At 44.7% G+C, this 112,307-nt stretch overlaps 3 protein-coding genes across 12 annotated transcripts; 2 read left to right on the top strand and 1 right to left on the bottom strand.

Moving 5' to 3' along the window:
* The first annotated feature begins 2,628 nt into the window (after positions 1 to 2,628).
* LOC118097416 (UDP-glucuronosyltransferase 1-6-like) lies at positions 2,629 to 7,807 on the top strand. Its single transcript, XM_035140264.2, has 2 exons — positions 2,629 to 3,873; positions 7,673 to 7,807. The coding sequence occupies exons 1-2, from the start codon at positions 2,878 to 2,880 to the stop codon at positions 7,688 to 7,690; spliced, it is 1,014 nt and encodes a 337-aa protein (XP_034996155.1). The 5' UTR covers positions 2,629 to 2,877; the 3' UTR covers positions 7,691 to 7,807.
* LOC118097390 (UDP-glucuronosyltransferase 1-6-like) lies at positions 7,208 to 43,017 on the top strand. Of its 7 annotated transcripts, none has more exons than XM_035140252.2 (6): positions 23,536 to 25,333; positions 29,020 to 29,727; positions 31,084 to 31,215; positions 33,153 to 33,240; positions 34,818 to 35,037; positions 36,562 to 43,017. In XM_035140252.2, exons 1-6 carry the CDS (start codon positions 25,169 to 25,171, stop codon positions 36,857 to 36,859), a joined length of 1,611 nt encoding a protein of 536 aa, XP_034996143.2. In that variant the 5' UTR covers positions 23,536 to 25,168; the 3' UTR covers positions 36,860 to 43,017. The 7 variants fall into 7 exon arrangements, with proteins under 7 accessions (XP_034996122.2, XP_034996095.2, XP_034996104.2 ...); XM_035140241.2 differs by having other exon boundaries at positions 23,537 to 25,913; positions 29,600 to 29,727; positions 36,562 to 43,016; XM_035140231.2 differs by lacking the exons at positions 23,536 to 25,333; positions 29,020 to 29,727 and adding an exon at positions 7,208 to 8,205 and having other exon boundaries at positions 36,562 to 43,016.
* Positions 43,018 to 54,807: 11,790 nt separating this feature from the next.
* On the bottom strand, positions 54,808 to 100,473 carry SH3BP4 (SH3 domain binding protein 4). Of its 4 annotated transcripts, XM_035140173.2 has the most exons (6): positions 100,277 to 100,473; positions 89,983 to 90,044; positions 73,919 to 74,185; positions 65,172 to 67,525; positions 60,029 to 60,217; positions 54,808 to 58,612 (listed from the first exon to the last, which is right to left on the bottom strand). In XM_035140173.2, the coding sequence occupies exons 3-6, from the start codon at positions 74,034 to 74,036 to the stop codon at positions 58,388 to 58,390; spliced, it is 2,886 nt and encodes a 961-aa protein (XP_034996064.1). In that variant the 5' UTR covers positions 74,037 to 74,185; positions 89,983 to 90,044; positions 100,277 to 100,473; the 3' UTR covers positions 54,808 to 58,387. The 4 variants fall into 4 exon arrangements, with proteins under 4 accessions (XP_034996064.1, XP_034996047.1, XP_060138596.1 ...); XM_035140156.2 differs by lacking the exon at positions 89,983 to 90,044; XM_060282613.1 differs by lacking the exon at positions 100,277 to 100,473 and having other exon boundaries at positions 89,983 to 100,269.
* Between the last annotated feature and the right edge of the window lie 11,834 nt (positions 100,474 to 112,307).

The raw sequence follows: 112,307 nt of genomic DNA, 5'->3' as shown, positions 1-112,307 counted from the left end.
GAGAAATCCGCTTCTGGCAAACCAGAGCAGCACATGGAAACGCCGTTTACCTTCCCGCTGTAGCGGTTCCTATTTATCTACTTGCATTTTGACGTGCTTTCGAACTGCTAGGTTGGCAGGAGCTGGGACCAAGCAACGGGAGCTCACCCCGTCACAGGGATTCGAACCGCCGACCTTCTGATCAGCAAGCCCCAGGCTCAGTGGTTTAACCACAGCGCCACCTGGGTCCCATCGTATTGTTATACACAACCAAATTTCCAAGCGACGCAAGATTCTAGGTGTTCCAGGCATGCTTACCCAGAGTCCAGGTTTCTTTGGGGGGAATGAAATAGCAGAAAATGTGTTGTCTTCATGATACATGGTTTATTTACACACACATGCAACCTGAGCCTACGATGGAGAGTTCACAGCATGAAAACTCCAAGAGGATCTTGATTCTCCTATAGCTGCAGCCCTGGGTTCAAACAGAAATCAAACATGCTCCAAAAACATGGCTCTGACCCTCTCTCCAGCTTGTGGCATTTTTACCCTAGGTCACACACTCTGCTAACTCCAATCCTAAACTCATTTCTGCTTCAAACTCTGTTCTTTGTTTTTTGAACTAACTCTGAATTAGTTCCTATTTGTCATCTGGCCCAGAGTCCCTTCTTTTTGTGTTTTCTAAGGGCTCCTCACCTTCTATCTAATGCAGCGTTTCTCAACCGCTGTTCCGTGGCACACTAGTGTGCCGCGAGACGCTGGCTGGTGTGCCGCGACGTGCGGCGACGAGAAGGGCGTTTTGCATTGTCACGTGCCTGGCGGCCGCCAATAGACGTCACTAACCCGCCAGAAAGCAATATTTCTCCTCCTCTTTCCCAAAGCTCAGTGCAAACGAACCTGGCGGCCGCCAATACACAGCACTGACCCGCCGGAAAGCAATATTTGGCAAGTGTTTCTTACAGTCATAATTATAATATAGGGTGGCACAGAGTTAATTTTTTTAACTTTTTTAATGGTGGTGTGCCTCGTGATTTTTTTCACGGAACAAGTGTGCCGTGGCCCAAAAAAGGTTGAGATCTAATGGCCCATCACCTCAGGAGATTTTCTGCACATGGGAAGCTGGTTTAGGCTGTCTTTGAACACTGCTAGATCCAGTATCTAGCAGCCAGTTTTTAACACTCCAAGCATTGATTGGAGCCTAGAACCCACAAACTCATAACATTATAGAAAGAGTTTGGACTAAGAAGCAGTATTTAAAATCAGGGTGGATTTGATTTAAATCACGATTTAAATCACTAGTCAATAAGGCTTGATTTAAATCATAGTTTTCTACATAAATACTAATTCTTGCTGGTATAACTTTAATATGCAAGTAGATGAAGATTTTTAGAATAACAACTTTTCATATTAGTTTTTTATCCCCAGTTTAATAGGTTAATCATTCAGTAGCTTTCCCTATCTGTTACAAAAAACTATTTTTACTGTAGAAGTGGCCCCCATGATTCTGAGAAACCCCATACAGTGGTACCTCTGGTTAAGAACTTAATTCGTTCTGGAGGTCCGTTCTTAACCTGAAACTGTTCTTAACCTGAAGCACCACTTTAGCTAATGGGGGCCTCCCACTGCCGCCGCACGATTTCTGTTCTCATCCTGAAGCAAAGTTCTTAAACCAAGGTACTATTTCTGGGTTTGCGGAGTCTGTAACCTGAAGCGTCTGTAACCCAAGGTACCACTGTATTGTGAGAAACAGTTTGTCATGTACACAAATTGCAGCTACAGGGTGTTGTTCCCTCCCCATGGCCATGGACAGTTGCTAGAAGACTATTCTCTTTGTACTAACCAGTGATGGCAAAGCTCATTTTATCTTATCTGTGGAATGTTGCTTAGAAGAACCAAGAAAGTCTGTTCAGAACAATAGTGAAGGCCATGAAATAATAGTGAAGGCCATGAAAGAATGATTGCGCTTACGTGAGAAAAGGGGAGTAAAGGTAAAGGGCCCCCTGACCATCAGGTCCAGTCGTGTCTGACTCTGGGGTTGCGGCGCTCATCTCGCTCTATAGGCCGAGGGAGCCGGCGTTTGTCCGCAGACAGCTTCTGGGTCATGTGGCCAGCATGACAAAGCTGCTTCTGGCGAATCAGAGCAGCGCATGGAAACACCGTTTACCTTCCCGCCAGAGTGGTCCCTATTTATCTACTTGCACTTTGATGTGCTTTTGAACTGCTAGGTGGGCAGGAGCTGGGACCAAGCAATGGGAGCTCACCCCATTGCAGGGATTCGAACCGCCGACCTTCTGATCAGCAAGCCCTAGACTCTGTGGTTTAACCCACAGCGCCACCTGGGTCCCTCCGAGAAAAGGGGAAGTTAACCTTAAAAGGACTGAGGAAGGATGTGGTTTAACAATTAGCTAATTCCTGTCGCAATAAATGAATATCATAGCTGCCAAGTTTTCCCTTTTCTCACGAGGAAGCCTATTCAGCATAAGGGAATTTCCCTTAAAAAAAGGGATAACTTGGCAGCTATGATGAAGATGTGTATGTCAGCCAGAAATAAAGTATATAAGCCTCTGGGCAACCATGGCAAGGCACTCAGCTTTTGGAAGTGCAGTACAGTATCCTCTGAGACGCTACTTGCTGTCAGCAAACAATGAATTTCCTTTCCTTTTCTCTATTGCTGTGTTTTTGAAATTTTCATTCAGTCTGCAGAGTCTTGCTACATTACTACTTTGCACTTCAGATTAGCCTATTACTTCCTTTCCTGCTCCTTCCTAGTTAGGGCTTTTGTTAGTTCATAAATGAGCTGTAGCATTGCACCATTGCTTATGGTGCTTCTTTTTCAGGGCAAACATGAGAGCTTTCATGGCCATGAACTTTCAGCAGATCATGTTGGACTAATGATTAATGCAGACTGGTAGAATATCTGGCTTACAGACTAAAGCAAGACTAGTTTTTTATTCCTGCGCTAAACAAGAACAAAATACAGAAATACACAAGCGTTTCCTCTTATTGACAAGACTTTTTCTGGATGAAGAGATGGCTTCTCTTTTTCATCGGCCTATCCACTTGACTGCATGGCTTCTGGTTTTTATTGCGATCGTTAACTTAACTGAAACTGAGAAGCTGCTAGTGATACCTCAAGATGGAAGCCACTGGCTCAGCATGAATGCTGTTGTAAAGAAGCTCAGTGAAAAGGGTCATGAGATAACAGTGGTGGCACCAGAAATTAATTTGCTCTTAAAAGAATCGAAGCATTATAAACAGAAAACATACGCAGTGCCATACAAAAAGGCAGATCTTGATGCTGGATTTCGAAAGTTTGCTTCCAACCTTTTCCATAAGGTTTCTTTTCCTTACACAATTCTTCAAGAATATCAGAACAACATGTATATAATAAATATGTTTTTCTACAACTGTGACAGCCTTCTGAGGAACAGAGAACTCATCAAGTACCTGGAAGAGACTCAGTTTGATGCACTTTTCACAGATCCAGCTTTGCCATGTGGAGTCATCCTCGCTGAACATCTTTCCATTCCTTCCGTGTACTTCTTTCGTGGATTCCCATGCAGTTTAGAGCATGCAATTTGTAAATCTCCAAACCCTACTTCTTATATCCCAAGATGCTATACCAGGTACACAGACCAAATGACTTTCACTCAACGTGTGATTAATCTGTTTGTCAATTCTGTAGAAACATCACTTTTTAAAACTCTGTATAATAAGTATGAAGATATTGCTTCAGAATTTCTACAAAGAGATGTTCACTTGCCAACACTTTACAGAAATGGCTCTGTCTGGCTTTTACGATATGACTTTGTATTTGAGTATCCCAGACCTGTGATGCCAAATATGGTCTTCATTGGAGGAATTAACTGTGAAGAAGGCAAAATCCTGCCACAGGTACGTCCATTATTCACAAATTCTTTAAGGATAAAAATTGCATTTAAGTGAGAAGTGCTTATGCATGTAATAGTACACGTAAAGGATATGAATAATAAATTGCACATTATGAACGTCAATCATGAGGGTTAAATTTGTGTTGTTTCCATAATGAATGTAACATCATCCAAATAACATTGCAAATGAAATCAAAGAGTTTAGAATACACCAAGTGATAGACTTTAAGACATGGCTCCAAAACTAATGTTGCAGTCTTATGCACACCTACTCAAGAGCAAGTTACATTTAATTCAATGAAACTTACTTCCAGGTAAACACACATAGGATGCTAGGGGTATATTATAAAAGAATGTTCTGATTACACTTTGTGAACTAGTTAAAAGTCTGGTTTATAGTTGCATGGGTGATTGGCTGCATAGAAACCATATCAGAGCTTCTGCATAATTGCTGGGAGAGGTCAGTGGGACTTACTTCTGCATAGACATATTTTCCTGTTGGAGTATGTTTTGTAGGATGTGTTGCAGCCGGTTGGACCTGAGCATGTGGACCTGAACATATGAGTAGATTCAGCCCTGGGTCTGGATACTCAGGTTTCTGTGGTGGCCAGAAATGCATTTCCACAGTTAAATTTTGTGCACAATCTGCGCCCATTCCTGTAGTCTGATCTGGCCACAATGACACATCTTAGTTACACCCTGTTTAGATTCCTGTGGGGTTGCCTTTGAAATGTAGCCAGAAACTTCAACTGGCCCTAGGAGGTGCAGACAAACTGTTGATGGGCTGCTAATAAGGAGCATGTGACTCCCTTGTTACAGCAGCTCCACTGGCTACTAGTCTGTTTCTGGCAATGGTGAACATCTGGAATTCCTAATAAATTGCAAGTCTAATGTCCATTAGATACCTTTACAGGATTCCCATGAAGAAGATACAAATTATACTGACATACAAATTCCATTGCACACACATATTTTAAAGGGCCAATTTCCTTTGTTACGGACAGAGGATCTAATACTTCTTGATCTATCCACATTGCAGTTACCTCTGGCTCCCTTTCTTCAATTACATAGTGATCAAATATAAATATCTTAATTAAATTAGGGTTTTTTAGGTGGAGCACGCCAATTCTGATCTCTTGCGATAAGCATGGTAATGCTAAAAGTATACCTATAACAGTGCCATAGCTATGGGGGGCAGCAGGGCTAGACAGGTATTTTGCCCCAGGTGAAGCCTCCAGAGGGGCACTCTTGAGGCTCCCAGCCTGTGTATGTGTGCACAAATGCTTGGGTGGGTGGGTGCAAACTGGTCTTAGGCCCCAGGGGAAATACAGCCTATCTAAACAGCAGAGAAATTCTGAACTAATAAACATGAGAGAGATAAATAAATATGATTGACTTTAAAATGCTAAAATGATTCCAGTTGTATGCCCTGTATTCCTTTGTGGTAAAGGTAAAGGTAAAGGGACCCCCGACCATTTGGTCCAGTCGTGACCGACTCTGGGGTTGCGCGCTCATCTTGCTTTACTGGCTGAGGGAGCCGGTGTATAGCTTCCAGGTCATGTGGCCAGCATGACAAAGCCACTTCTGGCGAACCAGAGCAGCACACGGAAACGCCGTTTACCTTCCCGCTGTAGCGGTTCCTATTTATCTACTTGCATTTTGATGTGCTTTCGAACTGCTAGGTTGGCAGGAGCTGGGACCAAGCAACGGGAGCTCACCCCGTCACGGGGATTCAAACCGCTGACCTTCTGATCATCAAGCCCTAGACTCTGTGGTTTAACCCACAGCGCCACCTGGGTCCCCTGTGGTACTTATTTATACCTTATACTTATACCTTTGTGGTACTTATTCCTTTGATAAGGTATACGGTAGGTTGGATTCCTACTGTAGGTCAGGTGTTCAGCAGTTGGACTTGATGATTCAGTGGGCTTCCTTCTCATTCTACATGGATTTCTGATTCTATCTAGGCTGGAGTTGTGGATACAAAAAAGAAAACCACATACTTCAGCATTTTTAACTGAAGAAGACAACCTCTATTTCACATTCAGGTTAAAAACCAATGTATTCCACAGCCTGACATCAAAAGATTACTGTTGCATTTGTAAATGCTGTGAACCGCCCTGATTGAGAACAGTATTCAAATTTAATAAATTTAAAAATAATAGAGGATTGTTGGTATTTTACTACCAACGGATGAAATATATCGTAAGCCAGTTTTGATGAGTTTATAAATAAATTAGGAGTTTATTATTCAGTTTGACCCTGATTGATTCAGCACTTCTGAAATAGCCCAATAGCACTTCTGAAATAGCCCAATTTGACCTGGCCCAATTCATAAGCTCCGTCGTTCAGCTTGGGTCAGATTCTGATTCTTGATTTGGGAAAACTGAAGAATCATACTTCCCTCTTTACTATGGACTTCTTCTTTTTAAAGGCTATGACTTTTTCAGAATTAAATGAAATTAAGATTGGGGGAAAACAAGAAACTGTTTTGAATGGCCAATTCCTCTGACAGCTGCTCCTTTGCAAAGGCTCCAAGGTCTTGATGGCAAATTCTCATCCTCACTTTTCTCCTACCCCCGCCACCCCTGCCCAGTACAGTGAAATGTACAGCCTTAAGGTTAAATATCTGACACTTAGTATTCCATAATGATTTTTGTGCAAAGCAGCCATAGTAATGCAGCTACTTGGAGTTAAAACATGGCCATACTAACATGTCATTTCCCCAGTCAAAATTACCCACAACTTGCTTTTCTCTCCTTGGAGAAAAAAGAGAGCTCCTGCTTGATGGGTAGAAAGAGCAGCTTTCTGCTCCAGATTTAAAGCTTCCAAGTGCATAATGGAACTAAGTAAAGATGGTTTAGGGAAGAAGTCGGGGAGATAAATGTAATGGAACAGCTACCAGGAAGTGACTTAGCAGAAACAAACCAGGGATAGAGAGAGTTGGGGAGTTGAAAGCAAGTTTGTTTGAATAAAGTTGGTTCATATTACTCCTGTTTGATTATTCATGTAACTGACATCACGTGGCATACTGCTTGGTAAACAACCAAACATCACTTGGTAAACAAAGCAAAGCAAAAAAGCTGGTGCAATTATACATGTGAGTAGTGCTGCCTGCAGTTTGACCCTCAAGGATTGATTTGGAACAGCAAGCAGATCACACCACAAACATGTGAAGAAGTGCATGCTTTGTTAAGGAGGTCACTTCCAGACAAGAAGCCAGCTATGTCTGGCACATTATTTTAGCACATTTGGGCACCTATGTCTGAAGAAGATTTTGTGTGAGCTACAAAATCAGGCCAAATTTTTAACTGAACCAGTGCAAGTATTTCACCAGTGTAATTAATCAGCAACCTTGTGCTTTAAACCAATCATTAACAATATGGGCAGGTAACCCAAGGTTAACAGCATGCTGCTCAGGATTTAAAAGGTAGCATTACATGGCTACGTAACAAACAGATATAGGCTGTCATTGAAGATGGATTCTGCCTTGCCTCGCTTTCATGGCAGTGCTCTCTGTTTTGTCTTTGTTCTCATCTGCTTTGGAGAGGCAAAGAGGCTGCTAGTGATACCTCAGGATGGAAGCCACTGGCTCAGCATGCGTGCTGTAGTGGAGAAGCTCAGTGAAAGAGGGCATGAGATTGTTGTGGTGGCTCCAGAAGTTAATTTGCTCATGAAAGAATCAAAGTATTACACTAGGAAAACATTTGCTGTGCCGTATACACCAGATGATCTTTCCCAGCGTTTCCGTTCGTTTGGCAACCAACCCTTTGATGAAGTCTCTCTTCCTGCCATGATTTTAGGAGCATATAGGAGCTTAATGGATCTCGTTGAGATGTTTTTCATTAATTGCAAAAGCCTTCTGAGGAACAGAGAAGTCATGAAGTACCTGGAAAAGACTCCGTTTGATGCACTTTTCACAGATCCAGCTTTGCCATGTGGAGTCATCCTCGCTGAACATCTCTCCATCCCTTCTGTGTACTTCTTTCGTGGATTCCCATGCGGTTTAGAGAATGCTATCAGCAAATGTCCAGACCCAGTTTCCTATGTCCCAAGATGCTATAGCAGCCACACTGACCACATGACATTTACCCAGCGAGTGTTGAACCAGCTCATTAGCTTCTTGGAGACACCACTCTTTAAGAGACTGTACACTCCTTACCAAGAGCTTGCTTCAGAACTCCTTCAGAGAGATGTTCACTTGCCAACACTTTACAGAAATGGCTCTGTCTGGCTTTTACGATATGACTTTGTATTTGAGTATCCCAGACCTGTGATGCCAAATATGGTCTTCATTGGAGGAATTAACTGTGAAGAAGGCAAAATCCTGCCACAGGTAGGTGCTATGTATCAATGGTTTTGAGCTTAGATCTGTGTTGCTACCATGCTCTTTGCTACGAACACAGCCACACTTGAATGAATTATCATAGTGAGATGTTGATTTCTGTACTCCTGTTTGAAAACAAGGTCTGTAGGGGTATGGGATGGGACATTTGTGGCTGTAGCTCAGCAGTTGTGGAGATATACCTTTGCTTAAAGAAAACTGCCTGGTCCTGTGATTATTTGATCTGGGAAACATGGCTGTATTGACTTGCTACAGCAGGGGTTTGACAAAATTGCATTTCTTGTGCTTGTTGACATTGAGGGATAGTGTATAAACTATATCTATGGTTTTCTATTTCATTTGTGACTTTTAACTGTTATTATATTTTAATGTCACAAGTTAGTCGCAATCTCTTTAATAGGCCCATGCAAGCTACACTGTTATTCAGGAGGGATGGTTAAGGGTGGGGGTGGGGAATGAAAAAGATGTTATTTGAGTATGATAGAAACCAACACCACCACAGAGAACTGGATCATATTAAAAAGAGCAGTGTAGTAGAAGCTAGGGAGAAGGAGGAGAGAGAAATAGAAGAAATGGGTATGTGTGCAGTTGTATCCCTGGCCTTCTTTATAAACTATATGAGAAACATGTCAAAGTGGAGGGGGAACCAGAATGCCTGGGTAAATCTAAAAAGGAAGGCATTCACTGAGTACAATGTTTTACTGGGCAAGGATCACACGATGAGCAGCTACAGGGATGGGTGCTCAAACCAAGGAGACTCATCAGCCTGCCTGGGCTTATGCTGCTAACTGCTCCCCTAAAAGTACACTGGTTTCAGAAGTCTAAGCTCAGTTATAGTCTTAGAAAGAAAAAACAAATGAACTAAATGCATTTGCAAGTATCAAGGTGTAGAAAAGGAAAGGATTAATGAGATGTCCTTGACAACAGGGAATGTTTGACTCTAGATGGGTGCGTACATTTCAAGCAACCCCAGCCCCCACCCCCCAAAAAATGAACCTGGAAACTGTGATTGATTAAGTGTGCTGGGAACTGTAGCTCTGTGATAAACAAACTACAGTTCCCAGGATTCTTTGTGAGGGGAGCTTTAATTGTGTTTGCAGCCTTATTGGGAGTTCACAGAGGTTTCAGTAGCCAACTGATAAGTGATACAGTGTGGTTTTGATTGAAGCAGGTAACACCTGACTTTAGCTCTTCCAAGTTCAGCTGTCAAGTCAGCAGAAAGTCTGGGGCACTCTCCTTTGCATTTCAGTAGGGGGTGTTGACTGGAACTGAGAAGTGCATCCTGTCCTAACTTGTTAGCTATTGCCGGGGATCATTTCCAGATAAAACAGAGAATTGTGAACCAAGGGGATAGTGTAAGAAGGAACAGAAAATGGGGGCATATTTTTATTTTGGACTTTGGCAGCCTAACTGCAGGCCTGCAGCCCCCACTATAGGTCAGGCAATCATGTTACATCACTTAGGAGTCAGATGGACTCTTAACTATCTAAAGCAAAGCTTTCCATACTTTTTATGGTGGTGACACACTTTTTAGACATGCATTATTTTGCAACACAGTAATTCAGTTTTACTAACAAACCAGAGGTTAAAGTAACCCCTTTCCAGCCCTGGGGGGAGTGCAGGGAGCATTTGTCCAACTTCCGGTTGGCTGACCTACACACTGCAGCTGACACACTAACGTGTTGCAATACATGATTTGGAAAGCTCTGGTCTAAAGAGTTGTGGTAAAGGTAAAGGTAAAGGGACCCCTGACCATTAGGTCCAGCCGCAAATGATAAACCTATTTATCTACTTGCACTTTGACATGCTTTCGAACTGCTAGGTTGGCAGGAGCAGGGACCGAGCAACGGGAGCTCACCCCGTCGTGGGGATTCGAACCACCGACCTTCTGATCGGCAAGCCCTAGGCTCTGTGGTTTAACTCACAGCGCCACCTGCGTGCCATAAGTTGTGAGCTTACTATACAGGAAAATCAAATGGGGCTATATCCCTTAGCTTATGCTGTGTATACTTAGAGCCCACAAGGTGGGAGAACATGTTTTTTTGAGGGTCATTGAAGGAGCAGTGAAATAGGCAAGTTTGCTGATGATACAAAATCTTCAGTGTGATGAAAACAAAAAGAGATTGCATTCAACGTAAGCAAGTGTAAAGTGAAGTACAAAAGCCAAAGAAGTGTGGATGGGGCATTTTCTCCTAGTCTACTAGCCATGTCTTCTGCAGCTGGGGAGAAAAGCATTAACTTTCTCCCCATTTGTTGCCATCTCCCCCTAACTGCACCCCACATGGCAATTAGTCTCAGTACATGGGAACTTTCCCCAAATTGCTGTTCCAGGATGAGGCACAGGATTATGAAACAGTGGCAGCTACCTCGAAAATCACAGCAGTCCTGCAGAACATTAGACTAATAGGGAAATGTGACCTTTTTAAAAGACTAACTGCAGGGGGAGAAAGGAAAATAAAGGAGAAATAAACCAAGAATAAGTGAGGTGGAAGGGAGTTTTAAATTGCTGTGATTTTGGAAGGTGTAATGGAGGGAGGATGCTGATGGACAAAAGTTTTCTGAATGTAGTATGTATGTGTGGATAAATGTGTTAATTGGAACTTATTTTGGTTTTGGCCTTGCCCCACTGGCATAAGGCAGTTGCCTGTGAAAGGATTGTGACCTGTAACTTAAAAAAATGTTCTCAGTCCATACCCTAGAACTGGCAGCAGAGTCTGGCTACAGATCTTGGCAGTGGTTTTGTAAATATATATTGCTTCCCATTGTTCAATTCTTATGGAGGCATATTTGTGTGGTATCCTCTTTTTGTTAAAGTGGAGCTTTTGCTTGGGAGAAGTCTCCACTTCAGTGTCAGGGGTTTCTGTGGAACAAAGGATGGTCTTAGCCATTCTCATCCTCCCTCAGAATCTATACATGTATTTACAATATACCCCATATTTATGTTAACATTGTCAAGGCTCGAAGTTACAATATTGGCTGTTTGCGTATGCAATTACATGCACATTTCTATTTGCTGTTTGTAGAATAAGCTTGGTTTCAGATCCTCTTGTCTCATTGGGAGGGGTGGAGAGGAAAAATCTCATCAGGTGAGAACATCACTCTCACTGTTTGAGAATCTGAACACTTCCTGTGTCCTGGAGACTCCAGTACAGGAGGAGCCTCTTTGCCAGCCAGCACCTTTCAAACTCCAGCAGACAACTTTGCCATCCTTGGATTCCAGTCTGGAAGCCCCAGCAGAACAGTGGTCTTCTCAGCATCATCACTCAGCTGCTCCTGAAGTAAGTTAGAGCCAGGGCTGGCCCAAGAATGGCGCCCCCCCCCATCCACCAGAGAAGAAAGGGTGAGTGAAGATCAAGAACAGAGGGGTAATAAAGATCTACGTAGGGAACAAGGAGGAAGTGCATCAAGAGAGGGGTGGGGGGAATCAAATCAACCTTACCCAATGGTTGAAGTGGGAATCAAATGCTATTTTGTGTTGGGGGGGGGGCTGTTCTGCATCACATTGGGTGGATGCAGAACCCAGGAGACCCCAGAAGGCAGCCCTCACCATTTTCTTGCTAGGGGTGGGAGACAAGCAATGTCTCCTTTTTACAGAGAGACCTCTGTAGAGGTGGCCTGGGGGGTGGGCTGCCAAGGAGGCGGCAGATCTGCCTCCAAGTAGCAGCCAGCAAAACTTTGCTTTCTCAGCCTGAGAATCGCATGGAGCTATCCATGGTGCTATGTTGTCTTTGCTGGTCTGTGACTGAAATCAAATTTTATACTGATGCTATGTTTTAATTGAATTTTGCCTTATCTGACCTCTGTGTTGCCTGGCTTCGATTCATCAGAACCTGAATTATTACCTGCTTTCCTTACTTGCACACAAACTCACACCTAACATATCTCCGACGTTTGTGTTAGAGCTCCATTTGGCTAAGATAAATGGGTTCTTTAAAAAAGTTCCTTCAAACAAAAGATGTTTATTTGGCTATACGCCCATCATGAAACACAACACAACAAAATAAATCAAATAAAACAGCGGACTCGTACAAGCCACAAATAATATAACACAATTCACAGCTCACAAGGACAAATATTAACAATTCAAAAAGAAAAGTTTAAGATTATGATTAAAAATTTAGGCACTACACTAAAATCAATATCTGATGTCATTATAGAAAATTCTTATAACTATAAATAATCAGTAAACATTCCATTCCGTCTCTTGTACGAGAGGATGGCTGTTAGGAATTTAGCAACCTGTAGAGTAATATAAGGATCCACATCTTGAAGAACCCAGGCAAGCTGTAGGTCAACTGGTTTGTCAGCCATAGGCTGGATTATGGAATTTAGTATACTAGCACGAGCCGAACTGTACATAAGGCAGATAAACATAACATGATGTAGAGATTCAGATGTTTTAATTTCACAAGCACACATTGAAGAGACTTGGCCCTTAGTAAATCTATGTCTCAGCACGTTTGTTGGAAAAACATTGAACCTAGCTTTAATGAAGGCATATCGGTGAGACGCGGCCGTAAGCGATGTTAAATAGGACGGAGCACGGTAAATAGGGGTTATGCCGAAATTTAGCGGCGAACAGACTCCACCAGCAGCTAAGAAATTTTGGTATAGCTCTGCATCATCCAGCCTTTGATTTATACACCTTTTTGCCGCATTTAGATCCAGTTTGAGCAATTCAGTGGGCGAGATCTCATAGGACAGCAATTTGGCATGGATTTTTCCTGACCACAAATTTGTGAAGTCATCCCGCCACATGCATTGAATGAGATAGTGGTTCGGGAGTTTATGCCATAGGGATATCCAATAAATCAAAACTCGCCTCCCAAAAACTAACTCCACTGAGGGGATCTTCATTTCTAAGCGAATAACCACATTACTTACGCATGTTGGTAATTTTAGAAGTCGGCGTAAGAATTGGCTTTGAAGCGACTCTAAAGGTAAGAGATTTGCAAAGGCCGCCCATAAAGGTGCAGCATAGGCCATTGTGGCCATCACTTTGATGCTATACACTTTCAAGGCTGCAGGGATGAATAAGGCCCCCTCAGAATAGAAAAAACTGAGGAGGGAGTGCGATAGGGCTTTTGTCTTGTTTTGAAGGTATTCAACTTGCGCTTTCCACCCTAAATTATATTGAGTTCAACATTCCCTTCCTCAGGGTGAAAGCAGGAGCTCCCACATCCCTGGTGTCATGCCAACAGCTGGCTAGAAAAGCAAGAGTGGGGAGTGATAGGAGCAAATGGGAAGAAGAGATATGTAGCTCAGCATGGCTCATGATAAGGCTGGCAATGGTACTGTCACTGTCATAACTGCATCCCAAACATGCTCCCCTGGCACCACACAATTAAAAGAAATGTATCAGACTTTGTGAGGAGTAGGAAGAGAGGAAGTTGCAGTATGAAGACTCAGCCCTTTGGGGAATTATTGGTAAATCTGAGGCTATTGGTGATAAAATCTCACATCATCACTGCTCAGATAATGATGAGTCAGCTCAGAAGCTGAAAGACTCCTGCAGAGCACATAGAAAGGAGTGTTATATTAGGTGGTGATGAAATTGTGTAAGAAGTTTACTTAATATGAACATTTAAATTAAATAATGTGTCACACAAATACAATCCTATAGAGCAATGATGTTTTCAGTTGAAGAATAAATATGATTCATTATGTAGGAGCAAGAAATATCAAGTCCACACTGATAAATTCCTAGCAGGGTTGGGGAAATTGGAGAAATATCTTGCTTTCACTGGCCTGAACCTTCTCAGGATTGACACTGTGGGCCAAATCATATGACACCAGGGGCAAGGTGCTTTGAAGTCCTGAAGTTGAGATTTCGAAACACCTTGCAAGTAGCTGGTTAAACAAGTACCCCACCCTTCATTTTAGCATGGGTTTCAGTGCAACCCCTTCCTGAATCTCTCAGATGCCCTTCCATCCATCAGATGCCATCGTCATAAATGACAATACTTGCCCATCAGCTGACATCTTTTATGACAATGGCATCTGATGGCTGGAAGGATGGGATTAAATAATGCATTGACTATGTGCCGCCTGTTCCTTAGCTGAGCAGGCTCTAACCACCACTCATTTGCTCAGTTCTTTTATTATAATTACAATGGAAAGTTTTTATTGTTTTCAGACAAACATCAAACATAACAACTGCAAAAGTATTCTCTTGTAACAATGCAAGCTAGAACAAAAAAAATGAAGGAGGGCTAAATATTTTGTATAATTCCAGTACAGTAGTACTTTTTATGTGCTTTAGCTCCTCCCAAAGTAAATGTTTAACTAGAAGCCTTGGCTTTTAGTTAAATGTTTACTTCAAGAGAGCATGCAAAGCCAGACTTTGCACTCCAGTATATAAGGGGCTGGCTTGGAGCATACAGCTGATACTTTCAGAGAGAGCGAGAGAGAAGCAAGCAGAGAGACCAAAAAAAAAATGGCTCCTACGGCCTCCTCCCAGGCACATGTTTCCACCCTCATGCTGCTTCTATATTCTTTGGCTTTTGTTTCTGGTGGGAAACTCCTGGTGGTGCCCATGGATGGAAGCCACTGGCTCAGCATGCAATCCATCCTGACCCAACTCAAGGAGAATGGGCATGAGATAGTCGTTGTTGCACCTGAAGTCAATATCCACATAAAAGCGTCAGATGATGTTTATACTTTGAAACGTTTTCCAGTGCCCTTCACCCAAGAAGAAATGGAGAACTCTATTAAAGAATTTGGAAATGACAATTTTCAGGAGCTTCCTTTTTTGGTCAGGTTTTTTAGAGCAATTGAGAGAATGAAACAGACAAATGCTATGTTCTTAGCCTCTTGCACACATTTACTATACAACCAAGAACTGATGAGGTATATCAAGGAGAACAAATTTGATGCTCTCTTTACAGATCCTATGATGCCTTGTGGCCAGATAGTTGCTGACTACTTTAGCATCCCTTCCGTCTTTTTCTTACGAGGAATACCATGTGGTTTTGACTTCGAAGCTACGCAGTGTCCTAGGCCTCCTTCTTATGTCCCAAGAGGTATGACAGGAAACACAGATCATATGACGTTTGCCCAGCGTGTGAAAAATCTGCTGTTCCACCTGGCAGAATACTTCCTCTGCAGTTTTGTCTACTCTCCTTATGCAAGTCTTGCTTCAGAGTTTCTGCAGAGAGATCTGAGTCTCACAGAACTTCTAAGTCATGGATCCATTTGGCTGATGAGAATGGACTTTGCGGCTGAATATCCAAGGCCACTAATGCCAAATATGATTGTAATTGGAGGGGTAAACTGTGCTTGGAAGAAGCCGTTATCTCAGGTTGGTAATGCTGCTGCTGCTGCTTATTATGATGATTATTTTATTTTTGTTGTTGTTAAAGTTATTATGACAGGATTCTGAAATGCATGCGTGAATAAGATTTCCCCTGGTGCCTAAATGAGAACAATGGCACCAAGGCAGCGCTTCTTGATGAGGCCCACAGCAAGACCCCTTTCCCCATCCATGCCTGCAGCATGTGCTGGTGTTGTGTCTAGTTTCTGGGCAGCCACAGCCGAGTCAGAATAGCTCATCCACCCAGGTTTCAGGAACACGAGCAATATCGGCATTCTCATTCTCAATCAAGTCATGAATGGCTCAAAAATTATGTTTCAATTTTCTCCATGAGCCAGATTGCAACAATGATTATCACGAACGATCTCAAGCAACTTTGGCCAAGGAATTTTGTGAAATGGCATACCGGTAATTCAATTGATGCCGAGCTGAAGTCTTGGAAACACCTAAGGCTTTGTTAGCTGGACTGGACTGCAGCAATTAAGACCTCTGTTTTACCAAGATTCCCATTTTTGTTTCGAACCCTTCCTGTAACTATTCCCTCAAATATCTTTGTTAAATGGCAACTGCTGCTTAATGGATTCATCACTTAGGGAAAGTGTGGTCATGTGACCAATAAAACCCTATGTAGACCTTGGATGAGGGAAGGACTGAGAATGCCTGATCTGAAGTACTATCATGAGGCTTTTCATCAAAAGCAGCTAATTAAAATAGTCAAGGAGACCCAATGAATTAATTTCCTCTAGTCCTTCAATAAGTGCGCTGCTGTTTCTTAGTATATCTAGACCTATATTGAGGGATTTATCTCATCTTTTTTTGAAGAGAGCATTGATAATGTGGAGGAAGTATAGAGGTTCTCTGGTCCAGGGCACCTCTCTCCTCTTTCCATATTGGGTTCATCCAGCCTTCAGACAGGAAGAGGTATGAGCAATTCCTTGTGGAAAGATATACAGTCTATATAGACTGTATGACATCTAGCATGCACTCAGCACGTGTCTGAAGCTGAGTATGCATGACATTAGTCAAAATCCATCCTTATTCAGTGGCTTCTTGGGAAATATTCCTGTGGAAGACCTGGTTAAAAGGAGGTGCATGTCGTTTCATGCTCTGCAAGCACAGGTGATCGATTCAGTAAACAGGAGCTCGGAAAGGGGAAAATTAATCTGGTAATGGGCATCCAGTGATTACATTCCCTTTCTGATCAAATGTGTACATGGGCTCAGGTTAATGTAATGTGCTCTGTGGGAAGCTACCCTTGAGGGTGGTTTGAAAATTAGCGCTGCAGTATGTGAAGGCCATGGTGCTGATGTTGGGCACTTGGCCGCACTCAAAAGCTGTGGGGCTCCCAACCTGCAACGCATGTCACTAAAACGAAAGCATTAAAAAAATAATAATCTTACAGCATTGTATTATATTGTCCAGTAGCACCTTAGAGACCAACTACGTTTGTTCTTGGTATAAGCTTTCATGTGCATGCAACTTCTATTATATTGTATTTGTTTCTCCCAAAACAAAACAAAACCCAAGCAAGCCAGATAGGAAAGCTTAAACTCTTGATTCTGTAAGGAAGCAATTTGAGGGGGGGATGGGTCCTCTCTCCCTGTTTGTTTGTTTGTTTGTTTGTTTGTTTTTATTAAAGAAAGCAGAAACAGAAAAAGAAGCATGTGCTCCACTGAGCCTAAACTAGCTAAAAAAGAAGATGAAATAAATACCAAAGTGAGCCAATAGATAATGGGCAAAACAGTAGCTTGCAACTTTTGCATTTTTTTAAAAAAAAATAACACAAAGGACTTGTGCAAAAACAGTCTTGTAGAAGACCTCTGTGTTAAAAACATTCTTTAAGGGTTGTTCATATATATTGCAGTTACACTCCCCAGAGATCTTTTGGGCATGCCTTCAGTGAGCATCAGTCAGTGTCAACAGGCAAATTAGAATCATTTGAGTTGCTGGCAACAGAATGGCTAGATTGTATTTAGGGGAGCAGCACACAGAAGTAAGGTGTGTGGTGATAAAAGCCATCCGCCTAGACATCACCACATACATGACAAAAAAATTAGAAGCGAGAGATTTAATAAACTTGAAAGAAAAAAAGAACAAAATATTCATCTTGCTGGAACGTAGTAACCTTTAACATCTTCAACAAGTAGTTATGAACTTTTATGACCTCCGCTTGTTACAAAATCAAACTGTTTACTTGTGATGAATCATCTTCTATAACTGTAGTAACGTAAGATTTTGTTAATGTAAATAACTCAACTGGAATTCTTCTGATTAGATATAAAGACTTTATGTCCTGGTGGCTATAGGTTCAGCAGAGGCAACATGTTAAACATTTACGTTATGAGTTCAGGGCTCCTTGATTCCATGATAGGAGGGATGAATTCAATGTCTCAACCAGCTGCTGCTGGCCTTGCCTTTTTGTTCTGTTTGTGGCATTGTGCTGGAAATGGGAAGCTGTTGGTGATGCCACTGGATGGAAGTCACTGGCCAAATAAGCAAGTGGTGGTAGAGGAGCTTGAGCAAAAAGAACATTTGTGGTTGTGGTTGTAATGCTAGAAAGCACTTTGGTCATGCAGAAAGATATATTCTGAGCATTTTACTGTAAGAACATTCTGGGACATGCTTACATGGAAGTAAGTGTAACTTATACTTGCACCCAGGAGCAGCTGGATGAATTTTACTGTGCAATAGGTGAGAATGTTTTAAATAATTCTCACTTCTGGAGAAGGTTGTTCAAGAATATAAAAATGTATTTCAGAATATTTCCATGTTTGCTTCTACTTGTATGACAGAGAGCTAGCAGATCAATTTTGATGCCATATCTTAAGATGCTATGCTCCTTGTGCTGAATATCTTTCCTTGATCATAGTCTACTTCTTGCATAGACTTCCATATGGTTTGAATTTTGAAGCAGCCCAGAATCCAAGCCCCCTACCTTATATCTCAAGAGCATATACAACTTATTCAGATCATATGACATTTTCTGAGCATGCGGCAAACATTTTAATGACGGTGTTAAATTCTTTATTTTGCACTTCCGGAAGTCTGTTCATAAACTGAAGCGTTCATAAACTGAAGCGAACTTTCCCATTGAAAATAATGGAAAGTGGATTAATCCATTCCAGATGGGTCCGCGGAGTACTCAACCTGAAGCGTACTTAACCTGAAGCGAACTTTCCCATTGAAAGTAATGGAAAGTGGATCAATCCGTTCCAGACGGGTCCGCGGAGTACTCAACCTGAAGCGTACTTAACCCGAAGCATGGGTGTAATTGGTTCCGGAAGTCTGTTCATAAACTGAAGTGTTCATAAACTGAAGCGAACTTTCCCATTGAAAGTAATGGAAAGTGAATTAATCCGTTCCAGATGGGTCCGTGTCGTTCGTAAACCGAAAATTCGTAAACCGAGGTGTTCATAAACCGAGGTTCCACTGTATCCAAGGTTTGGAACACTTTCTCATGAAATTACTATATATTTGCAATTTTACAGGACCTCCGTCACCTGCATTATGCTATGATTTGTGCCTTGATTAGTGTTATTAAGGAGGTAGCAACTCTCCTCAATATGTTGGGATCCTTGACAAACTGATTTGCTTTTGTTTCTACTCCACTGATGCTAAACACGTTTATCTGGAGCTCAGCACTAAAGGATAGTGAGTGATACCCAATGCTGAAGCTTCACCGGTGCAATGGACTTTGTGCAGGCAGTGGATCTCTATCCTTTCCTATTCCCTTCCTGCCCACCCCACCCCCAAAATTCCCCTCAAAATCAACTCCAGGTGGTTGGAAGTCCCTCCGTAGCATATTTTGGAGATGGATGTGGGAAGCAGAGGAAACAGAAGTCCCATTGCACTCATTGCACGAAGCAAACAGAGGGAGAATTGAATAGAGGGTACATCTCAATATATATTAAAAATAAAAATATTAAAATGAATGTCTGTTACCATATGCTACACTGGCTTGCTGCCATTTGACTAAGAAAATGGTTTCTTTAAGTAACAAGAGAGGATGGTGCAGCAATTGGCATCAGCTACTCCTATCTGTTGCTGCATCTGCAATCTGCCTCGCTCTGGGTGGTGACGGGGGCAGGCTGTATAATACCTTGAATTTCTCTATGAGGAAACTCACAATAATGAATATAAGTCACACTGCTACCTGTAATGCTTGAGATCAGAAATAAGATATTCCAGCTCCACTTGTCCCCTCTTTTACATTGAAATATGCACAAGAGATGATGTTTTCTTTAATATTGTTAACGGCCACCCCAATCCCTGCTGAGCCGTGCACAGGATCCCAGGGGTCTTGGCCCTAAATGAGGGTCTGTGCTCCTTTGGGGAATTGAAGAGGCACTGCAGGCTACCGTAGCTTTAAGAAATATGGTCTATTTACACCTACAGTCTGCCTGGAGGGAGTCCAGATCTTACAGTATGGTCGTGTCAAGAGAGGCTTGTTCCCCACAGCAGTGCAGCCCTGGAGTCCAAGGACTCTCTCCCAGCCTCCCTTCAGCCAGCCTGCCCAAATGGTTCTGTCCTTTGTTCTCAGCTATCCCAAGCCTTGTGCCAAAGGCCCCAAACTCTTCTGTGACATCACATCCAGCATAGGCACCAACTTCTAGGGGCCAAGACAGTTTTGGCTCCCTGAATATATATATAGAGGGGGCAGCCCCCCTCAATATTCAGATGATGTTGCACATGGGACATCAGCACATTGCCCCCCATCCTCTGCAGAGGCTGTCTCCTTTGACCTCCAGTTACCCTGGCAGCCTTCCAACCCCCCCTCCCCATATCTGTTCACACCTCAGGCAGGGAGAAGGAATCTTGCCTTGTCAATGCCCCTGTGTTGTTTCTTAATGGCCCTACATTGCCAGGTTATTTTGCATAGGCTAGCCCAGGAATACTTCTGCAGCTTGTATTTTCCCTTCATATCCCAAATAATCAGAATTCTACCATTTATTAATTTCTCGGGTTTAGGAAGGTCCCCTTTCTAGCACCAATAAAAGTGATGTTCCATAGGAAGCTCACAAAAAAAGAGCACAGTATATGACATTATGGTAACTATACTGCCTGACCTCCACGAGCTACAGGATAAAACTAGAAACTTATGCTGAATCATCTGCACGCAAATATTGCTACTGAAGGGATTTGTTTCGTTAATGTACAACATGAACTGATTTGGCCCTATTCTTATCTATTTGGTAAGTTTGAACGTACAAACTTTAGCCCCGATCATAAGGTCAGTGGAGGACATTTATTAAACATTTACAGTACCTGATGCTTGGAATCAGTGATGCTGTGCGCTACATCTCAGGAACATTTGCTTTTGTGCATTAGGTATACAGTATATAACAAAGTCATGGCTTCTTGTTACCATGACAGGAACGATGAATTCAAGATCTCAACGAGCCACTGGCCTTGCCTTTTTGTTCTGTGTTGCTTGTTCTAGTTAACATTTTAAAATCCGAGGGTTCAAGAGGCACACCACATAATTGTGCTAAATCACCTTCTACAACTCTTGCGGCTGAAGAGTTTTCTTTTTTGTTGTTAATGTACGACATGAACTTGGTTGGCCCTGTTCTTATCCATTCAATATTATTTCATACACAGCCTTTGCTCCTGATAAAAGTGGAGTCAGTGGAGGGCACACATTAAACATTTACTTGATGCTTAGTATGAGTGATTACACCAATGTTATATTTGCAACATCTGCTTTCATATATTAGGCACAAAGAGTGTAAGGAAGTCAGGACTCCTTGATACCACGATGGCAGGGCTGAATTCAACGTCTCAGCTGGTTGCTGGACTTGCCTTTTGGTTCTCTTTGTGGCATTGTGCCAAAAGTGGGAAACTGTTGGTAATGCCACAAGATGGAAGTCACTGGCTGAGCATGCAAGTGGTAGTTGAGACGCTTGCGCAAAAAGGTCACGAGGTTGTGGTTGTGATGCCAGAAAACACTTTGGTCATGCGAACGTCTTCTGAGCATTTTACTATAAGAACGCATTCCGTGCCTTACACCCAGGAGCAGTTGGATGAATTTTACAGGGCAATAGGTGAGAATATTTTTAATAATCCTCACCTCCTGGAGAAGGTTGTTCAAATCTATAGAAATGTATCTGATAGTGTTTCCATGTTTGTTTCTGCTTGTCGGCATCTTTTATACGACAGAGAACTCATCCAATTCCTCCAGCAGAGCAACTTTGATGCTGTGTTTTCAGATCCTGTGCTGCCTTGCGCTCCAATCCTTGCTGAATATCTTTCCTTGCCTACAGTCTACTTCTTGCGTGGACTTCCATGTCATTTGGACTTCCAAGCTGCTCAGTGTCCAAGCCCCGTTTCTTACATCCCAGAGGGTTTTACAACTTACTCAGATCATATGACATTTACTGAGCGTGTGAAGAATGTTTTAATGACTCGTTTCAATTCTTTAGTTTGCTACTTACTTTATGGAAAATATGAACAGCTTGCTACTGAGTTTCTGCAGAGGAAGATTACAGCCTTGGAACTTTATAGTAAAACTTCCCTTTGGTTGCTGAGGTATGACTTTGCATTTGATTACCCAAGACCTGTGATGCCCAACATGGTCTTTATTGGAGGGATCAATTGTGCCCAGAAGAAGCCATTATCCAAGGTTTGTAACACTTTATCATGACCTTTGTAGTTATTTTATTAGTGTTACGCTCTCCGTCTTTCTGTATATCAATAATAATTTATTGTAGCTCAGTGGTAGAGCACCTGCTTTCCATGCAGAAGATTCCAGGTTCATTCCCCTGGGGCAGCTCCAGGTAGGGCAGGTAAAGACCCCTTTCTGAAGCCCAGGAGAGCAACTGCCAGTCCATGCAGAATATACTGGGCTACATTAGTCTGACTCAGTATAGGGAGATTCCTACGCAGTGCTGGGCGGGTCGCACAGAGGGTGAAGATCACCCTCTGTGCACTCTATTCTTCACCTCCAAGCAAGCACTTGTGGGACACGTAGAGGGGTGCATGATGTGACATCGCATGACACTGGGCCCCCTCAATGTGGAAGGCAAGGTGGCACTCCTGAAGCTAAGGAGTAGGAGCTGTAGGCAGTGGCAGAGCTTCATACTCCGGCACCGGGGGCGGAGAGGAGGCAGGGGCGGGGCTGGCACACGTTCTGGGGTGGGCAGGGGGGCAGCCACCATGGCGCCCTCGGGATAGCGCCACCCGGGGCAGAGTGCCCCCATCGCCCCTCCCTTCCTACACTCCTGCCTCTAGGATGTTGGCTGGGTGGAGGAGGACGAACACAAAAGGGAAATGTTGCAGGAAACCCACAGAATTGGGCAGGAGCCTCAGGAAGACGTGTTAAAGATTTATTTGAACTCATCAACCAAATATTTTGCTTCAGGACAATTGCTTATAGGTGGATATTTTTGATGGGGAGGAGGATTGCTTCCTTCTCACATAGCTATTCACAAACTTGAACTACTGGCCTGAATGCAGAGGGGACTGGTTTAAATCAAAGCAATTTTTAAAAAAATCACAGGAGAGGACCAGCTTAAACAATTACATCAAATTGACAATCTGAAAATCCAACTTTTTTAAACAAACATGCCTACTAAACTGGTTGCTATAACTTTTGAAATCAGTGATATTGTAGTTACCTGGTTCAGAATGCGGATTTGCTTAGTTTGAAAAGCTGAAATGTGTTTATGAATCAAATACTGCAGTCTCTCTCTCTCTCTCTCTCTCTCTCTCTCTCTCTCTCTCTCTCTCTCTGTGTGTGTGTGTGTGTGTGTGTGTGTGTGTGTGTGTGTGTGTGTGTGTGTTGTGTGTGTGAAAGAAGTGCCCTCCCATCAGTGGAAGTGCTGCTGCTCACCGGAATGGAGATCGAACAGAGAGAGGCAGTAGCAAAGTCACAGAGCCCTTGATTTGTGGTGGCTGCAAAGGGGGGTAGGGGGTGGGGACAGATGACTAAACTGGGGGGGGGCAGATAAGTACTAGCTCAAGCCAATTGATGATGGGCAAAATAGAGGCTTGTGGGGTGTTTTTCTTTTCTTTTTGCAGAGACATGGTATATATTTCTAAACAGAATTAACACTGGCTTCCTGTGCCAGAGCAGGCCTGCACAAGACCTCCGTGCTATTGTTGTTGTTGTTGTTGTTGTTGTTGTTGTTGTTGTTATATATTGTTACAGTAGTTATGGACTTCAGATGTGTTTTTGTTGTGCCTTTAGTGTGCAGCAGCATTTTGGTCAATGAGAACAAAATGGCTAGTTTGTATTTAGCTGAGCAGCATATACAGGTAAGGGGTATGAAAATAAAAGCCCCTCCTACCCAGAGGGGTACATGACAAACTACCTTCCCCCAAAAAAGAAAGTGCACCAAAGACTCAACTATACAGCTGCAAATAAAATGTTTTAAGTGTGTTTTAAGTGCAATATACAATGTGACCACCGAGAACTCCCAGAAGGGCAAGCTGGATTTCGAAGGAGCAGAGGAACCAGGGACCAAATTGCAAACATGTGCTGGATTATGAAGAAAGCTAGAGAGTTCCGGAATAACATCTACTTCTGCTTCATTGACTACGCAAAAGCATTTGACTGTGTAGACCACAGCAAACTATGGCAAGTTCTTAAAGAAATGGGAGTGCCTGATCACCAATGACAAACCTAGACAGCATCTTTAAAAGCAGAGACATCACCTTGCCAACAAAGGTCTGTATAGTTAAAGCTATGGTTTTCCCAGTAGTGATGTATGGAAGTGAGAGCTGGACCATAAAGAAGGCCAATCGCTGAAGAATTGCTGCCTTTTAATTATGGTGCTGGAGGGGACACTTAAGAGTCTCATGGACTGCACAAAGATCAAACCTCTCCATTCTGAAGGAAATCAGCCCTGAGTGCTCACTGGAAGGACAGATCGTGAAGCTGAGGCTCTAATACTTTGGCGACCTCATGAGAAGAGAAGACTCCCTGAAAAAAGACCCTGATGTTGGGAAAGATTGAGGGCACTAGGAGAAGGGGACGACAGAGGACAAGATGGTTGGACAGTGTTCTCGAAGCTACGAACATGAGTCTGACCAAACTGCGGGAGGCAGTGCAAGACAGGAGTGCCTGGCGTGCTCTGGTCCATGGGGTCACGAAGAGTCGGACACAACTAAACGACTAAACAACAACAACAACATACAATGTGACACTAGATGGCAATAGTGAGCCTTATGGAAAATTCAATGTATTTTAAAACAATGCTTTTAAAAAAAGCATTTTCAGAACAGTTTTTATATGTGTGTAGATTCCACCAAAGAAGCTTCCCTATCAGCAGTGACTACAGTTTTCTACTGGGCCATTTTTCCTCCTGGATTATCCATGGATTGGGAAAATCTGGAATAATGTGTAGGAATTTGGGGCTGCCATTTTGTTGAGGTTGATGTATACACATTAAAAACCTTGCTCACATAACTAAGAACAAATTCACAGGAAATCGACAATTGGAGAAAGCCTTTATTTGTCTGGACATTTTCCAACTATTGATCAGCCCTTGGTCCTGATAAAAGTGGAGTCAGTGGAGGGCACACATTAAACATTTACTTGATGCTTAGTATGAGTGATTCCACCAATGTTATATTTGCAACATCTGCTTTCATATATTAGGCACAAAGAGTGTAAGGAAGTCAGGACTCCTTGATACCACGATGGCAGGGCTGAATTCAAGGTCTCAACTGGCTGCTGGACTTGCCTTTTGGTTCTGTTTCTGGCATTGTGCCGAAAGTGGGAAGCTGTTGGTGTTGCCTCAAGATGGAAGTCACTGGCTGAGCATGCAAATGGCAGTAGAGAAGCTTGTGCAAAAGGGTCACGAGGTTGTGGTTGTGATGCCAGAAAACACTTTGGTCATGCAAACGTCTTCTGAGCATTTTACTGTAAGAACACATTCCGTGCCTTACACCCAGGAGAAGTTGAAGGAACTTCAGAGTTTGATGACTGAGCATGCTCTTAAGAATCTGAATTTCCTAGAGAACATAGTACAGTTGTATATAAATGTATCTCAAGTTACTACCATGTTTGTTTCTGCTTGTTGGCATCTTTTATACGACAGAGAACTCATCCAATTCCTCCAGCAGAGCAACTTTGATGCTGTGTTTTCAGATCCTGTGCTGCCTTGCGCTCCAATCCTTGCTGAATATCTTTCCTTGCCTACAGTCTACTTCTTGCGTGGACTTCCATGTCATTTGGACTTCCAAGCTGCTCAGTGTCCAAGCCCCGTTTCTTACTTCCCAGAGGATTTTACAACTTACTCAGATCATATGACATTTACTGAGCGTGTGAAGAATGTTTTAATGTCGATGTTAGTTTCTTTATATTGTTACTCATTTTATGGAAAATATGAACACCTGGCAACTGAATTTCTGCAAAGGAAAATTACACTCTTAGAACTTTTTGGTAAGGCATCCATTTGGCTAATTAGACGAGACTTTGCAGTTGATTACCCCAGACCGGTGATGCCCAACATAGTCTTCATTGGAGGGATTAACTGTGCCCAGAAGAAGCCGTTATACAAGGTTTGCAATTCTTTATGGTGAAATTGTTGTTTATTTGCTGCCTTTCGGGACCTTCTGGCACTTGCCTTATCCTTCATGAATGATATTTCCTATTCTGCATCTCTTTATGTGTCAGTACATAGATATCCTAGTTGCTCCATTGATGGAACAAAGCCTTTATTTTTTTCATTACCACCAACTCTTTAGTGCAAATGAAGTGGTAGATTACAGCAATAATAATTTTAGAGAAGAGCTAAGGCACTTTCCGGTTTGTTCATGCACCAAAAACTCTGTTGTTCCAATTAATTATTCAGAACTGAAAAGCCTGTTATCTTACTGCATTCTTGAGTGTCCATGTTGCTTCAGTGATGGGGACTGTGCGTGAAAGGCCCAAGGAAGAAACTGGTTAGGCTGGTACTCTTTCAGCTGAGTTCTACTCCCTAACCACCACAGATTGAGCCTGAAACATGTTCCCCATCAGGTTTATGTTCTGCCCCTGAGCTTTGGTACTGTCCTTTGCTGTGCTGATCACCTACCTAACTACTGAAAATGCCATTCAGCAAACTGAGGGTTCGTGAAAAAAACAGAAAGTGAGTTTGGATAGGAGAAACAGTCCCCCACGTAGCTAGGAGTTTTGAGCTGTTGCTTAGATGCAAGGGTAGAAGCAGAAATGCTAGCCTAGCATTGCTTACGGTGATGCAGGTAATTCCTTCCTTCCTTCCTTCCTTCCTTCCTTCCTTCCTTCCTTCCTTCCTTCCTTCCTTCCTTCCTTCCTTCCTTCCTTCCTTCCTTCCTTCCTTTCTTTCTGAGAGTAATAACCCCTGTGTAAATTGTGGGCTTACTGTATACAACAGAACAGATAGTGAAGAAGGTAATCCAATCCGCAAGAGGAGAAACATATGTATGGTATCTTTGCTAATCTACCTTCAAGAACCGTAGTCGTCATTATTTGAAACCCAAGAATTGTTTAGGTGAGCAGCAAAATGTAGGGGATGCGGTGATAAAGGAAACCACCCATGTGACACACACACACACACACACACACACACACACACACCAAGCGCTGTAAGGAGCTTCCACACCATCAGCAACTGTGGTTTTGTACTTGGTCATTTTTACTTATCCAATTATTTAGGAAATGGGAAATCTAGATTAAATGGAAATTGGGGGGATGGTGCGGGCTTTTGCTCAGAATGTTGTCAAATGGAGATTGAGGGGGGGGAACCTCTACTAAAACACAAGACTTACAGAAAATTGATGGTAAACTCCTGTGTGGAACAGTCCTTTGAGTATTTCCCAAGTTTTGATCACTGGATTGTACTGCTTATTCCTACTATATATATTTTTAGTTTTGAGTATTTGATTTAAAGAAAATATAATAATTTTATTTGCTGGCTAAAGGGTTTTGAGGGTTTATTTTATTTTGTTTTGTTTATTCAATGTGTATAACACCCTTCATCTGAAGACTTCATGGGGGTTCACAGCATAAAAATACTGCACAGAATAATACCACAAAGTACATAACAAAACAAGAACAAAACCCAAACAAACCAATAACCCTGCTTCCACAAACACATTTAAAAGGACGCATACTGTTACCATAATCAACCAAAGTCCTTGTTGATAAAGAATGTTTTTGCCTGGTGCCTAAAAATGTATAATGAAGGCACCAGATGAACCTCCTTGGGGAGAACATTCCACAAACAGGGAACCACTACAGAAAAGGCCCGTTCTCATGTTGCCACCCTCCAGATCTCTCATGGAGAAGGCACATGAGGAAGGCACATGAATTGCATGATCTGGGTTGGTTCATATTGAGATAAGCAGTCCTTGAGGTACTGTGATCCTGAGCCGTTTAAAACATCAACTCAGTTGAAATTGCTCTTATAATTTGATATATGGGCTATTTGTCCTAACAAGAGGTTCAGCAGAGGCAACACATTAAACAGTTACTTGATGCTTAGAATCTGTGATCCAGTGGGCTGCACCAGTGTTTTATTCTGCAACATCTGCTTTCATACATTAGGCACACAAAGCGTAGAGCGAGTTCAGGGCTCCATGATTCCTTGATAGGAAGGAGGAATTCAATGTCTCAGCCAGCTGCTGCTAGCCTTGCCTTTTTTTCTGTTTGTGGCATTGTGCTGGAAGTGGGAAGCTGTTGGTGATGCCACAGGATGGAAGTCACTTGCTGAGTACAGAAGTGGTAGTAGAGACACTTATGCAAGCAGGCAGCCTGCTGACTCCTTATCACCCAATCAAGGCTGGTTTGCAAAACCGACCTTTGACCAAGATTTAAACATTCCACACTGCCTTAATAAATGTGCCACAGAAAATAAATATTTGCAGAAGAAGATACAGTGGAACCTCGGTTTATGAATTTTCGGTTTATGAACGGATTAATTCACTTTCCATTACTTTCAATGGGAAAGTTTGCTTCGGTTTATGAACGCTTCAGTTTATGAACAGACTTCCGGAGCCAATTACACCCATGCTTCAGGTTAAGTACGCTTCAGGTTGAGTACTCCGCAGACCTGTCTGGAACGGATTAATCTACTTTCCATTACTTTCAATGGGAAAGTTCGCTTCAGTTTATGAACGCTTCAGTTTAAGTACTCCGCGGACCGTTTGGAACAGATTAATCCACTTTCCATTACTTTCAATGGGAAAGTTCGCTTCAGTTTATGAATGCTTCAGTTTATGAACAGACTTCCGGAACCAATTGTGTTCATAAACCGAGGTACCACTGTAGGGCTAAAGGCTCACAAGAGGCTTAGTTTCCTGTGCTGTTCGCAATGGTTTTTTTACATTCATTTCATTTTGGGTTAGAATTACGCCACAATGCAACCAGCCAGAAGATTTCTATGCGTCAAGGCATTTGTCAGCTACCTGCATGTGTTTTGCTTACTTTCTTTTTCTGGAGCCTTACGGGTGGAGGAAAGGTCTTGGTAATACCCAATGATGGCAGTGCCTGGCTCAGTATCCATCCAGTTATGGAACACCTTCAGCAGAGAGGACACCAAGTAGTTGTCGTTGCTCCTGAGACGAACTTATGGATAAAGTCATCTGTACATTATACAATGAAAACATTTGCTGTGCCCTACTCAAAGGAATACTTGAAAGCAGAATTCCAAAAGCTTGGTCACAAGATTTTTGCACGCCAGCCTTTCCTGGAAAGAATGACTGGGACATTTTCAAGAATAAGAAATATTACAATGCTTCTATATAATAATTGCAAGCAGCTTTTAAACAACAAAGAGCTGATTTCTTACCTTAAAGAAACCAAATTCAACATTGTATTTATGGATCCAGTGTTTCCATGTGGGCAGATCTTGGCTGAGTATTTATCCCTTCCTTCTATTTACTACTTGCGGGGAATTCCATGCGGTTTAGACTTTGTGGCAACACAGTGTCCAAACCCACATTCTTTTGTCCCAAAAATTTTCTCAGGCAATACAGATCACATGAACTTTAACCAGAGAGTGAAGAATTTTTTAATCAGCTCACTGGAATCCGTGATATGCTATTTTCTTTATTCACCCTATAGAACACTGAACAAGGAATTCCTGCACCAAGATATGTCAGTAACAGACCTTTATAGTCATGCATCAATTTGGCTTCTGCGCTATGACTTTGTTTTTGAATATCCCAGGCCTATCATGCCCAACATGGTCTTCATTGGGGGTATAAACTGTGCAAAGGAAAATCCACTGACTCAGGTTGGAGTCCACCTCTCCACTCCCCCTTACCAAGACTGTTCAAAACTTCACTTTAAAAATGGAGCATGAGAAAGGGATTAGGATTGAGATATTTCACAGTAGATGTACCCATCTCCCTTTTGACATAATATCAGAATGTCTGTGGCCATACTACCTTGAACATGCCCGATCTTGTCTGGTCACGGAAGCTAAGCAGGGTCAGGCCTGGTTAGTACTTGGAAGGGAGACTTAATATTGGAATCAAGAGGCACAATGCAATTACCAAGCAGCAAATTTAAAATAATATGCACAGAGGCCCTGGGCTTATAAATCCTAATGCCTAATACCTTAGCTGAGCTTAGAGAACAGCCTTATTATATCATATTTATGTCCGCCTGCTAACTTGCATTGCTGATGTGGGAAACTTTATTGTGTATGATTATTATTATTTATTATTTTTATTGGTTGCTGTACTTACCTGCATTTGTGTTTTTTTGTTGTAAACCTGCTCTGTGATTACTTCTGGGATGAAGAGCAATTTGAAATATCCTAAATGAATGAACACATATGATATGCTGTTACAGTGGTGCCTCGCAAGACAAATTTAATTCGTTCTGCGAGTCAATTCGTTTTGCGAAAAATTCATCTTGCGAATCGCGGTTTCCCATAGAAATGCATTGGATTATTATTTTTTGCCCATAGGAACGCATTAATTAAATTTCAATGCATTCCTATGGGAAACCGCGATGTGCAAGATGAATTTTTCGCAAAACGAATTCGTCTTGCGAGTCACCATCAGATCGCAAGACGCATTCGTCTTGCGAGAAATTCATCTTGCAGGGCATTCGTCTTGCGAGGTACCACTGCATAGATTCCTGAAATTCAATATCCTGACCAATGTCTAAGACTGAATGGGAGGGCAGGTAGACTATTAGGCTGGTCTAGGACAATTCTTCTCAGGGGCAAAAGAAAAATGTAAGCCAGGGCAGGGGAGAGAGGAGGAGGAGGAGGAGGAGGAGGAGGAGGAGGAGGAGGGGGAGGAGGAGGAGGAGGAGAGGCTGCCACTATTACAGCAGTGGCAAAACAACAACAGCAAAAGTAAGTGGAGGGGAGAGGAAGGGTCCCTGCTGGGGAGGGGCAGAGGAGAGAAGGGGGCAGCAGCAGGACCTACACGGAAGGGTTTGTCCTGGACCCGACACTGCCCCCCCCCCCGACAGATCTGGTCCTAGAAATGGTCTAATGTTTTTAAACACACACACTCTTACCTACCCAGCAAAGGTTACTTTTTCTTTTAGCTTTTTGGGAGGGATGAAAATATTCCCACATGACACAGAATTCTCACCAAAAGTTTGTTTGTTTGTTTGTTTGTTTTCCTAGGAATTTGAAGCCATGGTAAACAGTTCTGGCGAACATGGCATTGTGGTGTTTTCCTTGGGTTCAATGGTTTCTGAAATTCCAATGAAAAAAGCTATGGAAATAGCTGAAGCGTTTGGAACAATACCTCAGACGGTAAGAAGGAAAAATGGTAACCTCTATTCACGTAGGATGTTAAATATTTTGGTCCATTATGCATGTGTTGCTGTCTGCTTTAAAAGCAGCTCCGAAGCTAAAGTTGACACACAACCCTTTGCCTCAGTCCAACAAGCAATCTTGCAGCTTGACACAGTATGAACTGGGAAGCTGTTCACATACAGCTCTTTAGAGATATTGCCATGGTACTTTAGATGCCAGCTGCTGACTCAGTCCCTGCTCAAAAGCTACAGAAAGCACAGCTACAGCTGATCTTGCTGCAATAAGACAACAGGGGAACAATCTGTGAATCTGACAGTTGTCACGTTTGGCTGCATTCCAGATAAAGCTGCCAGAGCTGAGCCCTCGGCGGGTTCCCCTAATTGTACAGCAACCGCAAGTGGAACAATGCAGAAAACCCTGCTGATCTTCATAACCAACATTCTGCAACTAAATTTCAGGTCATATGGACTAGGTCTTGGTTCTTTAAGTTGGGGAGGGTGGGCTAAAAGATTATCTGAAATCCAGAGGCTAGAGACATCTGTTGGAAAAAGTTTTAGTGATGATAGCTTGTAGTATAACCATGTTAGTTAATCAATTACCAGTCCAGAAACTGGTGGAATTTGACCACCTCTGCAATTTTTTTTGCTACCATAACATGAGACTTCTTCCCTCATTACTCTGAGAATACTTCTCATTGACTGCTGAGGAGTCAATAATAAATTGATTTCCCAGGCTTGCATCATCCTTCTTCAAAGTAAGAAAGAGCTGCTTCAGCGGCATCCATCATGTTGCCCTATGTCAGACTTCCTAAACCTGGTGGCTTCCAGATGCATTTGACTACAGCTCCCATCTGCCCCAGCCAGTGTGGCCAATGGTCAGGACAGATAGGAGCTGTGGTTCAGAACATCTGGAGGGCATCACGGTGGTGTGGAAGAAACAAGCAGGGGCAAAAGGCTTGTTCGTATCTCAGCCTGTGAAGCTGAGATATGATCATCCAAACACAGTCACTGGGTGTTAAGGAGGCATGAATTCTCCATCAGTAAATTGGGAATAGTACTGCTCTAAGGATAGGTGATATATGTTTCAGATAAAGAATAGGACTAACCTTTTTTTAAAAAAGTATTAATTTTAGTCCATTCTTTTAGAAATACTTATTGTTATTTATTTAATTGAAATCATATTATTCAATAACATGTTTAAAAAAGAAATAAATAGGACATAATACAATTGCATAAAAATAAAAATTAAACACACACAAAAGGATACAAATATGCACTCATAACCCCTAGGAAAAATAATAACAGCTGATATTTCATTCTTCAGTTAAACTTAAAGGTAAAGGGGCCCCTGACCATCAGGTCCAGTCGTGTCCGACTCTGGGGTTGCGGCTCTCATCTCGCTCTATAGGCTGAGGGAGCGGGCGTTTGTCCACAGACAGCTTCCGGGTCATGTGGCCAGCATGACAAAGCTGCTTCTGGCGAACCAGAGCAGCACACAGAAACGCCGTTTACCTTCCCGCCGGAGCGGTCCCTATTTATCTACTTGCACTTTGATGTGCTTTCGAACTGCTAGGTGGGCAGGAGCTGGGACCGAGCAACGGGAGCTCACCCCATTACAGGGATTCTTACCACCGACCTTCTGATCAGCAAGCCCTAGACTCTGTGGTTTATCCCACAGCGCCACCTGGGTCCCTTCAGTTAAACTTATGTATGGGTAAAAACTAGAAATGTACTTCCATTCTTTTATATACAGGCAGTACCTTATTTATGTTAACCAATATCCCACCTTTCCAACTAACGGGGCTCTTTGAAGAGGCATTGCACCCTACGTAAGAGATAGGAGAGAATGCTTGTTCAAGTGCAATTTGAAGTTTTTGTAAGTGTTTGAAGTGAAAATATCTATTTCCTAATCTATGTATTTCCTTCCTCATGAAGGTACTATGGAGATATACAGGAGAAACACCCCCAAATCTTGCAAAGAACACAAAGCTTGTGAAGTGGCTACCACAAAATGATCTGCTTGGTATGTCTGGGACAGGAATTACATTGTTGTCTATAACCAGCACTTAATGCTGCTTCTATGCCATTAGCTGCATCTTAGCAATACCATGAGAGAGTGGATCTAAATACTGTTTAGCAAAGTGTAAAGTGATGTGATGTTGGATGGACATGCTCCCACATTGCTCTTGGTCATGTACACTCATAGCAAAGCCCTGTAGCTGTAAAAGCTGGGCTAGGAAAAGAAAACCCTGCCTGGAGCATTATGCTCATAGTGTGCATAAAAAACTAAGGAAATGGATGAAAGGACTGTGGGCACAGATGCCAAAATGTGAGCCGTGAAATAGGGGTGAGGGGGAAATTTGATTCAGTTCGCATTGAAAGGCAAGCTTACTTCATTCGCACTATCCAAAACCATCTGTGAACTAAATCACAGCCGTCCTTCAAAATTCACACTGCTCCGAATTCTGCAATGCAAGCAATGTACAAAAATTTATATACTATGGTGAGGAATGCATTAAAATGCTCAAAGTAGTAAAAATAACCTACAAGAATCCATTATATTAGGAGAAATTCACACTAAAACGTTGGCGAGTTTTCATGATGAATAATAATAATAATAATAATAATAATAATAATAATAATAATAATCGCAAACTGGCATAGAAATATGGAGAACTGAACATAAGACTGGTAAGATGAGAAACTTGGAGAATCCAAAATTGACTGATTTGCTCATCCTTACCCATAACTACTTGGAGTGAAAACTGCATTCAGTTCTATCGAAAACAATGACTGACCAAAGTACCATTGGCATTAATGGACTTTAGCACCAAACTAGACATGATACTGGAGGCAGCTGATATCCTGCTTTCTACAGGTGCACCTGAGAACTCTCTTGCATGCTTGATCCCAAGAAGACGGGGCTCCCTGCCCATCACTTGATGTTCAGTTCTGCGTCTCTGCTTGTCCCACATCTGACATTACATGTGGTGTCAAGTATGGGGCAGGTGGGTGTGGTTTGAAGAAAACAGCCTCACAGGCCAAATCTGGTGGGTCAAATCTGACTCTCAGGCCAGAGGGTCTCCACCCTTTATATTGAATTGAGGGATCAGGGGTGGAGAACCCAAGCCTCTTTATCTGGCTTTCAGGACTCAACACAGGCCATGCCCCCTAGGCCACATCCTTCACTGGCCCTACTCTGCTCCCTACCTGGCTGAACTGTGTCCTTGAACTGTGATAGCACCTCTTCCTTGCCTGGATGGAGAGTGGCAGGACCCACCACTGGTCTGGAGTCCCAGAAGGCTGTCCATGAAGGAATGTGATCCTTTGGCTGACAAAGGGCCCCCACCCCTGGTCTAGATGGCCTAGAAGGGGGCCACTTCTCTCCTCCCACAGTTCTGTGCTATCCTTCTGAAAGGCATTTTGCTAGACTGTACGTAGCAGTCCAAGGAGATCAGCTTAATCATAAAGCTTTTTAATTTGAACATCAATTGGCTGCTTCCATAAAAATGCAATTTTAAAACTAGGCCTAGATACGTTGTAGTTAGCAGAATAAACAACCTGTTGGTATTTCTCCACCCCCTGCTCTTTCCTCAACAGCTCATCCAAAAGCCAGAGCCTTTATCACTCATGCTGGCTCCCATGGGGTCTATGAGGGGATCTGCAATGCAGTACCAATGGTGTTGATGCCACTTTTTGGAGATCAAATGGACAATGCAAAGCGGATGGAATCTCGAGGAGCAGGAGTGACTCTGAATGTAGTTGAAATGACTTCCAAGGATTTATCTGAGGCACTGAAGGCTGTTATTTATGATAAAAAGTGAGTAATGAGGAGTACAAAACTCATTTTAGGGTTGGCCCAAAGTACATTTAAAATCAGAATATGCAAGGAAATATACCATGGAAATTTTCTTTCTTCTTTTCTTCAGTGCATTGTTGTCTTTCTCACTGGCAGTTATTGGTTATTCAGAGGAAATAAAATAAGGCCTGGTGACCAGGAGTGTTCTGCACCGGGCGTGGGGGAGGGTTGCAGGGTGCCATGGGGGTCTGTAGGGTGGCTGCTGGGGGGTGGACCTCCTGGTGGGATGGGAGCTTGAGGACGGCACAGAGGTTGCTTGGTGATTCGGGCACTGCAAGGGGGTGGAGCCACTGCTCGTCACTGAAATCAGGGGGGGTTGTACACTGCTGCTGGTGACAGGTAAAGAAGAAAGTCTCTTCTAAACAACTCTTCTGTTTGTACTGCTTTGATTCTTTACCTGGACTCTGGGGTCCTCTACACTAGTGGTTTTAAATATGTCTTCTGTTAGACCATGGCATTCTCAGAAGCTAATCAGAGTATTATCTATGAAAAGTTAAGTAATGGCAACGTTCCATAAACGATAGCTTTCCCTACAATGAGCAGCTGCAAGAGAGTTTGGAGTATCTTCTAATGTGTGCTGCTAGCTCCCCCAAGGGGACAATAAGTAGGGGCGGGGGGAAGGGCCAAGAAGCCGCGCCAGTGCTCCAGGTGAGCCAAGTGCCCTGGAGTATTCTCCAAAATCCTCCAAATGCGCAGGAGTTTCCAGGAAGGCATTGTGCAGGGGTTCCTTCACAGACAGGTTGATCTGGAAAGCATTCCGTAAGCATCACAAACCACTGTCCTGCACAATATTCCATCTCTGCTCCTTGGCAATGCTGTATCTGCCACAGCTAGCCAGCAAATCTGCCGGTTGTTGATTCATACAACCCTGTGCTGATTGATACAATCCTATTTCCAGTAGGGGGGTTTACACAGTCACTGTGGGGCAACTGAAGGGAATGGAAAAGGACGCCCTTGCAGGAACTGTCAGGAAGCAGCAGTGAAGGCAGGGGGCGTCTCCCTCCACATTGGGAAGTGGCACTGTTCTTGACTACCTGCCAGCTCCTGCTTACCTCAGCAGGCCACATTCTGTCAGCGGGTGTGTTTAAGAGATACGGACTGAGATCATCCCTCCTCCAACTGCCACCTGCTGGTGGTCACCAGTATCATCATTGCCCCACAGAAGTTCCTGGACACTGCATCATTCTCCATTTTTATCTCCAAGGACCTGCGATTAGCAGCAGCTGTCACGTAGGAGACACGTAGGAACAGGGGGGTGGGTTTGCATCCCATGTCCCCAGTCTCTCAGCATGTCCAGCCTCTATGCAGTGGAGGTCTCAGCTGCCCAGGGGATCCACATTTGTAATGGGAAAATAACCTCAGTAATATAAACTAGAGAATGGCATCAACTCCACTTGGATTTCAAATGCTTTGGAAATCTGCTTCTATGTTGTGTGTTTTATTTCCCTGTAATATTTATTTCCTAAAGAGGTTCTTTTCTTTTAGGTATAAAGAGAACATCCAGCGTCTCTCAGCTCTCCACCTGGACAGGCCCATTGAACCTCTTGATCTTGCGGTGCATTGGGTGGAGTTTGTGATGAAGCACAAGGGGGCTCCCCACTTGAGGCCAGCAGCACATGACCTCAACTGGATCCAGTATCACTCTATTGACGTCATGGCCTTCCTCCTGGCTGTTGTACTCCTTGCCCTATTTATCTCACTGAAGTGCTGCCTGTTTTGCTGCAGAAAGTGTTTTTGTAAAAGTGGAAGGATGAGCAAGAAAAGCAAATCAAAATCACATTGAAATGGGGTGGGGCATGTAAGATGAAGAGGAAGAGAAGAAATTGGGTCCTGCTCTTGATGTCCTCCAGAGGTTTTGGTCTACAACTCCTATCAGACCTACCGTAGCTAGCATGGTCAGAGATGACAAGAGCTGTGGTACAAAATATCTGGAGGGCACTATGTTGTCTACCGCTGTTGTAAAGCATCCTTCCTCAATCTCAGTTCCAATTTGCAGGCGCTCTTAAAAACACATACATGATGATTTGCAAGGTCACTTCCATGCCTATATATGCATTCAAACTATTTTAGTCAATGAACAAGCAATTTGATAGCCAAGGGACCTGTGAACTTCCGTACAGATCCCACAGTTCTGTAGTCAATTGATCTGTTGGGGAATCAATTGTTTGCATAACTTATCTTGAACTGATGGGTCGGGACCCACAAATGGGGTCAGTGGTGCCACCAGTGTTTTGGAGGGAGGGTTGTTTTAACAGGAAGAGAGAGATGGGAAACACAATGAAAATGTTCAGATAGCAGAGGAAGATAGCTGGGCTACCTTTAACAATTGAGTAAGAGAGCGGGTTCTGGCAAGTGGAGCTCATTGCACAGGGTTGATAAAAGCTGCTCATGAGAATGCCGCCTTCCATAGGAACCCCCTGCCCCCTCCTTTCCATCTAGTCATCCTGGAAAGAGAAGAACAAAGTATGGCCTTATAATGCCAACTACTGGTAGCTGTACCCTGCCATGCGTTGCTGTGGCTCATCCCTATTACTGCCCCCACCCTGTCCCAACCCATGACCTATCCCGCCCCCTCCTCCCCCACCCCCCACCCAGGCCTCCTCTCGGCCTAGTCTGTAAAGCCAAGGCGAGGTGTTTTGGAGAGGGAAGCTTTTCTAGGTGCATTACCAGTGTAGCCACCACTAGAGGGCGCTGTTTTGCAACCTGCTTCTTTTCCCAGCATGCCCGGCAGGGTCTGCTGCCTGAGTTTTGAGGTCCACAAAACGGGGTTTTACCTTGCACTGGTGTGACATATGTCTACGCAAACGGTATATGGTTTCTCGCATATTCGCATGTGACGTTGTGTCCAAATTTGAACGCAATCGGTCAAGTGGTTTTGGTGAAAGCTGGAGACACACCCACGTGCCCTTTTTACATTTACAGTATATATATAGATAGCTATAAGGAGGAGGAGGAGGACAGGATGGGCATATGCAATAAAATTTAAAATTTAAAGTGGAGCCTGCTTTGCTGGTGGACCTGAAAAGGTTGGCTATTAATGGTATCCATGAGCCATTCCCATGATAGTTGAGTGGGTTACTGGTGTCTAAAGTCACTTTCAAAACCTAAATGCCTTCACAGATGACCCTCTCCCTTTGAAATGGCAGCACAGCTGTGTTTGTTGGCTACAAGTGTTAATTAGAACATTAGAACAAACTCCTGTTTCCCCTCCGACTTCAGAAATGTTGTTGTGACAGCATCTCCTGTAATATTAAGAAGACAGTGAACATCCTTGTGAGCACCTTACTAATGCTGCTGGTTTGGTTGTCTATAAGGGGCCCTTTTCAGAAACATCCTGTACATAGAAACATAAGGCCAGTGGTCCATTTAACCAAGCATCCTGTTTTCATGGTAGTCACTTTGGATACCCGTGGGAAACAGGCAAGCCAGGACCCAAGCACAAGAGCCCTCTCCCCTCCTGTGGGTTTCAGCATCTGGTATTCAGAATTAAGACAGCTTCCACCTGTGGAGACGGAGCATGGCCATTATGGCTAGTAGCCATTGGGAGTCTCCTCCTCCTCCATGAACATGTTTGATCCTCTTCCAGGTTGGTGGCCATCACTGCCTCTTGGGGGAGGGAATTCCATAGTTTAACTATGACCTGTGTGAATAAGTACTTTATTCTGAATCCTCCAATATTTGGCTTCGTTAGGTGTCCATTATGTCTAGTCTTATGAGACAGAGACAGAGAGATATTCAGAAACATGGAACAATAATTTTGTGAGATTTTTGCATTGCAGGAGGTTAGATTACACTTGGGGTCCCTTCCAACTCTAAGAGTCTATGATGTTTAGTTGGAATCTCCTTTATTGTGTCCTGAAGCCATTGGTTTGAGTCCTACCCTCTGGATCAGGAGAAAACAAGCTTGCTCCATCTTCCATGTGACAGCTCTTGATATTTGAAGATGGCTTTCATATCTCCTCTCAGTCTCCTCTTTACTAAGCCGAACATACCCAGCGCCTTCAACCGTTCCTCATAAGGCTTGGTTTCCATACCCTTGATCATCTTGGTTGCCCTCCTCTGCACATGTTCCAGCTTGTCAATACCCTCCTTAAATTGTGGCACAGGTGTGATCTGACCAGGGCAGAATAGAGTGGTACTCTTACTTCCCTTGATCAGTCTCCTAACTGTATTTAACATACCTTTAAAGTAAGAGTTTCTCCCCCATTTGGAATCACTGTGCCCTGCTAATTAATTAAACTCTGCTGATCTCTGTGACTGCTGTTCTGCAAATAAATCTCAAATAATATTGTGTAGTTCTTCTTTTTCGATGGGCCAGTGCAGCGCTTAAATAGTGGTCCATCTGACTCTTTGATTGGCATGCCCTCAGCCCAATTGCACCCTGTCAGATGGACCACCCAATAGGGTGTTGTGGCTACTCCAATTGAGCGAGATGAGCGCCGCAACCCCAGAGTTGGTCATGACTGGACCTAATGGTCAGGGATCCCTTTACCTTTACCTTTAATTGGTCATCCTAGAAGTATATCTATCTAGAAGTATATCTCGGAGTATAAGAAGAATGAATGGCACCAGTCACACCACTAATTTCTTCTTACCTGAAACAGATACTGCCTCACTTTGCCAGGCCTTTTGTTTGGTTTTGGTTTTTTGCAGAGAACATTCCAGTTTCCTTAAAGCAAATACTGTAGTTGTCACTTGATTTCTTTTCCCTCTCATCCCTGCCAGACTCTCTGGTCAACATTTTGTTTCCTGGCAACAGCTGTAAAGGTACATTATTGGCCGAGGGAGCCGGCGTACAGCTTCCGAGTCATGTGGCCAGCATGACTAAGCCCTAGGCTCTGTGGTTTAACCCACAGCGCCACCCGCGTCCCATGGTAACAGCTGAGACACAGATAAACATCTGACACAATGCTGGCATTGCAGCAGCAGCAGCTTCTAGTTCCAAGGCAACAGAAGTCCCTGATATCCGGTCTTGAGAAGAATATGAAGGAGAAAGAAGATAAATATTCCTGTCTTCCCACCCGCAGATTTCATCCAAAAGTGATATATTAGCAACCTTCAACTCCGATGCGATTCATAGATCTTATCTGCTTGATTTGAAGTATTTGTCAGGAAGGTCTCTGCAACCTAGCAATGAATTTGCAAATGTTATACTCAACTGAAAATTAAAAAAAAATGTGAGTGGGAAAGATACATTTGCTCCAAACATTCCTTACAACTGTATTCAGCCAATTTCATAGATGCACATTATATGAATTGGAGGGGGGCGAGTAAAGATAATTGGTCCTAATAAATCAATCTTGGCATTTCATTTGAAGTCTTTCCCTAAGAATTTATAACCTGCATTTTTCACACCCGCCCTCTGTCTCACTGACATCTGTCTTGTGCAGTGCTGGTTTGCGAGTCAGCAGAGGTATTTAAATATCACTTTTCTCTTTTTCTAGGTCACAGTGTGCTTTCTTAGATCTAAACCAGACCTGCCACAGATGTCAGTCGGCTTCTGCATAGTAGCTTTTATCTTTGTGAAGGCAAGAGGCTCTCTGGTTCTCATGTGCTGGTCAGGGCCTGTGGACTTTGTCAAAATATTGATATGCTACATCTTTTCCTAGAACACAGCACTGGTGAAGGAAGGAAGGGGTAGAAAACTGGTTCAGAGCAAGTTGGAAATAGTTATAAGTTTTGGATTTGGGAATTGGCAAAACAACCTTGGGCACCTCTGGAGATATTTTGTACTTAGATCAAAGCATATGCTATGTACACCTCTTGACTTCCATCCAGTTCCAGCATTCCTCAGGAGATAGGAACATTTCTGGCATTCTTTTGAAACCGGCAACGAGTATGCCATTCTTCATGTCCCCTTAGCAGAATTTACTCTTTATGTAGATAGAAAATAGAGTGTTGCACATAGCCTTAAACTCTCGTAAAGATATAAAATTTGGCTGTTTTTCTGTGTGCACAAAGTAGCACCTTTCTACACGTTGGTCTCACCAGGGCTGGCCCACCCATGAGGCAGACTGAAGCACCCTCCTGGAGTGGCAGAATCCCACGGTCACCCTGCCTGGCTTGGCCACCCCTGAGCTGCATGGTGGTTTCTGCCAAGATCTTGTGAGCTCCGTGGAATCTACTGCAGTGGTGCAACCACAATAAGCAATGTTTGGGCAGGTGTGTGTGTGTGTGTGTGCCTGTGATGGCGAACCAGAATGGGCCACCCTGGGTATCATGATGGTGAAAACCTTAGATACATTTTATCTGTGTTGGAACCATACATCCTTGATTCTTCCTTTATCCATTTTTTATTAATACTCCTGAAGGCTGACATTCGGTCCCCAAACTTACCTGACCAGATTTGGCAGTGGAACATGAGAGGAAATAGTAAACTCAGGACATCTCCTTCTCCATGGCGTAATCAGGGTGTACTCTTGGAGAAACACCTAGGATTGGGATGACTTGCCTTGATCCAGACCACCCAACCTCCCCAAACAACAGCAACAACTACTTGTTTATATGCTGCCCATTTCACTGGGCTATCCCAGCCACAAAAAAATAATCTAGCCTCCCTGCAAACAAATCAGGATGGATGCTCAATAAACAGGTTGTCTGGAAATGCCCTAGGTTGAGAGTGGTTGGGATAATCAATAATGCCAACGTTCTCCAGATTCCCACCATATTTTATGCTTACAGGTCTGAAATGCAACACAGAGAGCCCCAACCTTCTTAAGGGAGATGTTTGAATTGAGGAGCAGAAGGCTACAAGAGGGGCTCTTCCAATGGTCTCCTTCTGTGTCTACCTGCAAACCCAATTTTCTCTATTCTATCACATGCTAGAATAACCTCAGCAGGGTGAGAATGATGTGTGTTGGCATATCTCTGCCTCCATTGGGAGGCCCATAGTCACTATTCCTGGACCCAGCAGGCAGCAGGGAGGGCCAGCAGAACTGAGCTGGCTGAGTGGGAACTTCAGGAGCTGCCAGGTAGGATGTCACTGAGGAGGCTTTCACTATCTGAACGCGCAGACTGGGGGCTCTTGGTGATACCAAATCAGCTCCGTTGCTCTGTTGTAGTTGACCTTCCACACATTTTATATTCTGTCCACACTGGTGACTGTGGCATATCACTCTTGCTGAGTTGGCAGGAAATACCCAATTATGAACATGCCAATTTAAAAATCCATTTTAGATCAATTTTTTAAAGCTCAATAATTTACCGTATTTTTCGCACCTGACCAAAATACGCACCTAATTTTTTAGAGAAGGAAAGGGGGAAAGCCCTGGGTTTTTTTGGGATCAGCTCAAAGTTGTACAGCTTCTTTTGCAAATGGGGAAAGCCCCATTTATTGAGCATCAGCTCACAGTTGTGCAGTTTTTTTGCAAAGGGGGAAAGTTCCATTTTTGAGGATCAGCTCAAAGTTGTTGAGCTTGCCTTGCAAAGGGAAAAAAATCCTGTTTTTATGGGGTTCAACTCACAGTTCTGCAGGTTCTTTAGGAAAGGAAAGGGAGCAATTTCTAGTTTTCAGACAGATAATCTAATCAGCCAGTCACATGTCAGCTGGGGAAACACAACAATGGAGGCCTGGGCAAGGGGGCGGGCCGGGAAGGGAGCTAGGGTCTCTTATCTCCCTCCCTGAACTCTTGCAATCAGCTGCTGAGTGGGTTCCTTTAAACACCCTCCTTCCCTCTTGTTATCCTTTAGCTCTTTCTAAAAAAAACAAAATAAGCACATCAGCTTTTCACCCCTGGGCAATTCGGCTCCAGGGACCACACATTCAGCCTTGCACTGAAACCCCTTTTGAATTGCAGAAATACACACACTTTTGTGCAAATTAAAGACTGATTAAAAAACCATGCTGCTAAAATGGCACCAAAAAAATGTAATAGTGTATGTGTGCAAAAATAAATACATAGCCACAGGTAAATTAGTTTATCATGTAGATAAAGGTAAAGGGACCCCTGACCATTAGATCCAGTCGTGACCAACTCTGGGGTTGCGGCGCTCATCTTGCATTGTTGGCTGAGGGAGCCAGCGTACAGCTTCCAGGTCATGTGGCCAGCATGACCAAGCCGCTTCTGGTGAACCAGAGCAGTGCACGGAAACGCCGTTTACCTTCCCGCCAGAGTGGTCCCTTTTTATCTGTTTGCACTTTGACGTGCTTTTGAACTGTTAGGTCGGCAGGAGCTGGGACCGAGCAATGGGAGCTCACCCCGTTGCGGGGATTTGAACCGCCAACCTTCTGATCGGCAAGCCCTAGGCTCAGTGGTTTAACCCACAGCGCCACCCGTGTCCCTCTCATGTAGATAGCACCCTGTAAAAATAATAATGAAGAAAGTGTTGGTAATTCAGAATAAACAGCAGGTTTGTGGAAGGATTCTGCATGCTGAGATGTTTCAGATTATTTTGCTACCCTTCCTAGAATCTCTTGCTTATCTTCTACCAACCCCCTCAGTGGCAGAGGAAGACACCCCCCTCCACCTGCGATAAGATTACAAAGCAGGGAGAGAATTTTGCTCAGAAAAACTGCCCCCTTGACCTGCTTTTTTAGCACTCAAGTCTCCCCACCCATCACTAAAGATGAGAGGGGTTAGGGAATTTTTCTCAGCCCTAGCCAGAGAGGTCAAGGTTTGAAACTTGAACCTTTTGCACGTAAAGCAGATGTGCCACCACAGTGACAGAACCTTCCCATAAGCCCCCTCTATAGTGAAGTGGGTCTTCCAGGACACCAGAGTGCAGATTTGCATGGGCTGCTCAGGGCAGGAAGAAAATGCCAATGGACGGAGGGCCTCATTTGCAGCAGGGAGGTGGTCTTTTGTTGCCTTCTAGTTTAATGGCTCTGGAATTGAAGTGGGTGGCTGTGAAATAGGGTCCTGCAAATGCCAAATTATCCTTCATGAAGGGTGGGGAAAAGAGGGCAGGGTAGTAATGCAAACGAGCTGGGATGGACTAGACTAGACCAAGCCTGTGGCCTGCATGGTGGTTTCCCTCTCACATTTCCCTCAGTTCCACAGGAGGATATGCCAGAGACTGAGCATCCACTGGTTAGCCCTGAGGTTCTGTTGCCTAGCAACCTTCTGTGGTTCATTTATTTTGCCCAGAGACTCAGCTGGTATGCAGGGACGGTCAGGACAAAATTACAGGAAATGCATAATTAACTATCAGCAAAGAGATACTGAATATGGGGTACAATTCCTAGGCCAATTAAATGCTCAAGACTGGAAGATTATGAAGCTGCTCTCTGCCGTTGCTCGAGCAAACCTGCTTGTCTAGCCACTTATCCCTGGTTATAGCAGCTACCCTTGAGGCGGTTCTTTGGCACAGCCCAGCGATCGCCACCATGGAGCAATTGGGGAGGGAAAGAGAGCTGCTCCTCAGCTCCCCCATCCCTGCTTAGAAGGGATCCCCCTCTACCCTCCGCTGTCCCAGAGGGGTGACAAAAGAAGGTGGGAGCAGACTAGTTTCCCACAAAGGAACGAGAAGAATGACACCTCATATCTCAGGTTCTAGAAATGCTAAAAATACTCCTAAAAATAATTAAAATGAAATCTGGGGATCAGGGGATTATGGTTTCTCCACAGGGATTGGGCAACTGCTCTGCCCCACTCCACAGCTGCCCATGGCTCCTGCTCTAGACTACTGTACTCTGCTGGTTCCTGGTTCCTGATTATTTTCAAGAGTTAACATGGCAAAAAACAGTCAGTTGTTCCGTATCCAGTTCTAACTGTAGCTTCTTGTCCCACATAGAGATTTCTCAGGAGACAGATGAGGTGATCAGGCACTCCCATTTCTTTAAGAACTTGCCATAGTTTGCTGTGGTCGACACAGTCAAAGGCTTTTGCATAGTCAATGAAGCAGAAGTAGACGTTTTTCTGGAACTCTCTAGCTTTCTCCATAATCCAGCGCATGTTTGCAATTTGGTCTCTGGTTCCTCTGCCCCTTCAAAATCCAGCTTGCACTTCCAGGAGTTCTCGGTCCACTTAAGCCTGCCTTGTAGAATTTTAAGCATAACGTTTCTAGCATGTGAAATGAGTGCAATTGTGCGGTAGTTGGAGCATTCTTTGGCACTGCCCTTCTTTGGGATTGGGATGCAGACTGATTTTCTCCAATCCTCTGGCCACTGCTGAGTTTTCCAAACTTGCTGGCATATTGAGTGTAGCACCTTAAAAGCATCATCTTTTAAAAATTTTAATAGTTCAGCTGGAACACCATCACTTCCACTGGCCTTGTTATTAGCAGTGCTTTCTAAGGCCCATTTGACTTCACTCTCCAGGATGTCTGGCTCAAGGTCAGCAACCACACTACCTGGGGTGTACGAGACCTCCATATTTTTCTGGTATAATTCCTCTGTGTATTCTTGCCACCTCTTCTTGATGTCTTCTGCTTCTGTTAGGTCCTTTCCACTTTTGTCCTTTATTATGGCAATCTTTGTATGAAATGTTCCTTTCATATCTTCAATTTTCTTGAACAGATCTCTAGTTTTTCCCATTCTGTTGTTTTCATCTATTTATTTGCATTGCTCATTTAAGAAGGCCCTCTTGTCTCTCCTTGCAATTTTTTGAAAATCTGCATTCAATTTCCTGTATCTTTCACTATCTCCCTCACATTTTGATTGCCTTCTCTCCTCCGCTATTTGTAAGGCCTCATTGGACAGCCACTTTGCTTTCTTGCATTTCCTTTTCAGTGGGATGGTTTTCGTTGCTGCCTCCTGTATAATGTTACGAGCCTCCATCCACAGTTCTTCAGGCACTCTGTCCACCAAATCTAAATCCTTAAACCTGTTCCTCATTTCCACTGTGTATTCATAAGGGATTTGATTTAGACTGTGTCTTACTGGCCCAGTGGTTTTTCCTACTTTCTTCAGTTTAAGTTGGAATTTTGCTATAAGAAGCTGATGATCTGAGCCACAGTCAGCTCCAAGTCTTGTTTTTGCTGACTGTATAGAGCTTCTCCAACTTTGGGTGCAGAGAATATAATCAATCTGATTTTGATGCTGCCCATCTGGTGATGTCCATGTGTAGAGTCGTCTCTTGTGTTGTTGGAAAAGAGTGTTTGTGATGACCAGTTCTCTTGACAGACTAGCTCTCTTGACAGAACTCTACGAGCCTTTGCCCTGCTTCGTTTTGAACTCCAAGGCCAAACTTGCCAGTTGTTCCTTTTATCTCTTGATTCCCTACTTTAGCATTCCAATCCCCTATAATGAGAAGAACCAGGGCCAGCTCTACGGCCAGGCTGGGTGGCGCAGGGCGCCACGGCGCTGACCCGCCGGGGGCGCCACGCAGCCGCGCCTGTCAGCCCGCTGGCCATTCCGCTGTGCAGCAAGCCCGCCCGCCTGTCGCATCACGGCGCCAGGGCGCCAAAGGTGCTTAAGATGGCCCTGAGAAGAACATCCTTCTTTGGTGTCATTTCTAGAAGGTGTTGTAAGTCTTCATATAATTGGTCAATTTCAGTTTCTTCAGCACTGGTAGTTGGTGCATAAACTTGGATTACTGTGATGTTAAAAGGTCTGCCTTGGATTCGTTTCAAGATCATTCTGTCATTTTTGTGATTGCATCCCAGTACAGCTTTTGCCACTCTTTTGTTGACTATGAGGGCCACTCCATTTCTTTTATAGGATTCTTGCCCACAGTAGTACCGTGTTTCCCCGAAAATAAGACACAGTCTTATATTTATTTTTCCTCAAAAAAAAAAAAAAAAAACCACCACGATGTCTTATTTTCAGGGCATGTATTATTTTTAAAAAAATTATGGTTTTTATTACCTTACAGCCTCCTCGGCCAGGCCAGGCTGCTGGCTTGGGGCACTGCTGGGTGCTGCAGTAGCAGCTGGTTCCGGATGCCGAGGCGGCAGGCCTCCTCGGCCAGGCCAGGTGGAGGTGAAGCCGCTGGCTCGGGTGCTCTGCCCGCACTGCTGGGCGCTCTGAGCGCTCGGTGCTGCAGGGCACTCCGAGAACTTAGCGCTGCTGGGTGCTCTGTCTTATTTTTGGGGTATGTTTTATGCAGTATTCCGCAAATGCTTTAAAATCCTGCCATGGCTTATTTTATGACTACGTCTTAAAATACGGGAAACATGGTAGATATGACCGTCATCCGAACTGAATTCGCCCATTCCCATCCATTTTAGTTCACTGATGCCCAGGATGTCAGTATTTATTCTTGCCATCTCATTTTTGACCACATCCAGCTTACCTCCATTCATGGTTCTTACATTCCAGGTTCCTATGCAATATTTTTCTTTACAGCATCGGACTTTCCTTTCGCTTCCAGGCATATCCGCAACTGAGCGACCTTTCGGCTTTGGCCCAGCCGCTTCATCAGCTCTGAATCTACTTGTACTTGTCCTCCGCTCTTCCTCAGTAGCATGTTGGACGCCTTCCGACCTGAGGGGCTCATCTTCCAGCGTCATAACTTTTATATGCCTGTTGTCTTTGTCCATGGAGTTTTCTTGGCAGGGATACTGGAGTGGCTTGCCAGTTCCTTCTCCAGGTGGATCACGTTTAGTCAAAACTCTCCACTATGACCTGTCCATCTTGGGTGGCCCTGCATGGCATAGCTCATAGCTTCTCTGAGTTATTCAAGCCCCTTTGCCAGGACAAGGCAGTGATCTATGAAGGAGACAAAGGGAGTATTTGCCTGAAATCACCTCACTGGGTAGAGAAATAAATTTTGCTATCCCAGATGAAAGTCTTCAGATTCTAACCACCTGCACACCATATTGGTTCTCATAAGCTCCATGATCTTATCAAGAAAGCAAGAAACACAGATGAAACTGCAGACAGAAGGTAGAGAGGAATCATTAAGCCTGTTTCCATACCTTCCAAATCCTTCTCAAACCCCTTATCAGGCTTTTAAGCAACCTTGATAAGGTCCTGACATCTGGTATGCAAAAAGAATTTGCCTTTAATTTCCTTTCTTGACTTTATCTGGCCTTAGAAATCCAGGTCAAATGCTTCCTTTGTGAAAACATCCAAAGTTAATTTGCTCCGTCAGCACCTATAACATCCAATGGATTTTAAAAGATTGTTCCTAATATTCCAATTCTAGCATCGATTGATTCCTGTGAATCATGGAAATGCATTGCAAGAGTTCTGAAGCAGGAATTGGTCCCAAAATGCCCCCAAAGAAGGCCTTTTGGATTGTGACAATAAAGTAAATAATTGAGTGCAGCACAATCAGAATCCGTTACAGTATATGAATTCAGCCCACAAGTGGACTGAACCTCTTGAATGTAATTCACTGTAATTCAATTGAGTCTTTGTTTAATGAAAGCAACCTTAAGGTTCATTAGAGATTGTCCTGGGAGGTGAAATGTTCCCTTACTGGCTTTTCTATATTGTCATTTCTAATATCAGACTGGTAAATCCAATGCCCTTTTAAAATGTGTTGGGGGGTGTTATTGAGTTGTTTTTGTTCTGATTGTGTATTTTGTGTTTTTATGTTGTGATTTTATCCTGTGAGCTGCCTTGAGACCTGCACTATACAAAATTAATTAATATGGGTGATTTCAGCATGCTATGGGATGGAAGTGAAAGTGTGAATCTGCATGCTGAGCTCAATACTCATTATCTGCTTTTCTGGTGGGGGAAGAAACATTTAATGAGATGCAAGTTTTTTTCAGTAAAAAAGGTAATTAGAAGTATTACAGTACAAGAACACTTTATTTTCAAAATACAGGAGGAAAGTGAGGATATATATACTTCCAAGGTGAACTTAACTGCAGCATTTTCCATTCAGTCATTGCTCTGAATATACAATAAAATTAAACAGCTTTAAATGGTCCTTGAAGTTTAGCTGAAATACGTATGATGATTCATTGTAAAGAGTAGCATTTTTAAAGACCATAGAAGGTACACGGTATTCCAGCAAAGGGCAAAACATAATAATCAGCCAGGCATGAAAGTGCAGAGAAAAGGTTTACAGTCCCATTGGCTACACAGTGAAAGCACATTAAAACTCAAGAGCATAAAAAATCATGTTTTTCGGTTTCTCATGCTCATTTGATTCCTCTTTGTTAACAAAATCCATGAATATAGAAACTTTTATTCCATCATCCCTTTCAGTTTCTAGGTGTTTTCTTCCAGTGTGTACATGCATAACTATTTTCATCTCCATGCTCCATCCTTCCAGTACATTTGCAACCCTACTTGTAGACAGCAGGGGCAAGTGGAATGCTCCGTTATATGCAAACTCACCCTCTCTTAAGTCCTTTGGCATGTCAGATTAAAATGTGGGTGCTCCCGTGGAACACCGCATGATTTCATGCCTAGGACAAACATCCAGCCCTCATCAAACCAAGGAATACTCTTGCATGCTCATTTCATTTGTGCTACAACTACCAGTACTGCCTGGACTTAAAAGCAAATAAGGAGTCGGTTATTTTGGTGAAAGGAAATGTGATGAACCTATGATTTGCAATCAGCAGGGCCAGGCCCTCAGAGCTGCAGTAAAGAAAGGAGCATTGCGGGAAGGCTGAAAACAGAGCTGTGAAGTTTTACCCGTTTTAGTTAGAAGGTGACAGCAGCACAACAGTAGCCGCATTTCTGTTCCTCCCCATCCAGAGTGAGGGCAGGAACTGGCTACCCTTGCCCCTTCAGGGGGTATTGCCATGTCAAGTCAGATTGGGTACTTGTCACTGTGACACAATCACATTCCCAACTCCTCCCCGTCCTGCTGCCCCCAGAAAGCAGCAGCTCAAGTCCATGTGGAGCAAGAGGAAAAAATGGCACTGAAGTCCCTGCCCAGAGGAGCAGTGGACAACAGGCGGTCGGATTTTTAAAGGGACCCTTTGAGGGAGTGGCTTCTGAAAGAGCACTTCAAGACTGCTCTTTGCATCAGAAAGTGTCCAAGGAAAAAGAAGCTAAATTTCTGTATGCCATGAAGTTTTTAAAGCCATAGTGACTATACCAGCAAAAAAGGGGCAGGCTAATAATATCATAAAAGCCCCAAGAGCAAATCTTTAGAGCAATATGGATAATGTGGCTTAATTATGATTTGTGGTTTATGTCCAACATATCCAATTGTTAGTTTTAATTGTGGATTAAAGGATTGCAATGCAATACAATGCATTGCAAAAGAAGCTTATGGATTTCTTGGGAAAAGACTTTATACCAGCGGAACTTATAACATCCAACCAGCTCTGGTGGGCTCCGCTTTTGGCGGCCCTTTTCACAGTGGTAAACAGCTCAGGCAAAGTACCACAAAGCTGGAAGCATGCTATAGTCGTCCCAATATTCAAGAAAGGTGACCCTAAAGAACCCTCAAATTACAGGCCAATTAGCCTGCTATCAGTAATTGGGAAGTTGTATGCCTGCTTCCTAAGTAATAAACTGACAACTTTTCTTAATGAATATAACATCCTATCTGAAGCCCAGGCAGCCTATCGAGAGAATCACTCAACCACAGACCACTGCCTAATGCTGTCTTTCCTAGCCGAAAAATATACCAGGCCGCTTCAGGGCAAGCTCTTTGTGGCATTTATGGATCTGAAGTCAGCATTCGATTCTGTCCCCAGATCCCATTTGTGGACCAAGTTAGATCAGATAATACAGGACAAGCGTCTCCTCTTTCTTATAAAAGCCCTATATAACGGAACCAAACTGCAGGTCCGATGCGGTCAGCAGGGACAGCTATCAAATAATATCGAAATGAGTAGGGGGGTTCGACAGGGTTGTGTCCTGGCCCCAACATTGTTTTGCTTATTCCTAAATGATCTAGAAGAGTGCCTAATGGACGCAGATGGTCACCTTCCCAAAATAGGTATGAGAAAGACCCCCTTGCTGCTTTATGCTGATGACGCGGCCATAATTTCACACACCAGACCGGGTTTGAAACACCTGTTGATGAAATTCTCTGATTATTGTCTTGGAAATGGCTTAACAATAAATTATGAAAAATCAAAAATCCTAGTATTTGAAAGAAGCTTTTCCCGGTTAAACTGGTCGCTGGATGGCCATGAACTTGAACAGATTAAACATTTCAGCTATTTGGGACTAACATTCCACCATACAAGATCATGGAAGTACCACTGGCAAACCTCCCTTCAAAAGGCAGAGATTACAAAACTAGCCATACTTCGATTCTTCCATACAAAGGGCGGCAAGTATGTACCAGCAGCTCTAAAAGTATTCAATGCAAAAACTGTCCCCCAAATCCTGTACGCAGCAAACGTCTGGCAGAATGGGGACCTGCCTAAGCTAGATGGCTTCCAAGCACAATTTATTCGATCCTTGCTTCAGGTGTCCAATTGTGTTCGAAATTCCATACTCCTGCTAGAAACGGGTGAATGCCCAATTTCAACAAAGGCATGGTGGGCTGCACTAAAACATTGGCTCAAGATTGCAGTATTTGAACTTGGGGAGGGACTGTATAAATACCTGAACAATGAGGAATACATCAGCCAATGGCAGAAAACCATGGCGAGAAAAGCCACTGCTTTAGGTCTGTCACCCACCCAACTCTATTGCCTGGGATATGAAGGTGCCCTAAAGACCTTAAAGCAAAGACTTTGGGATAATTCACACAGTGATCTACGACATCAATCACTTGCGATCTGCAGTCCATTGGCAATAGGAGTACAATATGGGCATGTCTTTAAGCCAGCAGCCTATATTCAAAACTTGACAGTGCCAAACTACCGAAGGCTGTTCACAAAAGCAAGACTGAATGTTTTCCCCTCTGCAGTGCTGGAGGGCAGGATGAGAGGAGTACCCTACCAGGAAAGACTGTGCTCGTGCACCCATGATGTAGATTCTATAAAACACATTGTGCTGCACTGTGGGAAGTTTGAGCAAGCTAGGGCTGAAGTGATTTCACCCCTGCTAGCCTTGCTCCCAGGAAAATCAGAGGATTTCTATATCAGGTTCCTATTGGAAGACCGGTCAAATGCCAGAACACTAGCAGTGGCAAAGTTTTTATCGGTGGTCACAAGAACTAATGTTTCCTATTCCGAATTTGAGTAAGATGTCTGAGTGGTTTGAGGGCGGGGTGTCCCAGCTGTGTATCGCTTGGTAACGAATTGATGGGTCTATGGACCGTAATAAAGATTGTTGTTGTTGTTGCTTATGGATTCTTGTTGTAATCCAGGATTCAGTTCCTAACCCTAATTAATCATTTTTCATAAGTAAGCTATCCGCATACAGAAAATAAGCCACAAAACCCTGACAGCTTTCATACACATCTCCAGTACGTACACTAAGAAACAGCTCAGAATACAAAGGTCTACACGTGTGATAATGTGGACTGGATATCACCATAATTATCTTCAAGATTTCTTGGGAACTAAAATATGGTGTGTGTGGTACCCAGAGTTGGGACGCAGGTGGCGCTGTGGGTTAAACCACAGTTCCTAGGGCTTGCTGATCAGAAGGTCAGTGGTTCGAATCCCTGCGATGGGGTGAGCTCCCGTTGCTCGGTCCCAGCTCCTGCCAACCTAGCAGTTTGAAAGGTACCGCTACAGCAGGAAGGTAAACGGCATTTCTGTGCACTGCTCTGGTTCGCCAGAAGCGGCTTTGTCATGCTGGCCACATGACCTGGAAGCTGTACACCGGCTCCCTCGGCCAGTATTGTGAGATCAGCACCGCAACCCCAGAGTCGGTCACAACTTGACTTAATGGTCAGGGGTCCCTTTACCCAATGTAGCACCCTTCATCGCAAGGATTTTCACTTGCACAACAGGACTTTCCTCCCTCTCATCCCACTGTTTCCCCAAAGTCTGTTTGGGGTTTCCCCCCCCCCTAAACTCTGGAGCGGACTTGGAGAGAGCACAGGGCGCAGGTAGCCTCCTTGCAATGACCAGACACAGTAGTTTAATACTTCCCCCTGAAGCAATGGTACTTAACACTGGTGAAGATCACGAAACAACCTTCATGGCTGAGTAGGTATTTGAATCCAGGTCTCTTTGCTCCAATGGACCACAGGCCACCAAGGGCACCCAGGCCACCAACGGTCATCTAGTACAGCCTCCTGAAATTCAGCGATCTCAACTAAAGCATCCATGACAGACCTCTGCTTAAAAGCCTCCAATCACCTCCCAAGGGTGATCGTTCCACTGTCCATCAGCTCCCTCTGTCAGAAAGTTGTTGCCAGTGTTTAGTCGGACTCTCCTTTCTTGTAACTTGAAGCCATTGGTTCAAGTCCTATCGTCTAGAGCAGGAGAAAACAAGCATGCTCCTGCTTCCATGGGACAGCCCTTGAGATATTTGAAGATGGCTATCCTATCTCCTCTCAGTCCCCTCTATTCCAGGCTAAATTTACCCAACTCCCTCATTCCTCCTAAGACTTGGTTTCCAGACCCTTGATCATCTTGATCATCTTCCTCTGCACATGCTCCAGCTTGTCAATATCCTCCTTAAACTGAGGCACCCAGAACTGGATACAGTACTCCAAGTGTGGTCTAACAAAGGCAGAAAAGAGTAGTACATACTATGCCTTCCCTTGATCTGGACACTAGACTTCTGTTGATGCAGCCTAGAATAGCATTAGCTTTTTTGCTGCTGCATCACACTGTTGACTCATGTTAAGTTTGTGGTCCACTAAGACCTCTAGATCCTTTTCATATGTAGTACTAGTAAGCCAGATGTTCCCCATCTTATATTTGTGCAGCTGGTTTTTCCTGCCTTACATTTATCCATATTGGAATTCATTCATTTTGTTAAAGATTTGACCCAGTTCTCTAATCTCTCATGGTCATCTTGAATTCAGATTCTGTCTTCCGCGGCATCGGCTACCCCTCCCAGTTTGGTGTCATCTGCAGATGGAATGAGCATCCTCTCAAGACCTTCAGCAGAGTCATATGGGAAATGATGGGTGGGGGAGCTTGTAAGAATGACAGCTGACATGCACAGAAGAGAGGGGCAATTGAGACACAGCAGCATGAAAAACAGTGCCCTCCATACATATTTGGAACCCCACTCCTCCCTCCCTATCTCACTTACAGCTCCTTCATCCATTAAGAAGGGCTGAGACACCCGGGAAGTTACTCAAGCAGCTGTGCAGAGCCTCCCATGCTCAATGCGTTATAATAATAATAATAATAATAATAATAATAATAATAATAATAATAATAATTTATTATTTATACCTCGCCCATCTGGCTGGGTCTCCCCAGCCTCTCTGGGAGGCTTCCAACAGAAAAATGAAATGAAATAATCTTTTAAACATTAAAAGCCTCCCTAAACAGGGCTGCCTTCAGATGTCTTCTAAAAATCTGGTAGCTGTTTTTCTGTTTGACATCTGATGGGAGGGCGTTCCACAGGGCAGGCGCCACTACCGAGAAGGCCCTCTGCCTGGTTCCCTGCAACTTGGCTTCTCGCAACGAGGGAACTGCCAGAAGGCTCTCGGCGCTGGACCTCAGAACGATGGGAGTGGAGATGCTCCTTCGGGTATACTGGACCGAGGCCATTTAGGGCTTTAAAGGTAAGCACCAACACTTTGAACTGTGCTCAGAAACGTACTGGGAGCCAATGTAGATCTTTTAAGACCAGTGTTATGTGGTCTCGGCGGCCGCTCCCAGTCACCAGTCTAGCTGCCGCATTCTGGATTAGTTGTAGTTTCCGGGTCATCTTCAAAGGCAGCCCCACGTAGAGCGCATTGCAGTAGTCCAAGCGAGAGATAACTATAGCATGCACCACTCTGGCGAGACAGTCTGCAGGCAGGTAGGGTCTCAGCCTGTGTACCAGATGGAGCTGATAGACAGCTGCCCTGGACACAGAATTGACCTGCGCCTCCATGGACAGCTGTGAGTCCAGAATGACTCCCAGGCTGCACACCTGGTCCTGATCTCATCCAGTACACATCTTGCCAGCTCCTCTGCAAGAATATAATGCAGGATTTTGTCAAAAGCCTTACTGAAATCAAGATAACTCTGCCCACAGCATTCCACCCCATCCACCAAGCTTGTAACTCTTATCAAAAAGGGAAATGAGATTCGTCTGGCATGCCTTGTTTTTGGAAATGAGCTCAAAGTTGTAAGCAGTGGCGTTGAACTGCTGAGCCTGCCACAGAGAAAGTTACCTGTTCAATGAAAGTTTGTTCCTATTGATTTAAGTCATACTTCTTGGGCATATTTCTTGACGCTAGGGAAAGAAAGCTTTCAGATGGGAATTGAAACATCTGAGCCCATTCAGTTCTGGTGAGAACCTGACATACCAGAAAGGGTCTCTGCAATAGTTTTTATTCCAGCCTTCACAATGACTAAAATCTACACCTGATGTGACAGTCCAATGAGAATATGCAGAGTGGTCATTGCTTCAATGCACAAACACACAAAAGTCTGAGTGAAGCTCCCCCAAAATGCATCACGCTGAAAGAAAGCAGTGTTCAAATATCTGCTTTAATTGTAGTTTTGACATTTTTTTATTTTTAAAAAAGGTACAACAAACTACTTGTACAATGTATTAATGTAAAATCCAAAGCAAGCTTACGATGTAAGGACATACTTTGAGTGAAAGGCATTTGGCTGAACATACAAACCACTCCAACTATGTGCTAGAACCTGACTTTTTCTTAGTCAAAACAGAAAATCAGTCATGCAGCAATTGCATCAAACTAATCTAGAAAAGCTGCTGTTGTGATTTAATAGTTCTCCATAGTGTAGTGTTGGTGGTGTGTAGTAATCATCCAGGGGAGCTTTTAGACCTTTAAGTCAAAACATGAAAAAGTGTGTAAGACCTGAGGTAGTTTGATAAAAATGGCAGGAAAAGGCAAACCAGACCCTTTCCCTGCCTCCCCCCCCCCAAAAAAAAATCTCATGGAATATCTCATCCAATTTATGGAAATGAAATCTCCCCCAATAGCCAGCTTTATACTCCCACTGTTAAAATTGATTAAAATCTCATTGCTGTGGCTCGATTCTGCTCTTACAAGACACAGAAGTACAAACTAACTCTGTGGCTGAATCTGTAGAGTCCACAATCACTGTAACCAAGTTTCATGGATGAAACGCGTCTGGCACAGAGACAGGTGCAGAATAAGGCTCCCTTGAACACATTATCATTAGCTCAGTGATTTCGCCCATACAGTGAGAACATGTATACACAGGAGCACGCCTGCATTCTTACATCCCCATCCATCTGTGGGGAGCCTAGACTATCATGTGCAATATATTCCCCTTGGGTTCCCGTGCATCTAGAGAGAGACACTAACCATTCCATGGACTTGCTCTATTTCTGAAAAATCTCACAATGAAAGAGAACCCCCCCCCCAGCCCAATTAAAATTATTTTACTTTTAACTGCTCTGGCTTGCCGTCTTGCATCATATTTTTGTATGGACTACAATACAAGGGTTGTTGTTTTTCCTTCCCTGCACTCAAACATGCTACTCAGGATCATGTGCAGATTCTGGTTTTGTCAAGAGAGAAAAACAGGCATGCTTTGGAAAAATGGCTTCCATGAGCACGGGATAATACCAGCAGCCGAACCAACTTCAAACATGTGATGTGAACACTTGCATAGGAATCTGCTTCAATCTCTTGCAACAAAACCCCAAGTTTAAGGTGCTTTACATTAGACAGAGTAGGAAAGTACATAGGGAGGCCATTTAAAAGGAGCCGGCTAAGAAAGCAAATAAATGACAAGCACTCTCCTCACTAATTAAACATGTACGCAAACAATAGGAACACCTTTCCAACAAGCTTGGATCATGCTTTCTTCAAATTCTGGATCTGCTGATAGGAAAGTTGTGTTGTATAACCCAAGTTACTTAAAAGGTCAGCTTGTTCCAAAGAACAAAGCTGTGACATGTTTCTAAAATGGGAAAACAGGTTTAAAACATTACTAACAGTGATCACCTTCCCTTTAATATTCAACATTTGAACACTGGGAAATTTAGTAAATGTGTTATGAAAATCTATTGTGCAAAAAGCCAATGCACACACTAGAAAAAATGAAAACACTTCCCACATAAAGTATTTTGGAATTAAGAGGTAGACTTAAAGGGCTTCACAAAACCTTCATTTGAAAGTTGTACAACTAGACTTCTTTCTATAGCTTTATATGGTACATGACATCACAGAGGTGGTGTCATTTCAGCTCTTGAATGCTCATACAGCACGTAAGGTGAATCCCAGTGACCTAAGGGTTAATAAATGAACAGAATACCCTTGGAACACAATGCTGTCAAGCATTTCTGAGTGACCAACTAGGCACCTGATCAGAGGTAGGTCTAGCTCTTACTTAAGGTGGAAAATGTGCCTAGGCTGAAAAAACTTCAGACTGCATGCAGGGCCACACATGGTCAGTATGCTCTTCACAACTTATGGTCCTCCAGATGCTTGAGGCTATACTGCCATCATCCCTATGCGCACTAAGGCTGATGGAGCTCAAGAACCATTGTTATGGGGAGGGGGAACGGACTATAGGCTTCCCCTTGTGGAGCCAGTTTTTTGCATCCAGCGAATGTGTGGAATAGAGACACATTCAGTCATGTGAGTTTCAAGTGGTGCAGCCTCGAGACACAGGGCAATGACCCTCGAAAGAACTAATCCTAAAACTTCAGCTTAAACAATGGCACACTTAAGAACCACTATCGAATACTGGTTTCTGCATTTAAAATAATACAATGTAAACTTCTGGTGACACTGGTCAAGACTCTACTGTTATAGGATGAACCTGTGAAATGCTATTTGACAATAAATGGTATCCATTACAATTTTCTAAAATGTGAAAGGGGAAGGATCAGTCCTATAATCTGAAATTGTTTCTAGTTATTTCTAATCATGGATCTGAAGCAGCTTGGGCACTAGCACATAGTCCTAAATTATAGGTAACAAAATCACTTCAGTGGAGGTGGGGGAAGGAAGTGTGCTTTTTCTTCCTTACAAAAAGGTGTACATAAAAGCGAACCATGGAGCGTCGTTATAAAACCGACAGGATCACTGGATTGGGGGGGGGGGGAACACACTAATGTATAAACTGTTTTCAGAGCGGCACATTAGAAATTGCAAATGCTTGCAAGGTGCCTGACTGTGCTTCACTTTAATGCATATCAATGACTCATTGAGGAATGATAGTTTTAAAGGGGACAAGAATGTGTTTCCTGTTACACAGAAATGGTAGCTCTCCGAAGTAATTTCAACTTTCAAGGCTGATATCTGCGAATGCCTAAAAAAGTTCCATTTTAAATGTTACAAATTAAGAAAAGCTGCCAACCACAGAGCATAGAAAACAATAGTCTTGAGTGTCTTCTGCACCAGGGAGAGGCAACAGTAAGAAGTTTGCAGTCTGAGCACAGAAACTATTGCTCAAAACTTTGGCTTTGCAGAAGTGTCTTCCCACTGTGTTTCAGTTAAAAACATAAAAGTAAGAAGCATCGAGAAGTTTGGGCTCCCCTTCATATCGCATAATCATCATGGTCTTGTGGGCTGAAGGCAGATGCCCTCAAAATCTCCAGGGAGTTGACTAAAATTAGTGTTCCAGTGAGATGCTTCCAGCGTTTTGTGATGGGATTTTTCATCTTGTCAAGGCCAATGTGCAGCTCTTGTGTCACATCGCGATAACTGTCTCCCATCTGATTGCTCCATGTGAGCATAAAGTCATATGCTGGTTTCCACATTGCCTGCCAAAGACAAGAAACCAGCATTAACACAGTGTACAAGTTACAGGTAGGTAGCCGTGTTGGTCTGAGTCGAAGCAAAATAAAAATATTCCTTCAGTAGCACCTTAAAGACCAACTAAGTTTTTATTTTGGTATGAGCTTTCGTGTGCATGCACACTTCTTCAGATACAGTACACTGAAACAGAAGAGCCAGACCCTTATGTATATTCAGAGGGTGGTGGGGGTGGGTGGGAATGGGTGATGGGCTGATAGGAGTGGTAAACCTGTTGATGGCTGTTAACAACTGCTGATGACTGCAATAGGTCCTGCGTGGAAAAAGCAAGGGCTTAGGTGCTAAAGAAAGCTTGATCATGCATAATGAGGTAAGAATCCGATGTCTCTATTCATCCCAGGTGGCTCCATGGTTTTAAGCTTGGTAATGAGTTCCAATTCAGCAACTTCTCTTTCCAGTCTGTTTCTGAAATTTTTCTGTAATAAAACAGCTGCTTTGAGATCTTGTATAGAAGTATACAAGACCACTCTGCTATTAGGATTTATGTCAGCCAAACCAAACCATCTTGTGTACACAGTCTCTGCAGTCTCTTGCAGACCCAGGAGCAAGGGCTGTCTCATTCTTATAACACTTTTTGACTGGACCACACGTGGGATAAAAATCCTGAAATATATACCTAAGATATTCATCCATGTGAATCAACACATACAGGCTGAAGTGGCACAGCCTTGAGACCAGCTGCGACTTCAGTGAGAACTAGACCAAAAGAAATGTAGGGATTTCAGTCCTAGAATAAACCATATCAGAACAAATATATGAGAAATACTGCAGTAGGCTAAGCTACATTTCTTTTTTTTAAAGGGTTTCCCACAAAACCAAAATAAGGAAAAGGTCTCAGACACGCTAAGTCCAGAAACACTGCTGTCAAATTAGATGCTTAGTGTGCTACAAATTTGGGTCTAACTCAAATTTTCAGCTGACAAATGGCTTGGTATTCTTGAAAGTACTGAGGGGTTTTCAATAACTCTTTCAACATTACAAATAGTGGCAATAGTTAGCTGGATGGAAAGAAACACCCAGTGCTATCTACTCCAACTCCCCCTGTTCTGTTGAACCACTCCAGCTAAATGTGACCATGGAAAACAGATTAAATCTGAAGGTGGCCAGCATTCAGATTGTAAGTCCTAGGCAGGGCTAGCCATTTCACTTTGATACCTTTTTTTGCAATAAATAAAACACCTCTTCCTGTGTGGCCACTTTTTTTACCACGGCAAACATGCAACAAAAATTGCTGTGCACTTTTGTCATCATTCAAGATCAAAAAGGGAGCTGAACATAATAGCAAACTGTTTTTCCAACCCTTTAGTGCCGAGTGAGGCAGCATCCAGCAAAACCCAGAATGTATTACATGAAAGCTTTCTTACCTCACTATCTACAGCTCCATTCTTGTCTCGATGGGGGGCTTCATAAGCATCCATCTGTTGCTTGGAGACCTTGGCCAGTTTCTCAGCAAGCTCTCTCCAGCGCTGGGCTACTTCCACCGCCGTAGTCAAAAGCACAAAATCCTGAATTAGCCTCACAACCAAGCCCTGGCAGTCCATTTTCAGCAAGGCCTGAAGGAATGCAGAACAAGTCAAGTTAGTCCTGGACACCCAACCTCACAGGAGCATCAGCCCATTTCTGTAGATCAGAAGATTGAGGGGAAACCACTACTATTATATATTTATATTCCGCTCTCTGTCTGGTTATATAGATACTCCAAACAGGAGTACGTTCAGGTAATGCTTAGTTCTTAAGCCAAGCAAAATAGAAGAACTAATTTGACCAAGATGTTCAAAGGCCTGGAAACCAAGCCTTATGAGGAACAGTTGAGGCAGTTGAGTGCGTTTAGCCTGGAAAAGAAGAGACGAAGAGAATATAGAATCATAGAATTGGAAAGCCCCAAGTGTCATCTAGTCCACCCCCTCAACTAAATATCCATGACAGATGGTATCCAAGCTCTGCTTAAAAGCCTCCAATGAATAAGAGTCCATAACCACTTGAGGGAGTCTGTTCCACTGTCAAACAGATATGATAGCCATCTTCAAATGGTTGTCACATGGAAGACGGAGCAAGCTTGTTTTCTTCTGCTCCAGACGGTAGAACCTCAACCAATGGCTTCAAGTTACAAGCAAGGAGATTCCAACTGAACCTCTGATGGTAAGAGCTGGTGCCCAGTGGAACACATTGGAGGTTTTTAGGCAGAGATTGGATGGTCATCTGTCATGGGTGGTTTAATTGAGATTCCTGCATTCCAGGGGTTGGACTAGATGACCCTTAGAGTCCCTTTCAACTCTACAGTTCCATTCTCTCCCCCATGCTTCTTAATATCTATATGAAGCCGCTGGGAGAGATCATCAGGGGGTTTGGGCTGGGTGTTCATCAGTATGCAGATGACACCCAGCTCTACCTCTCTTTCAAATCAGAACCAGTGAAGGCGGTGAAGGTCCTGTGTGAGTGCCTGGAGGCGGTTGGAGGATGGATGGCAGCTAACAGATTGAGGTTGAATCCTGACAAGACAGAAGTACTGTTTTTGGGGGACAGGAGGCGGGCAGGTGTGGAGGACTCCCTGGTCCTGAATGGGGTAACTGTGCCCCTGAAGGACCAGGTGCGCAGCCTGGGAGTCATTTTGGACTCACAGCTGTCCATGGAGGCGCAGGTCAATTCTGTATCCAGGGCGGCTTGTCTACCAGCTCCATCTGGCACGCAGGCTAAGACCCTACCTGGCCGCGGACTGTCTTGCCAGAGTGGTGCATGCTATGGTTATCTCCTGCTTGGACTACTGCAATGCGCTTTACGTGGGGCTACCTTTGAAGGTGACCCGGAAACTGCAATTAATTCAGAATGTGGCAGCTAGACTAGTTGACTGGGAGTGGCCGCCAGGATCACATAACACCGGTCCTGAGAGATCTACACTGGCTCCCAGTACGTTTCCGAGCACAATTCAAAGTGTTGGTGCTGACCTTTAAAGCCCTAAACGGCCTCGGTCCTGTATACCTGAAGGAGCGTCTCCACCCTCTCCATTCAGCCCAGACACTGAGATCCAGTACTGAGGGCCTTCTGGCGGCGGTTCCCTCATTGTGAGAAGTGAGGTTACAGGAAACCAGACAGAGGGCCTTCTCGGTAGTGGCACCCGTCCTGTGGAACGCCCTCCCAGCAGATTTCAAGACAATAAGCAACTATTTTACTTTTAGAAGACAACTGAAGGCGGCCCTGTATAGGGAAGTTTTTAATGTTTGATGCTGTACTGTTTTTAATATTCGGTTGGAAGCCGCCCAGAGTGGCTGGGAAAACCCAGCCAGATGGGTGGGGTATAAATAATAAATAATAAATTATTATTATTATTATTATTATTATTATTATTATTATTATTATTACAGTTCTGAGATTCTATTCTAGGACCTTGCTATTCCATTAAATTAAATGCAAATATCCTATTTTAATTACATGTGTGCAAAGGCACTGCAAAACTAGCTTATGCGTTAGGATATGCAGCATAGACGGTAGAATCCCTGTAGCCTGGCCTTCAATAATGTGCATTAATTACATTATAGCCCACATGCACTTAAAAGTGATTACTACACGCCTGCTGGGATTAGCAAATTTGACAACAGGAGTTTTAATTCCTCCTAATTGTACTATTTCAATTTCTGGGGGGGGGGAGAGGCTGTGGATCTCTTCTGTGTTACTTCACAGTAGCAACAATGCTCTTCCTTAGCATTTACTGAAGTTCCTGCTTTACACAAAAGCAGCAGGTAGCATACCAAAGAAGAATACTTTACATTCAAAAGTCACACTTCAAAAGATGTGCTGCTGGAAGAATGTAATTCAAATGTATGTACTCTTCAATGTTTAGATAATGCCTCAAAAGTGGGCAAACTTTCATTTCCAAATAGCTAATTGGATATTAAGTAGCTTATAGGTAGTGGAGTGACAGCAAGTTTCTGCACCAAGGAGCTTTTTTTTTTTTTTTTTTGGTATGGACATACAGGACACGGGTGGCACTGTGGTCTAAACCACAGAGCCTAGGGCTTGCTGATCAGAAGGTCGGCGGTTCGAATCCCCGCGACGGGGTGAGCTCCCGTTGCTCAGTCCCAGCTCCTGCCAACCTAGCAGTTCGAAAGCACGTCAAAGTGCAAGTAGATAAATAGGTACCACTCGAAGCAGGAAGGTAAACGGCGTTTCCATGCGCTGCTCTGGTTTGCCAGAAGCAGCTTAGTCATGCTGGCCACATGACCCGGAAGCTGTTTGTGGACAAAACGCCGGCTCCCTCGGCCTATAGAGCGAGATGAGCGCTGCAACCCCAGAGTCGTCCGTGACTGGACCTAATGGTCAGAGGTACCTATTAGGCATGGTAGGACCATTGCAAGGGCCCTCAATTCTTAAACAAAGTATTTTCCCCCAACCCATTAAAAGCTGAGTGGTAGTCAGGGCACCACACAGTATGAAATGATGGTAGTTGGAAGTTAATCTTATTAACTGCCTCCTACATGTTTCCCCAAACTGCAAAACCAAGCCTGAAATGAGCCCTATTTCCTCTAACGCCATTGAAAGAGTTTGAATAAGAGGGTCTGGTTTCTTGCCCTGCTCTTGCTCTGCTTCACAGGCCTATAGGACACGGGCAACCTACTCATCTTCGGACTTTCCAGAGCATTTCCTCCCCCATGAACTCCAACAATTGATTTCTCAGCAGGCAGAAGTAGTATCTTCCAGTTTACAACCCCTATTTGTAACTTCTTAACATCCTGCCAAATCAAGGAGAATATCCAGGTAATCTGATAATTCGTTTGCGTTGATGGCGCTACACAACCACCATGCCTTTGGCAAACTTTTGCACTACTCCCGCTGGCAAAGCAGAGCTGGCTCCCTGTCCTTTGCTCACGCTCCTTACTGAACACCCACTTCCTTCCTTCCTTATCATTCTGTTCCCCTTCAGGCAACCTAGCATCTTCTAAAAGAGCTTTCATCATTAAGGTAGAATTCTTGTAAGAATTAAACCAATCAGCATGTATTGTGTATATGACATGTGTTGTGCACCATGGTTTTAGACACTGGGTGTTCAATTCAGTTTCCTTTAAACATCCCTTTTTTTTTTAGAAGGGCAGCTTGATTGCAGCTTTAAATGGGGTAACTATAACACTTCCCTGAGCACACACGATTTTCTATACTCTTGAGGGAGAAGTAAAATAATTATATAGCTGGTTCCACAAGATGGATTTCTGGAAGGTCATTTTTACTTAATGAAAAAAGTAGCACTCTTTTATTAAGAAGGCCCAAATCCTAAGAGACCTGCCTTTCAATTTGTCAGTTGCAGTGCACCTCCTTTCTCACTGAAGCAAAGTTTTAATGAGCAATTTCGGAGGGAGATACAACCAAAAGATGAAATTTACTTGTGGTTACTTAATCCTAAAATGCACCTCTGTGCTGTGAAAGGGATCCAGTCAAAGACTTTTCTGTGATTGTCTTTTGATTTAATCACCTGAGATACGTTTATAAAAATGGCAAGGAAATGCACATTGTACAATGCCATGTATTTGCACTTCAGCCATTGAAAACAGAATGGATAGCAGCCCAATCCTAAGTAAGCCCCCTTTATCTTAATGGTAGCTATTTCCAAGTTTAGGTCTGCAGCCTGAAACAATCAAGGCTGCAATCCTAAACTTACTTACCAGGAAGTAAGTTCTGTCGAATTCAGCATACAGTGGCACCTCGGTTTATGAACACAATTGGTTCCGGAAGTCTGTTCATAAACCGAAGCGTTCATAAACCGAAGCAAACTTTCCCATTGAAAGTAATGGAAAGTGGATTAATCCATTCTAGACGATGGGAAAAACCCCTAAAGCAGCAATTTAACGGAGCGCTTCCATGGCTGCAGCTCCGATGCCTTCGCGGAGGCCGGGGAGCACTTCCGTGGCTGCAACCCAGTCGCGGAAGTGCTCCCCAGCCTCTGGGAGGCATTGGAACGAAGGCCCGGCCTCCCTGAAGGTATTGGATGCTCCGGTGTCTTTGGGGAGGTTTGGCCTTCACTCCGATGCCTTCGGGGAGGCCGGGCCTTCACTCCGGGCCTCCAGGAGCCATTGGAGCGAAGGCCCGGCCTCCCCGAAGGTATCGGACGCTCAGTAGGCCTCAGGCACCTTGGTTTACTAACTTCAAGGTTAGGAGTGTTCGTAAACCGAAAATTCGTAAACCGAGGTGTTCGTAAACCGAGGTACCACTGTAACTTACTTCTAAGTAGACACTGTTAGGATTGTGCTATCAATAGGTGTAATGTTAGTAATGTACAAGGGGTTGCTCAGCAATTACCTCAGGCATCCTGGTTTATTGACAAGCACCTGGGTGGCACTTAAATATATGGCAACAGTGAAGAAGAGCTAGTTGTGGTGCTCAATTGTGCTATAAACAAGCAGCAGCTTTCACAGCCTTAGTTATTTTCCCCACAGCCTGTTCAGGGGAGCTCTTAACTCAAGAGAATGCTGGAAACCAGGTGACCCTTCCTGATTTAATACTTCCAATAACCAGAATACTTACTGACATCAGTTCCTTCTGGAAAGATTTCCTATCCTTACTGTCGGAATTATTACAGTCTTCTTTCAATTTCTCCAACACAGAAGCCACACATTCTGGCTCACTGTCTAGCTCTGCTCGACAGAAGAAAACAAGTGGCAAGTTGCCGTATCCCAGAGCATCTGCAAATGCACGCCAGCTGCTAATGTTTTCCATGAGCAAAGTCCTTACTGAAGCATAGATATAGGTGAGAAACTTACAAGGCCGCAGTATTTGCTCCAGCAACATACTAGTGGTGAGCTCAGGCCCAGAGAAAAAATTCGGCTTGGCTTTCCCAATAACTAAAACATTTTTGGTATGGACAAGGCCAATTTTACCCTGATAGTAACCAATGTACCATTCCTTTGTCCAGAGTTGACCTTTCAACTTGATTTTCTCCTCACTTAGCAAGGCTATGGCATCCCCTTTCTTATATTCCAAGAGATAATGGTTTTTGTTTTGCCGCACTACAGTTTTCAGTAGTTTCCCATATTTTAAGCTTGCCACTATCCGATCCTGGAAGACAGGGTATTTGCTGGTGGTTGCAAGAGGAGACAGGATGATTTTCCCCACTTCATTTTTCTTCAGGAACCTTCGCTGCCCAGCTGACCTGATAGCACTTTTGGGAGGCGGCTGCGGTGTCTGAACACAGAACTGAGTCAATATGGCATCCTTGGCATCCTTGACTTGTATTCTCAGGGTGAAGTCGTACAGCTCGTTGGGATCATGTGACATGATGGGGAAAATGAGGCGGCTGACTTTGCCCAACTTCATCTGGAAGCCCCTCACTATTTTTGCCTGTTCGCTGGCTCTTACCTCATAGTTGGTCATGTTTGAAAACATGCACAGCTTTAGGTCTTGTGGCCTCGCTAAGGTGAACTGGTGCTTCCCCCACAACTGCAGCGCCACCGCCGACGTACAATGCGCATGGCGTGTAACTTCATTCACCAACAGAGTCTTGGGGGCACAATCATGTCCAAAGATGGCCACCACCGTTTTAAAAGAAGGGTGTATGTGCTTTGGGCCATAGACTCCAACTGTGATTTTTTTACTAATGTAATCCCAGACAGTGTAAGGATATAGAATGTTCTGTCCCTGGGCCACAACTGCTATGTACATGCAAGGCTCCAGGTTTTCCAGCTGAACCTGGACGGTGTCTCCATAGCAACAGCCGAGTTGCACCGGTGTGTATGGACCTTCCTTCATGTCGCTGCGCAGGCACTGAACTCCCACCAAACTCTTGCTCACTGGGTCATTCTTCACTTCCGCTGAAATTTTCATCTCCAACAAGATGGAGGTTCTGGTCTCCATGTTGCTCAGCTTAATCTCTAGCACGGGGCTTATGGTGCTGCACTTGTCACTGTTGAGCTCAAGAGGAGGATCCAAAAGAGCCTTCATGGAGATTTGTTGAGTATCACCAACCCCCACATGCCCTTCAGGAAGACGCATGTTAATATTTGTATCTGGAAGCTGGACTGCTCCCCCAGAACTATCTAGCTTGCAAACTATGTTTGTCTCCACAGGTTGCGTCTGACCCCAACCAGGGTTCTGGCCCAAGAGATCCAGGTCATGGCAAGACCTTGCTAATTTCCGATGGTTCAGCCATGCAGCTCTGAAGTCTTCTCTGCTCTGGAATTCCTCTGGGGTAGGAGATTTCAACCCTGTGAAGAAGCCTGAGGATTCTGGGTTTTCTGACTTTGCCTGGAGTACGGAGAGCTCTGATAAACTGTAGGAGCGCTTGCTTCTGAAAAAAGGATTGTCCCGCCTGCTTGGCTGCTCAAACTCAAATCCATTCATTGATGGACCCTCCTCAAGATGGTTACCTAGACTGCTGTCAGTTGCAGAACTTGACCCTGTAAAGGTGGGCACCCCTGTGTCAAACAGCAACAAATCCACAGTGGTTTGGTGGGAGCAATCCTTGTTCCTATCAGGCATTATCTGCAAATTCCCATTCAGAAAAGGGTTAGTCTGCATGTTATTCATAAAAGGGTTGTTTTTGGCTAAGTTCAGGTTTAAATCTGTCCAGTCTCCAAGCAGGTCAAGCTCTTTGGCTCCCTCATCAGAGCTTTCAAGCAGATTGTCTATCATTCCACTGTCCGTTAATGAAGAGTTCCGGTAGTTTACAGGCTGAACGTAGGAGGATGGGATATAGCCCATCTCTGTGGTATTATGAGCATACCACCACTCACCTCCTGAGGTATCTAAGACATAAAGGTGGTCACCCTTGGAGAACTTCAAGGTGGTGAAATTGTTGGGGCAGTAGTCTTTAATTGCAACAACTTCCTTTGCATTTCCAAATGACGTAGGATTGTCTATCATCAAGGCACTAGGAGAAGGCACTGCAAATCAAAAAGCAGAATGAAGTGAGCAACTGCAGGTGAGAACAACCATCTACCAACATTGCACAATTATACTGTAGCTCTTTTGCTTGCACTCTGAATCAGGTTATTTGCATGCATAAACACACACATACACACACACACATTATTTTTCAAGAGCTCCTTTAAGAGATTAATGGATTCTGCATTATTAGAGACTAAGGGTGCAATCTTATACCAAATTTACCTAGAAGTAAGCCTTGTGGAACTCAATAGGGCTCATTTCTGAGTCGACATGAATAGATATGCATACATTGCACTGTAAATCTCTATTGGGAAAAGGGTGTGATATAGTTGAGTTAACTACTTGCAGATTTGGAAATTAATGTGTGAGCAAATTCATCACTAGATCCACAAGGAGACGCTGTGCTAAATGTGGGCTGCGGCACGGAACAATGGAAAAAGAAGTTGATTGAGAATGACATTGGCCATGAACTGATTCAGCTTTGTTATACAAGGTTTTTTTAACTAGTATTTGTTGTACTGTACAAGCATTTGCAAGCATCAGGTTACTCCTGCATCAGATCGTTATTTTTTTAAACAACTGCCTCATTAACTTAGAAATCCAATTCCAGGCTAGCAAGAGCCAAATCTAAATAAACAGCTGCATAGGTGAAGGTCTGGCAGAAGTCAGAGGGCCCCATCCACTTTCATATTCTCCAGTACTGAAAGCAGGTTGTAGGGGACTTCCGGTCAACCGTGCCATCTTCTCAGTTGGAAGTCCATTCAGCGGAGCAGACCTTGGCGCTTCAGAGGTGGGGGGACCGCTCCAGCGCAGCATTTTGGGGACCCGATGTCTGGTGGGTGCCAAAAGCGCCCTCCCCTCCCCAGCAAGGCTCTGTTTTGAGCCCCTGAGAGCGAGGGGGTAGAGCTGCGGCGCATCAGACTAAGATTGCTAACTCTGACAGCGTGAAACTGCGTGACTGGGAGAGAGCAGCGGTTGACTCTTCCAAGGAAAATTGTCAAAAGCAACAGACTGTGAGTACATTGATTTATTGGACTAAAATCAGGAAAAATTGGCCACGGGTGAGAGATATAAAAACGGAAGTCGATCTCTACCCATTGATTGATTGGGAAGCAGTAACATGTCCTGAAGCCGGAAACGAATTTGGAGTGCTTTAAATCTCCAAGGAATGAACATAAATTCCCCTCTTAAGGCAGGGTGAAGGGGGGAAGAGTCTTTTTTTAAGGAAAATCCCTGCAAAAAGTAGCAATTGGGTATGGGAAAAGCCTCTCCTTTGCCCTGGAATCGGCACCCCAGGAGAATCAGCAAGACTCTATTATGATGTCATAAAGGATTGGAATTACTGCCTAGAGTGTGAACTGTTGCAAAGGAGTGAAATAGATAATTTTGACAGCTGGCATTAAAAACTGCAACTGTTCTCTTACTGAATGGCTATAAGAATCCAAAGCTTTGAAAAGGAATTTCTATCGAAACTTTTTTAGCCAATTTGGATACAATTTCTGCTTTATGAGTTTCAAGTACAGACTCCATTATTTCTAGTTCTCTAATCTCGGCTCTGCCCTTGAATTTGGAAAGGATGTCAACATCCGGAGGTGCACCTGGTTTTCAACAGAGAGCACTAAATCTGCTGTGGGAACTTACAAATGGGCAGCATCGGTTCAGTTTGTTATTGGAAAGGACTAAGAAACTATTTGAGAAAAAGGAAGATGGATTGGAAATTCATGAAACTACAGTGGAGGAAGGAAAAGATGAAGAACCGGTCCCTGAAGATAAGGCGATAGACTTTAAAAAGAAGGAGAGAAAATTTACCAAGGCGCATCAGGGAACTTTGATATTGCAGGGACGGAAGAACAAGAATTAATTTTGGGACTGAATTTACAAAGAGGGAGGGAAAATGTGTGGATTTGGGAATGGCAAGAGAGAGATTTTATGGAGTTAGGAGGGCAGAGGGAGGGGAGAACAAATATTTGGGTGGTGAAATATGTGAGAATGGGAGTGGGGTGAAAAATGAAATTGTAGTGGTTAAAGGATTGAATAAATATGGATTTGAACTTGGGATGTATTATGGAATTTGCTGTATTGACTGGGGAAAAGAGATCGGGGGGAGGAAGAGGCAGAAATAGATGAAGATGTAGATGATATTTGAGAAATTAAAGGAATGAATAGCTATATAAATTTTTCTTGGAGAAGATTTTAGGCTAGGGAGGGTAAAATTATGATACGTAGGCGTGAGTTGAAGAATATGTTTAGGATAGCAAAATAGTAATTGTAAGTGGAATTAGACAGTTGAGCGGCTTACCGCCTCTGTTCCTCTTCTCTATTCTGGAGCCTCTTGGTGGCAGGGGAAGGCTTTGGGGGGAGGAGAGGGGGGAGGTAGGGAGACGCTTAACTATAAAAAGGACCACCTCACGACTGTCCGTCTACCCCGGAACCTTCTCGTGGCAGGAGGAGGCCTGGGGATGGGGGGATAGGAGGAGGTGGACAAAAAGTGAAAAATAATTAAGAGAGGAAAGTTTAGAAATATAAATAGTTTAAAATACAATAATGGTGTGCTGATAAGATGATGGGGAAAAGTTTGGTGTATGAAAACTGCTAAGGACAAAATAAATTTTAAAAATGAAAATCAGAAGGGTGAGAATCGAGGAAGTCTACAAGACAATGTCAAGCAAAATGAGGGTTAAAAATATTGATTTCTTTGTTTGTATTTTGTTATGTTTTTCTCTTTGTTTTTTTAGTTTTGGTGAATTTGTTATGATTGGTGTTTTGTGAGGTATTTGTTTTTGTTTTTATTGTACTATGTTTTATTTCAAAATGAATAAAAAAAATTGAAGGGGAAAAAATGAAAGCAGGTTGTAGGTAATTGTTCCAGGTTGAAGAGAGTTAAGAGAGTCTGAATGGTAATATATTAATTTTATCCAAGTAATGGAAGATAATTTGTCCGTGCAGGAAAGCTTACACATTCAGTAGTGAGATGGCCTGATCTCAAAGGCTCACAGTAATAAATTCAAAGGCAAAACAAAATATGAGATTCCACGTTGCTGAATCTTAAGTGGAATTAAATCTTACAGCGAAGATGCAAAAGTGTTATATCGTTGCCGAAGGCGGCTCAGAACGCCACGTACAACGGGAGGAAGCTGCTGCATGATAAGAATGTTAATGCTTCAAGGTAACTTAGACAAGGGGGAAAGCCACACTTAAGGAATGCTTTGCGTCCATTATTCTTAAGGAAGATAACTGCTGAGCAAGGCAAACCCAAGCAGAGCTGATGTAAATGAGTGGGGAGAAATGTAGATACTAATCTGCAGCTGAGCAGCTTAGAGGTCTTAATGCACACAAATCTGGGTTCCTAGATAATCACCATCTGAGCATATTAAAGGAGACAGCACTTTAATCTCAGGGCCTAAAGGAACCTTAAAGCCATCCAGTCCAAAGGTCCACATTTGTTTATATATTAAATCTCTAGCCCAACTTTCCACCAGATAACATTCAAGGTGGCCAACCACAACAATACAGACACAATGCAATAAATCAGCAAGGAAACACTGAATCTATGCGGCTGAATGTACCGTAGGGTCCAGTTTCAAAGAAAACCAGAACTTAAGGCCAATTCACACATCACATCCTATACAGAAACTGGAATTAAAAGTAAGGTAAAGGTAAAGGGACCCCTGACCATTAGGTCCAGTCGTGACCGACTCTGGGGTTGCGCGCTCATCTCGCATTATTGGCCGAGGGAGCCGGCGTACAGCTTCCAGGTCATGTGGCCAGCATGACAAAGCTGCTTCTGGCAAACCAGAGCAGCACATGGAAACACCGTTTACCTTCCCGCTGTAGCGGTTCCTATTTATCTACTTGCATTTTGACGTGCTTTCGAACTGCTAGGTTGGCAGGAGCTGGGACCAAGCAACGGGAGCTCACCCCGTCACAGGGATTCGAACCACCGACCTTCTGATCAGCAAGCCCTAGGCTCAGTGGTTTAACCACAGCGCCACCTGGGTCCCTGGAATTAAAAGTATTGCTGGCTTAAAGAGCATTGTGTGTGATGACCTTGTACTGTTTTTTTCTGTTAGTTACTATATTATGCATTTTTGTATTTTTATATTGTAAACTGCCTGGCAATCCTCAGGTGAAGGGTGGTATAGAAGGTGGTAATAATAACAGTAATAATAATAATAAACAAAGCTTGCAGGGCACCACTAAAAATCAAAACAAGTTATGAGGTGTGCACTTTGTTTAAATAAAAGTGACCATCCCTTGTCAGCAGAATATTATCAGAGAAGGAGCTAGCCAGGCTTCTCCCAGTAAGGGGTTCCAGAGGTTGGAGCAGCCACTGAGAAGACCCTCTTTTCCATTCCTACCAAATGTGCTTCAGGTGCTTCAGGAAGATGAAAAGGAAATGCCTCTTTCTAAGGCAAAAATCTTAGCATATTACTACCGGTACTTCCTGTAGGTTAATAATCACTGACAGTATAGACAAAACAGCTGTTTACCACCCCATCCCCATCAGTAAAAACTGGCTGGTGAAAAGGTGAAGAACTACACTGATTGCCAGTATTTTCTCAGGCATAATGCAAAAGATTGTGTTCCTAAATCTCTAATGGTTTGTGACCTGGATGAGTGAAGGATCACCTTTCCCATATTATGACACCAGGTTGTCTTCTCCAGCCCCCCTGCCCCTGAAGTCAGGCAGACAGCAACTAAGCAGAGAGTGTTACTGCAGTCTCTGAAACGGGTCTCTCAAGGACCCATCTGCTGCTTGTTCGGGTCCTTTTTGTACAGCAGAACATTCAGTCATCCCGAAGGCTCTGCCCTGTACTCTAATTTGGCGCAGCCTCAGCGAGAATTAGGTCTTGGTGCCTGCACATACGCAAAGCAGCAGGTTTTGAAGATGGAGCCTCATCACTAATGGGACAAATGCAGGAGGGGCTAAAAAAAAGTTTCTTTTGTGTTGGAGACATTTAAAGCACACAGCAGGAAACAAATGGGTGTGCTTCGTGTTGAGGGAAGGAGGATGCCAGGATGATCTCTTCTCCTGGTAATGTGAAGTTACTCATCCTCTTTCTACTCTTGTGGATAGAGGGGAAGACAAATTGAACACAGTAGCAGAGCCCCCCCCCCCGCCCACCCCAAGGACAGGTGGCTAAGGAAAGCTGCTTCACTAAACCAAGTTCCCCCAGGGGCAAAGTTTTCCATCTCTGGATCAAGGTTATTTTCAGTATCCATTAAGTCAATCTCAGTCTTGTATCCATTGACTGAATTCCAAAGCAGAATCATGTAGCAAATATAGCTGCTGAAACAATACACAATACTTTCATCATAATGTGCCCAGCATAGCATTTCCTATGAGGAATTAAAAAAGATTGGCTGATGTTCCTGAAATTTCTCCTTCAAGCCACACTTAGTGATTCTAAACATAAACTCTCGGAAAACTTATTAGAAGAGCATTTATACAGAAATATTTTCATTCCAAAACAATATTTTGAAGTATTATGTAAGTAGTATGATCAAGAAATAGGATCATGTGACACTGTAAGGCACAATTCAGACAATGCATCAAATCACAGTTAAGGAAACGTAACTATGGTTTGGTGTGGTGTGTGATGGACAAACTATTGCTTCCAATAGTCTGGCAAATCAGAGTCAGAAACCATGAGTTTGCAAACCATAGCTTATGCTAAATGGCTTGCAGTGACTAGAAACAGGGCTTTTTCACTTATCCTACCCACCATGCTCTGCCTGCTGCACTTCTGGAAGATAAAGCAACAAGAGCAAAAAGCATGAGGTCCACCAACCCAGCTGAAGACTTTCACTGCTGCTCCTTGGGAAGGGCCCCAAACTCTTAAGCTTTCCATTTTTAAAAAAGAAAAAAAAATAAGTGTCTAGTCCTTCCAGAAAGTTATGGGGCAAAATGCACAGAGACCTACTAAGCAATTTCTATGAAAGGAGAGTTACTACGGTGTGGCTGCCTTGCATGTTTTTCCAGGTGCTGTGGAATGCTCCCTGTTGCCGTTACACAGCAACAGCATCGGTGGTGTGCATGTGCAAAATCAACACTGTGTGATCTCCACAATCAGGACCAGCAGGATGTAACTGACTTCCCACGGTAAGCAGAAGGTCGTCAGGCCTGGCTGTCTTTCTGATTTGGTGTTATGTCAAGCTCCCCATGGTAGCCATTTTGTATTCTGCCATGCTCCCTGCCCCATAGCTGCTAGTCGGTGACTGTTGCTGCCAGTGCTCTCTCACAATTTGAAATGTGCCCACTGGTCTGAAAAGACTGGTGACTACTGAGCTAGTTTGGTAACTTTACTGTGATGGTGCATACAGAATCCCTTCTCTTGTAGGCACTTCAGTTTTGGTGCTCCAACTTACATACAAAAGAACCCTCTCACCTTTGACGGAACTGAAGCTGGTTTCAGAAAATTCTTCACTCAGGTCAATCAGGGTCCCCTCAGATCTGCACCGTGGGAGCACACTGGCATTGGCAGCACGAATCCTCTGAGCCGCCATCTTGAGATTTGTGCCCTTCCCTGAGAATCTAGTGGGCCATCTTCTCTACAAGAGTTGTGCCATTTTTCTTCAGAAGCTTTAAGCTACCAGTGCGTTTGGGTGCTATTTGTTTTGGGGGGTGTTGTTTTTTTTTACAACTTGAGACAAATCTGAAAAGAAAAAGAGTGGAAGAGTTACGACATGGTTTCTCTTAAGCATTTCCAACTTTGACATGAGAGTCTGTTGTAGAAAACTTCTCCTTCTCCAATTTCACTCTAAAGTTTAGAATCTGAAAAACAGATCTGAGTGTATTATTTTACTACAACAAATAATCAGAGTAATGCTGGGGGGAACTCAAATAATCTGCTTTTGGGTACATTCATGTAGCCCTGGGGCAAAAGCTGGGGGACCCTATAGGATCCTGTTTCCCCACTGCAAGTACCATATTGCTTACTTTAAAATATGTTGAAGGAGGGGTAAGTTTCTTTACAACACCTGCTCAAGTCACTCTAGTATAGAAGGTTTTCTGTTCCATATATATCCAGTGCAACCAGAGGCAGACTTGGGTTTTGACCAGTAAACCTTTCAAAAGCAACATAATGGTTCCTATTCAGTCTTTGCTTTTGGCCAGGGTAGAACAATCAATGTCCCTGTAGCCCTCCAGAACTTGCTGGCCTTCCACACCCCTCATCCTTGACCACTGATCATGCTGGCTGGTGCTCAACATGGCCAAGACTGCACTGAATTACTGTCTAAGCAGAGTAAGTTTGGGCTACAAGAATCTAAGTTATGTTGACAGAGAGATCTTCTCCTTAGAGAGGACCTTCTCTGTGCTCTACCTAGTTCAAAATAAGCAGCCCATCAAAGGGATATATTTCTTTTGGGCGTTCCGCAAGTTTCTCATGAATACACATACTTTTCACACTACTGAATCAGTCTTTCCAGCAATTTGGTTTGGACCCCTGCTCAGATTTAACATAGATAAAATACAAAGTAGAAATTCAATTCATCAGGTGAAAATACAAGGAAATATGGATGGTCACATTTTCCAGCAACTTGTCCAGGATGTGAACAGTTAACCAGCTATTTAGCCAAGTGGACAGCCACTCCCAAAGTAGTTATTCTACAAGTGCTTCGCAGCCAGAGTGCTTGACTGCTTTCCATAAATGTTTCCCACATTTCGTATCCTAGTACCAACAGGTGCATAAAATGTTAGAACAATTACAGTACTTTTATTCCTAATAACTGCGGTGATGACGCCCCTGGTCAAAACTTTTAACCACTATCAGCAATGTAATATCTTAACAAAAACTATTCCACTTAAGTCCTTGTTTATGAATAGGAACATTCAGCTCCTGTTTCAGTTAAGTAACAACGACATTAGATGTGTATTAATGACTAAAGGTATCGAGTTGGATCCAAAGAATTGCAAGCAGAAGCAAAGAAGCACTGGCCAGTGCTATCAAAGGCATGCTGGCACTGTCAAGCTAGTGCTAGTGAGCAGGGACATTCCAGAGCAGTCGTCCTCCTGCTTTTGCATGCAGAAGCTTCTGTGTAACTGTGGGCACATCTTTGGGTTCAGGTTGGAGTTTCTTACACTATCATGAGAGTGAAGATCAGGCATAGGCAGCCTTGGCTCTCCAGATGTTTTGGAACTACAACTCCCATGATCCCTGACCACCGGCCCTGTTAGCTAGGAATCATGGGAGTTGTGGTTCCAAAACATCTGGAGAGCCAAGGTTGCCTGTGCCTGGTGAGGATGCTTCCCACGTGCATGTGGGCCCCCTCTGTTCCAAGCCCAGGCGTTTGTTTTATTGATAGTTTGCTGATGTTTCCAGTTTGTTTTGCAAAGTGCCAACTAGGGCTGGGTGATATCTGGTTTTCAACACTGCAATGTATCACCAGCTAAACATCGTGATATACCAATATATCACGATGTCTGAATTAAGGATTGGAGAGATAGCATCCTTTAACTGTTTTTTTTTTAACTTTCTTTTTTAATACAGTACGTAGGAAAGCATCATTTCCTGAAATGACTAATCAAACAAAAATAAAATTAAAAGGAATCCTCAAAGATACCAAATAAATAAATAAATCCCAAAACATTTTAAATGGGAAACAGAAGGTCTTGGTTGATCTTATGGAAATACAGCCTTTTAATGATCCTTTGACTAAATAAATCCAAGTCAAAGCCCATCCTCAGATAGACAATTGCTGTACAAGGAAGCTCTACTTTTGACAATTTATTTTATTGGAAGGAACGGTCATTTTCCCTTTGGTCATACGGTCATAATAGTTCTTTTAAGGTTGAACGAAAACCAGATACACACACACACACACACACACCCCTTCTTTTTTTACTATTTGGAGATACTAACTTTTCCCCAGCCTCTTTCAAACAACAAACATTAGCACACCCTTTATTTTCTCCTTTCTCAGAATTGGCCATGTTTTAGGTTGCTAAGGCCAGAATGTTACTTTTAAAGACAAGTTAAACACGGGAGAACTTTTAAGCTCCAAAATTTATGGCGAAAGTTTTTCTTAACATTTCTAAACCTTAGAGTGCAAATCTTGAGTTCAGCTGAAGCCTCTGGAAGCTCTCTATGCCCTAACAGACATGATGTCAAACAATATATTGCCTACTTTTTACGCAATATGCACCTTTAAGAACAAATGTGTTGAGGGGTGGGTGTGTCCGCACAGGTGTGTGTCAGGGTGAAAGAAAGCCCAGTTTCACCCCTGCAGCTAAATTAACTGCAGCTAAAATCTCATGTTGATTTTTCAGATGGCCTAGTCCTCATCTGCAGAGCGCAATAAATTGGCAGGCATAGATGCACACACAGTGTTTGCATTGATAGGTGGGAGGAAGAAATGGAGTTGACGTCAGAGGAAAACAAAATGCAAAAAGGACAGAAAATAATAATTATGTGAAAGCAAGTTACAGCAATGATTAACAAGGCTGTGTTGGTGTTAACACACACTTCCTGGCATTGGTAAGCTAATTAACACAAGAAGGATAATAAAAAAAATCTTGTCATTTCAAGTTGCAGGTGCTAGAACTGAGTTTCTGTTCAAAAGACAATTCAGCAGTTTCGTGCTGGAGTCTCCCTTCAAAGCTCCTTTTTTCCGAGTGACCTGGCATGCTGAAATGTTTCCCTGCTGGTTTCTGGACATTGCCATTTCAGATGTGAGTTTTCTGCCTGTTTATTTCATCTAAATTGACAAGCTGCATTCAAAAGAAGCAAACGTGAAACCATGGTTTTCAAGTTTTGTAGCAAGATTATTTTAAGCCACTACTTTAACAAAATACATAAATCACTCCTTCTGAAAGACAAAATATCACATAAAGAGGTTCTGGTTTTGTATTTTCCCCAAATTTCCAGTTTTTCTATTTAGAAAAAACTTTCCCCACCCAAAATCTCCCAGTTTTCCTGGGTGTTCTTCTCTCAGTACCAGTGCCAGTGCCAGTGTGTATTAAAAAAATATTAAGATTTGGCAGCCCATCCCAAAAGTTTCAGGCTGCAGAACCACGATCTTATGTGTGACTATTTACAGTAGATCTTTGACTTCCACATTAAATATTCAACGTATTGATACTCATTCAATTTTTATGTTAAAAATTAAGACAGCTTTATGTCTGCTAGATGTCAGAGACGTCTCCATTCCTTTCAGTGTTACTCTGCTTGAGAGACAGACAAGAGGTTCAGCACATCAACAATAACCCTTTGCCAAGAGGCCTTCAAAGGAACCCGGTTGTTACCAAAACAGCTGAACAGAATCAAGATTTCAGAGCTAAACAGTAACGCTAAGCTACAACATATCAATTTGAAGACCATTTCTAAAAGTGAGCAAGGCTTCATTTCTAGCATGAGGTGGGCTGGGACTTTGATCTGGAAGCAGAGACCCCCCAAACCCCATAGCTGCCTAGAAACTGCTTCATGATTCCTCAAGTACAGTTTTAAACTGTCATTTTGAACTTTTTCCTCTCCCCCCAATCCTGTTCAGCAAATACATAAGAAGGAGGAGTGGTTAGTTGGTTGGTTGGTTTGGAAAAACCATATCCTTATCTCATCCCACATTGTAGATCAGTTTTGACAGGTGGGTGGGGCATGGCATATGTCAATCATCTGGTGTCAATGATGTCGGGTGACTGGCACCTGTCAAAGTTCATTGCATGGTGCTTCCTAAACACCCAAATGGCAGCTGATTCTTCACGAATTCACTCACGTGACAGAGATGCCTATTACTGTGGCGGCCCAGAGAAAGAAGAGTGTGGCCCTTGGCTCCCCCATCTGTTAACTGTGGGTAGCAGGGAGCCAGAGCCAGCTCTTTGCCTCTGCACTGGCACAAGAAGGCCAAACAGCCGCAAAGAGCAGTCCAAGTCTCATCTACAGAGAAAGCCAAGCCAGAACAAACCAAATGAGAATGGATTAGTCTTTGTAAAGAGCTATTTACTAGAGGTAAAAGGTAAGGTTCGAATCTGTGTGACGGGGTGAGCTGTTGCTGGTTGCTGTGTCCCAGTTTCTGCCAACCTAGCAGTTTGAAAGCATGCCACTGCAAGTAGATAAATAGGTACTGCTGCAGCAGGAAGGTACTGCATTTTTCGAGCCATAGCACAGTTTTTTCCTCCTCAAGAGTAAGGGGGAATCTCTGTGCGTCCTATGGAGTGAATGCCATGGCTCCGGCAGCGGGATCCCTCAGCTGTCGCTGCGGTCGGGAGCTGACGGATGCCTCCGCCGCCGGAGCCATGGCTCCCGCCCGTCCCTCCTCACTGCCCCCGGGAGTGGAAGCGCTGCCCGTGCAGGGCAAAGCAAAGAGCGAGCAAGCGAGGGAAGCATGTCCCTTTAACCCCATCGGGGCTGGGCATGTCCATGCTGCCGCCGCCGCTTCCCACTTCCCAGCTCCGAAATGGTGGGTGTGCTCTTCCAGTTTCGGCGCATCCACCATTTCGGAGCCGGCGAGCGGGAAGCGGCGGCGCCGTCCCCCCAATGGGGTCAAAGGGACATGCTTCCCTCACTCACTCGCTCTTTGCTGGGCGAGGCACAGTGCCTCTTGCCCAGCAAAGAGAGAGCGAGAGAAGCGTCCCTGCCGCCGCCGCCACTTCCCTCTTGCCGGCTCCGAAATGGTGGACGAGCCAAGGCTTGGGCGACTCTTCCAGGCTCAGCGCGTCCACCATTTCGGAGCCGGCAAGAGGGAAGCAGCGGCAGTGACATGCCCAGCCCCGATGGGGTTAAAAGGGACATGCTTCCCTCACTCGCTCTTTGCTGGGCAAGGCACAGTGCCTCTTTCCCAGCAAACAGCGAGTGAGCGCGGGATCCACGCCGCCGCACCCCGCCTCTCATAGTTGGAGAGGCGCTGCGCTTGCTCCCATGAGAGGCAGTTGGCGGTGGCAAGAAACGGCAGCTTTCGGGCCGCTGCCGCCCACTCCTCCCCGCCTGCTGTCAAGGAGGCCGCCGAGAACTGTTTTCCCGCGGCTCCCAAGCCTGCCCGTGCCAGAGCCGGCGGCAACATCAACGCTCCCTTCGGGCTCTGATGCTGCCACCGGCTCTCCTAAGAGTGGGGGGCAGCCATGGTTGCCCCTGCCAGAGCCAGCACCAGCACCAGCACGCTCCCTTCAGAGCGCTGATGCCGCCGGTGGCTCTGGCAAGAAGGGGGGGCAGCCCCTGCCAGAGCCAGCAGCAGCACCCCCTGCCTCCTCCAACACCAGCGAAAGCGGTGGGGGAGAAAGCGGAAGCCCAACAGCATCACTACGGGGCTTCCCTTCCCCCCCCCTTCGCCGGTGTCGGCACGGGTGGGGGAGGCAGGAGAAGCCCGGTAGCATCGCTATCGGACTTCCCCTGCCTCCTCTGACACCAGTGAAAGCTACTGGACTTCCCCTGCCTCCCTCGCTCCCCCTCCAGGAACCCCCTCCCAGCCTTTTAGAGGAGGAAAACCGGGGGGGGGATTCTGGTTTTCCTCCTCTAAAAAACTAAGTGCGTGTTATGGTCCAAAAATACGGTAAATGGCATTCTTACAGCTCTACTTGCATAACTAGCTCCCCCCACAGCAGTTGATATATATTGAAACAACACAGAATTTGCCCCACTTGTACACATTTTGCTCTTGGCCACGGCCTCATATGAGCTAGTACAGGGATCACAGAGCACAGGGTGAAGAAAAATAGATCAACGTTTTAGTCAGGTACGGGTCTTAATCAGCTGCATTAATTAAATTACAGTTATTAAATCTTGCCTGGGATATTATTAAATGTGCAAATAAGATTCAGACACATAAGGTGTCAGATTGAAGGCCACTTGGCACCTGCTGAGTTTGTGGCTAGAGGGGAGATCTGAGCCTGAGCCATAGTTAATTATCCATTATACTACAACATATTATCCTTAATGGTGAATGTCAATAACTACAATACTCTTGAGGGGTGGGGTGGGGGTAGAGTTCTCATCTTAATTTGGTGACTGTCCTCAGAAACAATATTCTGTTGGGAAAGATAGATGGGTTAACACAGGCATCCCCAAACTGCGGCCCTCCAGATGTTTTGGCCTACAACTCCCATGATCCCTAGCTAACAGGACCAGTGGTCAGGGAAGATGGGAATTGTAGTCCAAAACATCTGGAGGGCCGAAGTTTGGGGATGCTTGCGTTAACATGCATTGCAGGGGGTTGGACTAGATGACCCTGAGGTCCCTTCCAACTCTACAATTCTATGACTCTATGTATTTTAAGTCAGGACAAAATAATGCAACACACTCTCCTGAGCCCATGCATCCCAGACCAATGCCTTTTATTGAGATGGTTGCCAGTCATATTAGAATCCTTTGCTTACATTTTGGCAGAACATCAAGCAAACTGATCAGACAACAGCATCAAACATGATAGTGTGGTCTTAAGCCTACCCGGTAACAAGTCATATTGATGTGGCATATAAGAAAGAGACAGCAGGGTGCAGAAAAATCCAAAAGCCCATCTTTGGGAGATTCCATTAGGATAAGCCGAAATATCACGAAACAAATGAATAAGCCTTTGAGTTCTCCACAACTCCTCATCAGGCTGGATGTTAAGCCAAATAGGAAAGGAGGAGATGGGTGAAAACTGGCTTGATGTTGAGGCCACAAAGCCTGCATTTAATTACCATCTTAAGATGGCAGAGACTACAGACTTACTCTAACAAGTTGCACCCAGGATGCATAAAATAAAATAAAATAAAATAAAATAAAATAATGATAGCTCCCCTGTCCAAATCAAATCTACTAGGGTAGGGAAAAGTATATGGCAGGCATCCCCAAACTGTGGCCCTCCAGATGTTTTGGCCTACAACTCCCATGATCCCTAGCTAACAGGACCAGTGGTCAGGGATGATGGGAATTGTAGTCCAAAACATCTGGAGGGCCGAAGTTTGGGGATGCCTGGTATATGGGCAGCCTGCTTAAATGGGACATTGTGCATTTTTGGAACAGATATAAATCTCTTAGCATCATATAGACACTTTAAAAATAAATAAATCAGTATTTCTACTAATGGGCTAAAAGAAAAGGTTTATTTAGAAGAACATTTACATCAAGTAAATACCAAAAGGAGTCAATCTTTTTAAACAAATGTTGGAGAAGAAAATATTTACTTTCCGGCACTGCTGACATAAAATGTTTGTCATCACAAGACAAGGATAAGACGCTTGCAAGGAAGCATTCAGAAGCAAGCCTTACTCTGAAACAGAACACCACAGAATTAAAAGAGAAAAGAGAAATGGTGTCGGAATGTGGTCACTACACTTGTCTAGAGCTTGTGCAGTTATCAAAATTCAGATGACAACCTGGCCCTACGGTATAAAGCAGAGGAGAAATGCACAATACCTTCATTCAATATAAAAGTAGAGGGTTCTGTTTAGGTGGGCCAGTCAGAAGTCTTGCTTCCTAAACAAGTACTGTACATCCCTCCGACTGGCCCTGGCCCACCAATGTCTCAGGCAGTGTTTGAGAACTTTCTAACAATATAAAAACACAAAATGCATGCCATAAGAACAAAAAAAACCCCAATACCTCCACAGTTTTAAAGACCACAGATCATTTAATTAGTCGGAGGTCTAGGACTCTAGCAACGAAGGAATGCTTTACAGTCCTCGAAGTCTCTCAGGGGCAGTTAATCAGAGCAACAGTAAAGTTTCCCAAGGAAATTTGTGAGTCTTTGGGAAGTTTCCTGAATGAAAGAGTGTTCCAAACAAGCCGAGGCAACAAGCCAGGCAGGTCACAAGACTGGGAACTTTGGGTACAGATGTCAATACTTTTAAGCAAAACATTAACCATTGCCTGGAAAAAGCTGAGTCAATTCTGATTGCAGCTTGTGCAATGTGAATTGGGTCTCTTTGGTATGATGCAGTATTTCAGAGAAGATGCCGATGTGTGTATCCTCCACATCCAGAGCTCCTTTAGGAGGAAGAGCAGGATACAAATTGAATAAATAATAGAATGATGATGATGATGATGATTGTGTTAGCTTTCTTCATGAGGAGTATACTCCAACAAGAAATCTAACTCATCTTCCCCCTTCTGCTTCAATCTAGTCCCTTTAAAACTGCATTTCATAGAATCAGAGAACTGCAGAGTTGGACGGGACCATGAGGGTCATCTAGTTGGACCCCCTGTGATGCAGGAATATTCAGGTGGCCTGTATCAGCGCCATGCTCTAACCCTTTAACTGCTTTTCCTCTGAAATTTAACCCAGTTAAATTTAACTGGTTTGAAATCCTGCTTGTTCAGATCAGTTCCTGGTGGAACAGGCACACATACACAAAAGGATAGGTAGGATAGATAGCATATTGCTCATTCATCCCACTGAAAGGTAGGAGAATGAGCTACAGTACACACCACACAGGCTTTTAAGAATTACAGTACTATGCAACACAGTAAAGGGGTCATGGGCGTACCCAGCATGGGGCAGGGGGGCAGCTGCCCCCCCAGAAGCCAAATAAAAAATTTGAATCGTCCTGCTTCACAGTGGCTGCAGCTGAGCTGGAGACGCATCGGGGTCCCACAAGAAGAGCCTGAAGCGGTTCAGCAAGGCACAGCGGCATCGCTAGCCTTCTGGCTGCCCGGGGCGGCAAATCAGAAGGCACCCCGCCGGGGGGGGGGGCGTCCGTCGCGTGCATAAAGGCTAGCGCCGCTGCTGGCAGGAAGGGACCCACGCGAAGGGAAAGGAGGAGCAATGGAGACAGGGAAGCGGCTTCCTCCTTCTCTCCATTTCTCCCTCCACTCCTCGAGCTCCAGCGTGAGGGCAGTGCTGGAGCCACGTCCCTAACCAGCCCAGCCCCGGCGGCACTTACTGCTCCTGCCGGCCGCGGCCCGACAGCGTGCCCAACTCCGCTGGCCCCGACACCGAGGGCTGCACATGGGCCGCTCCTGGCGGCTGCAACAATAGCCCACAGCGGCGCAGCGCCTCAGCAACTCCCAGGTCGGCGCGCCCTCAGAGCGCGTAGCAGACGCCGCCACCGCTTCTGCTTGGGCTGCAGCAGGAGCCGCTGAAAGGGGAGGGGGCTTTTCAGTGGGAGGCGGAGAAGGCGGAGGGGCTCTAAGCCACAGGCCTTGCCCCCCGAGGAGGGACGGAGGGAAAGGAGGGCGGGCCTCAGCTCGCGCCCCCGCCAGGTCTGTGGGAAGCAGAGGCAACTCGAGCGCGCAGCTGCACGGCCAGCCCTCCCTCTCTCTATCCCTTCTCCTCCTACTCGGGCGGGGCAGCCGTCGGTGGAGGTGGCGAGGGGGTGCCGTGCTGCCCCCCACAAAATGGAGCCTGGGTCCCCCGCCCCCTATTGCGACGCCCCTGGCCACACACACGGGCTCTCCCCCGGGGCGGCGCCCAGGATGAAACTTCTTCCCGGAGTCAGTTTCACCTGGGCTCCGTAGCCCCGCCCACGTTCCCACTTTGTGGCCCCTCCCCTCCCGTGCCTTGGCCCCGCCCCTGAACGACCATGACTTGCCCCCCCCTAGTTTTGATCCTGGGTACGCCCCTGAAATGGGTCATCAATGCCTTGTTATTAATGGTGTTCCTCTGCCTTAACAGCTGCTACTTTAATCATCCCTGCAACATGGCGAGACAAGCTACTGCAGCTACCAAATGTTTTCTTGTCACAGCTCTATCAAAGAACACTTGGGGTCAAGAGTTAACAGTTCTGTATAATTCCACGTGTAGTTGCCACACGAAAACTGTTAAAATGATGCTACAGGCGTACTTCAAGTTCTGTGGTGGGATCAGTCAAGTACCAATGCTGCTGATGGCACATGTTAGAAATTGACTTTTAAGCGCACATTTTATAGAGATTATGTGCTAATTTGTTCAGTGCCAAATTACTCTGAAGGATCACACTCACTTTTTACCACAAATTTATGGAAGGTTCACAAGGTTCCCAGAAATAAGGGCCCTCACATCTTTGGGTAGCCCCATTTCACTCTCAGTGGAAAGCAAAATTCCAGACCAAGCAGTTTTCTATTGAGTAAAATAGTTTTTTTGTTCTCCTTTACTGCCCTGGATTTCTTAGTCCGACATTCATTTCTTCCACAGATAGATGGGAGTACAGTAAATGGAGAAGTACTCTCATTGGACCCAATATCATCTGGAGAGCTCTTTCACAAGCTTCTCTATGTGGTATCACTGCTTATGCAACTGTACTCTGTTCAACTGTGCAGCTGGCTCCATGCACAAAGTGCCATTGTAAGATTGCTAGGGAGCATTGCTTGGGGAAGGAGAGTTATGGGCAATGCAGAGGTGCAATGGCAACGTCTCCATCGGCAGAAAAAATAGCAGCCAGACAGATATCAAGCAATGAAGTGGTAAACACAAAGAAACTTGCTCTGTCTTTGCTCATCAACAGCCTTTCTTTAACAGGCTACAAATCTAACTGTAACATACAGTACTGGATTTGACACAAGACACATCTAGACAAGATAGCTCATTAGTGATCTGCATTTACCATAGATAGGATCCTATGGGAAAGATAACTCTCCTCTCCACTTGTAGAATTTCTCAAGCCAGTCAGAATGAGGAAGAAGCAGTTAGCTATATCTCGGGGACTGAAAGCCATACAGGGTGTAAAGCTGGGGCCGTAGAAGCTTGTTTTGTGGCTTCAGATTCTTCAAGAATCTGACCCAAGGATAGCATAGCTTCATCAAAGCTCTTTTGCCATTCCTGATTCACTGTATTCTGCTAGTTGATTCAGGTCAAAGAAGGTCAATGAAGAAAAGAGGGGTGGGGATTGAGAGCATTGTTTACAACCTAGCAGTTCATGGAATAAATGCGGCATATCCACAATCTGTGCAAGCCAATCATACTCGCAGCTCTTGTTTCTGATAGAGCCATTGAAGCAGAGGAACAAAATTCATTTGTCGATATTGAAAGTTTAATTGTCGGTAGTATTTGCTTATGCACTCATCTAGCAGAACCATACAGTCAACAAAAGGCCTGGATCCACCAAGTCCCTTTGTGCAATTATGAGGATGCATGTTTGCATGGCCATAATTATAAAACACACACACACACAGCGTGAAATCTGCCAGGTTTGTGTTGATTTAACCATGCAGTTTCCTGCAGAATTAATGTGCTGGCTACACGACAAGCTCTTCCAGTCCTCAAAGATATACTCACTCCCTTTCCCAAGTGACCACAAAATTGGAAGAGAAGGCCAACAGCATAGAGAGGCTGGACCTGGAAATGGCTGCTTTGGCTCCTCCAACTAGTAGGTGGGTATTTCTGTCTAAGTAGAGAAGTCACACACTGCATAGCCTTGAACACTTTCATCAGAAAGTTCTTCCTGCCAAGCCATTGTTACATCAGAAGCCAGCCTGCCATGAGATGAGCACAACTTCCAGTGCTCCCATCACCTCTTCCTAGTTTTGCTTTCCTACTCACAATTGGTAACATTTACTAACCACATGAGCAAGCTGTTGTTTCAATCCTATTGGATGCCCTTGTGATGTTTTGCTCAGTTTTGGGTTGCATTTCTGGCAAACTCAAGTTCTTTGTTCTGTCTCAGACCAACAGACATAAAAGATGTTTTATAGCAGCTAAGAATGTGAACCAAGAAACAGAACGCCACTAGTTCAAACCTCACTATAGCCATACATCTACTAGGTGGCATACCTCTCTCTCTCCATCAGTCCCAGACCTTATTTATAACATGGGGTGATAATATTGCAAAGAGGATTGGGAGGGTGTGGCTGCATTTGCACACAAAGCTAAACTGCGCCTGAACAAAGCGCCATTGGACTATCGTGCTCCACCTTCCTCCTCCACCAGTGGCTAAAAGGACCTTTGCAGTTAGCTTCACCTTTCAAGAATCCCCCTCACTGCTTAATGTTAACATTGGAGGCAATGAGTGTATTTTAAATATGGGTAAAAATTGGGCCGCCTATGAGCAATTAGTAACCGAGATGGAGAACCAATGGAAGCTAAAGCCATATGAAGATATAAAAGGTTTGGTGAATGATTGGATGCATTATCATCAAATCAACGAAATGTTTAAAGAGGATAAAAACAAAAATGGATTTGGATATACAAAATCAAAATTTGAATTGGAGTTATTAAATAATAGATTTAAAATATTATCTAAAATGTACAAATTATTATTGGAATGGCATCTGAAAGATGAGGAAGTTAAATCGGTTATGATTCATTGGGCTAAAGATGTTGGCCACAACACTGTATACAAATAGAAGATTGGGGAAAACTATGGAAAGAGCGAATAAAATTTACTGCTTGCAGTGCGCTGAAAGAAAATATTATGAAAATGATGTACAGTTGGTATATAACACCAGTGAAATTAGCTAAAATGTATAAAACAGACAATAAATGTTGGAAATGTAAAGAAAAGGAGGTACTTTCTATCATATGTGGTGGAAATGTAAGAAAGTGAAAGACTTCTGGGAAATGATTTAAAATGAAAGGAAAAAATGTTGAAATATACATTTGTTAAAAAACCAGAAGCCTTTCTACTGGGTATTGTAGGTACAGAAATTCATAAAAATGATTTTTTTAAAAAACCTATTTTTATATGTGAATAAGGACTCTATTAGCCCAAAGAAGAAAGCAAGAAGAAATACCAACTAAAGAAGAGTGGCAAGAGAAAAGGATGAACTATGCTGAGATGGTGAGACTAACTGGGGAAATTCGGAACCAGCAGAACCAGACTTTCCTAAGGGAATGGAAGAGGTTTATGATATATTTGGAAAGCAATTGTAATTAATTAACATCCCTTGTAGGCTTAAAAGACGTTTTGTAAGGAGTATTATATAAATTATTGTGAAGAGAATTAAGAATAGTTGTATTTAAGATTTGAATTTATAACAATAATTATAGTAACAAAATACACAATTAGAAAAGACTTTAGAAAACCATCAGTCGAGGCTGAAGGAAGTCCTAGGCTGTGATAGCCAAAAAAATTGAAATGATGTTTAAAAGGATGTTATGCTGGGAAATATGTGTAAAAACCAATAAAAAATTATATTAAGAAAATAATGATAACATTGGAAATGTGTTGCACCTAGAAGTGGGGCATATTACAGGGACTTTTCCTGCACACATGGTCGAGTTTAGGTTCTTATTTAGCTGAAAAATAAACTTGTCAACTTAGAATAGCACAAAACAGACTATTTCCATCATTTGGTATCCTTTTATTCCAATCATTGAAACAGAGGCAACAACCACTGACCACACATAGAGAGACAGGCTTGGACACTGATGTACATCCCAGATGAATTTATGGTGTAATGTGCTCATTCCCAGCAATGTTTTTACATATATATGAATGTTAACATATAAACTCAAGATCCTGGTTTAAACCAAACCCTGGCAAGTTTCATGACAACCCATGATTTCAATCCATGGGAGCTAAAAACGGTTCCACTTTTGTCTGTATCACGAAGCCAAATGCAAGACTCACTTCTTGCACACTCTGTGTGCAGTCGTTTGCATTTATGTTTTACTTCTTAGAAATCTTGGAAATTATGATGAATATATTAAAATGTAAGATGCAGCTGGGCTGCTTATCACCTTCCAAGACTGACTTTAACAGAACAAAACAGAATGTTTGGCAAGACTTGTACTATCGCGAAGTCCAGCAATCCCAAAACAGCAGTGTCACACAATGAACAGGAAGAGCCATAAACCATATATTTAAAAGGTGGGCCTAATCATAGAATCCTAAAGTTGGAAGGGTCCATCTAGTCCAACGCCCCGCGATGCAGGAATATGCACCCATATGCGGATGAAACCCATGACCTTGGCGTTATCAGCACTAACTGAGCTGTGGCTGGTTCGACAGCTGCAGCCATTCCTGGACCAGGAACGTCCACAGTAGTTCATTGCCATTGGATACTGCAATGTGCTCTATGAAGGGCTTCCCTTGTGCTTGATCCGGAAGCTGCAGTTAGTGCAGAATGCTGCGGCACAATTGCTGACAGGAGTGAGGCTCAGAGGTCTGACCTGGTTGCTTATATGCTACTGGGCCGGGGTCAAAGTGTTACTTTGAAGTATATAAAGCCCCTAACAAGGTCCCCGTACCCTACACATGCCCACTTGACCGCTTCAATGGAATTGGCACTACTGCAAGTGCCACAAAATACCCGTTCTGCTCGGCTGTTTAGTGTGGCAGCGCCTGATCTTTGGAACTCCCTGCCAACTGAAATCAAGCAGGTGCCTTAACTGCACTCCTTTTGGTACCTTAAAAATATTCCTGTTTAGAGAAGCCTACCCAGATGCTTAGGAACTAGATGCAATTTAAATCTGTTTTAGCATTTTCACTTTTGTATGTTTTAAAGTGAGGTTATGATTTTTTCTTGATTCGACTGTTTTATCTTTTGAAAACCACTTTGAGAGGGGGTGTTTTTCCCAATCAAGTGGTTATGAATTTTATGAAATAAATAAATAACAGGCACTGTAGGTCAAATACACTTTGAATTAAAGGAGGGCTTAAGAAACGCTTCTAGCACTGACACAGTTAAGACAAACTATTAGTAAGAGCAGCTAACCCTTTCTTCCCAACTCCCACCCTCAGTTGATGATTGACAATCGTAGTTCACAACAGTGCAAACAGTCTGGAAGCTACAAAAAGCAAATAGAGATGAAAAGAGGATCAAAAGGGGAGATCTGTATCAGTCCAAAGTCAGTAGAAATGTATATTCTTTGAAAACTGTTGTTGAAGGGAAAGATCTCCACAGGCTTTCCCTCCTCACCCAGATGCTTGACAATATACCTTTGAAATAAACAACAACAACCAAAAATAGGTTGTTTGGTTTACAGTATCCTGCAGGAATCTTTAATTCTGCAGGATACCACTGTATATGAATTCTTTTCCCTTTCATCGCTAAAGAATGGCATGGCGAACAGTGTTGCATAACAGAAAACTAAGAATAGTCCCCAAGGGGATGGTGACAAAACATGAGAAGAATGATCTGGTTCTTTGCCAAGCCAGCTTTCCTTTATGCTGCTATGGAAAAAGCACTTCTGAAAATGAGCGGATTGCTTGGTCAGTGGTCACTGAGGGCCAACCAGACTCACGGGGAAGCAGGGAACACAGCTGCTTCTTGAATCTTGCTACAGCTTGCACACAAAGGTCCCCCCTGCAAATTTAGGCTATCCTCACACACTCTCAAGCCCAGAGCTGCTGCTGTTTTCCTAACTGTCCAAGAAGCACACACTGATTGAAACATAGAAACGTCCTCTAATGCTTATCCATATATTTTAGTTGTCTCCGGGACCAACTACCAAAGGAACAATAAAGTAGAACCTCGGTTGCCAAACGCTTCAGAAGTTGAATGGTCTTCTAGAACGGATTACGTTTGACAACCGAGGTTCCACTGTACCAGCCTTAACATGCTATGCAAGGACACCAGAGCCACACTCAGACGTGATGGCACAGCCATAGCTTGCTCTATACACTGTTGAACAGGACACAATCTGTCTTGCAGATTAGCAAAGAAACCATGGTTTACTTCACCCAATGTTGGTTTGCTGCCCCACCATCTCCTCTGTGAACACCTGGTTGACTGCAGTCGGTCACTGTAAGAAAGAAGACCCTGGATTAGATAGACCTTTGCTCTGATCCCGCAGGGCTCTGGAATTGTTATCCAGATTGCCTTGGCAAGGATGGAGGGTTGCCACAGTCTCACTGCATCACCATTTTTCCTACCCATAGCAGGCTACAGAAACAGGGTGGCCGCTCTCAGCACACCCCCAGGCCAACCACAGTCCCCAGGCCTCCCTGCCTTCCTAAACATGCCACACAGAGGCTTGCTGTCACTATTCCTTAACCCAGACTTTCCCAGCCTTGGGTCTCCAGCTGTTTTTACACTACAATTCCCATCATCCCTGACCACTGGTCCTGCTAGCCAGGGATGATAGGCGTTGTAGTTCAAGAACAGCTAGACACCTAAGTTTGGGGAACCCTGCCTTAACCCATCCTCTCAAGATGTTGCCAACCTGGGCAGCCCCTCAGACTTCTAATGAAATCTGCTAGCAGCCCCAAATTTGTGAAAATCAAAATCAAGTGCAAGCAGAACTTGGCAAACAAGGGAGAACCGAGAGCATGTCCTGCTACCACAAAGAGTGGAGGAGGAAGGGCAGCAATAGCCATTTTAAAAAAGAAAGAAAAGAGGACGGCCCTGGTACCTTTTTTTAAAAAAAACAAATGCTCACAATATCATGCCACCACCCAGCAACTTTCACCCATGATTAAATCCCACTGGAAGCAGAGTTATTTGGTTGACTTGTGACCGCGTAACTCTCGCTGCTCCCAGTGGGTCTTGGTCATGACTAACTTTGGCTGATTCATGTGCATATCTTTTGGGAAATGGTTCTCTCTCCTCAGGGCAGATTTGGAAAGCAGTGAAGAGTTGTGGAAATCATGTTTCCCCTCCTAGTTGCAGAATAAGAGATTACACTGCACTAGAGGGCAGCTCTGCTAACTGGATTACACAGGATTTAGTTACAAATCCCTATCCTAGAGTATTTCACCTGCAAAATGGCTTAGGTGTCTAGCACACGGCAGAACACTTTGATGACTTCCACAGATGGCAATGTACTTCACAAAGTGCAGGAAGTGGCCCAGGGCAGAAAACACATCTCGAATGGTGTGACATTTTTAAGAACTATAACACAGTGGTTCCCAACAGGTGGTCCGCGGAGCTATGCCAGAGGGGTCCGCAAGATGCTATTAGAATAAAAAATATATTAAATATATTTCGTATGATAACAGATTTTTTGTTTTGGCCGCTTCCTGCATGAGCAGAGTCTAGCGCAAAACTAGAATTAGATAGAGGCAGTAGTTCTGCTGTATGCCGTTAGGTGGCGCTTTACAAACACTACTGTTTTGCAAAGAGGCAGCGCGCGCATTCTAAACGCTCACCTCCCCAAGATGCTTTGCACGCGTCGGCTTCATTTGTGCGCTACTGCGCAGGTACCCTGTCTTCTCCATTCCCCTCTCTCCTCCCTGGTGCGCACTGCCTCTTTGCAAAACAGTAGTGTTTGTAAACAAAGCGTTGTTTTTCGCGGAAGCTACAGTTCGCGTAGTTAAAAATGGACCGTTGGTTAAAAAGTGGTTCGTTAAAACGACAAAGGCCTACAGATGAAGAGGAAGATAATGCATTTGATGTTCAAGCAAGTATGTCAATTAATGGGGGTCCTTGTCACAATAGCGGCTCGATGAGGGGTCCTCGAGAAAATTTTGTTGGGAACCCCTGCTATAACAAATTAAAATAAGTTAGAAGCAATAGATGGATTCTTTCATCATCATACATATTGTGTTTCCCTACAATTCTGTTAAGGTAGCTGAAGCAGATAAGACAGCCTGCAATGCTAGATTCACACCCACCCCCCAAAACTGCCACCGTTCTAGAAGCCCGAAGAAGCTACTTTAAAATGTTCTGCTTCCGACACTTCTCTGCTCATTTTATTTGGCAAAGAGGTGTGCTCTCGGAGGCTCAGGTGCTGCAGTTGCTATTCCAAACATGGTTGGTAACCTCTTAAATATAAAGTAACTTACAATCAATGTTCTAATCCTGTGCAAAACACTTTACTGGAGTATTTGAACACATTTAGTTTCATTTCAGTTAATTCAGCTGCACGGATTTAATCTAGGAAAAAAATCAATCCATAGATGAATTACTGGTTTCTAGATTTCTGTGGCATTATTACGGAGGGCTGATCTCAGAGACAGGTGGGTTCCAACTCCACCACCACTGCCTTTGATCTCCCAACACTGATATGCAGAACATGTCTATTGATGAAATCTGATTAAATTATGCATAATAATTATGTGCTGCAGAAAATTAAGATCCTGCAAAAGACTCCGGTGTTTGGAGAACGAATGGAATCAAGCAATATATTTTTTATTCAGGGATTGAAACTTTATGCCCAACAAAATGAGCTACACTTACACTGTTATTGCCAGAAGAATGACAGCTATCTTTTCCTTATTACTTCCTTTCAGCATGATGACTTAATACTATTTGCTGTTGTAGTTGCATACTTGACTTTATCTCATAAAACTTGACATAGATGATCACTTAAGGCTATGGAAAGTCACTAAAAATGAGCATCTGAGTCCAGGAGATGGGGGAACTTGTGGCTCTAAGCCTCCCTCCCAACTGATCAGTCTCAGAAAGCTAAGCAAAGATCCAAAAGCTATTCTGAAACTTCGTTCTAGTTGCTTTTGGATTTAGGGCATAACACAAAAACCAAATGGAATCTCTTAACTACAGGTCACCATTTGTGATTGCAGATTTCATGTCTGGGTAATACAGGTGAAACTCAGAAAATTAGAATATCACCGAAAAGTGCATTTATTTCAGTAATGAAACTTTTTATTTTTTATTTTTATTTTAATTTTTACAAATGCTTTCTTTTGGAAATTCCACAGTAATAAAACAAATAGTTACAATAATACAAAAATAAACATCGCTATTACATTTCATTAATTACATTCCATTTATAATTGACCCGCCTAACGACAAATAATTACAATTACAACAAATAAAGGCTTGACATGTCATGCATCTCTCATATATTGGTTTCACCTTTTAAATTGTGTTACTGAAATAAATGCACTTTTCGACGATATTCAAATTTCCCGAGTTTCACCTGTACATAATTCCTGCTTCACAAAATGCTGAAGGGATTTTAAAGATGGCATAGGGACACCATTTGCAACACTGTACAAAAACACTGTTGACATTACTACCAGCATTTCCTGTATTTGAAAGTCAGACATGCGTGAGAAATATGCAGTTTTAACTTCCACCAGCATTAGCAACTGAGATATATGAACTAATTGCCAAATGGCACCTTAAAGCTAGGTTACCACAATGCCACAATGTAATGTCTAGGTGCCATTTTTTGCAATGAAATTTATTATTATTGCAAAAAAATTCATTTCATTTCTACACAGCTTTATATTTTAAAGAATAATCTCAAAGCAGTTTATGGCACATTGAAACATCAAACAAAACAATCCAGCTTAAAACAAATGCAAGCTTCAAGGAAAATATTTCAGATCTTTCTCTAAGTGATGTTTTGCTTTTCCCATATTTATTTACCTACTTAATTTATAGAGCTGCCCCTTAGCAGAATGACTCTAGGGAGCCAGTGTGGTGTTGTGATTATTAGTGTCAGACTTGGACCTGGGAGATCAGGGTTCAAATCCCCCCTCAGTCATGAAGCTCACTGAATGACCTTGGGCCAGTCACAGCCTGCTAACCTACCTCACAGGGTTGTTGTAGGGATTAACTGAGAAAGTGAGTGGTCCATGTATTCCCTGGAGAAAAAGGCGGGATATGAATGCAATAATTGAGCTCTTCTGCTTACCTGCTTAAGAAAGCTAGAGGGGGCACTGGGTGGAGATGCCAGTCGCCAAGCTAGCATCCAGAGATCTCCACATGGTCGCAATTGGACCAGTGCCAGTCGCAAAATGCGCCTGGCTCATTTTGAACACTGCCTGGAAGATCAGAGCTCATGGGGAGCATCCACGAGTGCAGGAGGCTTCCTGTTTCAAATGTAGCAGCTGAATGTCAGAGCAATGACAGCGCCAGGACTAAAGGACTTGCAGCAGGCAGGCCTCTTGCTACTTGTGTTTCCTCTTCAGGGCAGTCATGGCTGTAAAGGGCCAAGATGTCCAAACAGTCACGCTGTTGTATGGGGGCAGGAAAAATGGTTACATGCAATATGATTGATAATCAATTACCCTTTATCCTACAGGGCCATGTTCACAGGTCACATGCCAAACTATCAGCGCATTGTCCTTGCAACTCCCCCATCTGAAATCTTGCAGTCCCGCAACAGTGAAATACCGGTAGCATTTACTGCACTTTTCAAGCAGCATACTGACCGGGAGCAAAATCTAAGACTAAAACCAACCCCACTATCAGCCTCACAATACAGATGCATTTTGCCCATTGTACTGTCAGCTTCAGAATAATTATGTCAAGACTCACTACCTGTGACGGCAAGGAATTTAACTCTGTGTTTTAGTTTCCATCTACAAATTGGAAACTGAAGCAATTACATTTCTTCATCAGTGTAAAACTAGGGCAGACCTCAGCTCAGACTAAGGGAAAAGTATGGAAATAGAAGTGTATCCTAGTTATAGTTGGGAGTCTCCTCTCCTCCTCTTGAAAGCAGTGGGGAAGCAGGCATATTGACACAGGGCAAGCCAGAGCTGAGAAATCAGACATGCTGGCTGGATGCTAAAAAGAAAGAAACCGGAGAAGAAGAGAAAGAGTGCTAAGCCCAGGAACAACTTCTGTCATGGCTAGTAAGCTGAACACACCAGGGACTTCACAGAGAGCTAGGACTGGTAGGCATTAGCATGAATGTGATGAAATGAAAGCATATTAAAATTAGAAAGCAGTAAACTGCAGCTAAATTACTGGTTACTACTTGCTGGAATCCAAGTTAAATGTTAATAAATAAATGTATTCCAATAAATTGTTAGCCTGGGGGCTAACAGCACCACTGTAGAATAGGCGTCACTCAAGAGCTGGTGGAGCCACATGGCGTCTGTATAGCTCAAACATTCCAGTTCACAGATGCATGCAATCTACTTGCACTTGAGAAGTATTCTTGAAAGCCGCCACATTTGGGCTATAACATTCTCACAGGCAGGAAGTAAACAGCATCATTGTCCTATTGATCAAAACAAAAACAAAAAAACACCTCCCTGACGTCTGAAAAAAAAATCAAATTTGCAATACTGTTGTGCTGCATTTAGTAATCCTGGAAAACAGGCTCCACAAATAAAAATGCTAGACTTTTAAAACCCCTGCACAAATAAAAATCAATATTTGTGTGCAGTGATGGCAGACACTGGAAAAGATGGCAGAATCTGGAAAAGTTGATTGCTAGATAAAACCTACATCCTTTTGTTCACGTTGTTCTAGCCAGCATGGTTTGGAGAGAAGACTACACATCAGACACAATAGTATGTAAGAAAACCCCAATGCCTTTTATCTTTAAAAGGGGGCCCTGAGCGGAGATGCCACAGGGGTGTGTATCTGTGACACATACCTGCCTATTCCTCCCACCACCTGCTTTTCCTCTTCTTCAAATTATGGCCCCTTGCAGATTTCTTTCTCCACAAATATTGCACTAGCAGATAACCAGTCTTCTCCCCAGCTCCAAGATACATATGTTTTTCTTGCCAGGTAAATATAATTTATGAATGGCAAATCATAATAATTAATAAATCAAAAAAGTAACAAATGAAAAGGATTTCTCCTAGTGTCATTCTCTCACCATATATGGTGGACCCAAAGAGACCCTCATTTGTGTGTCCCCTCCATGTGAGGTCCAGACACCGGCAATATGAGAATGAGGCCCTTTCTGCAGTGGCTCCCCATCTGTGGAAAGCTCTCCCCAAGGAGGTTCATCTGGCTATATCTTTAGATATATCTTTAGATGCCAGGGGGAGCGTTCCTCTTCAACCAGGCCTTTGGATGATTAATTTTCTACAGCCTTTTCAATGCGTTTGTAGGGTGATGGTCATCATTTTGTTCTTTTTATTTTAACTATTTATTTGTGCATTTATCCAGAGATCCTTTGATGAAGGGCGGTATATAAATCTAATAAATAAAAAATAAATAAAATAAGAAGAAGACCTAATTACAAACATTAGCTCAATAAACATTAGCTTTCAAAACTGCTGGAACTCAGGACATACTTTTATACTTAAGCATGCCTGTATGCTGGCTGAGGACACCTCTCTCTGTAACATCCGAAAAAGGAGAGGCCTTGAAAATCCTGGGCTGATGCCTAGACTCTGTGGTGAGCCAAAAAATCTGAATCCTGGCAAGACAGAGGCTCTGCAAGTGGGTGGTTCACAAACCTAGATCATTGGTCAATTGCCTGCTGTACTTTCCCCAAAGAGCAAGTTTGTAGTGGCTCATGGGCTCATCTTTGTTGCTAGAGGCCCAAGGTGGCTGGGTGCACTTTAACTCCCAGCTCCAGCTAGCAGGACAGATTGGTTTGTTTCTGGATTGGTATAGCCTGACAGCTGTCATCCATGCGCTGGTAACATCCAGGCTGGATTAGAATAGAATAGAATAGAATAGGTACTTTATTGTCATTGTACATAGTGTAATGAAATTGAATGCCATCCCATAAAAAACAGAATAAAAACACAATTACAGCCACACATACACATACATACACACCCATTCCAACTCCCCGGGGTCATATTATTTAGTTACTGCAATGCACTCTTTGTGCTGCTGCCCTTGAGGTGGGTCCAGAAGCTGCAGCTGGCAGAATATTGCCAACAGGTCACCCCACTGTTGAAAGAATTGCACTGGCTGCCAATTAGCTCCTGGGCTGAGGTTAAGGTGCTGGTTTTGGTGTATTGGTGTCCCTTGCTGTCCTGGCCTGGAAGGGCAGGATATCAGTTTAATAAATATAAATAAATAAGTATCTGAGCCCCACCATATAGTTAAAAAAGACCTCAGAGATTCTTCAGCAGCAAAGCAGACTACTGTCAGACTGCGTCTAGAAGCCCCTGCAGTGTCATGCAAGGTTTTCTTGGGCAGAGTTTGCAGGCTCAGCTGCAATGGCCTGTGTCTGATCCAACACAGTCCATGAAAGGCAGAATTCTCAAAACCACTTGCTTATCTTGTCACAAACAGAGCCATGACTAAGCCTCACAGTTAGAGGGAATAAAACAAGTGAGCAGAGAGTTTGTTTCTTCCCTGCTGTCACCACACATAAATAATAAGGGGCCTTCTCTTCAAACACCATCATTTGCAAGCAAGGGTGCCAACTTGAGTAAATAAGCCCCACCCCACATAATTAATACAGTGTACACACACACCATTTGAATGGCAACGCCCATCAACCTTGGGGGCACAGCCCCTCAAGTATTTCATTGGGTGGGCTGAAGGGACATTGGCCCCTTGGAGTTGGCTCCTATGTTTGTAGGATCAGGACTGACCCAGCTGTCTAAGCAGCCACTCATGTTGGCATGCAGCTCAAGAATAGAATAGAATAGAATAGAATAGAATAGAATAGAATAGAATAGAATAGAATAGAATAGAATAGAATAGAATAGAATAGAATAGAATAGAATAGTATCTTAGAGTTGGAAGAGACCACAAGGTGCTGTCCCTCAGAATCCTCTCACCTGCACTGTACTTTTAAAGCATCATGGGCTCCCCCAAAGAATCCTGTCAAGGAGAATTGTTAGGAGACCCCTATTTCCCCCACAGAGCTACAATTTCTACACAGTGGCTTGACAATCAATCCCTCTTCCCAGGGATCGCTGCAGATCGCAGCAGAGGGGAACGGGGTCCCCCAACAACGCTGAGCACCCTTAACAAACTACAATATAGTTCACAGGGTTCTTTCAGGGACTGTTGTGCTGCTTTAAATGGATAGTGATGTTAGGGTCTAAGAGAGGGGTGGGGAATCTTCCACCATCCGGAGGTTGCGGTCAACATGGACAATGGTCAGGGCTGATGGAGCTGGGGTGCAGCTGCAGAACATCTGCAGGGTTCTCCATCTCACTGTAATACATCAGAGTGCATTAAGCGGCATTGGTCACTGTACCCCAAATCTTCCAACGTACCAAGAGTCCTGGATTTGTGTGTGCTGCAGCCTCTTGGGCAGGCAAAATGTCCTGAACAGGACCTGTCTAGAATTGGATACTACAGAAGTTCTCTCAGCAAATAGCCCGATCAGATTGATGACAAGTAAATGTTCTGCTGCCCCCTGCTTTGTGGGAATAAGTAGGGTGTGTGGAGAAGAAACTAAAGCACTAAGAACTGATTTGCCCAGTGCAATAAGAGAGATCATATCTACCTTCTGACTCCTCACCAGGGGCCTTAGCCGACAGCTTTGAGAGTTTAGCTATCCCCATGCAAATACTAAAATGTCATAAAAAGATTTGCTTTTTCTAATCTGGACTGAGTTTCTAGTTTTATAAAGGTATCAGGGACCCCTGACCATTAGGTCCAGTCATGACCAACTCTGGGGTTGTGGCGCTCATCTCGCATTATTGGCCGAGGGAAACAGCGTACAGCTTCCAGGTCATGTGGCCAGCATGCCGCTTCTGGCAAACCAGAGCAGCACATGGAAACGCCGTTTACCTTCCCGCTGTAGCGGTATGTATTTATCTACTTGCACTTTGACGTGCTTTCGAACTGCTAGGTTGGCAGGAGCTGGGACCGAGCAATGGGAGCTCACCCCATCGCAGGATTCGAACCACCAACCTTCTGATCAGCAAGCCCTAGGCTCTGTGGTTTAACCCACAGCGCCACCCAATGTTTGTATCATCATCTCAGTAGATGTAAAGGGGGTTGGGGAGAGCACATAACACAGGAACTGTTTGCACCGCTATCCAGGTCGCTGCGATGATTTACGCAACTGAAGAACAACCTTTTGCCTGTAAGCGCTTTTTTCTACTACTAGCTATAGTAAAGTTTTTAAAAATAAACAAAAGCATCAGCAGAATATAATATAAATATCATGGAGGAATGGCCAATTTTTTTCTGCTGCTTTGTATTAGTAGATTTGGGGGCAACTTATAATAGGCTGCTTGGATAAGGATAATAAACAATGATAATTTTATTTATATCCCACTCTTCAAATATAATTGAAAGCAGTTCACGCAGTACAGCAACAAACCTAGTAATTTAAGCAATTTAGCAAATACAATGAAAACCACATCACACCCATCTATAATCAAGCATACAAAATACAGCCGTGGGCAGAAACAAGCCAGGCCACCAGCCAATATGGAATTACCCCTTCCCCAAGGAATGGATCACATTTCTCCTCCTGGTTTTGACTAACATTCCCCCTTTGCGGTGCTATGCAGGAGATCCTCAGAACAAAGCCTGGTTAAACCTTTCGTGTAAAAATTCGACTTAAGAGTGGGGTTCAAAAGAATAGCCATTGTTTTCAACACATCAGATAAGCCTTATCCACGTGTACTTCAACAGGGCTCACTCCCACGATCACAGCCTTGGGGAAACTGCGGCGGGTTCTTCTTCTGGATCCGCCAAGCCACACGGTGCGCCGGAACGAGGCGCCGTCCCGGGGCCCAAAGGGAACCCGCCAGAGTTTCCCTTCTTCGCATCCAGCTCCGAGCAAAGCCTGGGCAACCCCACGGCCTCCATCCCCGTCGCTTGCCCCACAGCTGCTCTTCCCATTCTCCAAGGAAAGGAGACCCCCCCCCCAAGCCGGATGAAGGGTCCACCATCACGCCAGGCGGATGTGGCTGAAGGCGCAGCGCGAGAGCCCTCGCTGGCCGGGGAGCAGCGGCAGCGGCAAGTCCCCATCCACAAGAAAGCCTCGCGCCCCGAGATAGGCGAGCAGCAGCAGCAGCAGCAGCAGCGCGCCCCGGAGCTCCCTCGAGGGGTGAGGCGCTTGGGCCCGGCACTGGGGCTTCTCTGCCCAGGCCACGCTCCCAGTTCGCATCCCTGTGGGGTAATGGAGACCCCAACCAGCATGGTCCTAGTGAGAAGCCCCCCCCCCAAAAAAAACAACCTTCCGCCCCAGGGTTCCTGCCCAGCCCCGCCCAACCTCGCTGTCCACCTCCATATGTCTCCTCCGCGCACCATCCCTCGAGCAGAGAAGCTTCACTTCACCCGCGCGCAGGCACCGAACGGGGTGGGGAGAGGCAGCCCCCCCCAAAAAAAACACCCCTTAATGACCCCGGACTTGGAGGGAAATGTCTGAGCCCCGCAGTGGGGGAAGCGGGGGAAGGAGTCCTAGCGGAGTTAGCGCGCAGCTACCGGGCGCTCCCTTACCTCCCCGCGGGACGGCTCCCCTCGCCGTCGAGCCGCCCGCCCCAGCGGCAAGCAAGGAGGGCAGCGCTCCGGCAGGGAGTCCCACGCCGCCGCCGCCGCCGCCTTGTCCGTCCGGGAATGGAGCCGAACGGGAGGCGAGGCTTGCGAGCGCCTCGGCGTCCCCTCGACGTCCGCGCAGGGACCTCCTCGCTGATGTCACTGGAGGGGCCGGGCGTGGAAGGGGGACGCCCCGGGAGGAGGCGGAGGAAGGCACGGAGCTGGGATCCGCGGGGCTGCCCCCCTCCTCGGGAGCGCGCCAGGAGGGCGCCCCCCACCCCGCCCCCTCGGCCGGCAGCCGCCGCCAAGGGCTGGGCCCGCCTTGGCTCCGGGAAGCGGAGGGCCGGCGAAAGCGCCACGGGGTCGGAAAGGGGCCAGCGGAAACCGCCCTCCTGCTCCTCCGGGCTCCGGATTCCCACTCCCCTCGCATTTAGTAATGTGAACTTAAGGGGGCCTTGCCGTTTCCCCCTTGATTTTGGAGGGCTGTGAAAGGGGCGCCCTCCGCTTTCGGGGCGGGGAGAGAGAGAGGCCCAAGCGCGACGGCAAACCCCCGAGCCCGAGCCCCTCTCTCCGGGGACAGAAGAGCGAAACGCCGCCCGTTGCTTTGGATCACGGGAAAGATGGTGGAAGGAGGGTCTTATCCCACCAGAAGGCCAGGTCACCACCCCTGGGGAATAAAGAAGAGGGTCACCACGCCTAGAGAGTTGCTTAACTATATAAATTTTACAAATAACAAAATCCCTTCTGTAGTTTTCTTTTTTAACTGTTCTCCATCAATTAATGAGAACTGAACTTCCTTCTGAGAATAGGGTTGCCCGACTCAATAGAGGACAGGACTTCTGTGCCTTTAATTGCCCGGCTCTCTTTTGAGTCTAGAAACCTTAAAGAGAAACCAGCAGACCCTTTGCTTAATTTCCAAGCAAAGGGTCTGCTGGTTTTAAGGTTTCTAGACTCAAAAGAGAGCCGGGCAATTAAAGGCACAGAAGTCCTGTCCTCTATTGAGTCTGGCAACCCTATCTGAGAATTATGGAAGGGGAGAGAAAATGTTGGTGGAATTTTGCCACCTGTCCTCTTTAATACAGGATTGTCCCTTATTTCAAAGTAAAACTTTGTGTCTTATGTTGGTTCAATACAGGACAGCTTGCCCTTTATTTCTATTTCTTCTCTGCTCCTGTCCCCCCTCTTTTTTTCTCTCCTGTGCGCCAAGTTAAGGATCCTCTCCAATTGCCTGCCTCTGCTTTGTCGGCTTGGCTGGAGAAACTCTCTCCCATCTTTCCTTTTTTCTCCTTGCTCCCTCTCCTCATTCCACCCCAAGGAGGAGCAAAGCAGGGCAAGGCTGTCATGTTGTCCCTTCCAGTTCCCTGCAGCTTTGGCTGGGTTAAGGTGGCCATCTGCAGAGCTGCAACCTGCCAGCGCTGGGCCACGTCTCTCAGAGACAAACAGGTTCTGAGGCTCTAGAAACAAGCAGTTTTGTCTTGGTGTAGCCCAGAAGTCCCAGTTCTGAACAAACAGTAGTTATCTATCTGCATTATATTTGAGAGAGGAGGGTGGGAGAGAAGTAGCTCCCCTCAAGGCTTTCCCACCCCCCCAACCTGCCACTCTGTCATATTTCCTCTTTTTCAGAAATTTACATGTGGAACAAAGCTCACCCCCTCATCAGAATATGCCCACCTTTATTTATTTATTTGCTCTGGCCTGCAAGTTGCTATACACACAGTATTGCATGTGTGTGAAAAGTCATGTATTTCAGCTCTGAGTTGCAAAGCACAGATAGATCTACCAAAGAAAAATGTGTGTTTGTATGCATGTGACGAATTCCAGAGGGGCCGTATGGCTAGGTTGCAGTAGATGTAATGGAGTGCTTTGAAGTAATTTCAGCACCAGGTGGGAAAGAAAATTGCCACCCCCCTCCTCCACCACCACCACACCTGCCTGCCTGCATGCCACCGTCCTGTCCTGTATTTTGCTAGAACAAAGGTGGCAACCCTAGCAGGGCACCATGTATTTGTGGCCCTTACCATACCTTCAAGGTTGTCAGGGCATGTCTGTGAGCACCCTTTTTTTCATTCCTCAAATCCTCTCAATGGTCGGCAGCCTTCTTGGGTGTCCACACTTCTTGAAAGCCTCTGTTATAGGCTGGGTTTTTCTGTAGGAGCAGGAGGGCCCCTACCGTGTGCCTGACAGCTGTTTATTGTTTTTGTTCAATTGAAATATGTTCACATTTAAAGAAATCAGTGCAGAAAGCTCCTCCCTCCCCCCCCCAACATGGTAAAAGGAAGGGCTGCCCTCAAAAACAAAACAAGCCAGTGCACTGATCTCAGGTATTGCTTGCTAGCATCCCATTCTTCAATGAAAGCCCTGGGGTAGATGTTGTGGGGTTACGCCTCCCATGGAATTTTCTTTAAGATCAGTAACTGGAGGCATCCAGGGAGACTGCAGAGCTGTGCAGAAAGGTTTCCTAGGAAGACAAACACACTACTCATGGCCACCTCATACTGATAAAGTAAGTAAGCACAATGCCACAGCAACAAAATCATAGAAAAAGTCTAGAACATCTTCCAAGCGAGGCAGAGAAATCGAGAAAACTTTCAATAAATTGAAAGAGGGATTTTGGCACATTACTATTTTGAAGTAAAACACATGAACCCGAAGTCCATTAAGTTCAGAGTCTTAAAATTATTTAAATGCTTCATTTCCCTCCTCTATTCCTGACACTCCCATCTGCACAGGGGCTTTTGTGAACACAGTCCAGGCAGATAATATATTCTCCTCTGTTGCAGCCAATGAGGAGCAGCAGGCATCTTTCAGAGAAGCAAAGCAGACCACCCAAACATCTCAGGGCTGTTTATATCCTGCCCATCTTCCCAAAGGAGCCTCAGAAGTTACTCATTGAATTCAATAAACTTCCACATGTGTGGGAATAGGATTGCAGTTTCATATGTGTTTCCATAGCTAGCTAGCCAGAAATCAAGTTTGTGACAGTAGCAGAGAGTGCAGGTGATAGGAAGCTGAGCTGTTGGTGAATTTCCCCCTACTTTTTTAGAGAAGCAGGCTTGATGATTTCATCTTTATATGCTTGATAGAATCCATCCTTTGCAGCACTGCAGGTTTGATAACTCCAGAACAATCAGGATCTGCCAACCCCAAAACAGCGTAAGAGCCATGATGTGCTTTTGTTCCATCTCCTGCAATCTGCTACTTGCCCCATCAAACAGTGGAGGAGAGAGAGGGGGGAAATGATTGGTCTTCTTCTTTTGATCAGCTTGTGAGTGTATTTGGAAGAGCATCAGTTTCCTCATTTGCTTTGCATCACCATCTATTTCAAGAATGCAATGATCAGTGAATGGCTCTTAGTAGGGGTGGCATGGAGGGGCAAACTGCCCTACTACCGTAGAACTGGTCAGAGGAGACAATACACTTCTGCAAGGTTCTTGTAACACCCCCGGGCTTCTCCGTCCTCCACCAGTCGCGGACTGTGGGTCGGGGGGGAGGGGTAGCGCTGTTAATCCGGGAGGATTGCTCTTTCAGGGCTCTGCCATCACCATCAATCACCGGCATTGAATGTGTTGGCCTAGTGTGGGGCACCAAGGGGGGCTTGGCTGTCTGGCTGGTGTACCGACCACCTAGCGCACCAGCAGCCACCCTGTCGGACCTGCTGGAGGTGGTGGCAGGCTGGGCCTTGGAGTTCCCTAACCTACTGGTTTTGGGGGACTTCAACGTCCATGCAGATGCCACCCCCTCATCACGGGTTCCGGATCTGGTGTCTTCCATTGCAACACTAGGGCTCTCCCAGTTTGTTTTGGGTCCCACACATCAAGCAGGCCACACGCTGGATTTGATCTTTGGTGCGGGTATAGACGTGATCATGTCCCCAACTGTGGAAGTGCCATGGTCTGATCACTACGCTCTGAAAGCCAGGATTGACTTCCCGCCCCTCCCCTGCTTGGGTGGCGAGCCTATTTGGGCTCGCCCGCATAGGCTGATGGATCCTGATGGATTCCGTCAGGCCTTGCGGGACCCTGCTCCCCCTGGCGGCTCATTAGAAGAGCTGGTCGAGAACTGGAACAACCGGCTCTTGGCGGCCATCGATGAGATCGCACCTAAGCGCCCTCTGCGACCCCGCCGAAACCGGGCCCCTTGGTTTACCGAGGAGCTTCGGAAAATGAAGCGGGACCTTAGACGGCTAGAGCGAGTATGGCGGCGTGCTCACGACGGAGCCTCAAGAACATCTTACAGGAAACTTATGAAAGCCTATGAGATGGCGGTGAAAGCTGCAAAAAAAGTCCTACTTCTCAGCTTCCATCACATCCGCTAGCTCTCGCCCAGCACAACTTTTTAGAATAATTAGGTCTCTAACAACCCTAGAGGAACAGCCAAATTTAAATACGAATTTGACCCATAGCTGTGAGGCATTTGCGAGCTTTTTTGCGGAGAAAGTCTTGACACTCCGCCGTGACCTCCCTGCCAATTTGGATACAATAACGGAACTGGAGGCCCCTCGACTGTCTTCGAGTTCAGTATTGGACCAATTCGATCAGATACTCCCTGCCGATGTAGACAGATTCCTCCGAGCTGGAAGGCCCACCACTTGCTCCCTGGACCCGTGCCCGTCTTGGCTGATTAGAGCGTGTCCAGATGAGGTACGGGCCCCCCGGGTGAGATCATCAACTTGTCCCTGGGCACAGGGACTTTCCCAGAGGAGTTGAAGGAGGCAGTGGTGCGTCCACTCTTAAAGAAAGCATCTCTAGATCCTTTAGATCAGCGTTTCTCAACCGCTGTTCCGCGGCACACTACTGTGCCGTGAGGCGCTGGCTGGTGTGCCGCGAGCCTCTGGGATTGTTGTTGCTGCTGCTGGCTGCCGGAGGCTCGGGGTGCTCTGCGCGCGCTGCTGGGTGACGACCCGGCAAGCCGCCTCCTCCTCCTCCTGCCGGCTCCCAGAGGCTCGGGGCACTCCACCATGCCTCAGCCCCCACCGCACTGAGCGCGCCTCCTTCGCCTCCTCTTCCCCAGCCTGCGCTCGAGGCCGTGACGCCAGGGCCGAGCGTGCACTCCTCTCGCTGCTGCTGCTGTCCGGGAGAGTGACGAAGCTGAGCGAGATCCCCGTCCCGGTCCCGGTCCCATGGGGAGGCCTGACATCACCGGGGCCGGAATCTGCCCCTCGCTGCCTCCGTCTTCAGCCCCTGCGCGCCTTCTCCCGGGGAGCCTCGGCGCGGCGCTTTGCAGGCGGCCCCCGCGGGAAGCCTGCAGCTACGGCGGCGAAGGCGCCTTGTGTGGAGACCCGACCTAGCGGAGGCAGGCCTCCCGGGCCATTTGCATTTGCACGCGCCGCAGACGGAAGTGCATCAATTCCCGCAGGTTGCGCGTGCTCGCCCTGCCTGCTCTCTCCGCAGCCCAGAACCGGCGGCTGCTGCAGCGCAGAACGCTCGGAGAGCCCAGCAGCGCCGCGGAGCAAAGAGCCTGCGAGGAGGGAGGAGGAGGACTCCTCTGTGCTGCTTGGCGGTGGCACATTAGCAGTACGGTCATGGACACCCCGGGATAGGGGCCCTTCCTGACAGGGTGGCTGCGACCCCTCAGCGCAAGCTAAGACCCAGTGTCGACGGGGTGCCCCCTTCCCAGCCCAGCCTGCTCCATATGAACGCGGGGAGGGAGGGAAGGCATGGGCGTATGTGTGTGTGTGCGCACACACACACACGGTCCAGCCCGCCACAAGTTGTAATACTGTATTATACAAGTACTGTAATAAAAACAGTAATAAATTTTAAAAAATAAGACATCCCCTGACGGTGTCTTAAAAAAGGGGGAAACACGGTAGTCAATATAGGGCGGCACAGAGTTAAATTTTTTAACTTTTTTAATGGTGGTGTGCCTCGTGATTTTTTTCATGGAACAAGTGTGCCTTGGCCCAAAAAAGGTTGAGAAACACTGCTTTAGATCCATCCAATTATCGCCCGGTTTCGAATCTTCCGTACCTGGGTAAGATAATTGAGAGAGTGGTTGCCGAACAGCTTGGTAGGTTTCTGGATGAAACATCGGCTCTAGATCCATTTCAGTCCGGCTTTCGCCCTGGTCATGGGACCGAGACAGCTCTGGTTGCCTGAACAGATTATCTCCGTAGACAGCTGGATCGAGGTGGGTCGGGACTGCCGATTCTTTTAGATCTGTCAGCAGCCTTCGATATGGTCGATCACGAACTTTTAGACCACCGCCTTGCCGACGTGGGGATTCAGGGCACAGTCCAACAATGGCTGTGTTCCTTCATCTCAGGTCGGGGACAGAGGGTGGCGCTAGGGAGGGAGTTGTCGCCGCGGCACCCCTTGATGTGTGGAGTCCCGCAAGGCGCAATCCTTTCCCCAATGCTTTTTTAATATCTTTATGCGCCCCCTTGCCCAGATTGTCCGGAGTTTGGGGCTGGGTTGCCATCAATATGCTGATGACACCCAGATCTATCTGTTGATGGACGGCTGCCCTGCCTCGGCCCCGGACACACTCACCAGGTGCTTGGAAGCTGTGGCTGGATGGCTACGTGGGAGCCGACTGAAGCTAAATCCTTCGAAGACAGAGGTCCTCTGGCTAGGTCGGGGCGACATGGGGTTGGGGGGCCAACTCCCATCTTTTGCAGGGGCTCAATTGGTACCAGCGCCTTCTGTCAAGAGTTTGGGTGTAACCTTTGACGCCTCCCTTTCCATGGAGGCGCAGGTTGCATCCACAGCAAAGGTGGCATTTTTCCATCTCCGCCGCATCAAGCAGTTGGTCCCTTACCTCTCTGGCCACTATGATCCATGCGACGATCACCTCCAGGCTTGACTATTGTAACTCGCTCTACGCAGGGTTGCCCTTAAAGCTGACCCAGAAACTCCAGCGGGTGCAGAATGCCGCGGCGAGGCTCCTTACAGGGTCCCGGCCGTGGGATCACATTCATCCAGTGCTTTACCAGCTGCACTGGCTCCCGGTGGAGTACAGGATCAGGTTTAAGGTGCTGGTTTTGACCTTTAAAGCCCTATGCGACTTGGGACCCTCGTACCTACGGGACCGCCTCTCCTGGTATGCCCCACGGAGGACCTTAAGGTCCACAAATAATAATATTCTGCAGATCCCGAGTCATAAGATGGCTAGATTGGCCTCTACTGGAGCCAGGGCCTTTTCAGTACTGGCCCCAACCTGGTGGAACGCTCTTTCCCAGGAGACCAGGGCCCTGCGGGATTTGTCATCTTTCCGCAGGGCCTGCAAGACAGAGCTGTTCCGCCTGGCCTTTGGGTTAGACTCAGCCTGACCCCTGTGTTTTCCTCCCTCATGGCTTGAATTTATGGCCTACTTGAAATGAGGCTGCATTTTAAATTTTAATACTGTATTTTAATCTGTATTTTAATTAATTGTTTTTATGTTTTATTGTAATTCTGTTGGTGTCAGCCGCCCTGAGCCCAGTTTTTGACTGGGGAGGGCGGGGTATAAATAAAAATTTATTATTATTATTATTATTATTGTACTGCAAACGGACAAATTGGCTGGAGAAAGTTCAAACCCCCCCCCCCAGGCTATCACATATCAGTGTTTTAGGGAGGGTGAACATAATTTTAGCTAGGCTTGCCATATTTCCAAAAGTGAAAATCCAGACAGAGTTGCTGAGCCTTTCTTGGGAACACCCCTCCCCCCCCAAAAAAAAACATTTTGGGGCTTTTGTTGGATTTTTTTCAGATATTTAAAATAAAAATAGCCCAACTTGCCATACATCCAGGTTTCTCTGGCCTTTTTGCCAATTCAGCAAATATCCGCCCGGACACCATTTTTCTGAGCAGCCCTATTTTAGCAGTGTTTCGAGTGTGGAAGTATATTCACTACTGGTATATACTATGTTTGCTAGTGTTCTCTCTTGGGTCTAGGTCAGGGGAAACATGCCTCATGTTTTTAGGAGAAGCTAAAGTTCCCACTGTAGAGCTGGGAACTAGTCACTAAGCATTTCTCCCCTTCCCCCTCTGTTGTAAAAATAATTCTATTTTTAAAATATATATGTTTTTAAACTCTAGTCATTGATCTGATTTATTGCCTGCCCTTCAGCATGAGGTCCCAGGGTGGGTTGCAAAAAAATAATAATTAAGGCAATATTTACAACACTTGAAAAATTACAATCAAGAAAATTCGGAGGATGCTGAAATGTGTGTCTCAGGGGCCCCTCTGTGGGGAGGGAGTTTCACAGGCACCACTTGAAAAAAATTAAAAAGACAATAGAGCTGCCCACTGGGTTGGTCTGTAAAGTGGACTGGGAAGCTGGTGGAAAGTTGGGCTCCATCAGCTGGAGAGAAAGAGCTGCAGGGGAGACCCGCTTGCCCCTTTGCAGCTCCAAGGAAGCAGGCAAGCAGGGAGCTTTGCTGGATGCCTGGGGCAGGGCCCGACTTTCAGGCAAACAAAAGCCATTGTGGGTTTTCAACATCGGTTCTAGAATATTTGCAAGTGAATCGGTTTTATTTTTGCCATTCAACTTCCCCAGAAAAACTGTTCTGTGGACTAAAATGTTCCTGACAACACAGGTATCAATTATCCACTCCATCTAGTTCATGCAATGCAGCTAATGATTAACAATGTTGTTGTGGCATCTTTCACATAATAGCTCCATCACTGGGAGTTTTCAGCATGTGCTCATTTTGTTTACGCTGGCCTTTTCCAAGCAGGCAGGCAGCTGTGAGCCGTCAGAGATGAAGGCATCACCACATGGATGTTCACCTGAGCCATTCTTAACAGATTGCTTAAAAAGAAGGAAGTGGAAGAAGCTATTAAAAGGCTAAAAATAGAAGGGGAAGAATGCCAAAGACAAGACCTGCGGCACATATGATCTAGTCCAGTGAAGTCCTTGTAAGTCCCATTTCTTTCTCTTTCCAAGTGAGCTTATAATAGTGCGTCTTTCTGGCAGGATAATATCTAGAGTCAAATGAAGCAGGAATCTGCAGCTGAACATCAGAAATGATACCAAAACCTTAAAGAGAGATTCAAAGATACAGTGTATAACTCTGAAAGGATGTTTTCTCTCCTGCAAAATAATCGAGAACACAGTGTATCCTGTTAGATGATACACAAAACCATGACACAAGATCCCTTTTATTGTTGAAGGCCTCAAATAGGCTATTCTTTATTGCAGGCATGTTCCATTAATAGTGTGCTATTGTACTGCTTTGTGTAGAGAATTATTGTTTTCAAAATAATCACTGAAGGACACATTTTGCTGCTTTTGGTAGAAAGCTTGCTACACTTCACTTTTTCTTTTTTATATATTATATATTTTTATATATTATACTTATATGTAGGAAGTATGTTCACAGCATACTTAAACCACAGAGCCTAGGGCTTGCCGATCAGAAGGTCGGCGGTTCGAATCCCCGCGACGGGGTGAGCTCCCGTTGCTCGGTCCCAGCTCCTGCCAACCTAGCAGTTTGAAAGCACATCAAAGTGCAAGTAGATAAATAGGTACCACTACAGCAGGGAAGGTAAACGGCATTTCCGTGCGCTGCTCTGGTTCGCCAGAGGCGGCTTTGTCATGCTGGCTACATAACCTGGAAGCTGTACGCCGGCTCCCTCGGCCAATAACACGAGATGAGCACCACAACCCCAGAGTCGGTCACGACTGGACCTAATGGTCAGGGGTCCCTTTACCTATGTTCACTGTGAACCTAAAGAGGTGGAATGTTTTGGAAATGTACCTATTGACAGGATGTTAGGAAATGTGAGACTGGTTAAACTCAATGGTGCAGAAAGCTCTCAAGTAATGGCTCCCCCCCCCTCATTCTAATTTAGGCTGAGAGGCAGACGGATAGGAGATTGGTAGATCTGTGTTCAAACAAAGAACTGCCCAAGTCCCATTGAAAAAGCAGAGCTGATGGAGTGTGACAGAGAAGAGTCACAGAACCAAAAGGGGAGGGGTGCAGTCTCCTCACACCTTCCCTTTCCAAGCAGAATAGGGAGGGTGGAGGGAAATGAGCCTAAGGGAGGGGATGAGTTCATGGGCGTACCCAGGATCAAAACTAGGGGGGGCAAGGGGAGGGGCCAAGGCACGGAAGGGGAGGGGCCACAAAGTGGGCGGTGAAAGTGCACTCAGAGGCGCCGGGCTGGTGGGCGGAGACAGAGCCCAGCCCAGCGGAGCGAGAGTTTGGCGTTCCTGCCTGCCGCGCCGCGCTCTCTGGTTCCCTGCCGCGCTTGGCCTTGCCTGAGGGCGCGACGGGGAGCTGGAGGGAGGGCGCAGCGCGGCGGGAACGGCGAACTCGCGCTCCGCTGGGCTGTGCCCCTCCCTAGAAGCAGGGCTGGTGGGCGGAGGCGGAGCCCAGCCCAGCGGAGCGCGAGTTTGGCGTTCCCGCCCGCCGCACCGCGCTCTCTGGTTCCCCGCCGCGCTTGGCCTTGCCAGAGGGCGCGACGGGGAGCTGGAGGGAGGGCGCAGCGCAGCGGGCGGGAACGGCGAACTCGCGCTCCGCCGGGCTGTGCTCCGCCTCTGCCCACCAGCCCGGCTTCTAGGGAGGGGCAGCCTGCGGCCCCCACTTTCCCCGCGGTGGGTACGCCCTTGTGGGGGGGCAGCTGGCTTCTAGTGTAGGGCAGCTGCCCTAACTTGCCCCGTGGTGGGTACGCCCTTGGATGAGTTCAGTGTCTTTCTCCTTCCCATTAAAATTAGAACCCTCTCCTTTCTTTCTACACACAGAACTCCCATTGTCACTTACAGGTGGGTCTAATAATAATAATAATAATAATAATAATAATAATAATAATAATACCTCTCCATCTGACTGGGTTGCCTCAGCCAACTCTGGGCAGCTTCCTAAATCAGTTACTCTCCTTTCTATCCAAAGATTGGGCCACTCCTCCCAAACATACAGTGCATTTCTTTCCTTTTCAGCCAATACCAATGCATGCAGCCAGACTCTGGTGAGTAGGCATGGCACCAGACAGGATCTTAATACTGCATACAAGTCCCCACAACACACACACAATTTATCTGATTTTCTGCAGGAAGAAAATCTGCACTGGCATTTGAGTTTTAACAATGTTGTGTGGATGCTGCAAAAATAATAATAATTACCCAGCCCAGCCCACAATAAATCTGGAAGCACCCCAAGTTGTGATTGCTGCCAGTCTTGTCTGTTTACTGTCAACAAGGGTTGTAGGGGGCCCACCTCTAAGGCCAGCCCAAGACAAGTTCGTACTGGATCTTAATGGTACTCATCATACTAACACAGAGCATAACTCACCAGGAGATTTCCCTGCATAATTTTTATTAGAATAGAATAGAATCATACAGTTGGAAGAGACCACAAGGGCCATCCAGTCCAACCCCCTGCCAAGCAGGAAACACCATCAAAGCATTCCTGACAGATGGCTGCCAAGCCTCTGCTTAAAGACCTCCAAAGAAGGAGACTCCACCACACTCCTTGGCAGCAAATCCCACTGCCGAACAGCTCTTACTGTCAGGACGTTTTTTCTAATGTTTAGGTGGAATCTTCTTTCTTGTAGCTTGAATCCATTGCTCCGTGTCTGCTTCTCTGGAGCAGCAGAAGATAACCTTTCACCCTCCTCTATATGACATCCTTTTATATATCTGAACATGGCTATCATATCACCCCTTAACCTTCTCTTCTCCAGGCTAAACATGCCCAGCTCCCTAAGCCGTTCCTCATAAGGCATTGTTTCCAGGCCTTTGACCATTTTGGTTGCCCTCCTCTGGACACGTTCCAGCTTGTCAGTATCCTCCTTGAATTGTGGTTCCCAGAACTGGACACAGTATTCCAGGTGAGGTCTGACCAAAGCAGAATACAGTGGTACTATTACGTCAGTCAGCCAGTTACAAATCCACTGAATGGTAGCATTGTCTAGCCCACATTTTACCAGCTTCTTTACAAGAATATCATGGGGCACCTTGTCAAAGGCCTTGCTGAAATCAAGATAGGCTACATCCACAGCATTCCCTTCATCTACCAGGCTTGTAATTCTGTCAAAAAATGAGATCAGATTAGTCTGACATGACTTA

The sequence above is a fragment of the Zootoca vivipara genome, chromosome 1 (genome assembly GCF_963506605.1).
Source record: "Zootoca vivipara chromosome 1, rZooViv1.1, whole genome shotgun sequence".
In the NCBI taxonomy this organism is placed as follows: domain Eukaryota; kingdom Metazoa; phylum Chordata; class Lepidosauria; order Squamata; family Lacertidae; genus Zootoca; species Zootoca vivipara.
Note: the sequence above shows the minus strand (reverse complement) of the source record. Positions and strands in the feature narration are given on the sequence as shown.

Bases quoted from the DNA above. Each gene is read 5' to 3' on its own strand.
- LOC118097416 (XM_035140264.2), top strand. From the start codon at position 2,878: ATGCAGACTGGTAGAATATCTGGCTTACAGACTAAAGCAAGACTAGTT.
- LOC118097390 (XM_035140195.2), top strand. From the start codon at position 28,804: ATGGTTTTTTTACATTCATTTCATTTTGGGTTAGAATTACGCCACAAT. The intron at 31,216-33,152 runs GTAAGAAGGAAA...TTCCTCATGAAG, and splicing joins TTGGAACAATACCTCAGACG to GTACTATGGAGATATACAGG. The intron at 33,241-34,817 runs GTATGTCTGGGA...TTTCCTCAACAG, and splicing joins ACCACAAAATGATCTGCTTG to CTCATCCAAAAGCCAGAGCC.
- SH3BP4 (XM_035140173.2), bottom strand. From the start codon at position 74,036: ATGGCGGCTCAGAGGATTCGTGCTGCCAATGCCAGTGTGCTCCCACGG. The intron at 60,218-65,171 runs GTAAGTATTCTG...GCATTCCTTCAG, and splicing joins TCCAGAAGGAACTGATGTCA to GCCTTGCTGAAAATGGACTG. The intron at 58,613-60,028 runs GTAAGAAAGCTT...TGTCTTTGGCAG, and splicing joins ATGGAGCTGTAGATAGTGAG to GCAATGTGGAAACCAGCATA.